Below are 134,050 nucleotides of genomic sequence, written 5' to 3'. Positions count from 1 at the left end.
TAGGTTCCCTGATGGAGAGTTAAAGGGGACAGACCTGGGGCAGAGAGAGGAGGAGCAGGAAGAGAGGAAGAGAGCAGGAAGAGAGCGCACGATGTGGCCAGCACTGTGAGACAGCAGGTTAAGCCACTGCTTGCGACACTGGCATCACAATATCGCTCCTGATCCAGCTCCCTGCTGAGACTGGCAAAGCAGTGGATGATGAGCTAAGTACTTGGGCTCCTGCCACCCACATGAGAAATCTGGATGGAGCTCCTGGCTCAAGGCTTTGAACTGGCCCAGCCCCAGCTGTTGCAACCATTTGGGGAGTGAAACTGGATGGCAGATCTGTCTCTCCCTCACTCTGTCGCTCAGAGTGACAGAGAGAGGAGGAGAGACAGAGATCTTTCATTCGCCGGTTTACTCCCCGAATGGCTGCAACGGCCAGGTCTAGGCTGAAGCCAGGAGCAGGAGCTTCTTCTGGGTCTCCCCTGTGGGTGTAGGGGTTCAAGCACCTGGGCCATCTGCTGCTGCTTCCCCAGGCCATTCAACAGGGAGCTGGATCAGAAGTGGAGCAGCCACGACTTGAACTGGCACCCATATGGGATGCCAGACTGCAGGCAGTGGCTTTACCTGCTACACTGGCCCCATAAAATACATCTTAAAAAAGAAGAGAAGAGGAGAAGGAGTCTTTCCTCTTGGCTCCCACGTGGCACCCAACAGTTTAGGAACCATTCCTCATGTAATTGGCCTCAACCCCACCACTCATAAGCTGTGTGACCTTGGACAAGTTACCTAAGCTGGTCTGGGCCTTGGCTTTGCTCAGGAAAGTGAGGACAGTAGTGACACTTGCCTCATGGGCTCATCTGTGCGTGTGAATGAGTTAATAGTACATGTTAGTAATACACTTAGAAGTCTCAGAAACACCAAGTAAAATTAGACATTAATTCCTTATTCATTCCTTTAATACAGTGATATACTTAGCACACAGTGCTTTCTTTTTAACAAAAAAAAATTATTTGAAAGGCAGAGTTAGAAGGAGAGAGGCAGAGAAGTCTTCTATCAGCTGGTTCACTCCGTACTTGTCCATAATGACTGGGGCTGGGCCAGGCTGAAGTCAGGAGCCTGGAACTTGATCTGGGTCTCTCAAGTGGGTGAACAGGGGCCCAAGTATTCAAGCCATCTTCTGCTGGTTTCCCAGATGCATTAGCAGGAAACCGGCTCAGAAGTGGAGCAGCTGGGACTCGAACCCGCAATCATATGGGATGCCGGTATCACAGGCATTGGCTTAACCCGGCTGCACCACAAAGCCGGCAGCACAGTGTTTAATGAGCAGTTTGAAAATGAACAAATGAACCACATTTAGCCCTGGCAGTAGCCCCTGTCAAGCAGGTAACTCCCTTCTCTCAGCAAGGCAGAGAACCTGTGTATGGAGTCTGCTGCCTGGCTTGGAGCCTGGATGGGGTTTGACAGAGGCGGCACCCTGCGGGAAACTTCTAGAGACTTGGCACAAGAGGCAGATGCTTTTGTACCCACATCTTGCTCAATCTCTGTGGTGTCCGGCCTGGGCAGATTGCGCAGGTCATGGTGCCCGGGTGTTGAGTGGCCTGTGGGGAACTGGTAGCCTCCCAGGAGCTGTTGCTGCTTGCACGCCCTTCTCAACGGTCTCTAGAAACGTGCGTGCGTGTGTATGTGTGTGTGTGTGCGTGTGCTGCTCACCAGGGGCAGATGGGGAGAGCCTCCTTATCCTGCCTCCACGTCTCTGTACGAAACCCTGTCCTCCAAAGGAGCAATCAGGAGGGCCTCTTCTGGGGGAAGCACAGCCAGTCCCAGTTTCTCACGGGGATGGCCAAGACTGCCTTACTACCATCTGCAGAAAGGAGGTGGCCTTCTCAGCTGGGTTAAGCACATACATGGGTATGTGGAAAACCAGAATGAAAAAGCATGAGGAGCTGGGGCCAGCGCTGTGGTGCATGGTAATCCCAGCTAGGACAGAGCATGGGGGAGCTGGGGCGGGTGCTCTGCTCCCCACTGTCTGCCCGAACAACCCTGTTTGGCCAGTCTTGAAGAACATCCCAATTCTGCAATTCATTCGGGATGGTAAATTAAACAGGTGTGTCCTTCAAGCCATGATTCTATATCGCAGAGCTTTCCTGTGTCATCCCTTGCTGGGCACATGGTCACTGTTCTGCGCAACTCCTGGTTTTTTCTAATACTCTAGATTTCGGCTCTCAACAGTTGCCTGCCTTTGCTATGCGGGGACAGCACTTGACCTTGTTGGATCCTGCCCTAGGGTAAGCATGTCAATTCTCAGGCGCTGTGCCCCTATTCTGAGCTGCTGGGAATTTCTACCAGTGGCTGAGATCTAACTCAAATGCCACTGGTTACATTGACGGCTTAGTGACTGGGGATGATCCCCAAAGAACAGGTGTGAGTGGAGCTCTGACTTCCCTCACTGACTGTGTACCTCACTCAGCCTGCTGGATAGGAGAAAGGTGGGGGATTCTCTGACAATACCTTTCTGGGCATACAATTGGGCGGAACCACCAGAGAAGTGATACACATGATTCTTCCCTCTAAGCCAAAGTTTTGGGACTGAGACAGGGCCCAGGAATGAACTGGCTCCACCTGCACTGGCAATCAGAGCCGACACATCCCACTGGTAAAGCAGAAGCCTTGCTTCCTGTGAACTTGTATCGCTAGCTCAGCACGTTCTCTGGGGGCTGGCTCTGGCCCAAGAGCAAAAGGACCCTGCTACTGGAGTTCTCACCCAGGAAGTTGTTCAGAAATGTGGCCTTCCGGGTCCCATCGCGTCTGCTCAGGGGACAGATTCCATTGCTTCGAGACCCTGAATTCAACTCATGACCAGTAAGGTCCACTCACTTGTCTTGCACCCTGGGTGCGGAGGTGAGGCTAAATAGATGAACTGGTTCCCACCTCCAGCGTCTCAGTTCTCACCTCCCCTCGCCACTGAGCACACCACTTAGGAATCCATCCTTCTGCTAAGTGTTTCAAATGGTTTTTATTGCCCATTCCACTTGGCTAGCTACTGGGTTTGTTTTCAGTCCCGCTTTTGGTCCAGTTACTCATTTCCCTGTCTGTGCCTGCAACTTTTCCCTGCTCTTTCCCACTGCACAGAACTGGTAGCCGCCTGGGGAATGGGAGCGGAGCCCGTCAGTCTTCATCGGAGTCACTGGGGCCCATGTACTGGCACACGGCGTCATAATGCAGCTCCACCAACTGACCATCTCTGTGCAGCTGTACCAAAGCCCTGCTTCGCACTGTGTCACGGCGCAGCAGCTGGCCTACCTGGAGCAAGGGTGGGCCAGAGTTAGCCAGGCCAGCCCAGCCCGCTTAGGACATCCCCTGGTGAACCCCAATCCCCCATCTCCACGTCTGGCACTCACCCTTCCGGCCTGTGGTCCCAGCACCACCATCACGCGTTCACCTTCTGTCTTGGGAACCAGTGTCTCCAACATGTTCTCCTTCACACCTGCAGGTGAGCAAGAGGGGGCGGTGAGACCTACAGCCCAGCCAGGGTCCTGTTGTGGGGCCTTTGCTGTATTCCCTCGAACCACACTCCACCCATTTCAAAGATGAAGAAAACTAAGCAGCCGTTCATACAGCTAACTGTGATGGAGCCAGTGCTGTGGTACAATGTGTTAAGCCACTGCCTGCAATACTGCCATCCCCTATGAGTGTAGGTTTGAGTCCTGGCTGCACCACTTCTGATCCAGTTCCCCGCCACTGTTCCTGGAAAGGCAGCAGAAGATGGCCCAAGTGCTTGAGCCCTGCCATCCACATGGGAGACCTGGATGGAGCTCCAGGCTGCTTGCTTTGGCCTGGCCCAGCCCTGGCCATCTGGAGACAGAAGCATTGGATGGAAGATCTCTGTCTCTCTCTTGTCTCTCTTGTCTCTCTCTCTCTCTGTCTGTCTCTCTGTCCCTCTTTCTCTAACTCTACCTTTCAAAAATAAGTAAGTCTTTAAAAAAAATAGAAAAGAGGGGCCGGCGCCATGGCACAGTAGGTTAATCCTCCGCCTGCAGTGCTGGCATCCCATATGGGCATCAGTTCTAGTCCCGGCTGCTCCTCTTCTGATCCAGCTCTCTGCTGTGGCCTGGGAAAGCAGTAGAAGATGGCCCAAGTGCTTGGGCCCCTGTACCCACGTGGGAGACCTGGAAGAAGCTCCTGGCTCCTGGCTTCGAATCAGTGCAGCTCCGGTGGTTGTGGCCATTTGGGGAGTGAACCAATGGACGGAAGACCTTTGTCTCTGTCTCTTCCTCTCACTATCTGTAACTACCTCTCAAATAAATAAAATCTTTTTAAAAAATAGAAAAGAAATAACTGTGATGGAGGGAGCAGTGGTGGTAACAGACACTACTACTTACTGTGGACGAGTTGCAGGCCCTGCCTTTACCAGGAGCTCAACACACAACTACCACCCTGTGCTCCCCTCCTCAACCCCTTGCCTTAAAGGCGCCTGTCACGAGTCACAAGCAGGAGAAATGGTGTCACCCATGCTAAGTGGACAGTCAGGGGGAGTGGGGCTCAGGTAATGACCATCACAGAAGGGTCTCATATTCTGTAAGAGAATGCTGGTTCCTGCAAAGAATGTGGACTCTGCCCCACCTTCCAGCCGTGGCTCAGCCTCACCTTCTAAGACTCGGCCTTCGTCAGTTCGACATACACAGGTGTCTGGGCTCAGGAGATCTTCAATTGTCATCTGGGGAGAGGGGCCGGGGGATGGGAGATGTTAGAGGCTTAAGGAGGCCCACTCCTTGGGGGAGGGAGGTGAGCCCCACTGCAGGATGTGCACCTTGGTGTTGTAGTACTGGCCATTCTTGTAGAGCTTGTTCACAAAGCGTACGCGCAGGTCTCTGTGTATCCAGTGTGGACTTCTGGAAGCTGTCTTCTCACTTTTGGCCACGGGCCCTTCTTGTCTGTGGAGAGGGAGCCAGCACCAGGCTCAGGTCATCATCACATGCCCATTCCAGTCTCCCTACCTTTGCTGCTGCTGGGAAACCCACCCATTGGGTCAATCCTAGTTCCTTCCACGGGACTGCCTCCCCTCGACGGCCCGAGCTCACCCACACGCCTGCCCTCATCCCTCGTCCCTCGTCCCACAGTCTCACTGGTCTACAGGGTGTTTCCGCTTCCTCGTTGAATCCAGGTGGGCATGGGCATCCTGGTCTTGGAGGGTCTTCTGTGACAAGGTTGGGTCAGTTGCTCGCCCCATGGGAGTTGCATTCTCCTGATCTGTAGAAAGGCGCATGGGGGAAAGAGGAACGGGCCCTCCGTGTCTCACTGGCCCTGCTGCCTGACGCCGTGCCTGAGCCCAGGGCCCTCTGCTGCCTCCCAAAGCGTCCCTCGTCATCAGGACGCCTTTACCACAGCTACTACAATGCTTCTGCCCTTACTCTTCATCATCTCAGCCTCCTTCAGGAAGCCCCTCCCCGACCCACCCAGCTCACACGGACACTGCAGCTGCCTCGCATAGCCCGCAGGGGCCCAGAGAACCGTTTGCATCCACCTGCCACAGCACCTTGTCCCATTGAAGTGCCTGCCTCCTGCTTGGCCATACCCTAATCCTAGTGGCTGTCACTCCCTAGAGCAAAAGAAGGGCTCATCACCCCCCAAAATCCACCTGTTTCTTTGCCTTCCGAGAAAGGCTAAAAACCCAGGGATACTAGATCAACTTTTTTTTTTCTTCCCCCACTGAAATAAACCACCCAGATCTCTTCTTGCCTCGTGACCTCTGGCAGGAAATCCCAGCCACCAGGCAGACTGCTGCCCTCCCCTCTGCAGATGGAAAACCCACCGCAAGACACAGGCCCTACCCCTCCTGCCCCAGAGCGCTTCTCCGCTTCTCTACCTCCCCTCCGTGGATTCAAGAGGCCCACTCACTGAGATCCATGGAGTTCTCATCATGCTCCTGCTGGGAGACAGGGCGCAGGCAGTACTCGCTAACAGTCACCACAGAGTTCTCCCCTGTCAGACGCACCATGGCCCGAGCATTGTCAGGGTCAAGGCCTTCAACCTACAGCGTCAAGACGAAGAAGTTAGCGAGGTTAAGTGGACTCCACCCACATTCCTAGGACCAAGCTGTCCATCTCTTACCTCCAACACGCCTGACCCCTGTTTTACCCACCGACTTGTGACCCCCTAAAAGCTGGGACCGGGTCTAGTTCCTTGGGTGGGGTACAGACATTTTTATGTATTTAATCCTCAGAGACTCGTGATGATTGCTATTCACTCCTTTTTTCATTTTTAAAAAAGATTATTTGGAAGAGAGAGGGAGAGGGAGAGGGAGAGGGAGAGAGAGAGAGAGAGAGAGAGGAGAGAGACAGATTTTCCACCCACTGGTTCACTCCCCAAATGGCTGCAATGACCAGGGCTGGGCCAGGCTGAAGCCAGGAGCCAGCAGCTTCATCAGGTCCCCCATGTGGCCCAAGGTCTTGGGGCACCTCCTGCTGCCTTCCTAGGCACATTAGCAGGGAGCTAGATGGGAAATGGAGCAGCTAGAACTGGAACTGGTGCCCTTATGGGATGCTAACGCTGCATGCCAGGGCTTTAACACATGGTGCTACAGCCCGAATCTCCCCCCTCCTTTTTTTTTTAAAGATTTATTTATTTATCTGAAAGTCAGAGTTGCACAGAAAGAAGGACAGGCAGAGAGAGAGAGAGGGGAGTCTTCCATCTGCTGGTTCACTCCCCATTTGGCCACAACAGCCAGAGCTGTGCTGAGCCAAAGCCAGGAGCCAGGAGCTTCCTCCAGGTCTCCCACGCGGGTGCAGGAGCCAAAGGACTTGGGCCATCTTCCACTGCTTTCCCAGGCCATAGCAGAGAGCGTGATCAGAAGTGGAGCAGCCGGGCCTCGAACTGGCGGCCATATGAGATGCTGGCATTGCAGGTGGCGGCTTTACCCACTATGCCACAGGGCCAGCCCCCTAACTCCCTTTTGTAAATTAGCTTTTTAATTTATTTGAAAGACAGAGAGCTATCCCATTTGCTGGTTAACTTTCCAAATGCCCACAACAGTTGGAGCTGGGGGCCAAGTCAAAGCCAAGAGCTGGGAACTCAATCCGGTGCTTCCACATGGGGAGCAGGGCCCCAGATACTTGAGCCATTAGCTGCCACTCCCCAGGGTGGGCACCAGCAGGAAGCTGGAATCAGGAATGGAGCCAAGCCTCGAACCCAGGCACTTCCATATGGGCATCCAGTGGCGTCTTAATTACTGCACCAAACACCGGCCCTGCTCCCTTTTCATTGGCACCTGAAGCTCAGAAAAACCTAGCAAGTGGCCCTGCCGCATTACCTAGTGAGGCAATGCGCCAGGCAGGCCTGAAAGACCTGGACTTCCAGCCCTTTTACCCCAAACCCGATGCTTCCTGCCTCCGACCCTCAAATCCATCTTCCTTGGTCTCCAGGGACACCCTGGCTCCTTACCTTCCCGTAGCGACCTCGGTAATGGCCAGAAATGACCGTCACGGCTGTCCCCGTCTTCAGTCCTTCGGGCTGCCTTGTCGTTTCCTGCCCGTCATCCTGATCTTGATCCACATTTGTTCTTGGAAGGCAGTTGGAACTGGTGGAGGTCAAGGCCTTCATCTCAGCCAGGTTGGCGCCCAGCCCCAACCCCTTGGGCCTCAATGAGTTGACACGGGGCTTCACTATTCTGCGTGAAGGAATATGGATTTACTGGGGACGGGATCCAAGCACCTTCAGTGGCTGCCTCTCTCCCCTGCTAAATCCCACCCCATCGAATGTTCAAGAATGCCCTTTCCAGTCTCTCATTTCGGATTGTTTTGGACCTACCGAAATGGAACTTCATTTGTTTCAACTTAACACCATGCTGCATATACTATGTATTATACAGTATCGACGGTGGCATCTGAGGCAGGCCCTCATGACCAAGCATTTCCTTGTAACCTTCTATTTCCACAGCAGAAATCATATGCCCGGTCAGGCCAGACAGGAGAAACAGGCTATAAGAACGCTCAATGCCAATGCAGATCATGTTCAGCTGCCACATGGTTTGTGAAAAATTGTCTGCTTTTCGGAATTCACTGGAGTTTCCAATTGCGGAGAAGGGATCGTAAGTCCGTGTGATAAAAGCAGATCCTTAGCCTGTGCTTACTTGGGGTGGGGGCCTACTCAATGTGCTATATGAGTATCATCTCATCAAACTCTCACGAGAGACCTGTGAAGTCCATCCTGTTACCCCCACTTTTCAAATGAGGAATTGGAAACAGGAGTGGAAGAGGCTACTGAATTAGGGGAATAATGTATCCCCTCTCCCTGCCTGAAGGGTTCTGGGTTGGCAGTCACCATGGGGTGGTGGTGGTGGGGGCGGGGGGGCTTGTTCACAGCTCCATCCGTCCACCCCGTCACCCTTAGCCCAAAACTCACTGACTGAAAGTGCGTCCAATGCCATCGCCAGGTTTCCAGCCCATACCCCGCAGCATGGCCAGTCCGTAGGCCTCCACAGAGACTGCCTCATAATCAGCTTCTTTTGGTACCTAATGGGTTCAGGAAGAGGAAGGAGCATCAGATTTTGCAAACACTGGCTTTCTATGTGTGTGAGTATGTGCATCTGAGAGGCAGACGTGCGCGCGCAAGCACACACACACACACAGAGAGAGAGAGAGAGAGAGAGAGAGAGAGAGAATGAGAGCTCCCAGCTGCGACTAGGCTGGGCTGAAGCCAGGAGCCAGGAAATCAACCCACTTGACAGGCAAGAACCCAACTACTTGGGCCATCACCACAGCCTTCCGGGGTGCACCTGAGTAGAAAGCTCTGGAATCAGGAGGCAGAGCTGCGTTTGGAACTCAGGCACTCCCATGTGGGCCATGAGGATGTAGAGGGATTGCCAGAGTTGACACTGACACAGAGACCAGGAGATCACAGGGGGAGCCATGAGGAGATGAGAAGGAAAGAGTGTTGCGAGCAGAGAGGATGGTAGGAGCAAAGGCTCTGAGGCCAAACAAAACTCAGTGTGTGTGAAGAGTATTATGAAAATCAACATGACTGGAACAAGGACATGGAGGCAGAGGAGCATAGGTAAGGAGTCAATCAGGAGAGCTGGGTGCAGGAGGCAGACAACCTCCAGGCAGGTGGAGGTCACATGAGGGGCCAGCAAGAAAGTCACTGCAGTCGTCCAGATGTGTGGTGCTGGTGGTGGTGAGAAGTGAAATTCTGGATGCATTTAGAAAAAAGGCAAAGATGGCATTGACAGATCATACATGGCGGTATGACAGAGAGAGGGAGGGGCAAAGATGACGGCAAGGTTTGGAGCTGAGGGAGGAAGGACTATGGAAGTGTGATCAATGGACATGTGGAAAGCTGCTGGAGGGGGCTTGTCAGAGGGAAAATGAGAGAAACAAGGCCAGAGCTGGAACAGGATGAGGAGTAAATGGAGGGCCTTTGTTTGTTTGTTTTTTAATGAAAGACACCAAAGCACAAATAAAGGTGGATGAATTCCTTCTAATCACCCTAGTTAAACCCAGGATGCTCGATGGTGTGGCCATAGAAGTAGGCCCTGAGGAAGCAGTGCAAAATACTTATGAATGAACAGGTGAAAAGTCGAGTCCAAGATATGGACAGACAGACTTGGTTACTTCCATGGCCCTGCCGCTACCCTTTCCCGTGGTCACTTCCCATCATTACTCCTTCAATCCTTTCATTCACTCACTCCAGACACACAAGTTGTGTCACTAACAGACACACCACGCAGCCTTCCTGCCATGGCCTGCTTGGGCAGCTGCTACCATTAGGAATACTCACCCTGCTCTTGCCTCTCTCACTAAACCCTACCTCGCTTTCTCTCACACCACTTGGATCTGAGTCCTTACCATCTCTGGTCTAGACTACTGGTCTCCCTGCTTCTACCTTCACTTACTAGTCTGTTGTGTTCACAGTAGATTCTGTTGAATCATAAGTTGCATCCTTTCTCTGCCGAGGGCCCACCCATGGCTATCATCTCATTCAGGGTAAAAGCCAAAGTTCTCATCGTGACCCACAAAGCCCTGCCTGGTCTCGCCCCACCCCCCCTCCACTTCCATCTGACTTCTCTTACTAATTCTAGTCCAGCCACATTGGTCTCCTTGGTGTTTGTCAAACACTCCAGGCAGTGTCCACCCTCATGGCTGTTGTATTTCCTCTTCCCTCTGCCCCATTCAGACAATCCTAGGATCCAACTTCATACTCCAACATCTGGATTCATGTGTTAATGTTCCCAAAAAGGCTGGAAGGAGGAAGAGCTAGGCAGTAGGCCTCCAGGGTACACACAGACTTTCTTTGCTGTGTCTAAGACGACAAGCATGGCAGACAGGGCAAGGAGAAACCAAGGGAGCAGGGGGGTAAGGGGCCAACTCACGGTTTCAGCTGAGTGTTCGCCGTCTACCCCTTCCTTGTTGGAGGTGTATCCTTTCTGGATCATGGGGATAGTGAGCATGGAGTCGGCATTTGCATTCTTTCTTTCCTCCAGAGATTTCTCGGTTTCTAAGGAAGAATGGGAGGGAGCAATGAGGTCCCACCCTATGTATCTTCCACCTTCTTCCTTGTCTTTCTTCACTGGAGCAGGGTGGGGGAGGGGGCCCACTTACCCTCAATCAGTTCCTTCACAGCCTGGGACAGTACCTCATCCATCAAGGTCTTGGTGTCTGTGGATAGCCCAGAGGGCTGGACCAGGGGCTGCCTGTGACAGCCATTCTGAATCAAGGGAATGACAGGTTCCTTGGGGACTTCTGAGGGCTTCACACTGATGTGGACAAAGAAAGGTGAGGTTAGGAGAGAAGCAGGGTCCGTGGGTTCCATCTATACCCCCCTATGCAGAGAAACACAAGAGCCAAACTCACTCCTAGCTCCATGGACCATGCCTCTGACTGCACGTCATTGTCCCCCCAGCCCTTAAATGACAGTACCTTCCAGGAATCATTGCTAGGCCATCTGTTCATCCCAAGAACTACAAATGACCATTTGCAGCCAGACTCTTCCCAGCTCCAGAACAGCCTCCTAGGCGGTTGCTTCTCTTCTGCAAGTCCCTCCCTCAGGCACTTCAGCCTCTTCTTTCCTAAATATGCTGCTGCAGCCTCCCTCAACCTGAATCTGCAGCTCCATCTCGTCCCCCGTATCAGAGGCGCCCCCATTCACTTTAGTTGAGACAACAGGGTCCTGCAATTATTCCCTCTTTCCCATTTATCTGAACGCACACACCAGAGTGTCCCAGCATCCTAAAGGTATTCCCTGTCATGAATGTGAGGGCATTTCAAAAAGTCCATAGATAATGAATATTGAAATAATGCGCATTTCCCACGAACTTTCTGAAGTATCCTTATACATCTTCTCAGTCCACACGGCCATGAAAAGCAACTTCCCTACCTCTCCCACAAGCTCCTGCCTTTTCTCCTCCACGGATTTCCTGAGGCCGTGTTTCAGGCTTTCCAGGCCACTGTCATCAAGGCAAACTACTCAACTTGAGTCCTCCCGCTCGCACCCACGGCACCGATTTACAAGGGGCGAAAGACCCGGCGCTTCACCTTTGTAGCTGCCTCCCTTCCACGGTCTTCAAGAAATCCTTCTCCTCTGGGGCGGACTCTGCGCCATCATTTAGGGCCGTCAGCCGCCTCCGAGAGGACGTACGAGTAAAGGCGAATGAAATTGGGGCAGTAGAAGATGCAGTCGGCTGCAAAACACCATCTTCGGCGTCTGCCATCTTGCCCCAGTTCCCAGGCTGGTGCGCTGCTTGCTGGGAAATTTAGTTTGGGCTCAATTCACTAGCGGCAGTCAGACAAGCGCAAGAACTACATTTCCCGTAAAGCATTGCGGCACCGGCCGACGAAACCCAACAACTAGCCCTAGGAAGTTATTGTAGCGCGTCTGAATTTCCCAGGAATGCGCCTGCGCCAAGTATACCGGGACCTGTAGTTCCGCCAAGAGGCAGTAGCGGTAGAAGGTGGATTCCTTCTTCCCAGGAGTTCGTTTCTTCTTGTTTTAGAGAATGGTCTTGAAAACAGGTATTCCATTATTCTAACAATCTCATGGCTATGTTTCCAGTTTAGAAACCCTGGACATCTTGGGATGGGCCCTGAACTCCCAAAGGAACAGCTACAGTAACTTTCAAAACAGAGCAATAAATTTTTAAAAAAATATTCAGCAATACTTTTAGACTTACATGTCGCTAAGTAGTAGTGTTCTTTTATATCTTTTATCCAGATACTCTTAAGCTTTTTATATAACAATAGTATAATTATCAAAATCAGAATGGTGCAATACTATTAGCTGTAGACAATTTTCTGTTCCAGAATTCAGAATTAAACCCAAGATCACATATTGCAATATAATTGCAATGCCTCCTTTCTCTTCTTCAGTCTTGTGGCAGCTCCTCAGTCTTTCTTGACTTTTAACTCTTGCAAAGTACAGTTCTTTTTTTTTTTTTTGTAGAATCTTCCTCAGAATAGGTTTGTCTGATGATTTCTCGTGATTGTATGAATTTTTGGCAAAAAATGATGCAGAAATGATGTGCCCTTCTAACTATATCATACCAGGGGATTTGTGATGTTGATATGTCTTATTAGAAATGAAGTGAGCATGGATCACATGGTGCTATAGTTGGAATATTTATCTCTCTTCACTCAGGAGTTTAGTCCTGAAATGATTTTTTAAAAGATGTATTTATTTGTTTTTTAAAGGATTTATTTATTTATTTTTAAAAAGATTGGTTTATTATTTTTTTACAGTGAAACAGGGAGAATCAGAGAGAGCTCTTCCATCTGCTGATTGACTCCCCAGATGGTCTCAATGGCTGGGGCTGGGCCAGGCTGAAGCCAGGAGGCTGGAACTCCATCTGGGCCTCCCATATCGGTGGCAGGGGCAGAAGCACTCAGACGATCCTTGGCTGCTTTCTCAGGAGCATTAGCAGGGAGCTGGACTGCAGGCGGAGCAGCTGGGACTGGAACAGGCACCCATATGGGATGCTGATGCTGCAGGCAGTGACTTAACAAGGCCACGATGCCAGCCCCAAGTCCTGAAAGACTTATGCTAATGGTTCTGAGAGGGTGGAAACAGTACCATTATGGTTTTTCCAGGTGAGGCTTTTGGGAAACGATTACACTGCATGAGGTCATTTAAGACGGAGCCTCCATGACTAAATCCTGATGGCTTTATGAGAATAGAGACACAGAGTAGTTTACTTCCTTTCTTTCTTGCCATGTGGTGCCCTGTGCTACCTTGGGACTCAGCCAGCAATAAGGCCATCACTAGGGGCTGAACCAACAGGGCCTGCATGATCACAGACTGTGACCCTCCAGAGTTATAAGCCAAAGTAAATCTCTTTTCTTTATAATGTTAAGCTGTCTTGGGTATATACTTATAGTTATGAAAAGCTGACTAATACACTTGGTTAAGGTAGAGCCTGCCAGGTTTCTGCACTGCTGTATTGCCTGCAGGGCAAACTGTCCATGGCTGAAATGATACCCATTTCCTGAGGCAGTGTGCACAATACAGGTTTTACACAGGTCCCTGAGAGTCTTACCTTCACAGCTGATTCACACCTGGTCTCTAATCACTCCTGACAGGTACCCATGAGATCATGTCAGCCTACTCTGGTGCTGATACAAAACTGTGTAGTGAAAATATAAGGGGAGGAAAGACATTTTTTCTGTCTTTCCTTAATCCTGAATACAAAATCAGGAGTAGCAAACATTGCCATACAGTTAAGAAAGATTATATTCAAGTTTTTTTTAAAGATTTATTTATTTATTTGAAAGGTAAGAGTTAGAAAGAGGGAGAGATAGAGAATCTTCCATATGCTGGTTCACTTCCCAAATGGTTGCAATGGCTGAGGTCCAGCCAGGCCACAGCCAGGAGCTTCATATGGGTTGCCCACATGGGTGCAGAGGCCCAAGAACTTGGGCCATCTTTCATTGCTTCTCAACTGCATTAGCAGGGAGCTGGATCCGCAGTGGAGCAGTTGGGACTCAGTGCCCATGTGGGATGCTGGCATGGCAGGAGGTATCTTAACCCTTTACACCACAGCACCAGCCCCTGTATTCAAGTTTTGCAAAATCAACCATTTATTGTGTTGTTCATTCAGTAAACATTGAGTACCTGTCCTGTTGCAGTACCTTGCCCCCAAGGTAACCATATGAGATATTGGAAATGCCAGGGGTTACACGTATGATTAAGAATGCACACATACAGTGGTTGAGAAGGCAGAAAGGAGATTAATTGTGCCCAGTACTACTTCCAGTAGTGGGAGGGGTGCTGAAAACTGAACAGGTGTTCTGGTAGATGGCAGGAAATGAAGCAAGATTGATATGTAGGGACTGGATCATGGATGGCAGGGAATTGGAGGCTTAGGAAATTTTTAAAATTTATTTATTTGTTGGAAAGAAGAGAGGTGGCATAGCAGGTAAAGCCACCGCCTGCAGTGCCGGCATCCCACATAGGCATTGGTTTGAGACCTGGTTTACTCTCCAAGTGGCCACAACAGCTAGTGCTGGTCCAGGCTGAAGCCAGAAGCCTGAAACTCCACCCAGGTTTCCCACGTGGGTTTGGGGCCCAAGCACTTGGGCCATTCTCACCTGCTTTCCCAGGCACATGGATTGGAAGTGGAGCTGCCAGGACTCGAACTGGCAGTCATATGGGATGCCAGCATTGTAAGCAGTGGCTTTATCCACTATGCCACAACAGCGGCCTCTGTTTCTGATTCTTAAAATAGAAGTGTACTTCAAAAAGTTCGTGGAAATGCATATTATGAACAAACTATGCATAGATTTCTAAATTTCCATACCCCAAATCAATTTATCTTTACATTCCCATGTGACTGTTGGAAGTACCCTCATATATTACTTTTACATTTGAGTAGTTCATTTTCACAAAGAGATTGGATGAGATACCCAAGGTGATGAAGCTGGTCACAGTGGAGTCAGATTCGAATCCGGGTTGCCTAGCTCCAGAGTTTAGCATCTTACCAAATTGTGATACTGCCTCAGGGCTTCTGCTGGATTCTCAGCTTGGCTTTATTCACTGCCCTCCACCTCCCATTTTACTCCACCAACCTCATTACCCTCCAGTAGCCTCCCCAAGGTTTAATAAAGCCATCTCCAGCACCATGGACTGATCACAGATCCCACAAAGACCCCAGGTTTTCACGTCTTACTGTATTTACCATGGTATCACCTCTTCAGGGGAGGCAGGGGGGTCTTGGGGCAGATGAGTGTCCTCCTTATTGTTGTCTTCAGGGTCTTCCATAATACTGACTAGGGAGTGAAGGCAATGAGAAAGCCGTTAGAGATTCTTCATGGAAACTTCCTAGGCCTTGCCCCTAAGTTAACATTCTAGCCGCCAGCTCTTTGAATTCATATTCTGGCCTCTGCAACAATGTAACTGTTGCCACAGCTCTTCAAATAACCATTTTTTAAATTTAAACTTTATTGATTTGAAATGCAGTGACACAGACAGATCTTCCATCTCCTGGTTCACTTCACAAATGGCCTGCAACAGCCAGGGCCGGCCCAGGAGGAAGCCTGGAACCTGGAACTCCATCTGGATTTCCTATGTGACTGACAGGGGACCAAATAATTGGGCCATGTTCCTCTGTTTTCCCAGGCGCATCACCAGGGAGCTGGATCAGAAGCAGCACAGCCAGGACTCAAATCCTTTCTCTGATTTGGGATGCTGGAGTAACAACACAGGGCTCAAGGCTCCGCCTTAAATAAAAATGATCCTGGGGGTGGTGGTGGTGTTGTAGTGGGTTAATCCACACCCTGCTACTCTGGCATCCCAGAGGGGATCCCACTGGAGTCCCAGCTGCACCATTTCCAATCCAGCTCCCTTCTAATGTGCCTGGGAGACAGCAGAGGATGGCCCAAGTCTCTGGGCCCATGAACCTGCTTGGGAGACCTGGAGGAAGCTCTTGGTTCCTGGCTTCAGCTTGGCCCAGCCCTGGCTATTGTGGCCATTTGGGGAGTGAACCAGTAGATGGAAGACCTCTCTCTCTGTCTCTCTGTAACTCTGCAGAAAGAAAGGAAAGGAAGGAAGGAAGAATGGCAGGCAGGCAGCACTGTGAGGTGTGCATGGAGTCTCAAACGTCATACTACTGAGGGTCAACATTAAAAAAAAAATCCTGGGCCCGGATAATTGAATAATCCTTGACACCTTCCTTCTGCCTGCTACTAACACGCAGACCCCCGCCCCTCAAATAACACCTTTAGCTCCACCCTGGAGGGTGCTGCTCCGGGATTGGGCTCCTCAAACTTCCAGGCCCCGCCTCTGAACTACCTGCCATTCCAGGCCCGCCCCTCCTCTGACGACCCGCCCTAAGCATCTCTAGACCCCGCCTCCTCAGAAAAGAAGTGCCAAGCCCTGAGGACCAGAAAAGAAATCCAGCAGCCCACCCAAAGCTACTTTAGCACTCGCCTCCTGCGGTAACCTTTAAAGAAGATTAGAGGATGACCCCAAGGCTCCGCCGCTGACCGCACTCTCTGGGTCCCTGCCTCCACTGAACCACACCTATTGGCCACGCCCAAGTGCGTCATTAATGGCTTTAAGACACCGCCTCAGAACGCAGCTGCTTTCCGGCCCCGCCCCTTTAGGCCCCGTCCCCTACACGTAGCCTCCCCCCCCCTTTAGACGCATGCGCAGTGTGGTACAGGTCCTGCACACCCGGGATCACCCGTTGACAGCAGCTTCTGCCGCCAGGGTTCGCGCGTGGGGCGGATCCCAGAGTTGTCGAGCCGGGAGCCGCGGGTAGGGGAAAGCTGCGGCCTGCAGGAGGGAAAGGGGGACAGGTCAGCGCCGACCCCCAGCCTCGACAACCCATCACACTTCCAGACGTCCCAAGACCTCGAAATGCCCCTTGAGATACCCAGAGACACCCACCGCGCTCACTCCCTTGATAGTGCAGAAAGTCACCGAATGCCCTCCTTCCCCCCCACCCCCGATCACGGCGGGTCAGCCCGCGCATCCCCGCCTGCCCTCGTCGCGTCCGTGGACCGAGCCACTGCGTTGTATTCGTCCTGGGTGTCTCCGAGCATCCTAGGAATTTCCCTGGAGCTCCCCGACTGCCTCTCCCGACCCTGGATGCCACATTCCTTCCCCCGGTATCTCCGGGGGGTCCCCCGTTCGCCCCGATTTCCCGAGAAAGCACGGCCTCCGCCTTATAGCCCTGGCACCCCGGCCTCCCTCTAAATAGCCTAGACAACCCCTGTGGACTGCCTGAGTGCCCTCTCTCAGAGGTCCCGTTTCCCCACATGGCCCAGGCACCTCCAGGGTCCCCCTGCACAGATGTCCAGAGGCCCCCAGCCCCGCCTCCCGGTTCACCATGGACTGAGTGCCCAGGTGTCCTAGTGACCACAGACGGGCAGACGCTCCCCGCTCGTCGGTCGCTCCCGCACTTCTGAGAGCGCCCCTTCCCCCCCCCTCCCCTCCCCTCCTATGGTCTGGTGTATCTCCCCTTGGCTGGGGTGCAGGCACGGGTGTGGGTAGGGGGGCCCTGGGTCCCAGTCTCTGTCGCTTGGTCCCTGCCCGCTGCCACCGCCGCTTGGGCGCCAGAGCTGCAGTGTTTACCACCTGTCACAAGGAAAGAGTGTGGAGCAGACAAGGCGGGGCCTGGGTGGCCGGAGACCTGCAGCTTCTCCCTGCCTCTTCACTGCTGCACGCCCCCAGTGTCAGTGGTGCCCCTGTTCCCCCGTGGCTCCAAGCCCAGTAGTCATCCTGGTGGATTTATGGTCACCAGAGATGTGTTTTGGTCGTCTGGTCATGCCTACCTGGCAGTCTGCCCAGGTCTGGACATGGCTGAGGCTGGCCTGTCCTTGTCCCATGGTCCCAATCGCAGGGTGACCTACCTGGCAACAAGCAAGGAGGCCCGGTTCTGGGAGTCAGCCAGAGCTTTTGGCATAGCTCTCCCTCAAGTGTTGCTTCTGTTAACTGACCACACTGGGTTAGGCTTCTCTTTCCACCCAAGGGATGTTGTCATTCCAAACATCTGAGTTAGGGTACAATTGGAGCTCTGACAGCTAAAAAAAAAAAAGCCAGAAACTGAGAAACTGGAGCCCAAGACTCTCAGAGAATTCTGCAAATTCCCAACTCAACTTTGTGTATATCTAGTAGGCATTCAGTAAGTTTGCCCAGACAGTCCCTATCGGGTACAAACATAGATATGAATGGTGGAGGGGCTGGTGCTCTGGCGCAGTAAGCCAAATCTCCACCTGCAGTGCTGGCATCCCTTGTGGGCTCTGGATTGAGTCCCAGCTGCTCCACTTCTTTTTTTTTTCCTTTGACAGGCAGAGTGGACAGTGAGAGAGAGAGAGAGACAGAGAGAAAGGTCTTCCTTTGCTGTTGGTTCACCCTCTAATGGCCGCCGCACCGCGCTGTTCCGATGGCAGGAGCCAGGTGCTTCTCCTGGTCTCCCATGGGGTGCAGAGCCCAAACACTTGGGCCATCCTCCACTGCACTCCCTGGCCACAGCAGAGAGCTGGCCTGGAAGAGGGGCAACCGGGACAGGATCGGTGCCCCGACCGGGACTAGAACCTGGTGTGCCGGCGCCGCAAGGCGGAGGATTAGCCTGTTGAGCCACGGCGCCGGCCTGCTCCACTTCTGATATGGCTCTCTGCTATGGCCTGGGAAGGCAGTGGAAGATGGTCCAAGCGCTTGAGTCCCTGTACCCAAGAGGGAACCCAGAGGAAGCTCCTCGCTCCTGGCTTCAGATTGGCTCATCCCCAGCTGTTTCGGCCATTTGAGAATTGAACCACTAAATGGAAGATTTTTATGTCTCTCTCTCTCTCAAGATTTTATTTATTTATTTGAGAGGTAGAGTTAAAGACAGTGAGAGGGAGAGACAGAGAGAAAGGTCTTCCGTCCATTGGTTCACTCCCCATCTAGCCACAATGGCCGGAGCTGTGCTGATCTGAAGCCAGGAGCCAGGTGCTTCTTCCCGGTCTCCCACGTGGGTTCAGGGGCCCAAGGACTTGGGCCATATTCTACTGCTTTCCCAGGCCACAGCAGAGAGCTGGATTGGAAGAGGAGCAGACGGGACTAGAACCGGCACCCTTATGGGATGCTGGTGCTGCAGGCAGAGAATTAACCTGCTGCTCCACAGCGCCGGCCCCAACTCTGCCTTTCAAACAAACAAATAAATCTTTAATAAAATCATAAAGAAAAGTATGGTGGGGCCAGGGAGGGGGCTCTCTTGGAGCTTTTGGGTCCACAGTTGGGTATGGGACCCTGAGCATCACAGAATATTCATGAAGTGGGATAAAGGCTGGGCCCCTGGAGAATGAAGGAGGCTCTGAAAGTGCTGAGATGAGATAACATTGGGAGCAGCCAATGTCAGTGGAGGAATGAGTTACATTCCAAGTTTGAAAAGGGGTGTATAGGGATAGTCTCCAAAGGGGGGCGTGCAGTCCTTGGGTGCAGTTTGACTATAAGATGTATGGGGTGGTAGTGTGAGAGGACATGTGACTCACCACTTTGCCAAAGAAACAGAGGGCATGAAAGACCTGCCCAGGGCCTGACAGCCAGCAACCAATGCCAGTGTCAGTTCACCCCCAACACATGTGATTGGTGACCACTTCACTATGGGCTGTCGACACACTGTGCCCTGACATCCATTCTGGTGGACTGGGCTACCCCCCTGCTCCACCTGTCGCCTCGAGTGTTGTCATAGGTGAATGTGGTCTGAACGGGGACACACAAGACCTCTCTCAGTGAGAGAGCGAGGTCTTTCATCAGCTAGTTTGCTTTCCAAACGCCTGCAACAACCAAGGCTGGGTCAGGCTGGCTGAAGCTAGAAGCCTGGAACTCCACCTGGGTCTCCTGTGTAGGTAGTAGGGGCAGTTTAATTGGAAGCTCTTAGCTGGGACGCAAATCAGTACCGTTATGGGATGTGGGTGTCCCAAATGGTGACGTAACCCACTGCACCACCACGCCACCGCAACTATCCAGTTTTTGTTGAGCCTCCTAGTACCAGGACATGGAAGAGGACAGTTCTCTCTCTGAGGCTCAGCATTTCAGGAACCTGTATGTGGATGGGGGTGGGTGGGAAGAGTGCTTACCATTTGAGGAAGGGAGACCCTCGAGGCTCAGTAGCTCCATAGAGTCTTGCCTACTGGCAGGTTGTCTAAAGGCTGAGGATGGTGAGGGGGTATTTCCAAGCACAGGTGGCATCAGTGCTGGAGCTAGGTAAGGGGGGGTGCTAACTGAATGGGAGGCTTAAAGATCTGGCATGGGGAACTGCTTCCAGACTGGGAGATACTCAGGCTTGGGGGATTGTGAAGGAAGGAAGGGTCCAGGGATGAATTACAGGGACTGGGGTCCCAGGATGCTGTGTGGGGATTCACTGGGAGAGCTGACAGCAGCAGGGTCACAATTCTGGGGGCAAGCACAAGGACTGGGGCTGAGGAGTGGTGCTTAAGTCACTGAAGCTGCTAGCAGGGTTGGGGATTCGGGAAGAATGTGAACAGGAGGGTGGAACCCTAGCTACTGCAATGTCTGGAGTCTCAACATACCCCTGCAGAAAATGGGAGTGATGACGTGTGTGTGGTCAAGTTGCCAAGGGAATTAAGGATGAGCCTGCCAGGGGCAGGTGCTGTAGTTGCATCCATGTGGGAGACCCGGAAGAAGCTCCAGGCTCCTGGCGTTGAATCAGCTCAGCTCCGCTGTTGTGGCCATTTTGGGAAGTGAACTAGTAAATGGAAGATTCTCTCTCTTTCTCTCTCTCTCTCTCTGTCTCTCTCTCTGTCTCTACCTCTCTCTGTAACTCTTTCAAATAAATAAAATATATCTTTAAACACACACACAAAGAGTGATGCTTCTGATCGCCTGCCTTATGCCCAGCTAAGCTATTTGGTAGCAGTAATGGTGCTTATCTTTATTGTTTTCTAAAAATTTATTTATTCATTTGAAAGGCAAAGTGACAGAGAGGGAAGGGGGTGGGGGAGAGAACTTCCATCCATTGGTTCACTCTTCAAATGGCCAAATGGCTGCAACAGTCAGGTCTGGGCTAGGCCAAAGTCAGGATCCCAGAATTCCATCCAGATCTCCCTCTTGGGTGGCAGGGACCCCAGCCCTTGGGCCATCATCTGCTGCTTCCCAGGTGCATTAGCACGAAGCTAGATTGCAAGCAGAGTAGCTGGGACTTTGTTGTCAGCAGCTGCTGGTGGTGTGCCACAGTGCTGGACCTGGTGCATTAATATAAATTAATTAATATCGATTACGATCACACTGAGCCGGGCCAACTGCCCTTTTTTGTATTTGTGAATTTAATCAAAGCCCCTCTTAGCATCTATCATTCATAAATATATATTAAGTGATCCCTTAAACTTCACCTCATTCGTGAGTCTAAATCCATCACTCCCACAGTGTCACGGAATTCATGAATTTTATCAAGCTTTTTTAAAAAGATTTTATTTTTATTTGTTTATTTGAAAGAGTTACACAGAGGGAGAGGCAGAGAGAGAGAGAGAGAGAGAGAGAGAGAGAGGGAGAGGGAGAGGGAGAGGGAGGGAGGTCTTCCATCTGCTGGTTCACTCCCCAATTGGCCTCAACGGCCGGAGCTGGGCCAATCTGAAGCCAGGAGCCAGGAGCTTCTTCCGGGTCTCCCATGTGTGTGCAGGGGCCCAAGGACTTGGTCATCTTCTACTGCTTTCCCAGGTCACAGCAGAGAGCAGGATCAGAAGTGGAGCAGCCGGGACTCGAATCAGTGCCCATATGGGATGCCGGCATTGCAGGTGGTGGCTTTACCCGCTATGCCACAGTGCCAGCCTCCCAAGCTTTTATTTTATTAATGTTCTGAGTTACAATTTACACACAATTTGAAGGTTTTGTTTTTAATTTTATTGGTTTTCATGTTATCTGAAAGGCAGAGAGACAGAGAGAAATCTTTTTTTTTTTTTTTACAGGCAGAGTGGATAGTGAGAGAGACAGAGAGAAAGGTCTTCCTTTTTGCCATTGGTTCACCCTCCAATGGCCACTGCGGCCGGCGCATCGTGCTGATCCGAAGGCAGGAGCCAGGTGCTTCTCCTGGTCTCCCATGCGGGTGCAGGGCCCAAGCACTTGGGTCATCCTCCACTGCCTTCCCGGGCCATAGCAGAGAGCTGGCCTGGAAGAGGGGCAACTGGGATAGAATTTGGCGCCCCAACCGGGACTAGAACCTGGTGTGCCGGCGCCGCAAGGTGGAGGATTAGCCTGTTAAGCCACGGCGCCAGCCAGAGAGAAATCTTTCATCTGCTATTTCACTCCCCAAATGCCCCCCAACAGCCAGGACTGGGTCAGGTCAAAGTCAGAAGCCCAGTCAGAAATCAGAAGCCAGCATCAGAAGTCTAGGTCTCACGTGGGTGGCAGGGACTCAAGTACCTAAGCCATCATCTGCTGCCATTAGCAGGAAGCTGGATTGGCAATGGCGTAGGCCAGACTCGAACCAGGCACTTGGGTACAGGATGAGGGCATCCTGAACTGTGCCTAAGCCAAGCACCTGCCCCCTAATAGATTTTGTATACAATAAGTTTGCATCTGTGAAACTGTCATGAAACTATCGCTACAATTAAGATAGTGATCCCTTACCATCCCTGCCAAAAGTTTTCTCCTGAACCTTTCTTCCTGCCCTCCTACCTAATCCCATCCACCTAGGCAATCACTGATCTTGCCTTCGGTCACTACACATCAATTTGCATCTTACTAGCTTTTTATATAAAATGAATCATGTATCAGGTACCCTTATGAGACTGGGTCTGGCATCTGTTACAAAGCATGATTATTTTGAGATCCATTTCAATTGTTCATTCCTGTTTACTTGTTGAGTTGTGCACTATATGAATATATATATATTATATATATATGTATATATATATATATATATATATATATATATATACACCAGTTTGTTCATTCATTTACCTCCTAGGGGACATTTGGAGTGTTTCCAGTTTTCGGCTATTCACAAATGCTGTGGACGAAATTGTATCCGTCCCTAAATTCATGTTAAAGCCTTAACTGCCACTGTGACTATATCTGGAAATCAGGTCTTTAGGAAGTAATTATGGTTTAGTGTCATCAGGGTGGGGCCCTAATCAGATACTGTGGCCTTATAAGAAGAGGATGAGAACTTAGTTCTCTCCCTCTCTCCCTCTCTCCCCCTCTCCCCCTCTCCCCCTCTTCCCTCCCTCCCTCTTTCTCCTCCTCCTCTTCCTCTGTCCCCATGTGGGGATACACCCATAAGGCAGCCATCTAAAAGCCAAGAAGAGAGCCCCTACCAGGAACCAAATTGACCGGAGTCTTGATCTTGGACTTGAACGGTGAGATATCAATTTATTTTGTATAAACCAGCTGGATTGTGGAATTTTGTTATGGTAGCCCAAGATGACTAAGAGCAGAAATAAAGCCGCCATGAACACTTGCATACTAGCCTTTGTGTAGATGTATGTTTTCGTGCAGGTCAATACTCAGGAGTGAAATGGCCGGATGATATGTATACTTTTAAAGTCTTGGACACTGCCAAACTGTTTCCTAAAGCTGCTTCACCACTTTGCACCGCCAGTAGGCATGTATTAGACTTTCATTTCTTCTATATCTTGCACAGCAATTGGTATAGTCAGACTTAAATGTTAGCCAGGGTCCTCAGTTAGTAAAAACAGCAGCGCCTGAGACAGAGAGGCCAAGATTCCTGCAGCAGACCTCCTTGCCGGCGGCTAGGTAGGTCACTTGGCGGGTCTGGCACCGGACCGGCCGGCTTCAGCCGCGTTCCGACCTGGGCGGGCGGCCAGGTGAGCGTGCTCCTAGGCTCAAAACACGTCGCTGGAAGCCCTGAGTCCACTTGGCTGACCACTGGCCATGGAGCCGCGTGCGGGGGGCGCCGCGGAACCTAAGGGGAGCAAAGGAGGTATGGGGTGGGGTGGAGGGGGTTGGGGGAAGGAGCACTTTTCTTGCAACCTGGCCCCGCCTTGTCTGCTCCACACTCTTTCCTTGTGACAGGTGGTAAACACTGCAGCTCTGGCGCCCAAGCGGCGGTGGCAGCGGGCAGGGACCAAGCGACAGAGACTGGGACCCAGGGCCCCCCTACCCACACCCGTGCCTGCACCCCAGCCAAGGGGAGATACACCAGACCATGTGAAGGGAGGGGAGGGGAGGGGAGGGGAGGGGCGCTCTCAGAAGTGCGGGAGCCACCGAAGAGCGGGGAGCGTCTGCCCGTCTGTGGTCACTAGGACACCTGGGCACTCAGTCCATGGTGAACCGGGAGGCGGGGCTGGGGGCCTCTGGACATCTGTGCAGGGGGACCCTGGAGGTGCCTGGGCCATGTGGGGAAACGGGACCTCTGAGAGAGGGCACTCAGGCAGTCCACAGGGGTTGTCTAGGCTATTTAGAGGGAGGCCGGGGTGCCAGGGCTATAAGGCGGAGGCCGTGCTTTCTCGGGAAATCGGGGGAAGGAATGTGGCATCCAGGGTCGGGAGAGGCAGTCGGGGAGCTCCAGGGAAATTCCTAGGATGCTCGGAGACACCCAGGACGAATACAACGCAGTGGCTCGGTCCACGGACGCGACGAGGGCAGGCGGGGATGCGCGGGCTGACCCGCCGTGATCGGGGGTGGGGGGGGAAGGAGGGCATTCGGTGACTTTCTGCACTATCAAGGGAGTGAGCGCGGTGGGTGTCTCTGGGTATCTCAAGGGGCATTTCGAGGTCTTGGGACGTCTGGAAGTGTGATGGGTTGTCGAGGCTGGGGGTCGGCGCTGACCTGTCCCCCTTTCCCCCCTGCAGGCCGCAGCTTTCCCCTACCCGCGGCTCCCAGAGCCCGGCAGCTCCTGGCTCGGCTGGACGCGCGCCCCCTGGCGGCGCGAGCTGCGGCCGACGTGTCAGCGCTGGTACGCAGGGCCGGCGCCACCTTGCGCCTGCGTCCCAAGGAGGGTGCGTGCGGGGGTGGGGCCTCGGGGGGCGGGGCCTCAGGGGGCGGGGCCGGAGAGCAGCTGTGTTCTGTGGTGGCGGTCCCCGCGGGCGGTTAGTGACGCTTCTGGGCGGGGCCAAAGGGTGTTATTTTTTGTTGTTGTTTTTTGTTTTTTGCTTTTTTTTTCCCAGAAGGACTCTGAGGGTGGGCTGCTGGATTTCTTTTCTGGTCCTCAGGGCTTGGCACTTCTTTTCTGAGGAGGCGGGGTCTAGAGATGCTTAGGGCGGGTCGTCAGAGGAGGGGCGGGCCTGGAATGGCAGGTAGTTCAGAGGCGGGGCCTGGAAGTTTGAGGAGCCCAATCCCGGAGCAGCACCCTCCAGGGTGGAGCTAAAGGTGTTATTTGAAGGGCGGGGTCTGCGTGTTAGTAGCAGGCAGAAGGAAGGTGTCAAGGATTATTCAATTATCCGGGCCAGGGTCATTTGTTAAGAACAGGGTTAGAACAGTTACTCGTGCGGTCTGAACCTTTAGGAGAACTCGAGCTTGGAGCCTAGATAACTAAATGATGGCCGAGTGTGTGTGTGTGCAGCTTGGTGAGGCAAAGAGCTTAGGCTAGGGCCGGCGCCGTGGCTCAATAGGCTAATCCTCCGCCTAGCGCGCCGGCACACGGGGTTCTAGTCCCAGTCGGGGCGCCAGATTCTGTCTCGGTTGCCCTCTTCCAGGCCAGCTCTCTGCTATGGCCCGGGAAGGCAGTGGAGGATGGCCCAAGTCTTTGGGCCCTGCACCCCATGGGAGACCAGGAGAAGCACCTGGCTCCTGCCTTAGGATCAGCGCGGTACGCCAGCCGCAGCGCGGCGGCCATTGGAGGGAGACCAGGAGAAGCACCTGGCTCCTGCCTTAGGATCAGCGCGGTACGCCAGCCGCAGCGCGGCGGCCATTGGAGGGTGAACCAACGGCAAAGGAAGACCTTTCTCTCTGTCCACTCTGCCTGTCAAAAATAAAAAAAAAATTAAAAAAAGAGCTTAGGCTAGAATGTTAACTCTAGGAGTTGGTCCTTGGTTATTTTCATGGCGTGTTTCCTTTGCCTTCTTTCATCTCTCAGCCGATAGTGCTTTTGATTCTGCCGACATAGAAGTCACAGACAGTCGTCTGCCTCATGTCACTGCCGCGGAACACCGGCCTCAGGTACCACCTCAGCCCTCTATTTGGAAGCCATCTAACTTGGTACCGGCAATCAATATATATCTGTGTCCTTATTCCAGCAGCGTCGATCAGAGACTCTCGCTACGGGGACAGCGCCACCCCTAGTGACTCAGGGCGAAGGACGTGGTACCTCGAAGGCACCCCAGGCCTCTGATCGCTTCTCTGTGGAGCTGGTGCGCGGTTCTGCAGGCTTTGGCCTCACCCTAAGTGGGGGCCGAGATGTAGGAGGGGACGCTCCACTTGTGGTGCGCGGCCTGCTCAAGGACGGGCCAGCACATCGCTGTGGGCGTTTGCAGGTGAGCCCTAGGGCATCCTACATTCCTAGGTGTTATCTCTACCTGATCAGGTGCTTCCAGCTCTGCCATTTCTCCATCACTGCCCCCATGCTCTTGCAGGCCGGGGACCTCGTGCTCTATGTCAACCGAGAGTCAACACAGGGCCTCACGCACGCCCAGGTTGTGGAGCGGATCCGTGCTGGAGGCCCCCGGCTCCGCCTCGTGCTCTGCCGCCCTCTTGAGAGCCAACCTCGAAAGGTTGAGGGGATGGGGAAGTCCCAGAAAGGCCGTGGTAGGTTTCCCAGGGCCAGGAGGGCTAGGGACCTGGGAGGATTTGCAGAGTGGAGAGGCTGGGGTCTTGGGTGGAAAGGATTTGGTGGTCTCCCTGGTGAGCATCAGGGATTTGGCATCTTGGTTGGGGGGATGGGGTGGGTCATGGTATTCTCAAATGTGAGGGCAAGTCCCAGGATAGGAAATTTCCCCCCCTGGGGGGGGGCATTAGAAGTACTGGGGAAGTACTGGGAGGTAAGGGATCTGGGGGGTGGGAGAGGGGACAGTGCATGGGCCGAAGTAAGACCTAGTCCTTGGGGGGAAAGGCAGCATGGGTCTCAGCCGGGAGGAGACGTGCTGAAAGACAAAGGATCCGTAAAGGTAAGGATTGGGAGTGAATGATGGTAGGATGAGAGGGCAAACCGGGGGTCCTACATGGAAGAGGTTGCTTCTCCTAAGGTCAAGGTTGGGTTCCAAATTACATTGCAGGCCGTGAGAAATTATTTGAGGGGCACGTCCTGGATCTAGGCGGGAGGGGTGTCGGGAAAGGAGGTGTCTGGGGTTGTGCGGGGCAGCCTAGTTGGAAGGGCATCTCCAGTTGCTTGAAGGGGGTTTTTCCTAACAGATCAGGTCTCCATCTCCTGGAGCCCTTGAGATCTTTCCAGTACACTTGGCCAAAGGCCCTGATTTCCTCTCCTCCACTCCATTACCCAATTTAACTGCAGTCGCATTATCTTCAGATTGCAGCCCAGATCCTGGCGAACCGGAAGTGATAAAGTCCCGCGGCTGCACCAGCGCTTCCCCAGTTCAGCCCCCTCCATTCTCCACCACGCCTAAGACTTGGAGCAGCAGCTCGGAGCCTAGTCCAGAGGTGACGCTTCCTCCTGAACGCCGCACTGAGGACCCAGAGGACCACGTCCCGGGTTCCCCAGGGCCCTGGCTGGTGCCCAGTCAGGAGCGCCTCTCGCGGGCCCTAGGGGTCCCAGCGCTGGGACAGCTCGCTCAGGAGGTGGCAGCTGGAAGGCGGAGGCACTGAGCATGCAGCAGACGGCTCGGTGCTTAGCTTGGTAGTGCCCAGTCTGGATCTGGCGTGTGCCCCGACAGCCGGCTACTAGAGAGCGTCCTCTGAATATCTGGTCCCCTCCCACGCTACAGTCGACCATCCCGCGCTCCTCTTGCGGCGCCAGTGGTACGGCCCTCCCCAGCCCCGCGCTTCTGGTTCCAGGCTTCTGGTTCCAGGCGGGGGAGCTAATAAAATGCTTCGATCTAGTCTCGACTTGCCAGGTGCTCCGGGCGGGGTGGGGCCGTCCAGTCCACCGTGTAAAGGAGGGATGGGTCGATCCGGTTTCGAGGAAGGTTTTTTTTTTTTTTTTTTGGTAACGAGTGACAAGCTTCGTGCTGTTGCCTTCATATCTTCTAGCAGTCGTCAGCCTGGCGCGTTTTCTCCACTCCTTTCCTCTTCGCCAACTCCTGCTTCTCTCCCATTCATTCATTTTCTTGGGGGTGACCAGGGGGCTCACACAGAATTCCTGCGTGTGGCGTGGCGGAGGGTGGATGCCGAGGTGGTCCCGTTGTGGTGGCAGGACAGCCCCCTCCTCCCCACCCCGTAGATCCTCAGTCCCTCCTGGGGATCGTCCGGGCGCCTTCAGCTGTCGCCGGGATGGCACAGAGGCGGGTAGCAAGCGCGGCTTCTTTCACCAGCAGCTTGCGGTCTTCCACTTCCGGCCTACCGGGCCAGCTTTTGCTGACACCCTCAGGGCAGGAGCTGAGGCCCAGGAGCCCCCTTTGGGGGCGGAGCTGGGAAGGTGTGAGTCAGCGTCCTGGCAGGCCAGGCTAAAAAAAGTCTGGTAGAAAACCTTTGGGCCGCGCCCCCCTGTCCATAGATGGTGACAAAACTGTAGTGGGCGCTTCTGTGCACACGCAGCGTCCTCAGCGCAGGGAGCAGCCCCAGAATTTCCTCCACGCTGGGAAGCCAGCCCCACAGCAGGACTGCAGCGAGGGTAGCCCCCAGCTGGGCTTAGACCTGGCCTGTTACCGCGGCTATCAGCATATCTTGACCACTGAGCCCTCCCCTCCCCAAGGAGGGAAGCTGTGGTCAAACTGGAACAGGCAACTTTCGCCCCTATGGACAGGGCAGAGAGTAATTAAAGGACCAGGATGTAGGTCCCCGTGTGGCCCCGGAAAGCATCAAGGGACTGCGAAGCCGAGGGGGGAGGGGTGGGGTATAAAGAGGGGAAGAGGTGAACATTGGCATGATTAGAGCTGTAGACATTGCGGGGGAGTGTGCCGCCTGGGCTTCCAGCTACCCCTGACTCAGCGTGGCAGAGGTGGGGCTCTGCAGGAAAAGGCACGAAAAGAACCTCGAGCCCCAGTCCTATAAACACAGTCACACCCAGGGGACTAATAATAGTAACCCCAGCCACCACTTCACTTGGCCCTCGTTTTATTCCTGGCTTTATTTAAATACTTATTTTCATGTAGTTACACAGGTATTCAGTGACACTATGTCCATTTTACAGAGGCGGAAACTGAGGCCTGGACAGTCAAAATGGCTTGGGACAGGGAGTCTGAAAACAAGATTTGATCAAGGCCTGATTTCTAAGCCAATTCTCTTAATCTTGCCTGCATTCTGCAAGTATTAATTGAACAGCTGTTATCTTGCAGTTAAATGTCATAGGTACTATGGAGATGCTGAGAGAACAAGCCATAACTGGTTTTTTAAAATTTTTTATTTATTTATTTTTTTGACAGGCAGAGTGGATAGTGAGAGAGAGAGAGAGAGAGAGAGAGAAAGGTCTTCCTTTTTGCGGTTGGTTCACCCTCCAATGGCCGCTGCGGCCGGCGCACCGCGCTGATCCGAAGCCAGGAGCCAGGTGCTTCTCCTGGTCTCCCATGCGGGTGCAGGGCCCAAGGACTTGGGCCATCCTCCACCGCCTTCCCAGGCCATAGCAGAGAGCTGGCCTGGAAGAGGGGCAACCAGAATAGAATTCGGCGCCCCAACCGGGACTAGAACCTGGTGTGCCTGTGCTGGCGCCGCAAGGCAGAAGATTAGCCTGTTAAGCCGGCCTGTTTATTTTTTTAAAGGGGTCATTTTGAAAGGCAGAGTTGGGGGGAGGAATGAGGACAGAGTTCTTCCATTTTCTGGTTCATTTCCCAAATGGTCACAACAGCCAGGGCTGGGCCAGGCCAAAACCAGGAGCCAGGAGCTTCTTCTGGGTCTTCCACGTGGGTGGTAGGACCAAATCATTTGGGCCATCTTTTGCTGCTTTCCCAGGTGCATTAGCAGGGAGCTGGATCGGAAGTGGAGCAGCCAGGAATCCAGTCGGCACCTATGTGGGATGCTGGGGTCACAGGCAGCAGCTTAACCCACTAAGCTGCAATGCTGGCCTAAAAATTTCTATCCTTGCACAGCTGTTGTGATGGGGTTAGACAGATGTCAGACAAGAAAGAAAAAAATGAATAAATAAAATATAATGTCAGAGAGAAGCAAGAGTGACAAAGACCACAAAAGGAAATTATGTTGGCGAATTAGGTCGGTGGTTATAAGGGCTGCTAACTTCTTTGAAGACAGACATTGGAGCAGGAACTTGAATGACCAGAGGCCACATGTAAGAAGAGTTGGAGGAAGAACTTTGACAGCAGTGGGAGGAGCAAGTGCAAAGGGCCTGAGGTGGCCAAGTTTGTGTTGGTCCAGAAACTCAGGCATATTCTCACATAGCTTGGAAAGCATAAATTCAGCACTGGGGAAAGTCTGTTTCATTCCTTCCTCTATTCAATTACTCCTTTGGCAACCTGGGTTGCAACTTTTTTTTTTTTTGACAGGCAGAGTGGACAGTGAGAGAGAGACAGAGAGAAAGGTCTTCCTTTTGCCGTTGGTTCACCCTCCAATGGCCGCCGCGGTAGGTGCGCTGCGGCCGGCCGGCGCACCGCAGTGATCCGAAGGCAGGAGCCAGGTACTTCTCCTGGTCTCCCATGGGGTGCAGGGCCCAAGGACTTGGGCCATCCTCCACTGCACTCCCGGGCCATAGCAGAGAGCTGGCCTGGAAGAGGGGCAACCGTCCTTTGGCACCTTGGGCTGAGAGAGAGGAGTCCTTTCGTTGTGGGGGACCTCTTGTTTGAGGGGGAAGGGCAGGCAGGCCCTTGGGCTGAGCCCTCCTTGCCTTGCCCTCCCAGAATGGAGGTTCATGTTTCAGATGCAGAAATTCAGAAATTCAAGCTGAGCCTGAGTGGGGGTGGGAGTACTTGCTCAGGATAAAACACTCTGCAGTGGTCATCAGCCTTGTTCACTCAGCCATGCACCCAGGGAGCCATCCCCTTATCTTGGCAAGCTCCCAGCAATAAACTTGTGTCCCTTCCCCCATTCGCCATCTAAGAGCTGGGTCCACAACCCCTCTCCATAGAACAAGAAAACCAATGCCCGCCTCCTGTTATCGAGCTGCTTGAAGTTCACCAGCAGGGTCGCATTCTCGTCTCTGCTAAGAGATTTGTTCCGCAGCCCAGGATGCTTTATCTGCAATTTCCAGGTCGGAAAAAACTCTGAAAACCCACTGTTCCCCTCACTGAGCTGGCCCCATTTGGCTACAAAACCTGACCTGATGCTAGCAAGGAACGGTCTTCAATCCTCCTTATTATTTGTGAATAGTCGCATTCTCCCTTAAGGAACTCCTAACGTGTTTTGTTGTTGTTTTAACGTCAGTAGTCCCAGCCCCTGATGAGAGTGTTAAGGAGCACACCATATACGCACGGGGAAAAACTTTCTAAAATTCAAAATATTCTCCATTCTAGAAACCTGCCCAGCGCCGTGTGTTTCAGGTTTAACCCTGGCCCCCGGCCGTTTTTTCAGCTAAAGAAACTGAGTCACTGGGTCCCAAATCCAAATTCCCACGGTGCTGAGTCGACGCAGCCCCGGGCGCGTTTGTATTCAGAAAGCGCGAAGGGTCTCCCCATAATTGCGCCAGGTGCCCCGAGCTGCCAAGCACCCCGGAGATGGGGCACCTCTGGGGCTGCGACTGCCCATAGTGTCCGGGACGGGCGGGGCGAGGGGGCTTCCGGGGCGGCAGCCACCTGGCCCGGCCCCCTCCGGCCCCGCCCGCTTCTGCTCCGTGCGGTGATTCACTCCCTCCTTCGCCCCGGGGGCCCCCTTCCCGGCCAGCCAGACGGCGGGCAAGACGGGCTGGGTGTACAGCGTCCTCGAACCCGCCAGCAAGCTAGTAGATTCTCCGCGGCCCCAGAGACTCCGGCCCACGCCATGGCGGACTCTGAGCGCTTCTCGGCCCCCGGCTGTTGGGCCGCCTGCACCACTTTCTCGCGCACCCGAAAGGGAATTCTCCTGTTAGCTGAGATTGTGAGCGTGCCGGGACAGGCGGGTGGGCAGAGGCGCCGTGGCGGGGCGGGGGGGGGAGCACTGGACCACGCGGAACTGCATGGGCTGGGGTAAGGCAGGCATGTGGTCAGGGCGCTGGGCAGAGGGGCGCAGGTGAGTGGGATCGTGCTAGAGGCCTGCAACTCGGGGCACAGGGCGAGCCGGTGGGGTTTGACCAAGGTGGTCGAGAACTGGTGGCCCACGGGGCATAGCAAGTAGCCCGTAATGCATATAGGAGGTTTCGTGGGGGGAGCCCCCATGGACTCATCCGCGGAGGCATAGAAAGGGTCTTGGGGTCCCGGGAGGTGGGGGCCTCCCGTGGCAGGGCGTGGCGCGGCCTGGGCACTGGCGGGCGGGCTGGCAGCGCGCCCAGGGGCGGGGCCTGTTGGGGAGCGGCCCCGCGCTAGTCCCAAAGGGTAGGGCGCTCCACCCTTCGCCAGTTCTTCCTCGCCCTTCTGGGATCCAGCGGGAGGTCCTTAGCTCTTTCAGCCGTTTGGGAACTAGGAGTTTCCCCGTCCCCCTCAAATTGGGTGCCACCTTTGTGTCACTCGTGAAAGCAGTATGGCGCCTTTAACGGAGCCCTGCCTCTCTGGTGTTACTCCGCTTCCCAAAGGGGTTGCCCGGGGAACCTCACGTCCCCGGTCCCCCCCCCCCCCCCCCCCCGCCCCGCGCCGCCTGCCCCAAGGCCACGAAGCTGGCGCTGGCGCGGGTGGAGAAGCTCACAGAACACCTGGTAAAGCCACTCCCCTCAGGGCGCTCACATGCTGGAAGGGAAAAGGGGACAAACTGAGTCCCCCTCCCCAATTCTATTCCTTATCTGCTGAGTGGCCCTGGGCCAGTTGCTAAACCTCTCTGAGCCTGATTTTTCTCATATATAAGACAGAAATACTTATGCTAGGACCCAGCTCCTCAGGTTGGTGTGATGATTGCGTACATTTGCATTTGTGGGGCTGGGAGAAGATTGTTAGGAACACAGTGAAGACACAGAAAGTGTTTTCACTTTAATTCAGTGTCATTTTTCTCAGTCCTGGCCCACGCTTAAGTTTGAGCCCACCCCCACGTCCCCCCGCCATCGACTAAACTCTACCACCTCGGCCCTGGAAGCTGATCGTGGCGTCTTTTGCCCTTGTTACCCTTCCAGATACTCTGCCTGGTGATTCTGATCTGCTTCAGCGCCGGGACTTCGGGGTACTCCTCCCTGTCAGTGGTTGAGATGGTCCTGGCTATTGTCTTCTTTGTCATCTACATGTGTGACCTGCATACCAGGGCGCCATTCATCAACTGGCCCTGGAGTGTGAGGAAGGGGGCCAGCAGGGGCGAGGCTCGGGAGGGGGGCAGGGGGAGGTGGTCGGGAACGCTGCGTGCTGACCTCCCTCTTCTGCTTGCACCTGGCAGGATTTCTTCCGGACTCTCATCGCAGCGATCCTCTACCTGATCACTTCCATTTTTGTCCTTGTTGAGAGAGGGAACCACTCGAAAATCGCTGCAGGGGTAAAGGCGCAGGGGAGAATTTCCCAAGCACAGAGAACAGGGTTTGAGGATCCAGGGGTCATTTTTGTGGCTACTTCCTGCCCAAAGTATGTGACCCTCCCCCCTCCCCCCAGCGGACCATACTTGCCCTAAGGGCTTGCAGGAAAGTCTGGCCTCACCTCTCCCCACCCCTCCCCTTTGCCTCCCAAGATGTTCATCTGCTATACAGGGCTGTCCCTTGCCCCACGCAGGGACCTTTCCGGGAGGTATAAACAGATGGCCGCTTTGTCACATGAGGCAACCATCTGCTAGAACTTTGTCGCAAACCCAGTATGAACCGCGTCCCCTCCATGTGGGGTGTGGCTGCCCTGTGTTGAGAGGTGCTAGGAAGAAAGATAGGATAGATTTCAGTCCCCCTGGCCTTTCGCTAGGCCTGCCTGCTTTCCCAGGCGGGGGCTTGAGTCACCACCCTGCATGGGAGTCGCTGGAGGTGGTGACCACAGGGAGGTAAGACGGGCAGTAGGCCAGGCCTCAGTCCTGTCTGCACTTCCAGGTCCTGGGTCTCCTCGCTACCTGCCTCTTTGGCTATGATGCCTACTTTACCTTCCCTCTTCGGCAGCAGAGACATACAGCAGCCCCCACTGGTAAGTGTGTGTGTGGAGGAGGGGTGCGGAGGGGTCGCTGAGAGAGCAGAGGAGAGGAAATGGATTTCCCATGGAAGGAATGCTATCCGATCCCCTATTGCACTTATGGCTCTTGTACCGGAAGTACTGTAAGTTTCACCGTTCCCGGCTGTAAAGTGGCCATGTGGATCCAGCCAATGCGTCCTCTCTTTTCCTCCTGCAGATCCCACTGATGGCCCGGTGTAGGTTGACCTCCCCTCATGTCTCTCTGCAACCAGAAGACGACTTCTCCATGGAAATAACCCCCACCACCACCAGGACTCCCAACCTTGTCAGTCCATCCTCCTGGGCGTGGCCACTTTTCTGGGTGTGCCCGAGTCCTCCTTCCTTCTGTGGTACCCAAAAAGAAACACCGGTTCTGCCTGGACCCGTGCCTCCGCCTAAGCCACAAATTGAGGGAGGAGGGCACCTCAGATTTCTGTCTCCAGGCCCCAGGTTTTAAACCAAGTAACTTCTCCAAGTTACTACTCCAAGTAACTTCTTCCGTGTGCATGTGTATGTGGGTGTGGGTGTGTGTGGGGGGTGGTTCTGTGGAGGGATACAGAAATAAACAGATTGTTAAAATATACGATAATGAATAAGTTAATCCTTCGAGTCAAATGGTGATAAATCTTAAGCTGAAGGGGGGAAATGACAGTTGGAATAAGGAGGTAAAGAAACCAGACCTATATGGGCCGGCGCCGTGGCTTAACAGGCTAATTCTCCGCCTTGAGGTGCCGGCACACCGGGTTCTAGTCCTGGTTGGGGCGCCGGATTCTATCCCGGTTGCCCCTCTTCCAGGCCAGCTCTCTGCTATGGCCCAGGAAGGCAGTGGAGGATGGCCCAAGTCCTTGGGCCCTGCACCCACATGGGAGACCAGGAGAAGCTTCGGATCAGCGTGATGTGCTGGCCGTAGAGGCCATTGGGGGTGAACCAATGGAAAAGGAAGACCTTTCTCTCTGTCTCTCTCTCACTATCCACTCTGCCTTTCAAAAAAAAAAAAAAAAAAAAAGAAACCAGACCTATTTTACAACAAATATTAAATTACTTCAATGATACAAACACATGGAGGCGAGAGGAAGGAAGGGGATTTTTGACTTTAAATTTTGTGTGTGTGTGTGGGGGGGGGGGGTGCAGGGCGGAGGTGATGGACACTGGAGAATGGAGCCTTCAAGCCACGATGCAGTTCTTGTCTCGGCTCTGGCGAGGCACCCTGGGCCGCGAGTCCCCGGGGAATAATGGGGACCCAGAGTTGGGGGTCTCAGTGGCAGCATCCTGAGCCGGCACGGGCCTGCACAGGTGTGGGGGCAGCGGGATGCGCTCCCCTAGGAAGAAGCCATCTTCCTCTGAGGACTCGGAACTGGGGCTGGAGGGCGAGCTGGAGCAAGATCCTGAGTCCGACCCGGAGCCCAGGTCGCACTGGTGGTGGCGACGTCTGCCAGGGTGGCGGTGGTGGTGGTGATGGTGGCGACGGCGGCGGCGACTGGGGGCCCTGGGTGGGGGGCTACGTGGCCTGCGGCGCTGGGCGGGAGGTGCACTCAGGGTCCGTCGCGGACCTCCCTCAGACACCAGAGGGTCTCGGAAGCTGACCCGCGGAGTGCTCTGGCGACCGAAAGTGCTGTCCTCGGGGCATGGGGCCGGCTGGCCGGGGGACTCTGAGGGTGGCTCGGGGACGCTGCGAAGCCCCAGCTCCGGCATGGAGTGGCGGTGAGGGGCCCCTCTCAGAAAGCGGGAGGGCTCCTCCGGGCCTGCAGCTGGACAAGGAGAGACGGGCCGACTGCCTGGGTGGGTGTCGGCTGGCCGGCCGGCCGCCCATCCCGCGGGGCCTTTCCGCGAGCAGCAGTGGCGAAGCAGGGGCCGGGGCCGGGGAGTGCGGGCAGCGTGAGGCCAGTGCACGTCGCGGGGCAGCGAGGGAAGGAAGTCTGCACGGATGGAGCAAGCCGGGATAGGTGTCTGGGGCGTGGCCTGGGAATGGGGAAGCGGTTTGGGAGGGGAGGGGGCGGGGCATAGGCTGGAGCCCACAGCAGGTTGCGAGAGAATGAAGGCGGGGTCTATGGGCAGAGGGTGAAGGGTGGTGGGTTGGAGGAAAGGGGGAGGAACTTGGGCTCAAGCAGGGACAAGCTGAGGTAGGGGACAGGGCGTGCATAGAAACCGGGCTGAATCAGGGCTCGCTCTCCAGGTGGGTGTAGTTTGGGCTGGCGATTAGGTCTGCGCGGGCATGGGGGAAGGGGCTGGCGATGAGATGCGGGCGCGGCGCCGGTTGCAGCTGGGAAAAGGCCAGGGCTGCGGCGGGGGGCGGGGCTGCGGCTGGGTGTGGCTCTTACCAGGCGCGGACTCGGTACAGGTGCCTTTGGAGGAGGTCTCAGACGCCCCCTCCGCAGCAGCCGGGAAAGAGGCTGCGTCAGCTGCCAGCGGTGCAGTGACCGTGCCCTCGCTCCAGCTGCGGGGGCCGGGCCCCGGAGCTGCAGGCTCGGCCCCAAGGCTGCAGGCTCGCGAGCAGAAGATTAGGCCACGGCGTGGCAGGAAGGGGCGACCCAGCAGGGGCCGCCCGCAGCGACTACAGCAGAAGCAGCGGTCTGAGGCATGCCAGTGCTGACCCTCATAAGCCATCTGGCCCTGGTCCAGGCCTGTGGGAACCGAAGGGGGGGAAACTGAGGCAGGGTACTCTGGGGCCTCCCCCTTTCCCGAATGCGGCCCTTCTCTGGAGAAAGCAGAAGGTGGGGGTGGTCGCGGGACTCTTGAGACATGGGCCAGGCTGAGACATCAGGTGTGGAGTGAGGCAGTGGAAGGCAGGACCTGAAGAAAGGGCCTGGGTGGTGGGTGCAGGGCTTAGAAGGTAGGGTGTGGGGACAGGAGTGGGTCTTACAGGGCAGGGTGTAGCTAGAAGGGAGGAGGTAACCTAGGCTGGTGGAGGGGAGTAGAAGAGAATATAGGGCATTGCTCCGGGGGAGTAAAGGCCCTGTTTAGACGGCAGCCCAAGGGCCTGGGAATCAGAGGGTGCTTTCGGGGCTGGGTCTAGCTGTGGTGTAGGTGAGGTTCAGGAGGTATGGCATAGCCAGTGGCCTTGGAAGTGGGACTTACAGGAAAGGGTAGAGGCCAGTGGTGCTGGGGCTAGACTTAAAAGAAAGGGTATATTATGGGGCCTGAGACCCCAGCTGTCCATGCACCCCTCTGTGCAGTCCCACCACGGTCACCCACCGATGTGCTCTCCACAGGCATCACAGTACTCGGCGTGGCGGGCCTCATAGCAGGTGCAGCAGTGGGGACGGCTCTGACGCATGACATAGCGCTGGCCTCCCAGCGAAGCTTCACATTCAAAGCAGCAAAAGTGGCCCATGTGCCAGTGCCGGCCCTCAGCCTCTGTGCACTCTGGGGAGAAGATGATCTGGAGGGTGCAGACCACCTGTGGCTGTCAGAAGGGCCTGCCCCTGCCCCTGCCCCCCCTCCACTCCTACCTCTGGGCAGAGAATGCACAAACCTCATCGCAGGCCTGGCAGCGTGGGCGCAGGCGTTCGGCATGGTGGCGCCCACAGTAGACCTTGCCAGCGTGATAGAAGTAGATGAGGTCAACGAGCAGCTCCCGGCATGTGGTGCACACGAAGCACTGCGGGTGCCAGCAGGCACCCAGGCCTGCGCGGCCGGCAAACACTGCGATGTCGCCGCCTCCAATCTGCTTTCCGCACTGCCAGATGACAGAGAGACGTTCCCAGTCCCCAAGATGGTCGGATGGATACCGCACTTGGCACGCCTTTGGGATGGGCCCTTTCTACAGGATACCTTTGACACAGGCCCCACCTATACCCAAGGCTGAAGGAAGGGGGCACTGGTCTTGCTCATAGGACAAACCACAGTGACAGGCCCTACCCATCTGGGTGGCTTTACAGGCAAACCTCCCTTATAGGGGAAGACTCAGAGACTGGCCAGGGAACCATAGAGACAGTTACCACCCTCACTGGCATCTTAACAACAGGAGTTACCTAACAGGCCCCACCCACCATGGAGAGGGCCTTGGAGACAAATTCCACCTGCTGCAGGCTCTGCTACTATGGATCACTTCTTAAGGAAAAACCTGGCCAGGAGAGGACCAGAGAGACAGCCCCCAGCCCCCTCCTCCCTCCGCGTGCACTGCATATAGAGAAGGCACAGCGACTTAAGCGGCAGCCCTCAGCTTCCCAGGCCTGGGAGGTGGGTCCGCCCCCCACATCAAGACTTGCCACAAAGGCACTGTTCACTCACTGAGGTCTTCCATGGCTCACCTCCTCACAGATGGCCCCAGTGATAGTCACTGGGAACATGCGCACGGTGCCACGCCCCAAATTCTCTCGCTTCCGCTGCTGGCTGAAGGCTCTAAGCTCTTTCTTCTCATCCTCCTCCAGTGCCGTGCAGTACTGTGCCTGGGTTAGGGGCAGGGGAGCAGGAGCAGCGGTTTTCCAGGTTCCTCCCCCGCCCCCCCCCCTTGATGCCTGCCCCTGCCCATCTTCCAGTATTCACCCACACTCAAAATGTTGACTGCTACAGGGGGCTGCCGCTTGCCACCCTGGCATCCCATATCAGAGTGCCAGTTGGAATTCCAGCTGCTCTGCTTCCCATGCAGCTCCCTGCTAATGCGCCTGGGAAAGTAGAGCAAGAGGGCCCAAGGGATTGGGCCCCTGCCACCCTTGTGGGAGACCTGGATGGAGTTCCAACCTCCTGGGCTTTGGCCAGTTGCAGCCATCTGGGGAGTGAATCAGCAGATGGAAAATCTCTATCTCTTTCTCACTTTGTCACTCGGCTTCTCAGATAAATAAATAAATCTTTTTTTTAAAAGTTTACTTCTAGGCCTTTGTGTTGATGGCACATCTGCCTGAGAACTGCCCTCTCCCTCTTACCTCTTCTCCCAAGGTCTACCTGTGGCTTTGCCAAGGAATGTCCCTTGGTGGCCCCTGCCTGTCTGTGCCTCTCACCTCACCTGGGCTCAGCTTTCCTCTTCTGAGCCCTGCCCACTTCTTTCCCACTGCTCTGCTCCTGCACAGGCTGTGCCCGGTACCCGGTGGACCCTTACTGTCTTCTCTGCTCACCTCACTGTCATGGGGGGGCAGCTGGTGCAGCAGCTGCTTGATCCTGTATTTCTCCCCGGGACTGTTGACATAAGGGACTTTGTCCTCTGGGAGGCAGCTGAAAAACTGGTATACCTGGAAGGACATGGCGGGTGGGAGAGAATAATGGAGATTAGGGGTGAATGGGGCCCTGACCTCTCCAAGAAATTTCAAGTCCTTTGAAGGGAACTTCTCCTGACTGCCCCATGTCTCCTTCGCAAAGGCCAGATGATTCCTCTCTGCTCCATAACACGCCGAGGGTTCCCTCACGCCTGGACCCCACTTCCCTCTCCAGCCTGGCTCTGTTTTTCTCCTCTTTATAGCAAAGCCTCAGAAACAATGTGAGAGCACGCATGCACACACGCACACGCCACTTCCTCACCTCCCGGTCTCTCTTGAGCCTATTCCAGCAAGCTTCCTCCACCCCCCTCCCCCGAACTTCCTCCAAAACTGTCAAGGCCACTGGATGTCTGCATTGTTAAAGTCATTGTTCAGTCCTCCTCCTCCTTGGACTTGACCCATCAGTTTCCCAGCACCCCGCTGGTCACACCCTCTGCCCAGAAGCACTTTCTTCCTTTGGCTTTGACTTCCTTTGGTCCCAGTTTCCCTCCCACCTTATTGGGGGCTCCCTTTTTTCTGTGCTTTTGGTTTCTCTTCAACTAGCTGACCCCTAAATGTGTGTGTGTGTGTGTGTGGCGGGGCGGGGGAGGGGAGCGGTATCTTGGGACTCAATCCTTGCTCCTCTTGCCTATGTCTCCATTCACTCCCTTGGGAATTGCATCAGCTCTCATGGCTGTAAATATCACCTATGGGCCTGGGTGTCACCAATCACCTACCTCTTGCCCTCTGACCTTGTCCCTGAGTTTTAGGCAACGAGGCCACTTAGGTGTCTCAAACTTCAGATGGCCAAAACCAAACTTAACGCTCCTACTCCTCAATCTTGCCCCTGCCTTGGCCAGACCCCATGCCATGAAGCTTCTCATTAAGGGGTTGTCTTTCTCTCCGCTCCCTCTTACCCTCACAAGCAAATCGCCTAAGCTCAGCTCTACTTTCCAAAAGTATCCAGGATTGAACTCACTATTTCCACTGCCAACACTGTCCTGGGCCAAATGGACAACCGCAGCGGCCGCCTCCTCACTAGCACCCCTGCGTCCACCACTCCCAAGGCTGCTCCACACTCCGCAGCCAGGGGGATCCTGCTAAACCGTAAGACAAATCACATCCCTCCTCAGCTCACAACCCTCTTGTGGCTTCCCCTTCATTCAGAGTCAAGGTGAAAGTCTTCTTCCTGGCCCCTGACTCCTGCCTAAGTTCACCTCCAACTGTTCTCCCTGCACTCACTCTGCGCCAGTGGCCCTAGCCTCCTTGTTGTTTCTCATACATACAGGCCAAGCTCAGTCCTGCCTCAGGGCCTTGGCGGCAGCTGTGTCCCTCACCTGGGATGGATCTAACCTCAGACACCTGTGAGGCTCACTGCTTCACCTCCTTTAAGGCAGCTCAAATGTTGAATTCTCACTGAGGCTTACCTAGGCGCGCTCTCTCGCTCTCTCTCTCTCTACTTCTCTCCCTGCTTTTTATTGCATAGTCCTTACATCATTGGACACACAGAATCGGCCCTCTGTATCCAGAAGTTCTGCCTCTGTGGATTCAACCAATGACAGATCAAAGAGATTTGAAAGCAATGTGCAGCTGCACTTAACACATTCAGATGCTTTCTTATAATCATTCCCTAAACACTACAGCATCACAACGACTTACATAGCATTTACGCTGTAATAGATATTATAAGCGACCCAGAGATGACTTTATGCATATGGGAGGATGTGTAGGTTCTACGTTAAGACAACACCATTGTATATAAGGACTTAAGGGGTCTGGCGCCATGGCTCACTTGGTTAATCCTCCGCCTGCGCCACTGGCATCCCATATGGGCGCCAGGTTCTAGTCCTGGCTGCCCCTCTTCCAGTCCAGCTCTCTGCTGTGGCCCGGGAAGGCAGTGGAGGATGGCCCAAGTGCTTGGGCCCTGCACCTGCATGAGAGATCAGGAAGAAGCTCCTGGCTCCTGGCTTTGGATCGGCACAGCGCCGGCTGTAGCGGCCATTGGGGGAGTGAACCAACGGAAGGAAGACCTGTCTCTCTCTCTCACTGTCTATAACTCTACCTGTCAAATTAAAAAAAAAATTACTTTGAACATTCTCTAATTTTAGTATCTGTGGGAGTCCCGGAATCAACACCCTTGACAACACTGAGGGATGCCTGTATATTTTGCAGGTGTGTTTATGGGCTGGTTCTCCTTCCAGGAAGCTAACCTCCATCTGGGAGGTTATAGTATTTTGTGTTCTCTTCTCTGCCATGCCCTTGGTGCCTAGAATACTGCCACACAGTAGGTGCCGCCTATCTAGTGGTGGAGGGAATCAATTCAGGAAGATTGGCTAATGAAGTGCTAGGGCAAAGGGTAGAAGAAGGGTGGGGTGAAGAGACTCTGAGGAAGTGCTCTAGTGGACCACTCGGGGGTCCTTGTGAGGTGTGTATGTGCGGGGGGGGGGCGGGCGACCCCCCATCACAGAGCAAGGACATCCTCAGTTGTGACTACACACTCTAGCTAGCACTGCTGCAGAAACAAGCTCCCAACTCTGTGTGTGTGTGTGTGTGTGCGCGCGTGCATGCGCACTTGCAGGCGCATGCACCCACAGGAGAGCAAGAGTAGTGGCTGGCCTCTGGTCACCTGCTCAGGCTTCAGGCCCGGGGGTACCCAGGCATACTCCTCTGATGCACAGCCTGAGTCATCGTCTGAGATGGAGTGGCGCTGGAAGTCAGAGATTAGCCGACACATGATGCGTTCCAGGTCCACAGGCACGGCGTGCACTGCGTGCTCCTCCCGTGGGCATTTGCAGTGTTGGCAGATCTTTCTGGGGGGGAGGGCAGCGCGAGGGTCAGTTAGTAAAGAGTTGCCCACCCTGACCCCTGAGCAGTCCACTTCCAACTCAGGGGCGGGGACTCGCCCATTATCACCATTTCCTAAGGGCTTTGGGGCAGGGGACTGGACTGACAGGAGGTTATGAGGCTATGAGCCAGGGTCTGGCTGTGGACAGGACAAGGGGGAGTATGGCGTTGGCTGTGAAAGGCTCAGATTCCAGCTGAGGGCTGCTAAGACTGGGGACAGGGGCCGGCACTGTGGCATAGCGGGTAAAGCCACCACCGGTAGTGCCAGCATCCTATATGGGCGCTGGTTTGAGTCCTGGCTGCTCCACTTCCAATCCAGTTCCCTGCTAATGCACCTGGGAAAAGCAGCTGAAGATGGCCCAATTTGTTGGGCCCCTGTCACCCACGAGGGAGACCCAAAAGAAGCTCCTGGCTCCTGGCTGCGGCCTGGCCCTCCCTCTCTGCCTCTACCTCTCCTCTGTAACTCTGACTTTCAAATAAACACATAAATATTCTTAAAAAAAAAAAAGACTGGGGATCAAGAATGTGACTCTGAACTGGGGGTGGAGCTGAGAGCCCGGATGTCCCCGAGGTAGGCGTGGGGCTCCGAGTCTGAGTTTGGAGGAGTAAATCTAGGGGCTTCCTCTCAGGATGAGTTCTGCGTTTTGTAGGGGAATCTTCCCCATAGGCAGGGCTGTAGCCTGTGATGGGGCTCTGAACATGTGGGTGGGCGGGGCTGTGAGCCTGTGGGTCCGGCCTGAGTCTGGGGTGTGGGCTCCGTCTGTAGTACTTCATGAGATTTTCTGGGTACAGGGCTCCAGTAGGAGGAGAGGCGTTCTGAGCCTAACAGAGAGTCTGAGGTCGGTGGGTGGTGCTCAGAGCTTAGGACGGAGCATCTTCCAAAGAATGGAACTCAGAGGCTCAGGCAGAACAGTTCTGGGGCCGGGGGCTGCGGAGCGTGGCGCGCTCCTGGGAACTGGGATCTTGGAAATGAGTCGTGGGGGCGGGACTCTGAATCTGAGCGTGAGGCGGCCCTACTGAACGGTCTGTGGGCGGAACTCAATCCTGGGGGCGTGGCCTAAGCTTCGGGGAGAGGGGCGTCCCTTGAAGGTGGGGCTCTGGCAAAGACTGAGGCCCTGGGGCCGGGTGTGTGTGTTGGGGGTCACTTACCTCCAGCCGTGCAGCAGGAAGCCGGGGCACTGCTCTCGGCAGGAGTTGCAGGGCTGGCCCCGGTCTGGGTCTTCTGCCTCTGGAGGCTGTAGTGGGCGGGGTGCAGATGAAGGGCCGGGCGAGGTTCAGGAACGGGGAGGGAGAAGTCCACGCCTGCCTCTCCACTCCCAAGCCCGCGACCGCACGCTGGGGCCTGTCCCATTAGGGCAGCGCTGGGCAGGCTGGGACAGCGCCTGGATCGCGGGGGAGGGGGCCACAATCGAGCAGAGGTGGGGCAGCTGAGGCCACCTCCTTGTATGCCCCCCCTTCAGGGAATTCCCCTCCCTCCCGCCTGTCTTGGACAGCTCTCTCCCCCAAGCCACAGACTGCTCCAGGCTCCAGAATGCGGGGGCTTTGCCCACCAGAGCCCACAATCCCTCGTCTTGGCATCTCCTTCCCAGTTTCATCGGAGCCCCTTCTCCAGCCAGGAGGCCAGCAGCACTCCAAGTCCACAAGGCAGGAGTCTGAGACCCCCCCATTCTTCCTCAGGTTCCCCTGCCCCCTCCTTCTTTCGGAAAATCAGGACCCTTTTCCCCAAACCCTGGCCTCACCCCTCACTCCCAAGGAATTGGGGATCCTCTCCCAGGGTCTCAGGAGGCCCCTGCTCCATTTAGGAATCTTCACCCCAAGAAACCTTGGCTTTCACCCTTCATATCCTAGGACTATCCACACCTCTGCACTACCAAACCCAGACCCCACTTTCCCAGTCAGAGAAGCCCCCTCCTATCTAGGAAATCAAATGCCCCTTGGCTCCCGTGCAAGCCTGGAAGCCTTATTCCCCCAAAGCCCTAAGCGTTGGGGCACCTCGGGACCCAATCCCTCACTCCACAGTCCCCAAGGTATGGTCCTGCTTCCCTCAGAAGTTCAAGAAGCCCCTTTCGACCCAAGACCCCAGGACCCACTCTGTTGGCCCCCGGAATCCCCTCCCATAATTCCCAGAAGGGAGCCACTAGGTGCTGGTGTGTGGAGAATGGATTAGGGAGCGTGCGCCACCAGCTCTACACAGTTCTTCACCCATATGCCTGCAACAGCCCTGGTGCCCAGGTGTGGGAAGGCAGGGGCTGAGGGCTCACAGATCCTCTGTGGGACTCCTACTCGCTACTCCTAAGTTCTGCCTCCTTGTTCGGGCCTCAGTGTACCCTTGACTGCCCCCCCAACACCCCTTGCCCTGAGTCCAGCTCACCGCACGCCCCGATCGGCGCCTCCGAGACCCACGCGCGAACATGGCGCGCCCGGGCAGGGTCAAGCCGGGCCGGGTCGGGCGAATGGAATCCTCGCGGCCGTCAGGCCACCGCGCGTCCGGCCTGGGAGCTGTGTTCCGTAAACCCGACACCGGCGTGGGAGGAGCGCGCCCCGCAGAGCCCGCCCCTGGATCTGTGTCTCCCGGCGGCCGAGGCGCCCCCTGCCTAGAGGTGAGCCACGGGCAGCTGGGGAGCGCCTTTGCAGGAAAGCCCCCTGCCTTCCCGGCCCGCGTCAGGGCTGGGCGTCGGAAGACATGGCTTCTTGAACCTCAGTGTGCCCCGTGGCCTCTCCCGGGACATTCTTGGGCTTGGCTGTTCTGTTGTGGAGGAGGGCGGGGGGACTTGGAGGTGGAGACCTGCTTTGGAAGGGGTGGCACACTGGGGTGTTTGTGTGGACGCTTCATGTGGATTTATCTTGGATGCTTATTTGGGAAACGGGTTAAAGCCACCTCTTTGGTCTTCCGCACTGGTGAGTTTCAAAGGGTCTCTTCCTCCCCCCTCCCCCATGAATGCTGCAAGTATGGTACCCAGTCTCACTCTTAGGCCCAGCTGGTACTCTTGCCCCCACCAAAGAGCTAGATCCACAGAGGGCCAGGATTACTTGAGATTTATGGGGAGGGAGCTGAAGTCACTGGAAAGGTTCCAAGACCTTCTTCCACGCTCCCTCTCCATCCTTACGGGTCCAGCCTTCATGCCCCCTAAGACCAGAAAAGTAGATCGATCTCGAAGTCTTCCCTCCTCTGCCCCATTTTGTTCTCTCCAATTAGATAGCCCCTTTCCTGAGCTCAGTCCCCGAGCCGGGAGTCTCTGTTTTGCACTCTTGGGCTGCGCTGTGCCTCGGGGCTGGGAGGAGGGGGTCCTGCGCCCGCAATCAGAACTCAGGCGCCGGGCTGGGGTCTCTAATTAGGCACGGAGGCGGCGGCGGTTAGCCAGGCCTTTCATCAAGTGCGCCAGCGACCTCCCTCTGCCCCTATTACACACCACCTGGTCACTTCCCGGCCCTCCTTGCCCCAGGGAGGAGCTGGGAAGTGGTAAAAGAGAATGGGTACATTAATGAACTAAGGAGTCACCCTGGCGCCCGGTCCCCCGCACCTAGCAGCCCTCCGGGTTATCCTGCTGGGGCGGAAGCGAGGGAATGGGGACAGCAGGACTGAGTAACTCCGAGGGGCTGGGGTAGGCTGAACTTTCCCTGCGAAGCAATAGGGGGGATTTGAGGAGAGGGCGTCTCAGGGGCTGGGAAGGGGGCGTGGCTAAGGGACTAGACTTTTAGACGCAAACCCCAGAAAGACCCGGCATTCGGTGCGTGACTTAGGAGGGTCGGCGGGCAGGGAGGCGTCACAAGAGGATGCGGCTCCTGGCTGTCACCGGCTGTCGGCGGGACTCAAAACGGCACGGCGAGCTGAACCCCGTTCAGCAGGTCGCAGGCGGCGCTTTCTCTTGTCTCTTCTATCCCATCTCTCCTCTGGACCCTTTCCCTTCTCCCCAAAAAAGAAACACCGCGAAAGTAGAGCCGGGTGGACTAGGTGGTTGAGGAGTTTATTTGGGGGAGGAGAATTAATCATATTTGTTCTTCCTCAGGGAGGGGGTCTTCAAACAATACCGCAGGGCGCGGGAAAGGGGGGGGTCTGGAGGGAAGGGGGGAGGGGCCACAGCCAGACAAAATGGCAACACACGATCACAGGCACTACCGACATCACAGACACAGCAGAGGGTGCAGGAATGGGGCTCCAGACCGGGCCTCCAACCACCCCAGGACGGGACAGGGAGGGGTGTGGAGGAAGGGAGGGGGCAGGGGAAGGGGGAGAGGGGTGGGCCAGCCCCACGGACCCACTGGCTCTGTCCTCTGATTACCTAGCTGTCTCGGCAAGGGGGTGGGGGTGCTTTTCTCTGGGTCTCACCCCGCGGTCTCCAAACCATCCCCGACCTCAGCCAGGGGCATTCTCCGAAGTCCCTAACAAACTCATTCCGCAGCTCCTAACCATGTCCCCCCCACCCCCGCCCCACTGCCCAAACCGGTCCCTTTAAGAGGTTTCCTTCATGCCCCGTTGGGGCGGGGCTGACCCCTTTTAAAGCCACCACGCATGCCCCACTATAAGCCCTGCCCCATCTGGAATCCTGACCAAGCCCTCACCCCAAGCTTGGGCCCATTCCTAAATCTCACTTCAAGCTCAGTCGCCTGAATGTTCCAAGCCACGCCCCTTCCATCGACTCTGGTCCCAATCCAAGACCTGCTCACCCTGGAGCCTCTCCACTGCCTGCTTCAAGCCTGGCTCCTTGAACCAGGCCCTTAGCGGTCTTCCAAACCTTGTCCCCACACCCCAAGTCACATCTCTGTCCTACTGGGAAACGACGTCCACTCTGGAGCCCACCCTCTGCCCTACTTCTAGTCCTGCCCTCTCCAGAATCACACCCTCCGTGTCCTTCCAAGCCCACCAGAATGTCTTTACACTCCAGGTCCAGTATGTCTGGAACCCAACTCCCTTGCTGACTAGTCCCCTCCACTCCAGAGCTCCCCTCCAAGACCACCTTGGGTCCTAAACTGTCTGCTCCGTCTCAAGCCCCTCCCCCCCAGTTACCCTTGGGTTGAATTTCCCCTAATGGCCTCTGTTCAGTCATTGCTGGAGGAACCAAGGCCAGAGTTGGAAGGAGGGGAAGGAGAGAGGGGGAGAGTCTGAAGCCATGTCCGCCCTCCCCACACAGCCGAGGTCTGGTCCCTCCCTGTCCCCCCTTCAGAGCCCCCAAGCCTCAGGAGACAGGGCTGGGGGAACAGAGAGGGGCCAGAGGATGCAGGGGCAGGGGTAAGAAATGGGGCCACTCAAGACTGGGCCCTTAGTGCATGAGGGCAGTGGGTGAGGGCAGAGCTCAGACAGATAAATAGATATTTATATATAATATATATAATATATATATATATAAACAGCAACGACAGGGTCTCCTGGTGTGAGGGCTGGAGACCTAGGGTGTAGGGTTGGGAAGGGGGGCAGGCCTTCTCCTGAGCTCTTGCCCACCCATGGGGTCCTCCCGGGCTGCACTGACCTGTAGAGACAAAAGACACAGAAAGGAGAGGGGGTCCAGAAAGCTGGTGCTCTCAGACAAGGGTTGGGCTCCCCGGATTTACCCTCCTCCTTGTTTTTTCTTTTCTTTTTCTTTCTTCTCACATAGTCTTAGAGCCAGCTTCATCCCGGCTGACCCTACTGCGAAGATAGCCCTGACCTTGCCCCCACTGGGTTAGGTATCAAAGCCATGATGGTTTCCCTCCACCAGTCAAGAAAAAAAAATTAACGAATGTTCTAGCCAGTGGTGACAAATTATATTGCACAAAAACAGAGCCCTGTCTTTTTAGAGCTTCCGTTGTGGGGGGTCTGTCTAGGGTCACATAAGGTAATGAATGGAAAGAAAAAGTGGCGTAAGCAAGGGGGGAGAGTGCTAGGGAGGGGATGTCAGAAAGGCAGGCCCTGGGATCCCAGAGGATTCTGTTTCTTTTACTCAATCAAAAGTTTCTTAACACTACGAGTGCTCTAAGTGATGTCTGGGCAGCATGGCTAAGTCGTGGTCTAATGGAAGAGATGATCAATACACATGTACACTACTAATTACAGGTTGTGATAAAGAAAAGCACAGGGTACCATGAGAGAGATAACAAGGGGACTTGTTCCAGATAGGGTCTGTGACCAAAAGGAGGAAAAGGAGCTGGCTAGGTAATGTCATCAGTGTGTGTGGGTGTAAAACCACAGAGGGCGAGCGAGTCCAAAGGCCCTGAGGCCGTTGGACTGTGGTTAAATCACAGTGAGTGAGGGGTGGGTGGTAGGAGGGGAGCTCAGAGAAGGGTGTGTGTGTGTGTGTGTGTGTTGGTGGATGGGGATAAATGTGACCATAGTGAAGCTTTGGCTTTTGATTGAGTGAGATGGGAGCCACGGTAGAGTTCTGAGCACAGGAGGGCCGTGGCCTAATTTCAGATTTAACAGAATCCCTCCGGACTCTGTGAGTAGAACAGAATGGTCCCTGGGTGATGGCAGGGAGAAGTGGGAAGATCATAGAAATATTCTGAAGGTAGAGCCAACAGAACATGTTGATGAATTAGAAGTGGGATGCTTAACAACTCCGCCCCCCCCCGCCCCGCCCTTTCCATTCCATCTACCTCAGGGCCAGAAGCTACCTCCACGCGTGCATTGCCATTCCTGCCTGTTTTAGCCTTCTCTGAGGGAAATCGCTCCTCTTTTAGGGCCCACCACGAGGCCCGGCAAGGCATTCCAAGGCCCCGCTGCGCCCCTTTTCCTCTCTTGAAATTGCACACCACCTCCCTCACCTCGAGGATTGGGGAGAGGCGGCAGATCTATCGTCTCCTCCCGGATTGGTGAGCTCATCTGACCTTCAAGGCTCACGCCCATTTACCCTCACCATCTATTGGATTTACCACCTTATTGGCTTGTCGTCACTTCTAAGACCCACCTTCTCTTCCCTGCGGGGGCTCTGCTGATTCTCCACTGCGCAAGTCCCCCCGCTAGTCCTTCTTGTCATTGGTTGCTCTGCCCACTTCTTCCCCGCCTTTCCGCAGAGCTGCACTTCTACGTCCCTTCCGATTGGTTCTTCATCCTGCCCATCTCCAGGCCCCGTTCACCTTCTCCCCATTCATTGGCTAGTTTTTCGCTCTTTTCGCATGTAGCCATACCTCTCGGCGCCTTCAAACACCGGCCTTTACTTGCCCAGCAAGCATAATCGCTGGCCCCTGACTCTTATTGGTTCGTTGGCCCGCCCATCTCCTTTCATGTACCCTCCTTGGCCACACTGCCCGCCCGTCACTCACCAGATTACATCTGATTGGAGAAAGAGGTGGGCGCACCCTGTGGCCCGTAGCCTTGCTGCCCATAATCGCCCTGAGGCCCGTAGCCACCGCCACCGCCGCCGGCTGGCTGCCCGTAGTCGGGTTGGTATCCGCCCTGAGGCCCATAGGAGTCCTGGGGCCCGTACCCGCCGGGGCCCTGCCCGTAGCCCGCATCGCCATAGGCATCCCCGGGTGCGGGTTGCTTCTCAGGGGCGCCGGGAGGCGCGCGCAGGAATGGAGCGGCCCAGCCTGTCTCCTTGAACACGAACCACAGGTTGCCGACCCAGAGCACCAGGTTCAAGAAGCCGAACACCTGCAGGGAGACAAGGGCTGGCTGTCGTCCCCTGCCCATTGCTGGGCGATCCCAGGGGACGTCGAGCCACCCCCCCCCCCCCCCCGCCGCGCGTAGTCATGGGCACGTCGCGCCTGAATCCGTGGGCTCCCAAAGGGCTCTTAGACCCCTGAGTCCCAGAGCGTGAACGTCAGTGTGCAGGAAAAGCATCTTTGGGAGAGCGAGTTAGAATTCAGATTCCGGGGGATGTTGAGAGCCAACAGTATAACATACATGAGTAATTTGCATATATAGGTATTACCTACATAACACGTTTATACATGGATAAAACATAATAAATTTAAGTTTGTAATGTGGCAAACTAAACATACATTTTACTACATAGATATATCACTAACACACATACACACATATATACATACAAATATATGTATAAGTGCACATGTAGAAAATATATAGGTACTTCTAAAGATTTCCGTATGTGGGACTTACATAAACTATTTATTAAAACCCAAAACGCTCTCTCTGCCTTTTGCCTTTTATGCCACACTCTCTTCTAGGCACTTTACATGTTGTGCATTAAAATCAGTTTTGAGGCAGGAGTTAATGTCTCCATCTTACACTGTGGCCCTGCCAGGCTAAGCTGCCAGCATCGTAAGACAGGAAACAGGAGCATCTGTATAGGACTTACCTGGGGCCCGGCCCTTTTCTGGGCACTTCGGGTGCTGTATGTTATTTGTTTACTAAATACTCAACTTGGAGGCAGGACCACGATTAGGTCTTCAAACTGAATCCCCAAAAAGGCTGAGTGCCTAGTTTCAGGTCACAGAGCTTGCAGATAGTAGAGTCGGGACCCTGAGCGCAGAAAGTCTGACTCCAGCCAGTAGGGGGCGTCCAGGTTATTCTTTCATGTTGCACAGGAGGAGGCTGAGGTGCAAGAGGCTACTGAGTTGCTAGAGACACCACTAAGGCTGGATCTCGGATCCAGGTGTCCCAAGCCCAATCTACAGAGAAGGCCTCATGTTCTTCCCTGGGGGACCTGTTTGTGGTGTTACAGTGATTAACAAATGCTGTCTCATCCTTCAATGCTCTGGTGTTGACATGCCTTCTCCAGGAAGTCCCCTTGGATCTCCCGATTCTCCTTTCATATTCTCTCTCTCTCTCTCTCTCTCTCTCTCTCCCACTCCCCCTGCCAGGCTGCGATTTTCCCAGCTTCCCTCCTCCAGGCAGCCCAGCCAGCTTCCCAGGGCTTACCACCGAGGTGTTGAGCCCCGAGGTCACAGGGTCTCTCAGCTCCTTGCACGTGTTCCCTGTCTGGCGGCACATGGACATCTCCTTGATGATGTTCTCTGGGTCCGTGGCCATCTTCACATCTGACAGACCCTTGGCCCACGCCGATGAGCTCACTAACCACATGAAGGCGAACACTGCTGTGGCCAGAAAGTCCTAGAACAGGCAGGGGTGATGAAGGCAGCAGTGTGAGTGGACAGCTGTCCACTGATCACTCCTCGCAGCGCAGGCTTTCTTGGGAGGAGGGTCCCCCCCACCCCACCCCGCCCCACCCCAGAACAGGCCTGTGTCTCCCCTGACTTTACCTGAAGGTGGCCCTGCCAGCTTGTGACATAGAGGATGTGGGGCGTGGGCATGTGATTGTAATATGTGGGTGCAGCTGTTGGGGGAGGAGCCCCGTGGGATGGTTTCCGAATTTGTGGAAAGCGGTGTGTCTTCCCACTCGCATCCGCCCATGGGAATTGGTGTCATTGTATGTCTGGGAGGAGGTGATGTGTGTGATTGATTGTCCCAGTGAACCTCTGTTTGCTCTTCCTTGGATCTAGACTGCGTGGTTGGGTGAGAATTGCCAGGTTCACAAGCGTAGGCCTGTCTGGGATTCTGTGTGGGCTGTGAGTCTGTCTCTGTGGCCTCTGTGACCCCAGGTCCCTGCTGCGTCCAGTGTGGACCCAGCCGCTGGCGCCACCGCAGCGTCATGGGTGGCTGTTAGGGTGGCTGCGTGCCTGTATGTCCCCCAGGCGCCGTATCTCTGCGGTCACACTCACCAGCATGGGCCCTTTGTTGTTCTCTCGGTACTTGTTCTGTAGGAAGATGTAGGTGGCCAGAGCCCCCATGGAATAGAGGAAGGCAAACACGGCCACGGTGACGAAGAATTCAGCCGATGATGAGTAGTCTCCCACGAGGAAGATCTTGGTGGTGCCTCCTCGGCAGGTGGGTGCATCGAAGTACACTTGGTGCAGCCTGCAGACACACGTGGGCAGGTGTGGCCCGGCCCCGAAGATCCCCCTCCCCTGCCGCCAGACATGAGTCTCCCAGATTCTGATGAGGTCCCAGGAAGAGGAGGAAATGCCCCCTCACAGAGCACCTGCTGTGTACCAGTCACATTGCCTCATTGCTCCACGTACCCTGGTGAGATGGGTGTTATTCAGCCCTCACACCAAACCAGGCATTCTGGTCTCTTGGGTTTTCTTAGGTCTCGCCAGGCACCTTCCCACCCCAGGACCTTTGCACTGGTTAGTCCCTTGGCTAGGGATGCTTTTCCCCTAGATATCTTCATGTCTTACTCCCTCATCTCCTTCAGGCTTTCAACTGTCACCTCCCCAGTGAAGCCTTCCCTGGTTTCACGATTTAAACTGTCAGTCACTCAGACTCCTTCCTTGCTCCAGCCTGGACCTCCCATGTCGCTGGCAATAAGCTTGGGCATAAGCACTCAGACCATCCTCGGCTGCTTTCTCCTTATCATTTTTTGGCTGAAACTACAAGAAGGTAGGGTCTTCCCCCCGGCTCTGTTTTGTTTACTGCTGGATCCTCAGGGCCTGGAAGAGCGCTGGCATGTAGGTGCTCAAGAAAGGTTTGCTCCGAGGAGAAACAGAGGCTCGGAGCAGTGTATTAGCTTGCCTGAAGTTCACTGCTGGTGGGTGAATGGCAGAGTTGGGATCTGAGAACTGTTTCTCCCCTACATCGTGCTGACTCGTCTCTTTACCCCACGCCGGGTACTTGAGAGGGGAAAAAAACATATGCCCAGGGGCCGGCACTGTGGCATAGCAAGCAAAGCCACCGCCTGCAGTGCTAGCATCCCAAATGGGTGCCAGTTCAAGTCCCGGCTGCTCCACTTCCAATCCAGCTCTCTGCTATGGCCTGGGAAAGCACTGGAGGATGGCCCAAGTTCTTGGCCCCTGCACCTGCGTGGGAGACCCAGAGGAAGCTCCTGGCTCCTGGCTTCAGATCAGTTCAGCTCCAGCCGTTGCGGCCAATTGGGGAGTGAACCAGCAGATGGAAGACCCCTCTCTCTCTCTCTCTCTCTCTCTGCCTCTCCTTCTCTCTCTGTGTAACTCTTTCAAATAAATAAATAAATCTTTTTTAAAAAATGTATGTATAGCAGAGGAGGATCTAGCCACTAGGAAGAGACAGAAAAGAGAGTTGAGGGATCTTGGAACAGGATGTGTGTGTGTGTGTGTGTAGAGGAACAGATGGAACAGTATCTTGAGACTAAGGCCTTTCCTGTGGTGTGATGGAGGGGAGGGTTGTAGGGAGAACATATGGCAGGGTGGGGGCAAAGGATTGGAGCAGAGATCCTGGAACTCTGGCGTTGGGGGGGGGGGGCCCGGATCCTGAGCTAGAGCAAATGGTTTCTCTGTGGCCTCGGCCTCGTGTAGCCAAGGTCCCGAGGGAGAGCTTACGCTAAACACTTTACTTAGTTCGCCTAATTTAATGACACCCCTGCAGCGCTTCTCTAAAGTGAGCATTATTGCACCCATTTGACAGATGAACAGAGGCTCAGTGAGGTTAAATTACCCGTCTAAAACTGTACAGCTGCCAAGTGCTGCAGCGAGGAGTTGCATTTGGGTTTGAGAGTCTGTATTTCTAGGGGGCTTGGCAGGGAGAAGGGCTTGTCCCAGGAGGAATGAGAAGCAAGGCAGGAGGTAGGTACTGATCAGGGGGACTAGGGTGGGTAGACAGTAGAGCCTCAGGACCTGAGTCTTAGGCATGGGAGGCACGGGGGAAGGAGCGATCTCCAGGGGATTTCTGTGGTCTTGTGGCTTCCCAAGCAGTGCCCCCATTCTGCCCCAAACTGTTTTCTTGCTGGCTTCTGTGACCTGGGGAGGGGGTGGTGGTGGTGGTGGTGGGGTCCCTGGCTGCTCCTCTCCATCACAGGACACACTTTCCTGAGGCCTTTTCTTCTTGCCATCATTGTTCGAGGCCCTGTGGCAAACACCTGCCAACTAGAAGCTCACTTAATACTCACTACCACCCTGTTAAGTGGGTCTCATTAGCCCCTTTCACAGATGAGGAAGTTGAGAGCCAGTATAGTTCTGTGACTTGGCTAAGTAGTGGAGGGGCCTTAGATGCCTCTCCTGAAACTGTCTGTGGCTCTGACTCTCTGTGTCCTGGGATGTAGTGGCCACACCAGCCTGTGCGCACTCTCGTGCAGCTAGCGCCCAGCACCCAGTGTGAGCTCAGTGAGCGTCACAGTTGTCCAGGGGGCTTTCATCAGCTCCTGAACCTAACCATTGCCCTGTCATTATCCTGTATAGGAACCTGCATGAGGAGCCCCTCCTTGAATTTCTCTCGATCTGCAATTATCTTCTTAATTCGTGTATTTGTTATCATGCAGGGTAGGGAGTTTGGTCTGTCTGAGTCACCTTTATGTCCCTAATACTTTGTGCAGTACCTGGCATAGAACAGGTTCTCAAAAAAATGTGCATGGCATGCATGCATGGAGATTAAATAATATTGGCGAACATTAACTGAGCACCTGCTGTATTAAGATATATATATATATATATATATATATATATATATATATATGCCTGTCTCGCTTATTACATGGTCCCAGATATCCAGAGCAGTGCCAGGTACAAGGCAGGTGTTCAGTGCACCAGCGGTGATCCAAGTGGATGTGGCCTCTTGAGGTCGGGGCTGGGCAGAGGCCCCTGGGGGGAAGAGGTTCTGGCACATCCCACCCCACCCCTGCTTCTCTCACGTCACTTGGGATCCCAGAGAGGAGTCACACCTGAAGGGGTACTCAAATTCAACCTCGATGCTGAGGTCACTCTCCGTCTTGTTGGCACACTCCACGCTCAGCCGGAGCTCCCCACTGTAGCTGCCGCATGTGGCAAAGGCGAAGATGGCAAAGACCTTGGGTAGCAGGGATGGCGATGGCCACAGTGAGCCTGTGTGCCCGTGGGAGGGGGGTGCCCTCCTCTGGACAGATTGGGGGCCCAGCAGAGGCAGCAGCAGATGGAGAGGTTCCCCGCCCCCACCCCCTAATCAGGGCTCATCGGACCAAGGACAAGCTGATTACAGGGGTGTGGCTGTCTCTTCCTTCTCTGTCTCTGTCTCCGCCTGCGTCAGTCTGTCCCTGTCTCTGTTCTCTGTGTGGCTCACTGCATCTATTGCTCTTGGTTTCTCTCTCTCTCTCTCTGTCTTTGCCTTCTCAGATGTCTCTTTGTCTCTGACTATCTCTGCCTCTTTCAGTATCTCTTTTTTTCCTAGGTCTCTCTCTGTGTGTGTCTCGCTCTCTGTCAGTGTCTCTGTCTCTCTCCTTGTCTCCCTCCTGTCTGTTTTGCTGTGTGTTGGTTTTTTTTTCTTTTTCCTGGGCGTCTTTCCCTCCCCCACCTCGTTTCCCTGGTTGTCTCCCTGTGCCTATTCCTCTCTACATCTCTGTTCTCTGTGTGTCTCCCTCTGCCCTTCTTTGTCTCTTTTTGCTTCTCTCATTCATCTTTGTATCTCTCTCTCTTTTTTGCAGCATTTCTGTCTCTGTCTCCATCATTCTCCATCTCTCATTCTCTCTGTATCCATCGCTGTTTCTGGGTTTCTTTGGCTTTGAGTCTGTCCCCCAGAAATTGGCTACAGGCTCCACCTCCCCCCCTCACTTCAGGAGAGGAGGTAGAACGTCACAATTTGTCCCTTCTCAACAGGGGTACTCTTGGCCCTGTGACGTCACAGCCTGTCTCTGCTCTGGCCCCAAGCCCCCCCCCCCCCCGGATGTCACCCTGGAGCCCAATCCCCCCCATCCCCTTCCACCCCTCCTATGCATTCCTTGCTTCCCCCCTCTACTCTGCATTTGCTCTTCTAGACCCCACAACTTCTCTCCCTGCATCCCCTACCCCCACCCCAGGAGCCCAGACCTCACTCACCCATTGCAGCACCTTCACAAAGCCGAGGGGCTCCTTGACCACCCGGAACTGACCTCCGGCCACCAGCTGAGGAGAGAAACGCGGGGAGGGGGTGGGGTTGTTGGAGGTAGAGAGGGAGGCCAGGGGCAGGGGTCTCAGGGGATGCACCCAGGGGATGGGGCTTGTGACCTCGGTGCGGGATGTGGGGGGAAGGTGATGTTCGGAGAGAGGGTGAAAAGGAGAAAGTAACACCCTGAGGAAGGCATGAGCACCAGGATCTCTGAGAGAAGACCCATCGCAGGGTTCAGGACTGGTGGAGAGGTTGGGGTGATGGTGAGTCAGATGGGAGAGGAGTTAGGGGTGAGGAAGATGGGGTTAGGGTCCGGACTAGTGGGGGAAAGGGGAAGGTCTGGAAGCCAACTGTGAGTGAGGAGGGGAAGGGGGTCAGGTGGAGAGGTCGAGGAAGGAGTCGGGTCCTGGGGTGGGGGAGGGGGTCTTGAGCGGTGAAGGTGAGTCATCACCGGGGCGGGCGGGAGTCGGGTTGGCTAGAGTGGGGGAGGGGTCTGCATGGTAAAGCTGAGTCAGATAGTGGGGAGGGGTCTGAGGCGACAGGGATGGAGAGGGGTTTGGTACTGGTTAGGGAAGAGGCGAGGTTCGGAGGTGCTGAAGAGTGAGATGGCGGAGAGGGTCTGGACCCATGAAAGTGGGGGAGGGCCGGGACGCGGCTTCACTGGGTTTGTGTTGGGGGAGAGGAGATGAGGGGCAGTTGAGGAGGCAGAACCGATCGCGCCCCCCCAACCCCCGCCCCCGGGTCTGCTCTCAGGGAAAGGGTCCTGGTTGTCAACCGGGGTGCAGTCTGTTTGGGAGGGGCTGGTGTCAGCTGTCCCTCACTCCCGCCCCCGCCCCCACACCTTCTGTCGCTCTATTTCCTAGCTCAGTCGCAGCCCCCAGTCTTTCTTCTACTCTCCCCACCCTACCCCCCCACTCCGCCCCTTCCCCAGTCCTGAGAATCCTCCAGCCCCTAGGCCCCTTCCTCCTCCCCTCGAGGTCGCCAGTAAATCGCGGGGCTTCTGGTGGTTCCCGCTGCGACAGTAAGGATGGCCCTCGCTGCGGCAAAAAGCGCACACCTCTCCACCACCTCCCCTTTCCTCCCTTCGCCTGCCGCAGACCCCCCGGCCCCAGCGCCGGGGACCGGGTCTGTGCCGTCAGGACCCTGGCCACCACCTCTCAAGAGTCGGCGGGCTGAAGGCAGCCGCCGGCTTCGGCGGCCGGGAGCGGCGGGCTCTGTCCGCGGTGCTGGAGCGCGTACCTGATTCACCACGTCCATGTCTGCCAGCAGCAGCATCAGCAATGCAGGGGGCGAGAGGCGCCTGCTAGCAAGGGCGGGCGCGGGGCGCGGCGGGGGCGGCGCGCGATCGTCGGAACAGCCCAGGCGGCTGCAGCCCCGCCCCTTGCGCTCCCACCTCGCTCGCCGCGCGCCTGCGCACAGCCGGCTGTTCCCGGCCTCCATTCCAGCCCCGGGGCTGCAGGCTAGCAGTGTGCCGGGCGCATCATTCCCTCTGAAAACACAGCTAGAGGTCTGGGGACAGAAAGGACCAAGTCATCCTAACGTATGATGTTTCGACGGGCCTTTTTCTGAGTTTGTTAAATGTGTTCACCGATTTAATTCCTGCGTGGAAGGGACTATTAGCCCTGCTTTCACAGATGGGGAAAATGAATCCCCAGAGAGGTTAAGTGACTTACACAAGGTCATCCAGCCAATAATTGGCAGTGCTCCCGAGTCCCTGTAGTTTGAACATAGTTCAAGGTCTTCAGCGTTCCTTTTGGGAAGTCTGCATCTTGAAAACCTCTCCCTCTCTTCAACTATCTCCCTTGCTCCCACTTCTCTCTCCTTCTTGCTTAAATACTTGCCTACTCCAACCCTACAGGTTACCTCCTGTTAACTCCTAAGTGCTCTCTTAACTGCTCTCCCTCTCCTTGGCTAGGAATTCCAGGTCCATCAAGGTCAATGGTGATTGCCATGTTGCAAAATCCGATGGATCAAATACAGTTGAGGCTCAAGGTGCTCAGCCTCACTCACACAAAAAGAAATGCATATAAAAATTACTACGCGCTTACTTGCTAGTACATCATCTTTTTTTTTTAAGTAAATGTATGTATTTATTTGAGAGAGAAAAAGAGACAGAGATTCCAATTGCTGGTTTACTCCCCAAATGCCCCAAACAGCTGGAACTGGGGCCAGGTCAAATCTAGCAGCCAGGAATGCAAGCCATGTCTCCCACATAGGGGACAGGAACCCAAGTACTTGAGCCATTACTTCTGCCTCCCAGGTTCTGCATTAGCAGGAAGTTGGAGTCAGGAGCTGGAGCTGGTATTAAACCTAGGTGCTCTGATGTGGGACATGGGTGTCTTAACTGCTAGGCTAACTCCTAACACCAGGTGCATCATTTTACATCTATACCTGACAACACTGATTGCCTCCAGAGAGGAGGGAAAATTTTCACTTTATACCCCTTTGTACCTTTTGAATTCTGAAATGTGTATGTAGATTTAAGCATGGAAATCCACACAAATATGTAATGGGTGCTTTCTAGTTGTTGCCTTGTTGGGGGAAGCAGTATGTAGGAGTGGTTAAGTGCATGGGTTTTGGCATTCAACTGCTTTCATTTGAATTCCACCTCTAATGTTTACTCCTGTTTGACCTTGAACATGTAATGGTTTAAAATGATACCTATAGGGGTGCTGTACTGATGAAATAAGATAATCGCTGTAATGCCCTCAGCACAGAGCCCAGTAAATGGTTCATTTTACCTCTTTCACATCTCTGGAATCCACTCACTTCTCACCGTCTCCTCTGCCACCTCGCCTGGCTAAGGCAACCATCATTCCTGCCAATTTTAGCTTCTCCACTCTCTTCCCCCTCCCTTCTGTTTTCAGCACAGCGTCAGAGTCTATTTAAAATGCGAAGTTAACTATGTCACTACCCTACTCAAAGTCCTCCTATGGCTTGCCACTGCTTTTAAGAAAAAAAAAAAAAGATCCCACAGTTTGGGGTTTGGCATTCAAGGCTCTGCATGATCTGGCCCTCAGGTGGTTTCTCCTAGCCCATCCCTTCAGCCCCCATGCCCTATACATGACTTGCTGTCTCCACTATACGTCAGCTCAAACACTTCAAGCCTTTGCTTCAAGGTCCAGTGTGCGTCTATGTTCTGAGCCCTAGTATCTGTAATTCTTTTTTTTTTTTGACAGGCAGAGTGGACAGTGAGAGAGAGACAGAGAGAAAGGTCTTCCTTTGCCGTTGGTTCACCCTCCAATGGCCACCACGGCCAGCGCGCTGCGGCCGGCGCACCCCGCTGATCCGATGGCAGGAGCCAGGTGCTTCTCCTGGTCTCCCATGGGGTGCAGGGCCCAAGCACTTGGGCCATCCTCCACTGCGCTCCCAGGCCATAGCAGAGAGCTAGCCTGGAAGAGGGGCAACCGGGACAGAATCCGGTGCCCTGACCGGGACTAGAACCCGTTGTTCCGGCGCTGCTAGGCGGAGGATTAACCTGTTGAGCCACGGCGCCGGAGTATCTGTAATTCTTGCTTCCTCTAAATTTCAGTCCTGGCTTGATTGATTGATAGAACGAACTCATAGAAATGAGAAACTCCTGCTCTGAGTGCTGGCTGGAGATCCTACTTCACACAGGGCTCAGTGGTGGCCCCACCCCATACCACTCCCAGTACTGCCTCCCGTTCCTTCGGAGATGGACTGAGACTCCCAGTCTGGCTCAGCCATGTCACATGTCTAAGCCAGCTTGGTGTGCCCTGACGAAGACCCAGGGTGGCACCTGACCCGTCGGAACGCCTGAGAAGCTTTCAGTGAATGAATGAGTCCCCAGAGGTGAGGCAAGAAGCAGACCTGGGGTCTGTGTGGGAGGAGAGCGCGTTACCCTCAGATGGTCTCAGGAAAGCTAGGCTGGGAGAGCTGAGTGGGAGTTCTGCCCTTTGCTGTCACCCGTACGCCTTCTACCAATGGGTTCTGGTTTTCTCTTTCTGAGGCAGAAGGTGGGAGGTGGGAGACGGCAACCGGTGATCTGAATTTAGCCTCCCTGAAATTCCTGCTGCCAGCAGAGGACCCCTGTGCCCGAGACACATCACACAGCAGGCTGACTCCAATCTCTAGGCAGGACCGTGCTTTGGGGTCCCTTTGGGGACCTGGCTGCTGGCCCCTTGTGGCATCTCTGTCTCCCTTCCTCATCCATGTATCCCCACATCCTCTCTCTCCTCTTTCCACCGTCTCTGTCCAGCATCCTCCCCTCCCCCACCACCTTCACTCTCTCCAGCTTTTTTTGGCTGCTGTCTCTTTCTCCTCCTCTCCTCCTCCTCCTCCCTCCTTTCCTGACGCTGAATAATCAGGCCTGGTTGTCCTGGTTTCTGGAAATATTCCTGTGTGGGCAGTGGTTCAGGGCTGGAATAGAGGATGGATGGATGGAAGGATGGATAGAAGGATGGATGGAAGGATGAGGGCTGATGGACAGCCCAAAGTCCCCAGTACAAAGGCACCGAACACCGGGCTGTGATCCATGCCTGTGTCCCTCTGAGGTGAGCAAGCAGAAGGTTTATTGAGCAGTGTGTGTGTGTGTGTGGGGTGGTGGTGGTGGTGGTAGTGGTGGTGGGATTTCAGAGGGCATGGATGCAGGCCATTTCATCCCCCAGGTCTTCATCATCCAAGCGGGACAGGATGGACTCCTCATCGCTGTAGAGTGAGCTGCTCCCCTGTGCCAGCAGGTCACTGGCAGCACTGTCCATTTCATCCAGAGTCAGGCGACACGCATCCGCAATCTCCTGCTTGGCCAGGGCCACAAAGCGCGGGTCTCGGGCAAAGAGGCCCAGGCCTTCAGAAATGAGCACCTGGAGACACAGGGCGGGGGGAGGGTCAGGGTTGACTGAGAGCAGTGTGTGCAGAGGGGTCGGGGTCGGGGGAACAGTGGTACACACATCACGCTGAGAAGAGGACGTAGAGCCGAGGGATGCCTATGCGTACCACACGGAGCCTGGGAACCTCATTTCCCTCCTCCCGCAGCTCCCTTTCCACCTCTTTCTCTTCTCCCCCATCCCTCTTGCCTATGCCCCCTCTGGACTCACAGCTTCCACCAGGCTGTCGGCACTGCCTCTCTTGCCATGGCCAGGGTTCGAGTGGGTTCCAGGTACATGCAGGCAAGTGAAGGTGCGCAGTGGCCGGCTGGATTTGCCCAGGTATCCCTCCCCTGCTGCCCCCTCCTCCACCAGCAGCAGTGGGGCATACAGGAGCCGACCCCGCTGAGGAGGGGTGGCCCAGGAGCCCTGTAAACATCAGAGGGTGACGGATGCAAGGGTGGGCTTGGGAGGGTCCAGAACTCAGCCCTGTGAGTCCTGTCGCTTTCCTCCAGCAAGCAACTGGAGCCAAACCAAATGGGTGCAAATGAGATAGGAACGTATGCAAGTGTTGTCTGTGCAGTGGCAGCTCTGCCATCTGCTAGCCCTGTGATCTTGGGTAAACCTCTGTGAGCCTCCATTTCCTCATCTGTAAAGTGGACGATAAGAAAAGTACCCATCTCACTGGTACAGTGAGTGAGGATTTTGCATCCCTTCACATGCGTCCTGTTCTTCGGAAGGGCCTGTCACGTAGCTTGTTGCCTATGTTCAGCAGAGGCCACCTCCACCTCTTCAGACCTCATCACCTCCTCCGCTGCCTCACCTGCGCCCTGCTGGGCCCCGAGTTCCGCCCGCGATGATAGGTGCCAGGGATGGGTAAATCTTCACAGCTACCCTGGCGTTGCAGACACTGAATGGTGAAGGAGGGCTTCCGAGCTGAGGGTGGGGGGAAGGGGGCGCCAGGGCAAAGACCAAGGTTAGTTCCTGTCCATGACTCTCTGTCCTGCTGGCCCTCCGGGGAGCCCCTTAGGGCCCATCCCTGCTCTCACCTGCAGGCGTGGGGGGCAGCAGACGGCGACGTGGTGCATGGTGCCCGTTCACATATCGCTGGGGTCTCTGAGGTGGTGAAAGGAGAGGGTGCGGGGGCGTCCCCGTCTGCTCATCCACGAAGGAGAGCCTGTGCAGGAAGGAGGGCAGAGAGGAGTGAGGCCTGGGCCGGGGAGGTGTGGCCCCCATAGGCCCGTCCTCCTGCCCAGGGCTCCTGGGCCCATCCTACATGGTATGACCGGTGTACTGGTCGGCGGCTTCTTCTTGCTCATCCTGCTTGTCTTGCCTGCTAGTTCCCTGGAACTGAGGACTCCCTTCTTCTGGGATGGTGAACATGAGCACCCCAGAGTCTCTCCTGGGGAAAAGGAGGCACGTTAGGCAGACCAGATACCCCTGGAGGTGGCCCTGGGTCCCGGGGTCCTCCTCATTCCATGCCCTATCCCCTAGAGAAATGTGGAGACTTATGGTTTGTTTGTTTGTTTACTTATTTATTTATTTTTAACTGAGGAAAATCCACATAACATAAACTAACCATCGATCTTTCTTAGGTGAACATGGGCTTTCTTTTCATAGATGTTTGTCTCATTAGAAGTACCCAAGGTTTAAAAAAAAATCAAAGTACATGCACCATCACCTCTCTTTTACAGTGAGGAACTTGAGGATCATAAAAACCAAGTTCACTCAGCAAATGAGAGCGCCAGGATTTGAACTAAACCCGTTGACTTCCACATTTCGCACTGAGCTTCTGCAATGCTGCTCTCATCAGCATCTGTTCCCACCAAATTTCAAAACACCTTCATCCTTCCCAGGTTTCCACTTGAAGGCCTCTGAAATGACCCCCCCCTTCTCCCTCTGGGTCCTGCAGCACAGCCTCAGCGCCCCCTACCATGAAAAGGCACTTGAACATACCTGTGACTGTGGGATCCAGCCTGGGACTCACTGGGCTGTCTGGTGTTGGGAGCCCCGCCATCATCATCACTGGGCCCAAGGGTGAGTGAATCTGGAGGTCTGTCCCCAGTAGGTAGAGATACAGAAATCCTGGATCCCCGGCGAGATGGGGGCTGGGAGTCCACCGGGGCCTGTGGAATGTCACAAGATGGAGTGTAGCAACCATGTGACAGCTGCATCACTTGGTCATTTCATTTCGTCTGTCTCTCCCACTAGTCCATGAACTCTCCAGGGTCTGCATCTGGGCCTTGCCCTCCAACAGCCAGATAAATAGGCACCAGACAAATATTTCTCTGTTGCAGAGATGGTTTCTTCCCAGAGGCAGGGTCAAAGTCACTCAAGACTCAGGCAATATTTTACAATCAAGAGTTCTTGGGGTTGAATGTTTAAGGAGATGGGTATGTTTACCCTGACTGCACATTACACACGGATACATCTATTGAAATATTACATGGGACCACTTAAACATGAGCACATCTGTTTAAAAACGTCAACATGTATAAATCTGTTAAAATAGGGGCTGGCGCTGTGGCGTAGCAGGTTAAGCCACTGCCTACAATGCTGGCATCCTATATGGGTACTGGTTCGATTCCTGGCTGTTCCACTTCTGATTCAGCTCTCTGCTAATATGCCTGGGAAGGCAGCGCAAGATGGTCCAAGTGCTTATAGCCCTTGCCACCCACATGGGACACCCAGATGAAGCTCCAGGCTCCTGGCTTAGGCCTGGACCAGCTCTGGGCATGGCGGCCATTTGGAGAGTGAACCAATGTATCAAAAAATTTCCCAATCCCGTACCCTGTAACTCTGCCTTTCAAATAAATAAATGAATCTTGAAAACATTTTTACAAATAAATGCAAAAGAATTTCTTGGGGCGTGAACACTAGTGGAACTCACTTTGTGTGTTTCTGGGTCTTTCTCAGGTTCCTCCTCCTCTTCAGCCTGCCCCTCTTCCTCCTCCTCCTCCTCTGTGTCACAGGTGAGGGCCTGCCGGATCTCAGGACCCAGGTCCTGCAGGCTCCTCAGACCGGCCTGCGGGGATGGAAAAGGAGGCCAGGGGGCCTCAACTTCCCTTCCAGGGCCTTGTGTCCCACCCGGGAGTGCAGTAAGAGCCCCTCAACCGCCCCGAGCCTCCGTGTTTCCGCAGTTGGGATGTGGGTTCCTGGAGATGGGATAGAGCCCAGCCTCTGCATAGTGCTTCCACTCCCGCACCAGGCCCTTCCCTGCACACCTGGAGGACAGAGGAGGTGCTTGAGGGGGCCTCGGCCCCTAGTAGCCCTTTTTCTTTCCTGCGCCGGAATTTGCGGAAATAGTCCTGGATCAGGAATGTGGCATAGAATTTTCCCACGGTGACCTCCTCCTCTGAGGTCAAGGGCGAGAAGAAGGCAAGGCTATTACAGGGGGTATTGGCCCTGTCCCTGGTCCCCACCTTCCTACTCAGCAGCACGGACTTACCCCCTGCCCCGGCCCCGGCCAGTGCTGGCTTTGGGATGGGGGCCATGGCTGGACATTCAGGGTGGGGATAGCTCACCATCCGGAGGGGGCAGGACTTCATCCAGCAGTTTCTGCTTTATCCTCTTCCAGATCTTCTTGATGACCATCCGCAGCTCCTGGTTGGCTTGCTCCAGGTTCCCTGCATTGGAGGATAATGTGGAGGGAGTGGGGCATGACACAATAGGAAGAAGCACCCTCCCTAGGGACCCTCTGACTCCCGCCCCCTCCCCCCCAGACCTTCTGTCTTGATCTTCAGGGATGTCCGGACCAGGGCAAAGAGAGTGGCATTGAATGTCACTGTCCCATCTGCGTTGAGGGGCACATTCATTGCCACAAGTCTCTGCAAACACCAGACAAGAAACTTATGCTGAGAAAATGCTGGGTATGTAGGCTCAGGTGTCTGGGGAGCAGAAATCTTCGAGGATCTGACCAAGCATCTTCCATGCCCCCCCCCACCCAGAGCAGCTCCCTGGCCACCCGTGCCCCGTGGTGGGCAGGGGCACGCACCTTGCAGGCCACTCGGTGTGGGCACAGCTTCCCGAATCCCAGCGGGGGCTGGATGCGTCTGAGCAGGGCAACCACATCCAGGTGCTTGATTCGGCCCCTGGGGCAGTTGGGAAGGGACCGCTGGATTGGTAACGCTTCCTCTAGTCCTTTCTTAAAGCCCTAGCAGCTCACTGTTCCTCCCCACCCCAACACCCCAAGACCTGCTGGGGAAGCACCAGAGGGCAGTTGGAGAGAGCAGAGGACAGGGTTAGTGGAAACCCTGGGGCATCTATTGACTGGGCAGTGGGAGGCTTAGGTTAGAGGTTCTAGGGCTGGGGGACCATCTGGCTCAGTGCATTTCCCCCCTTAGCAATGCAGGTCAGGGGTTAGAGGGCATACTTGGCCCCAGGGTCGTATTCAGACCAGATCCTCTTGAATTCATCAAGGTGATGGGGGCCCAGGATGGACCAGTCTCTGGTTAGATAATCAAAGTTGTCCATGATCACAGCCACAAAGAGATTTATGATCTGCAGGCCAGTGAGCAGGGAGGTTAGGCGAAGGGCAGAGCAGGGTCACAGCGGGTGGGATGGGGTGGGGTGGGGGTGGGGATTGATGGAAGGCTGTGGTGAGCTCATAGGGTCATTGGCTTAGGAGTCCTGTGTTTAGCTTCTTGTCAGACCAGCCCTCTGAGCACACTGGAGATCTGGGCTGCCCACCTCATTTGACCGCCCCCCCCCGCCCCTGCCCCCTGAACCTCTCAGAGTTATCCCCCATGGCGGTGGTGGTGATTGTGGGGAAACGGTCCTCACCAGGAAGGCACAGAGCATGAAGAAGCTGATAAAATAAGCGATGGCAAAATTGCTCCCGCAGGTAAACTCCTCGCCAGGGCCGAAGTCGGATTCAGGGTCGCATCGACTCCCAGGAAGGCTGGCAAGCATGATCTCCTGCCATGCCTCCCCAGTGGCACACCTGTGAAGACACACACACATACACACACACACAGGGCTGGCATCCTGGAGGAGAGGCTGTGAAGTCACGGCCAGTGGGGTTGCAGGGGAATGGGATGTGTGGAGGGGGAGTGAGCAGAAGGCCCACTTTCACCAGGGGCACAGCTGGCATGTTAACATTTTGACAGCGAGTGTGACCACGTTGATGCCAGCCATGTCCATGTCCGACAGGTGGACCATGGAGAGCTGGGCGCGGAGGGGGGGGGGTACAACTGAAAGCTAGAACAAGAATGGCTAAGGCTAGAATATTCTACTAGGCTCTTTGACTCCCAGCCAGGAAAGGTCTTGGGCTATCTGGAGCCCCATGATTTCTGTAGCTTGGGCAGTCTGGGGCCCAGAGAGGCAGTGTGGGCACCATGCACATGTGAGGGACTTAGGGGGCAGGGCAGAGCAGGGGGGAGATGTCACCTGAACAGAAGCAGCACGGCCTGCGGGAAGGTCTGGAAGTTGTTGTTCCGATTGATCTGGGTGCCATCCTGAAGAGCCACCTTGCCAAACATCTATGGGCACACAAGGACTGTGTCGAGGGAGGTGAACCTATGCCTCTGCGTGTCACCACCCACTTCATACCTCCTAATGCCTAAAGTGTGCTCACAGCCCTGACAAGCTTGCCCCGCTGATCCCATTTCACAGATGTGCAGACTGCCCCAGGGTCAGCCAACTCTCTCTGCCTCCTCTTTGGGGCTATCCCTACCCAATCAACCTCCCAGCAGAGGGTGCCTGGGGGATGCTCCCTAGGGACCCCACTTACCTGCATGCCGATGACGGCATAGATGAAGAATATCATAGCGATGAGAAGAGCCACATAGGGTAAGGCCTATGGGGGTTGGGGGAGGGGGGGATAGATGCTCAGGTCCACGCAGAGGGTTCCAAGCTCCCCCTGGCCCAGGCCTGCTGGCGGATAGAGTCCATCTCCAAGGTGTCCAGGACTACCAGTGCCTCCCAAATGTGGACAGAAGTATGGGGCAGGCATTGTGCTGTGGTGGGTTAAGCTGCTGTCTGCAACACCAGCATTGCATATGAGAGCTGGTTCCAGTCCCCACTGTTCTGCTTCTGAGCCAGCTCCCTGCTAATGCGCCTGGGAATGCAGCAGAAGATGGCCCAAGTCCCTGAGCCCCTGCCACCCACGTGGGAGACCAGGATGGAGTTCCTGGCTCCAGGCTTTGGCCTGGCCCAGCTGCAGCTGTTGAGGCTGTTTGGGGGAGTGAACCATGGATGAAAAGATCTCCTGCTCTCTCTGTCTCCCCACCTTCCGTAACTCTGCTTTTCAAATGAATAAATAAATAAACCTTAAAAAGAATAGAGTAAGGTGAGTGGAGCCAGAGGAATTGAGAGCTCAGAAAAGGGAGAAAACTGGAGATATTGGGAATGGCTTAGGCATGCTGAGAGATGTCATTTTGGGGGTTGATACAGGGGCAAGTGAGAGATGTTGCAGCCGGGGCATCAGAGGCGAGGGGTAGCAGTTCACCTGGAAGGACTTGATGAACGTCCAGAGCAACGTGCGAATCCCTTCACCCTTGCTGAGAAGCTTCACCAGCCGCATGACTCGGAAGAGCCGAAAGAAGGTGATGGAAATGCGGGAGCTGTCCTCGGAGCTCTGGGGTTGGGGGTGCAGTGGGCATGCTCAGATCACATCTGCCCCAGCCACCTCCCTGTCTCCTGCCTTGGCTCTCCCGGTCCCCAGATCCCTCAGAACTCAGGCCCCAGGGTGCTTTGGGAGCATTTCTAAGGACTCTTGGGGAAGGAAGGAGGGAGGAGGGAAGGAGGAAATGGGGGAGGGATGGCGGGAGCCTATAGTCCCTGTTGTGAAGGGAGCTACCTCACCAAGGTGGCCACCATTCTGGAAGGAGACATGGCAAAGGCAGAGATGATGGACGATATGATGGGAACAAAGTCCCAGATGAACAAGAGTAGACATGATGGAGCATATAGAGAGGATGACAGCAGGGCCATCATGCAGAGGATGATGGGAAAGGGTGTGGGTAATGGATTCAGATGGTTGTGCCAAAAGTGGATAATGGCAGTGCGAGGGGGAGGAGAGGGTAAAGGAGAGGGGGGAGAGACATTGGAGCCAGCAGAGGAAATAAAAATGGAGCCAGTGGTGTCACGGAGATGACGGAGATGATGGAGCCGATGGAGGACCCAATGGAGAAGCCGGGCATGGAGATGTGTTGGAGACAATGCAGTTGTTGGAGGAAGTGGAGCCAATGAAGCAGTCAGAAGAGATGATGGAGCCAAAGCAGGAGTCAGTTGAAGTGATGGAACCCATGGAAGGGGAGGTAGAGGTAATGGAGGAGATAAAAGATAATGGGAGAGGCATTTTAGGAGACTGTGTAGCCGGTGGAGAGGTTGCACAATGCAATAAGGGGGACTTTGGCTGAGCCCAGCTGGAACTCAGAAGGGGCAGAGCTAGAATGAGGAGTGCTAAGTGTCCCGGAGTGAGGAGGATCGAAGGGACACCGCTCACTCATGTGAAAGAGAGCCCTGGGGGCGGAGGGAAGGGGAATGGGCTTGTGGACAGGCCAGTCCTTACGTTGACTTCAGTGACGGCAATGTCCACCACGCTGCCCACCACAATAAGAGCGTCAAATGTGTTCCAGGCATCAGTAAAATAATGCTGCAGGCAAGAGGAAAGCAGTGCTCTGTGTTTTCCAAGCCAGCAGTCCCAGGGTGGAGGGCAATGGGCTCTGCTCCTAAGAAGTTCACCCAAAGGAGGTGCGCCTAGGGCTGGGGGTCACCTTGGGTTTGAAGGCGATGATTTTGAGCACCATCTCAATAGTGAAGAGGCCAGTGAAGACCATGTTGAGGATGTCCATGGCGTAGTTAAAGGGAGCGGTCTGCTCATAGTGCTGGGGGAACAAATCAAGGAGGGACAGAGCCTCAGGCAGAGCCCCCCCACCCCAACCAAATAGTCCTGGGCCCAGGCTGCATTGAGCCAGGAGCCATGGTAGTACCATGGTTTGGCCAAATCATTGTCTGCTTCTCATAACAGGGTCAGAAAGCCTACTTTTATCATCCCCAGCTTTTCTTGTAACCAGGATAAGTCATTTCTGGCTAACAAGACATACACATCAGCCTGCTGTTGGCTGGCAGTTTCAGTGAAAAGCATTTTACTTTCTAATAGAAGACTTAAATGAAGACAGAGACCTGTGGTGCAACTCTCCCTTCTTTTTCCTGCCTTGAATGTGATTTTGATGTCTGGAGCTGCAGCAACCATGTTGTGATCATGAAGCTACAGCCCATGAAAATGAAAGCAAACTTGCTAAAGATGGTAAAGCAAAAAGATAGACAGAGTCTGGGTCTCTGATGAGCAATGAGCAAAAAGTCCACCTCTGCATTTCTCATCATATGGACCAATTGTTATATTTCTTTGACATTAAGATGCACATCTTTTTACACTTTAGAATCTCTGAAATTCAGACACATTTGATAAACAATCGCAAGTTACAATGGTTACTAGGCTATTTTTTCATATTCTTACATGTCTGAAATCAGGATGCAATTGATAATCACTGGCCCTAGATTGAAAGAAATGTGACAAATGGCTCAATAAGTCTCTGTCAGCTGGGGGATTTGTTACTTACAGCCTAAAGCAATCCTAACACTTCCCAAGGGATTGTGTGGAGAGAACAGGGGCAGGTGTCTCAGGGGTCAGGGAGGGGAGCACAGACCTGCATGGCTAGGGCAACGGTGTTGAGCAGGATGAGCAGGAACATGAGGTACTCGAAGGCAGCCGAGTTCACAGTGGCCCACACGCGGTACTGATGAGGGTTCTTGGGTATGTAGCGGCGGAGTGGTTGGGCCTTGAGGGCATACTCCACACACTGGCGCTGCATACAGGCACAGGGCATGAGTGAGCAGCGGGATCCCAAGGCCAGGGGGGCAGCGATTGGGGGCTGGGGTCAGAGGTCACCTGGTTCTTGTCCAGCTCACAGTTTTGGTACTCCTGCTCGCCCTGGGCTCGGAAGGTGATGATGACGAAGCCTACGAAGATGTTCATCATGAAGAACGCGATGATGATGATGTAGACAATGAAGAACACGGAGATCTCCACGTGGTAATTATAGATGGGACCCTCATCTTCTGCGTGCGCGTCAATGGCCTTGTATAGCAGCCTGTGGGAGGCAGTGCGGGAGTAGAGGTGGAGGTGGCCCGCTCAGACATGCCCCTAGACCACTAATCGTAGACACCTGGGAATCTCCTGCCTGGCACCCTGAAGGTGCCTAAATCCTCTGAGCTAGCCACCCGAGACCTCCAGAGACACACCAAGGAATCCCTCGCCACCACAACCTCAGAGACTCCTAAGTCTCCTGTCCCAGATCTCCAGAGACCCACAGACCCCCCTATAGCCCTCTAGAGACTCCCCAGCCAGGCCCTCAAAGACCCCCATGCCCCCTATGTTCCCACATACCTCCCAATCCCCTTCTCCAGCCACCTGGAGCTCGTGTGCAGCTCTCTGGAACTCTCCCACAAGCCCCTAAAGATCTCTCAATCCCGTGCCCTATCGATTAGAATCCCCTGCTCCATCCCCACAGACACCTCCAACCAGTACCCCAAAGACCCACGCGGCTCTCTAGAAACTCCTGAATCCTCTACTGTCTCTTCAGAGACTCTCTGCCAGTCCCTCCCACCCCGCCCCGCCCTGGACCTCCACAGACTGCCATCTAAATCCCACCCAACTCTCAGATAGTTCTACTCAACTCCTGGACATCACTCACATCCCCAGAGAACCCCAGCCAGCTTTTGGGAGATGCCATCAGAACTCTAATATGCGCACCAGACCCCAGAACACCCGGTCCTGTCTTGTGAGGTCTTTACCACCCGTCCACAATGGGGCCACACCCATCTAGTACCTAGAGAGCCCAACCACTGCCCAATGCCCTGGCAACCCCCCCCCAGGGGGCCCTGCCCCTCACGCAGGCCAGCCTTCGAAGGTGGAGACAGTGAACAAGGCCATCATGGCTGAAAGGACATTGTCAAAGTTGAAGTCACTGTTGACCCAGAGCCGCTCCCGAACCAGGGGCCGTGACACGTCTCCGTCAGGGTAGACCAAGAAGGAGCCCCTGCAGGGGGGGTGCAGACAGGCTTAGCAGGTGAAGAGGGATGGGAGCTGTGCCAAAGGGGCTGGCAGCTTCAGGAGGCAGAGTGGGTGGAGCTAGACAGCTTGGGTTGAAATCCTGTTCTTTCCTAGCCCAGCTGGGTGACCTTTGACATTGAACCTGATGGTGCTCCCATGTTCCCTATCTAGGAAACAAGGGTGATAACAGAACCTATTTCCTGGCTTGTCATAAGGATTAAATAAGTCAAGAAATGAGACTAGTGGCTGGCCCAGCGTTGGCACCGAATTATCGCCACCACCACCGCAGTCGCCACCATCATCATCACCATCACCACCAGCCAGGGAGAAGGGCCGCTGATGTTCATAGCAGCCAACATTTATTAGCACTAACCCTACAGCAGGCCCCGCGCTGGCCTTTCCACGTGGTGATTTTACACTGTAGAGGACCCTTTGTATGTAGGGAGTCACAAACCCCCTGCAAGAGCCATGTGCGACAGGCAGGCTTTTCTCCCCACCCTTCAGATGAGCAAAATGAGCCTCAGCAAGGCTCAGAAACGTAGCCAAGTCTCCTGAAGCGGAGCTGGCCCAGGGAGTGGCGGATTCTGCAGACCCAGCTTGTAAGCACTAGCCGCTAGCCTGTGTGGGAAGCTCTGCATGAAGTCCACTTGAGGTGGGCTCGGGAATTGCTGGGGGGGGGGCTGGGGGTGGACTGTGGAGAGGGGTTTTGGGGGTAGGAATGAGGAGCTTCTAAGGGCTTAGTGAACCCTGAGAGCCCCTGCAGTACTCTCGGGGAAGTTCTAGGGGATGTATCTGGTGGCCTTGGCGGGGGGGGGGCGGTTCTGGAAGTCTTGGGGGGCAGCTCTAGGGGTTTCACGTGCAGTGTAGGGGCCTCGAGAGCCTTTGGGAGGGCTTCTGGGTTCTGAGGTGGGTGGGGTCTCAGGCACTCACTTGCATTCTTTGGGGGTGTGTTTGGCCTCATCAGTGCAACTGTAGAATTTCCCCTGTAAGGAGTACATCAGTCAAGAAGGTTCCCCGCCCCGCCTCTGAGTCATAGGCCTTGACCCCTGCCTGCCCCCCCTCGCCCACAGTATTACTCCCACCTTGAAGAGCTGCACGCCGATGCAGGCGAACATGAACTGCAGGAGCGTGGTGACAATCATGATGTTCCCAATGGTCCGGATGGCCACGAACACACACTGCACCACGTGCTGCAGGCACCCATGCATACAGCTCGTGGACACCAGTGCAGGCCACAGTGCCCAATGGGCATGGGGGTTTTGGTGATGGACACAGCTCAGGGACTTGGGTTGAAGGGCTTGTGGTTGTGGGTCAGGGGACGTGCGGTCAAGAGGGCAGTGAGATAGGCCAGGAATGTGGGTGCACCAAGCAGGCATAACTGCTTGCCAGGCACGGGCATGTGGGTGTGTGCCAGGGACCTGCATCCCAGAAGGGCGGCCGCTGGTAAGGAATGGTGTGGTGCCTTGTAGGGGGCATGGCCAGGGGTGAGGCCCAGGCTGCAGGCCACGCCCTGATGCAGACGGTCAGTTTGCTCAGGGATCCCTGTGGGTTTGGACGAGGTGAGGTTTACCTTCAGTCCTTTGGCCCTGTTGATGGCTCGGAGGGGCCGCAGCACTCGCAGGACTCGGAGAATCTTCACCACCGAGATGGCGCTGGAACTGAAGAAGGGCCAGGCCTCAGACCTTGACCTGGGCCTGGCCTTGACTCTGGGACAGGTGTGTGTGTGTGTGTGTGTATGTCACTCACTGGATGCCAAAGGAGATGAGGGACACGCTGACCACCAGCAGATCCAACAGATTGAACCAGCTACGGCAGAAGGAGCCACGATGCAGGAAGGCCCCAAACACGGTCATCTGGGGAACAGGACAGCAGGCTGGAGCACCCAGGCCTGGGCATGCTCAGGGGGAGGATGGGGTGGCGACAGGAGAGGCAGGCAGCGGAGTGCAGGGGAAGCAGGGGCAGAGGCTGGCTGGGGCCACGGGGAGGGGGAGGAAGTGGGCTTTGAGGGTGGGCGTGGAGTGTGCTGGTTAACCGAACCTGTTAGTTACCTTTAGTAGGATCTCCACAGTGAAAATGGAGGTGAAGGCGTAATCGAAGTACCCCAGAATCTGGGTGGTGAGAAAGGGGAGGAGCCACTGAGAATGACTAAGGGGATGCTAGGTGTGGACCTGCTCATGTGTGCACCTCTCTATGTGAGTTTTGCGCGCTCTCTCCCTCTCCCCTCGCCTCTCCCTCCCTCTCCACCACCATCACCACCACCACCACCACCACCACCATTATCATCATCATCAAAGACTTTTCCATAAGCCCAAAGCTTCGGCCATCAGAAAGCTCAGGGCTCACGTTTGGACTCCTCTACCCCTAACCCAGCTATCTGGGTGCCCTCAGACTGTTGAGCCTCTCTGAGCACAGCTTCTCCCCCAGTCTAACTCTTGTTCTCCCTGATGCTTCCCAGGTGTGCTGCACACGCAGAAGGGGCTGGCCCCAAGACTGATGCTCTCCCCGCCCAGCAGGCTGCCCCCCGGGGGGAGTCCCCCTAGCCCAAGCAGAGGCTCACGTGGTTGCGGAAGGAGTGCGCTCGGATGGGGTCCTCGGCAGCCAGGGACACGCTGCTTAGGATGATAAACACCAGGATCAGGTTGGTGAAGATGTGGTGGTGGATGAGGGTGTGGCAGGCCTTCCTCAGCCTATGCAGCAGAGGGGGCATGGTTAGGGAGGATATGGGCCTGGTCAGAACCCCGGCGCCCAGGGTGAGCCCCAGGGCATTCCACCTGCCACCAGGCCATGTGCCCAGCCCCTGCCACTCCCAGCACTCACGGGTTGGTCTGGCTGAGACAGAAGAAGGCACTGCCCTCGGGGATGGGTACCACCTTCTCCTTGGGTACAACTTCCTGCAGGAGTTCCACACGCCCTGCACCTCCTTCCTCTTCTTCCTCTTCCTCCTCTTCTTCCTCCTCTTCCATGCCTGGCACCAGAAAAAGAGCAAAGGAGACAATTAATTGAGAAAACTGATGGGAAGCACCTGGACTAATGCTTGTCACACGGCAAATGGTTCCCATCTCCCTGCTAGAACGTCAGCACCGTAGGGAGGGGATTTTAGTCTGGTTGGTTCTTTGCTGTGCCCCCAGCATCTAGAACAGTGCCTGGGACACAGCAGGAGCTCTGTAAACGTGTGTGTGTGTGTGTGTTTAAGATTTATTTTTTTAACTTCAAAGTCAGAGCTACAGAGAGGCAGAGAAAGAGAGAGAGAGAGAGAGAGAGAGAGAGAGAGAGAGAGAGAGAGAGAGGTCTTCCATCCGCTAGTTCACTCCCCAGGTGGCCCCAATGGACGGAGCTGCACCAATCCGAAGCCAGGAGCCAGGAGCTTTCTCACACCAGTGCAGGGGCCCAAGGACTTGGGCCATCTTGCACTGCTTTCCCAGGCCATAGCAGAGAGCTGGATGGGAAATGGAGCAGCCGGGACTCGAACCAGCGCTCATATGTGATGCCGGAACTGCAGGCAGTGGCTTTACCTGCTATGCCACAGTGCCGGCCCCTATAAATGTGTATTTGAATGGATGTTGTAGGTGGGGATTTCAAAAATGGAATTAAAAGATAAGTATAACTTGGTACAAAAGATTTTGAGATCCATGCATTTTTTTTTCCATAATATGTTTTTCCCCTACAAACTTTTGGCAGTCCCCTTGTAAATACACACTATTGAATAATAAAGCCTCGGAGAACTTCTGCAGTAGAATGAAATGTCTGTTTTGCTTCTTTAACACCCATGGCCCCCAGTGTCGCTGGCCACGCACGAAGCCCGTTATTTTCACGGTGACCCTGGAAAAGCCCATGCCCCAGAGAGAAGGGTCTCAGCGGTCAGAAGCTGTCCCCGAGGTCCCACACCTCCTGCAACTGGCCCTGCCCACTTGCCTGCTCCTTCACTCTTTGCGCCCTCCTCTTCCTCCTTCTCCCCACCAGGCACCTGGGGACAGGAAGCCGGGGGTCATTGATGGCAGAGGAGACACCAGGAGATGGATGCAGGAGAGGCATGGGAGGGATGCTATGCTGGGGGCGGGGGGAGATGAACAGGCAGGAGGATGAGGGTTAAAGCCACGTGCATGCGCACACATGCACACACACACAGGTTTTGGTGGCGGGGGGAGGTGTCGACAGTTCCCAGGCTTCTAACTCACCAACACCCCGTTCTCCTGTGGGAGGTTGCTCTCACTGCTCTTCTCCCTGTGTGAGGAAACAGACGGTGATCACTGCAGGTGGCAATGGACCGGCAAGGCTGACGGGATCCCTGCAGTCAGATCAGAAATTCCTTGGTTCCCATAGACCCTCCGTGCCTCAACCCTTGTCCCCACCCCCGGGTCTGTTTGTACAGTAGCCAGAGGGAGCCTATTACATTCTTTTCGGCACGTCTTTCCTCAGCTCACACCCCTTCTCCTTGTGACTCCTCCCACTCAGAAAAAAACCCAAGTCTTCCCCCTGGCCCAAGACATCCTCAATAGGATCCCTCTATCCCCCTGCCCCATTTGATCTCACTTCCTACCACTCTCCTCCTTTCTCACTCCATTCCAGTCTCCCTGGTGTTTTTAGACTATACTATGGACATTTCCACCTCAGGACCTTTGCACCTGCTGTTCTCTTATCTTGAATACTCTTCCTCCAGAGATTTGCATGGCTCACCCCCTCAGTTCACTCAGATCTCTGCTCAGATGTTACTTCCTCATTGAGACCTTTCTTTATCACCCTAATCAATAGGATTTCACTACATGCTATTAACATACATTGAAGTTCTATTATACATTCATTTGTTTGTGCTTTGCTTGCCTTCTCCAAGTAGAATGTCAGTTGCATGAAGGCAAGGATTCTGCTTGCCTCAACTCTTGCTATCTCCTCAGCATTTAGAATAGGGCCCAGCACAAAGTAGGTGCTCAATAAATGCATATGGGGGCCAGCACTGTGGTGCCAGCATCCCATATGGGCACTGGTTCTAGTTCTGGCTGCTCCACTTCTGATCCAGCTCTCTGCTATGGCCTGGGAAAGCAGTAGAAGATGGCCCAAGTCCTTGGGCCCCTGCACCCACATGGGAGACCTGGAGGAAGCTCCTGACTCCTTGAATCAGCAGATGGAAGACCTTTCTCTCTCTCTCTCTCTCTCTCTCTCTCTCTCTCTCTCTGCCTCTGTAACTCCTCTTTTCAAATAAATAAATAAATATTTAAAAAAATAAATGCATGTTAATTGAACGCGAATTGTCAGGGTGTATCTGGAGCTGAGGATTATCAGGGTGACCAGAGGCATCTCTGGTGGGGAGAGGTATCTGTGTGAGGTTCCCAGTAAGGGATGCCGGGGAGATTCTGTCTTGGGGGCAGAGCCAGACCTCACCTGCCCTTGTCCTTGGCAGTGCCTGCATCTCCACTGGCCAGGTTGTCCACAGCAATGGCAAGAAACACGTTCAGCAGGATGTCTGGAGTGAGCTTAGGCTGCCGAGGTCGGAGAAGCAGCCTGCCCGCAGCCTGCCTAGCTCCTCTAATCCACCCAGACCCCACCATCCTGCCCCTGACGGGTCCAAGGATACAGTTGCCACAGATGAAGAGGATAATGAAGTAGACGCACACCAGCATCCCTGGGAAGAAGGGGCCACCATAGGCCATAATGCCATCGTACATGACCACATTCCAGTCCTCGCCTGTTAGGATCTGGGGGTGGGAATCACTGTGAAGCTCTTGGGATCCCCTCCAATTCCAGGCCCCCTCCCAACCCACAAAACCCCGGGGGTGTCCAGGCCCCACCTGAAAGACAGTGAGGAGGGCCTGGGGGAAGGTGTCAAAGGTGCTTCGCTTAGTGTGAGTCTGGTCGAAGTTGAACTTGCCCCCAAACAGCTGCATGCCAAGCAGAGAGAAGATGATGATGAAGAGGAAGAGGAGAAGCAGCAAGGATGCGATGGATTTCATCGAATTGAGCAGGGATGCCACCAGGTTGCTCAGAGATGCCCAGTGTCTGCAGCAGAGATGGAAGAAGGCAGGGTTGGTGCTGCATCCACTGGAAAAGCCAGGAACCTCGGCAGGGCTCTGGCTCGGCACACACAGCAGCAGGCTGGGTTAAATTGGTCTTGGCATCAGGTTGGAAGTGATTTCAGAGTTGGGGTATAGAGAAAGAAGTTAAGGGGACAGGGGCCGGCGCTGTGGTGCAGCAGGTTAACGCCCTGGCCTGAAGTGCCGGCATCCCATATGGGCACTGGTTCTAGTCCTGGCTGCCCCACTTCTGATCCAGCTCTCTGCTATGGCCTGGGATAGCAGTAGAAGATGGCCCAAGTCCTTGGGCCCCTGCACCCACGTGGGAGACCTGGAGGAAGTTTCTGGTTTCTGGCTTTGGATCGTCGCAGCTCTGGCCATTGTGGCCACCTGGGCAGTGAACTAGCGGATGGAAGACCTCTCTGTCTCTTTCTCTCTCTCTCTTTCCCCCTCTCTTCTCTCTGTGTAACTCTTACTTTCAAATAAATGAATAAATCTTTTAAAAAAAGAAGTTAAGGGGACAATTGAGTTGGAGGTTAAGGTTGGTATAACAGGAGAGGAGATTAGGGTGGAGGTGCAAACGGAAGTTGGTGAAGCTAGAATTGGGTTTTAGGCTGGGACTGGGACTGGGCTTGGGGATAAGATTGTGCTAGAGTTTTGGGATAGAGGAATGGATGGGGATGAGCTCGAAGCAGGAGCAGGGAATGGGGTTGTTGTTGGAGATAGGGTAGCAGTTAGGAGTTAGGGATATGCGGGCTGTGTTTGGGGATGGAAGATGCTGTTATAGTCCCTGCTTACTAATGGGGATGGAACTGGGAGTTACGGATGGAGTGGAGGTGGGGTTGGGTTTAGGAATGAATCTTGGGATCATGCGCGGTTGGGGTTGGAGATGGGGTTAGGGATGATGTTATAGTTGGGGTTTGGGAAGGGGATGAGTATGGGGAGTTGACTTTGGAGGTGGGGTTGGGGATATTAGAGCAGGAGTTGAAGTTGAGAAAGAGGATGGAAATGGAGCAGACACTCTCCCCAAATGGATTTTAGAAAAACTTTTAAAAAAATACAGATGTTTCCATTAGGCTGAATAAGATAGCAGGTAGAAAATCCTAGCAGCAAAATGATTTATGGCCTTTGTCCACAGCAAATGAGAAACTGCATTCTAAAAGCCTTGGTAATGACTACCAAATGGATTTTTAAAAAAATATTTTATTTAGCCAGCGCTGCGGCTCACTAGGCTAATCCTCCGCCTGCGGCACCAGCACTCCGTGTTCTAGTCCTGGTTGGGGCACTGGTTCTGTCCCGGTTGCTCCTCTTCCAGTCCAGCTCTTTGCTGTGGCCTGGGAAGGCAGTGGAGGATGGCCCAAGTGCTTGGGCCCCTGCACCCTCATGGGAGACCTGGAGGAAGCACCTGGCTCCTGGCTTCGGATGGGCGCAGCGCGCTGGCCGTAGCGGCCATTTGGGGGGGGGTGAACCAACGGAAGGAAGACTTTTCTCTCTGTCTCTCTCTCTCTCACTGTCTAACTCTGCCTGTCCAAAAAAAAAAAAGATTTTATTTATTTGTAAGACAGAGTTACAGAGAGAGAGACAGAGACAGAGACAGAGACAGAGAGAGAGACAGAGAGACAGAGAGAGAGGTCTTTCATCTGCTCCCCAAATGGCCTCCATGACCGGAGCTGGGCTGGTCTGAAGCCAGGAGCCAGGAGTTTCCTCTGGGTCTCTCACATAGGTACAGGAGCCCAAGGACCTGGGCCATCTTCTACTGCTTTCTAAGGCCATAGCAGAGAGCTGGATTGGAAGTGGAGCAGCCAGGACTTGAACTGGTGCCCATATGGGATGCTAGCGCCTCAGGCGGAGGCTTAGCCCACAACACCACACCACTGACCCCATACCAAATGGATTTTAATATCCACGAAACCTTTGATTCCTGGTGTTTTCCTTGGGCCTGAAACAGTGGCCAGCATGCAGTAGGCACTCAATGGATATTCAATAAATGAATGGTGAGGGGCCAGCATCATGGCACAGAGGGTTAAGGCATCGCTTGCAATGCCGGCATCCCAGATGAGCACTGGTTCAATTCCCAGCTGCTGCAATTCAGATCCAGCTCCCTGCTAATGTGCCTGTGAAAGCAGCAACAGATGGCCCCAGTGCTTGGGTCCCTGCTACCCATGTGGGAGACCCGGATGGAATTCTGGGCTCCTGGCTTCAGCCTGGTCCAGACTCTACCATTATGGCCATTTGGGGGGTGAACCAGCAGATGGAAGATCTCTTGATCTCTCTCTCTCTCCCCCCACCCCTGGTCTCTCTCCTTGTATCTCTTCCTTTCAAGTCAATCAATCAATCTTTAAAAACCTGAATGGCGGCACAGATGAAGTTATCGCTGGAGTTGGGGTATAGCCGTTGGGGCTGTTTGGGGTCCCATTGTTCTCATCCCCCACGCACCTGGTGACCTTAAAGATCCTGAGGAGGCGCACGCATCGGAGCACAGAGATGCCCAGGGGCTGCATGGCGCCCACCTCCACCAAGGTGGTCTCGAGGATGCCCCCGCAGACCACGAAGCAGTCGAAGCGGTTGAAGAAGGAGGAGACGTAGACAGAGGGGCCCAGCCCGTACAACTTGAGAAGCATCTCCACAGTGAACAGGCAGAGCAACACTTTGTTGGCATACTCTGTGGGGAGAGGGGTGGGAGGGACATGCTGGCTAGTTGCCATGGTGCTGTGGGGGGGGTGGGTAAGGGACACAGGGTGCTTTGGGGTAGTGGGTAACAGGCCAGGGCCAGTCTGGAGGCAGGGATAGGGTTAGGGATGGGGTGGGGGTTAGAGTTACCTCTGTGAGACCAGGAAGATTCCAACTCAAGGACAGAGATAGTCGAAGGTTTAATTGGATTGGGACTGGTTTGGGGGGCAGGGTTCGAGGTGTGCCCAGTATTCAGGGTGAGATGGAGACCGTAATAAGTACCAGTCAGATTGTAAGCACTGGTAAGTGTCCACTATAAGCGGGCCATGCAATGTTCTAAGGGCTTTTCACTTTAACGCATTCACTCCTCCCAACCAAGTAAGTACTATTATTCTCATCATTTTGTACACAGGAAACAGGCACAGAGGTGTTAAGCTTGTCCTGACAGTGTGGTGTGAAGCACCTGGCTTCTGGCCCTGCCACTCTCTAGCTGAGTCCTGGGTTTGTCACTGCACCCTTCAGCGCCTTGGTGTTCAGTACTGTGCCTTAGTACTGAAGTTACATAAGGTTGTGGGGGAAAGCAGTTGATGAGCTTGTACATGACAAGTGTCAAGAACGGAGTCTGATGCACACAGCAAGCACTACCTAAGTGCAAGCTACAAGGCGAGATGAGGCAGGCTAAGGTTTCTGCACTTCTCTGGGTGGCAGAGCAGTGTCTGGGCTCCTGAGGCCCCCAAGGAGATCTTGGACTTGGGCTGGGAGGGCATGGAGGGCACGGAGGGCTGAGGAAAGGGATAGGGGGCTGGGGAAGAGGGCTGGCGCACCCTGCGTCTGGGTGAGCCACACGGGCTGCCCGTGGTGCTCTGAGGCGATGGTCAGCGTGTTGAGGAAGACAAGCAGCAGCACGGCCCAGTAGCAGGCGGTGGACTTCACAGCCCGCCGGCAGCGCGCCCGGAGGCCCCGGTTTACTCGTCGGAGGCGGCGGCTGGGGGAAAGGAGAACCCTCAGGCTGAGATCACCTACCTAGGTCCTGGGGGCGGGGGGGCCGCTGGGGAGGGGCATCCAGAGGCCACGGAGGGCTTGGAGGTGGGTGGGGGGTGTGTCTCAACTCACCAGACCTTGGTTTTCATGATCTTGTTTCTGGAAAAGAGGAGGATGGCAGGTGGGTGTCATAAGCCCCGCCCACCCGCTCCGCCCCGGAGTGGCTGGGACCAGAAGTCAGGGGTCTCTGGTCAAGGTTTGACACCAGTGTCAGGACTAGGCTCAGGGTCTGGGCTGGGTCAGGGATCAAGGGCTAGGGGCCCTCACAGGCAACGTGTACAACCGGCCAGAGCCCCCTCTTCCTCCTCCTCATCGCCCGCAGTCTCTGCCATCGAACCCGTGTCACTGGCTGGGAGACTGGCTAAAGGCAGAGTAGGGATAGAGATCAGGACCCGGCAGCCCCAAGGTCCTGCCTCTGCCTGCCCCTCCCGCCCCCCCCAACCCTGCCCCAGCCTGTCTGGGTCCCCACCATGGCTGCTGGTGGAGTGTGTGGAGCGAGTGGAGTGACTGAACCAGCGCAGACGTCCACGCCGCCGACTGGTCAGCTCAGCCAGCTGGGGCCCTGTGGAGTCACAGAAGACGGTTGCAGGGGACGGTTTGGGGGCAAGGATGGGCCTCGTCTAGAGTGGGGGGTGTTAATTGGTGTCTGAGGCTGGCTCTAGATTCTGCCCAGAGCCATGGCTGGGGGTGGGGCCAGGGGTTGCTGCAGGTTGGGGCTGGGTCTCAGGCCAATGGAATCCATGGGCCCAATGCGTGGAGTGGAAAGTGCATGGGCTGGATGGGGGTTGCCTGCGATGGCCAGCCCAGCCCTCTTCAGTCACAGAACCAGAGGCGCCGTCTGCCGAGGGGTCCTCAAGGTCCAGCTCCTCCGCCTGTGTGATCCAGTCCAGGTAGCCCCGTAGATCCTCCTCCATCTGCTGCTTCTCGCGAAGCTTCTGGAAGTCCCCCCGGGCTTTTGCTTTCTCCCTCTCCTTGGAGAACTCCCTGAGCGGAGAGGCGAGAGGGCTGGGTGGGAGAGCTGTCCCACTACCTTTCCATCACCCTGCCAGCCACACTAACCTCTGCTCCCTACATTGTTACTCAAGTAACACTTTTTTTGAGCAGTTCTGTCCTGACATCCTAACTTCTAACAGCAAGAGCTCCCACTTCTTATCTTTATCTTTCCTTTCTTTCCATAGTGCATGAAAATGTGGGTGCATACATCACACACACACATAATTTATTGTGCATGTTTCTATTGTCTGTTTGCTCCCATCGGGAAATAATATTCCAGAAGGCAAGGATTTTTTTTTGTCCCTTGTTCCATTCCTAAAAAGTCTTGCACACAGTTGATGCTCATGATTGAATGAATATAGGAGTATTTTGGGTGGGTTTTGAAGGATGCCTAGGAGTTTTCCAGACATACTAAAGGGAAACAGGGGTTGTTAGGGGTTGGGCAGTGGGCTAAGTCTCTCACCCACTCAGGACACCAAGCACAAGGTTGAGGACGAAGAAAGACCCAAAGATGACCAGGCTCACGAAGTACAGCCAGGGCAGCTCATACCCCATGGCGTCCTGCATCTGGGGAGTGAGCGTATGCATCCGTCAGAGTATGCCAACACTCACTCGTTCAGAGCTCAGTGAGGAAGGGCGGGCACAGCCTCGCAGCCGGGCACTCCCCGGCCACCTCACCCAGTAAAGCACATCGGTCCAGCCTTCCATAGTGATGCACTGGAACACTGTGAGCATGGCAAAGAAGAAGTTGTCGAAGTTGGTGATGCCACCGTTGGGCCCTGGCCAACGCCCTCGGCACTCGGTCTGGTTCAGCGTGCATGCGCGCCCTGAGCCAGAAGATGCACAGGGCGAGGGGTCCTCCTCCGCTTCCACATCTGTGAAGAGAGTGGAACTTGGGGCTTCAGGGGAATGCCCACCTGCAGACGCTCCCATCCTGGAGCTCCGCCCTCCTAGCCAGCTTGACTCAGGGTCCTGGATTTTTTCTAAGGCAAGGGCAAGTCCCTAGCTCCACTTTTTAAGGCTGAACGCTCTGAGGTCTGGATTCTGAACTACTGGGAAGCTGTGGGTCCCACCAACAGGGTTAGAGAGAGTGGGACTCGGAGTCTTGCGAAATTCGGGACCATTTGTTTCCTGCAAACAGAAGAGGCGGGGCTTGGCCTGTGATCTGGATGGGCGGTCACGGTCACGGGGGATGGCAGCCTTAAATGTCCGGCCAGAAGTTGGTCTGTGGGTGGAGTCTTGGGATAGGGGAGCATCTATTTGCTACGGGGGTTCTAAGTCCCGGATTTAGGGCGGAGTCTTGGATATACGGGTGGGGCTTGGTTATCGGGTGGAGGAGCCTGAGCCTAGGGGCAGAGTCTTGTGACTCCGAATGAGTTTCCTTGGGAACAGGATAGGGCCTAGGAGCCGGCAGAGGGGAAGTGTCCTGTCCCGGGACAGGTGGGCTGGCTGACCCGATCCCAGGAAGTAACACGTCTTGTGCATGCGTCCTAGGAAGAGCTCGAGGCCGATGATGGCGTAAATGATGATGACGAAGAGCACCAGCAGTGCGATGTGCAGCAGCGGCACCAGCGCCTTCATGATGGAATTGAGCACGATGTGCAGGCCTGCGGCCAGGGAAGGGTCGGTGACATAGGGCAGAGTCAGCTCAGCCCCCCCCCCCCAACCCCGAGGGGCTTGCCACTCACTCGGAACCCCAGACACCAGCCTCAGTGGCCGCAGCACGCGAAACGCCCGCAACGCCTTCACGTCGAAGCCCCCGGGCTTCCCCCCGGTGTGCGGGGCGTCCCCGGGCCGGCCAGGACCCTGCTCCAGCAGCACGCTGAACAGCCTGACCAGGAACACGGGAGGGACGGGGAGGGGGGCTCAGGCCGTGAGAACCCTCCACCCTCGTCCCTTCCCTTCCTCAACCAAGGACACGTCCCTGTAACTAGAAATGCAAAAAAAAAAAAAAACATTTAAAATTTAAATAGGCTAAGCTTCCTGGGGCCGGGGTTGTGGCACAGCAGCCGCCTGCGAGCGACTGTGGCCCCTTCCCTGAGTGAAGAATTCAGCGGGTGGGATGGCGAGTATGGTGCCCCCTTCAGCCGCGCACCCGACCACGACGATGATGAAATCCAGAAGGTTCCAGCCATTGCGGATGTAGGCGCTGGGGTGCAGCACCAGCCCGTAGGCCACGATCTTGAGCACGGTCTCCACAGTGAAAATCACCAGGAATACGTACTCCACTTGTTCCTGCGGGTGGAGCCAGGCGGGGAGGGGAGCTGGCAAGTTAGATGTGGGCGTGGCGGTGGGGGAGGGGGAAGCTAGCTAGAGGATGGGGCTGGGCAGAAGCGAGCCGTTTGGGTCTGTATGGGAGCCTTGAGATACGGCTTTATGGGGGCTCTATCTGGTTGGAGGGAGGGTGGGTTGGGGCTGGGAGGGGTGCTCACCAGGTTGTGGTTGGCAGTGTTGGAGTCATCTTCCGGGAAGGGGATGTAGACCCCCAGAGCCACGCAGTTGGCAAAGATGGTCAGCAGGATGAGGATGTCAAAGGGCCTCGCGTGGACACAGTCAAGGAGCCAGACGGAACAGCCTCGGAATCCCCACATGCTCTTGGGGCCCTCGCACCCTGATTCTGGCCCTTGACTCCAGGGTGGCAGATCCTGACTTCTCTACCCCTGCCCCCTACCCCACCCCCACCGTAGGCCTTGACTTTGACCCCAGTGGAAGCTTTAATCACCCTCAACTCTTGCTGTGATTTAGTCCTTGATCAAGGTGACCTTCGCCTTTCTGAACGCCCCCTCTAATCCAGTTCTTGATGGTTGACCCCTCATAACCTCAGCCCTCCTCCATTTCAGCCTTGACCCAGTCCTTGACTGTTGGTACCCTGATGATCCTTGCCCCTTGAGCCCCGCCCTTGGCCTGCCAGGATGCTTCCACTCCACGATGCTGATGCAAGACCGCCGCAGGGGATTGGCTAGGGTGAGGCAGAAGAGTGCGCGGGGTGACCTCTGGGCGCTGGCCACTGCCACTGTCTTGTGCTTGCTGTGCTGGGTCCTTCGCCTAGGGGTCTCCAGAGCCGAGGATCCGCTAATTTCATCCCCCACAGCTGGAGGCCCAGGGCACAGCCCCCATTCGGGACCAGGGCCTTCTCCATTGGCTGGATTGGGATCTGGGGTGCTGTCTGTGTGGAGAAACTGAGTTAGGGAGTAAACAAGGCGTGGGAACAAGCTGCTTCCTGCCCAATCCCATCCCATTGTTTGAAAGAAGGAGAGAAGAGCATGTAAAATTGGGGAAAGTTGGGAGTACCTGGATTAAGAATTGGGGAAGTAAAAGTGGTGTTGGGATTATGATTGTGGGTAGAGTAACAAACAGTTTACAGGGGATGAAGGGGAGATTCCTTTTCCAAGTGAAGTAGGGTCTGATGTCAGACTGCGGGCTAGACTTTAGATTGTCCTGGGGTGGGATTAAATTTCTAGCTGGAGGCAAATTTAAGGTGAAATTTGAGTGGTGACTTTTGGATTGGGCTGGGATTGGGTTTAAATATGGGGAGGAATGGAGTGTGGTTGGCTTTTGGTTGAGGGGCAAGACTGAGTCTTTTGAATGAATGGGGGTTAGAATCAGGATCAAGGTTAGGGCGGAAGTTGAGTTTTGAGTGGGGTTTTCAGCTAAGGCCGTCTCTAGTTCCCATGATCTAGTTTTAGCCTCTGCAGGACAGTAGGTTGGCTTGGTTAAGATAGCCAGCTCTGGAGAAAAATGTCTAAGTTTAAATCCTGACTCTACTAGTCGGTAGCTGTGGGCCAAATGAAATAATCTCGGTAAGTCTTAATTTCCTTATCTATATAATGAGGATGATAATAAGAGTACCAAGAGCACCTACATTATAGGCGTGGTGTGAGGATCAACCCAGGTCGGCATTCAGAAGAATGCCTGGCACGTAATATTATTCCCATTGTGCAGATGAGACAATTGAGGCCAAAAGGTCAGGTGACTTGGAAAAGTGGTTGAATTGGGAGTCAAACTCAGCCAGTCTGACTCTACAGCCCATTCAGCTTACTAACACCAAGTGCATGGTGTTTCTTTCACTCTCCCTCTCTCTAGTTTTATTATTTTTTTAAGGGTCTCTTTTGGGAAAGTCAGAGACTACACTCCCTAAGAGTATGGACATTCAGGGGTTGAGGTTGAGGTTAGGCGACTTTAGAGTTCTTGGTAAGATCTGTATCCAGGGTGGGATTTGGACTCTAACAGGGATTTGCCTTCCGGTTGGTTAACATTTGTGTTAGGATTCAATTGGAGGCTGGCTTTGGGGTTAGGGTTGGGGTGGGTGCTAGGATGGGGTCAGGGCCAGGATCGAGGGTTGGGTTTCATTTGGGAACTAAGGGAGTAGATGGGGAGAGGAGGCCTTGGGTGCAGTGTCTGGGCCAGGCTGACCATCAGGGCTCAGATGGCAAAGAGGCTGTGTTTGGGGCTAGCTGGGATGGGAATAGGGTGATGTGACTCTGCTCCCTTAGAGGCTCCCCCCAGCTGGGGTCTGGGTGGGCAGTGGGTAGGTGAGAGGGGCTGAGGGTGGAGCAGAGCCCAGGCTTGCTCCAAGGGTCTGCAGGGGTGCAAAGCTGCTCTCACCTTTCCCGCCTTCAGATTCCGACATCCTCCTTTGGAGATTGAAGAGCCATCTGCGCACAGCCCCCCTCTCTTCCCCCAGCTTTAGAGGGATTAAGGTCATAGGGCGGGGCCATAACAGTGTCAGAGGGGCGGGTGAGCAAGGGGTGCAAGTGGATGTTGGTGAGCCAGAGCTTGTCAACACAAAAGGCATTGATGAAATGTTTGCCAAACATGTACCTGCCCCCAAAGAGTCAGAAACTAAAATAAGAATGATATCATGGCATCTGAAATTTGAAGTACGTAGGAAAAATCTAGTATAATATATGTGCAATATTTCCATAGGAAAAATGTCAAATATCATCAAATGTATCTCTGCCTTTCAAATAAATCATCAAATGTTCAAATATCATCAAATGTTAAATGGGTTCTCAATAACCAGAGAACTATATAACGTTTACTGATTGAAATATTCAACATTGTGAGGATGTCAATTCTTCCCAAAGCAATCTAGAGGCTCAGTGCAATCCCAAAACAAAATCACAGAAGCTTTTTCTGCAGAATTTGACAAACTGATTCTGAAATGTGTATCAGCATTACAAAGGACCTGGAAAATCCAAGATGGGGAGACTTGCTGTGTTTTATATCAAGGCTTCTTGATAGTAATCACAGGGAGTAGAAGAAAACGGAGTGCAGAAACTTATATACATACTCACATGTACACGTGATTTGTGAGAAATATTGGTAGTGCTATATATTAGAGACAAGATGGGCTTTTCAGTAAATGGTGGCTACATAAATATTCGCTAGGTAATTATTCCTTGGAGTGCACAAATATGTACAGCATATTAAAAATAGAGCATTTATTGAATTCATGAATGCTAGTAACTATAACTTACATAGTGCCTTCTCACTGTATTATGTGTCAGGCATACAGTACAAGTGCTTTACATAAATTAAATTCAGTTTTAATCCTAGGAAGCATGTCCTATAGTCCCGCTTTACTGATGAGCAAAGTAAGATATGGGGAAGCAGTCGCTTGCTGCTTAAAGCTCTTCCCTTAACTTCTACAACATTATAGCCTAGAAGATGAATGCCACCTTAAATGAATGAGTAAAAAAGTTCCTTTCTCCTCTCCCCACAACTTTCCTTTTTCCCTTGAACAATTTCGGGACTGTGGGTGGAAGAACTACAACTCCCATGAGCTATTGCGCGTTCAAGCCTGCGCGCTCGCGCGCGTGCGCCCTCACACTAGGCCGCAAGTATTCTCGCCTGCGCCACACTCGCTCGTTCACGGAACTACACTTCCCAGCTCTCCCCGCGCGGCCCGTGACCCTCCGTGGACCGAGAGCGCGGAGCGAGGTTTCAGCAGTTGCACCCTACTCTTTCGGGATTCGGCTCTGGACCCAGCCCCTGACTCCGACGCGGCTCCACTATGGAGGAGGCGGACCGAATCCTCATCCATTCGCTGCGTCAGGCCGGCACGTAAGTACCTAGCCCCCACTCACCCTTAAAAGCCCACATCCGGGACTCTAAAACCCAGGGACACCCCCCAACACCCCGTTACCCGGGAACCTTAAAACTCAGGATCTTGACATCCAGGGCTTCCACTTCCAGAATTCGAAGACTTCCCCACACACCTCAACATCAGAGACCTTCCAAACCTCTTGACTCCAACATTTAGTAACCCCAAACTCCGGGACCCAGATCTACGATAGAATTTGTGAATCTTAAGAACTGGGGCCCTGAAATATGCGGATCTTGACATCAGTACCCCTGGACCCTTATATCTGCACTTGTTCTTAGCCAAAAGGCCGAGAAGCGATGGACCCTTATATCTGAAGACCCTAAGACACTTGTGCTCTAGGGAACTGAAAACGTCAGGATCCTGGTTCTCGGAGGAACTCTACAGACCTCGGGACAGGATATTTAAGAACCTTCAGACTTAAGTTCCTCAAACACCTTGGGCTTTCAAAACCCCCGGACCCTGTAATATGGTGGTGTCAGCACTCGGTAACCCTGACACACAAGGACTCCTTCGTTAAGGGGCCCTAAAACTCCAGGATTGCCCACACCTAGGAAGCCTGACTCCTGTATCACTTGAAAGTAGAGGATCTTGTAGCCAGAAATCTTGACTCTCAGGGACCCTGGCAATTAGAACTATGGAAAACCCGAGCCTCCCAACGTGAACTCTCCAAACCCTACCCACTCAATATCTAGGGAGCCCTGACATGCAGAGAATACGATATCTGTGGACTTAGAAACCCAGAGACTATGCCACCCAGACCCCCCAGATGTGAAGGTTTTAAGTCTCGGGGAAATTTGCAATTTTCGGAACTCAGGTCCCTTCCATCCACCATTCTCTTACACCAAGGTTTTAGGAACTGGGGTCCTAGTTCTTAGCTCTCCAAATGGAAATCACAGCCACTGAGACCGAGGATCTGCCTGAATGTGGGCACCCCCCCCCCCACCCCCGGTTGCAGGGCTCCTAGAGGGCTGCATGGCCCAGCCTGCTCCCAGTTTCCTGCCTGCTCCTGTCCCAGTGAGCCCGCCCTTTCCTTCTTCAGGGCGGTTCCTCCAGACGTGCAGACCCTGCGAGCCTTCACCACGGAGCTGGTTGTAGAGGCCGTGGTTCGCTGCCTGCGTGTGATCAACCCTGACGTGGGCTCTGGCCTCAGCCCCCTGCTGCCTCTCGCTATGTCTGCCCGGTTCCGCCTGGCTATGAGCTTGGCTCAGGCCTGCATGGTGAGTGCCCTCCTCCCAGCACACACTCACACACACACTCTCACATACACAGTCTCCTTCCTTCCTCCTTCACGAAGGAACCAAGTTCCTTTCAAACTTGTTCTTTTGGCCTTTCCTCTCTGTCACCTCCCCCTGTGGCTTAGTGTTCAGCTGCTGGCTCTAGGGTCAACTGAGTAGTTCAGACCCTAGCTCTACCCATCTGGAGAGACAGAGGGAGAGAGAATGATCTTCCATATGTTGGTTCACTCCCCAAATGGCTGCAACGGCCCGTGCTGGGCCAGGCTGAAGTCAGGAGCCTGCAACTGCATCCGGGTCTCCCATGTGGATCAGTGGCAGGGACCCAAGCGTTTGAACCATCACCCCCTGCCTCCCAGGATGTGTCAGCAGGACGCTGGATTGAAAGCGGAGGAGCCGCAATTGGAACCAGTGCTCCTATATGGAGTATGGGCCTCCCAAGTGGCGACTTAACTTGCTGCACCACACGCTCGCTCCAAGAGTGGCACTTTATAGGGGTGATGTTGCAGGGAGAGCACACAGTGGGAGGCTCTGAGGTGGTGGTGGTGGTGGGGCCAGGCATCCCCCAGTTCTCTCAGTGCTGTCTTGTGTTCATCAGCTTTGGCTTCCACCGACTTTAGTGTAAGGGGCAGAGACCATGGCTCTTTCAGTGGTCCCGAGGTCCACGTGGCTGCCTGGCGCCAGCAGCAGGCAGGAAGGGTCTCTAACGCCGCTGGGTGCCATCCCCGGAGCCCCGCTGAGCTGAGCACTGCTGCCTTCTGCTGGCTTGGTGCCGTGCTCGCCGCTGCCACCCGTTGCGGAGCCTCGGCCACCTCCATACTTCCGTGTCTATCACTGTGCACACCCACTCCTGGAATGTGTTTCTGTATCAGTCACAAGCCTTTGATCAGAGATGTTGGAAAAAACCCAAAGTAGCTTAAAAGCCGGTGGTTTTCACACATTTTTTTTTGACCGTGACCCTCAGAAATATGTGTATCTTGCAATGTGGCCCTGTACACAGGCAAGTATGTAGTCATGATGGCTTTTGAGTGTGTGCCAGGTACTGTGGGCAATACGGTGCAACCTCAGGGAGTCCTCATGACAGGCTGCTGAGGTGGTACCATCACTTCCTGCACAGGAAGACAGTGAGGTGCAGAGGGCTTACGAGGGTAGGAGGCAAAGCTTGGGTTTGAATCTAGGAGGTCTGTTTTCCGTCCACTGCTCCAAATAAGCAGCAAGTCCGGAAGAAAAAGCCTATCTTTCCTCCTTGCAAAGATTTATTTTATTTATTTGCAAGGTGGATTTTAAGAGAGAGAGAAAAAGAGACAGAGAAAGAGGTCTTCCATCTGCTGGTTCACTCCCCACATGGCCACAAGGCCTCTGGCTGGGCCGATGTGAAGCCAGGAGATAGGAGCTTCTTTCTGGTCTCCCATGTGGTGCAGGGGCCCAAGGACTTGGGCTGACCTCCACTGCCTTTCCAGGAGCATTAGCAGGCAGCTGGATGGGAAGTGGAGCAGCTGAGGCTCAAACCAGCGCCCATTTGGGATGCTGGCACTGCAGGTGGGCTTTACCTACTATGCTACAGCACTGGCCCCAAAAAGTTGTCTCTCCAGGCCTGTTTCCCAGACCCTAGCCAGAACTCTCAGCAGCCTTGTCACCCACCTTTTCACAGATTTATTTATTTGAAAGGCAGAGTGGCAGAGGAAGAGATAGAGAAAGAAAGAGGTCTTCCGTCTGTTGGATCACTCCCCAAAATGGCTACCATGGCCGGAGTTGGGCCAGGCTTACGCCAGGAGCCAGGAACTTCATCCAGGCCTCCAAAGTGGGTACAGGGACCCAAGCACCCAGGCCATCTTCTACTGCTTTCCCAGGCCATAGCAGAGAGCTGGAGCAGAAGTGGAGTAGCTGGGACTTGAACCGGAACCCCGATATGGGATGCTGGTGTCGCAAGCTACAGCTTAGCCCACTGGACCACGACACAGGCCCCAGGAGTCCTTTCATTCTGAGCTCTTGTGTTGCTGGTCTTTTTTTTTCCTGTTTATTTTTTTAGGCATTCTATATAATACATTGATTCTCTGCCTATGATATGGACTCCAACAATTCCCAACTTGTCATTGCTAATTGCATTTTTCCTTTGGCGTTTTAGTTTCTTTTCAGACATGCAGAAATACTCACCTTTTCTTTTTAGTGTTCCCTCTGGATTTTGAGTCACACTTCGAAAAGCCTGAACTTCAATCTTACTTCTTACTCTCTGCAGCATTGACTAGTCCCTCTGCGGTGGCTCGGGGTGGGGGTGGAGCTAGAGGCCATGAGGAGCCAGACGGAGGCTTGGAGGGTGGTGGATGGAGATGAGACAGTGGGAAGTTTGTAGCCTGGACCCAGGGCTCCCAGGGCTCCCAGGGCAGGAGGGCCCTGGCTGCCGAGCTGAGGCAGTCACCTGATTTCACACCTGATCACCGCCAGGACCTGGGCTATCCCTTGGAGCTTGGCTATCAGAACTTCCTGTACCCCAGTGAACCTGACCTCCGGGACCTGCTGCTCTTCCTGGCAGAACGCCTGCCTGCGGATGCCTCCAACGATGCAGACCAGCCTGCAGGTCCAGGGCCTGGGGCGTGGAGGGTGGTGGTGGTAGGGAGACGTGGGCCTTCCTGGGGTGGTAGAGACAGAAAGGTGCAGGAAGCGAAAAGGCAGATGCGTGGGGTGGGGTATGTGTCTTTGAGATACTGAGGAGAAAGAGAGGATTAGGGGTTAGAGAGGGCATCTGAGGCTGAGGGCTGGGGTGTCCCAGGTCAGGTGAGTTGGTCCTGGGCGAGGGGCCCACCCCCAGTGGAGTCACACTGCCTGCTCCGCCCACCAGCCGCAGGGTAATTGTATAGGGGAGTCCTCCCACACCTCCTCCTGGTTTCCTCTGAGGTTTTCCCTTCAGCTCTCACCAATGGGAGGCCTTCCTCTGGTGCTTCCCGCAGTCCGCCTGGCTGTGCTCCGCCTCTGCATAGACTCCACCATCCTATTGGTGGTCCCTGTCCTCTACTCGCTGGCTTGCCTGCCTGCCCCAAGAGAGCAAGGACCTTTCCCTCCCCCACCTGGTTCACTCCCCAAATGGCTGCAAGAGCTGGAGCTTGGCCATACTGAAGCCAGCAGCCCCTATTGGGGCTCCCACATGGGTGCAGGGGCCCAAGCATTTGGGCCATCTTCCATTGCTTTCCCAGGCACATTAACAGGGAGCTGGATTGGAAGTGGAGCAGCTGGGAATCGAACCGGCACCCATATGGGATGCCAGCGCCACAGGCGGTGGCTTTATCTGCTGTGCCACAGCAATGGCCCCCAAAGCAGGGACCTTTAGCACTTTGTTCCCTGTGGTGGCTTTAGTGCCTAGAACAGCACCTGGGATGTGGTGGGTCCTCAGTAAGTGTCTGTTGAGTGACTGAGTGTGAGAGCGATAGCTGGGTAGACCTGCATCTCCAGAGGGAGGGGTCAGGAGCCAAGGCTGGTTTCTCGGGGTATATACCTTTAGATTTCCACATTATCGCCATGTGAACACCCCCTCCCCACCCCCCCCCACCCCCACAGGTGATTCAGCTATTCTCCTCCGGGCCATTGGGAGCGAAATCCGGGACCAGCTGGCCCTACCCTGGGTCCCACCACTTCTTCGCACTCCCAAGCTGCAGCGCCTCCAGGTGGGAACCCCCCCTCCCCACGACTCCTGTCAATCTTCACTTGTCCCTGCTTTGCTTTCCCTGTCCCCATTTGTCTGCCCGCTATGTTGGCTCCCTTCCGCTGTGTCCCCTGTCCTGAGGCCATGGCTCCGTTCTCCTTCCAGGGCTCGGCCCTCCAGAAGCCATTCCATGCCAGCAGGCTGGTCATGCCTGAGCTGACCTCCGTAGGTGGTGAGGACGAGGCTCGAGGCTGTGTGTGTGTGTTGGGTGGGGGGGAGGCTAGGGAGTAGGGTGGAGGCAAGCCTGAGCTGACCACGGGGCCCTGTGGGGGCCTGGCCCACTCTGTTCCTGCCTCCAGAGCCACGGGACTTCCAGGCGAGTCCTCTGCTGCCACCAGCCCCCACGCAGGTGCCCCAGCCTGCCGTGAGGGTGGCCTCACTCCTCGAACGCCATGCCATCCAGCTCTGCCAGCATGCAGGCCAGGACCGCCCAGGGGACGAGGACTGGGGTCGCCGTGCACCCCGCCTCCAACAGCAGGTACAGCCTGGTGCTTGGCCTCGTGTTGTGCTGCCCAGGCTCCGGCTCCCTGCCGCTCCCATGTTGTCTCCTGGTGGCCCTCTGCTTCTCTCCTCTCTCTACTTTGTCCCTCTTTTCCCCAATTTCCCATCTACATGCACTGACCTGGGACAAATCAGTATCCCTCTCCAGGAACTCAGTTTTCTCTTCTGAAAAATGGGCTGGTGACATGCCTCTCCCCTCAGGGTAGAGGTTAGACTGAATCCCGTGCACGAAGGGAGCAGTCAGGAATCATTGCCTCCATCCGTGTTTCTGCTGCCCTCCTCCTGCCTCCAGGCCCCTCACGTGCCCTCTGTTGCTGCAGGGGTCACGGATGTCCATTTGTCTATGTGTTTCTGCACTGTCTTCCTGTCTCTCTCAGACTGCAGGCTAACTGCCCATCACAATGTTTCCTCCTGTCTGCGCTGCCCCTCTGGCCCTCTGTCCACCTCTCTCTGTCCCCTTTACCCTCTGCCCACCTCTGCACTGGTCTCCTTCTCTTCCCTGTCCACCTCTGTGTCTGTGTCTGTCCCTCCTCTCCCTCGGTCCACTTCCTTATCCCTTCTTCCCCTCCATCTGCCTCCATCTGCCCCCCCCCCCCATCTCTTTATCTGTCCTCTCTTCCTTGGCCCATCTCTGTAGCTTTCTCTGTGTCCCCTTACCTCTCTGGCTGCCATTTGTTTTGTCTTTTTCTCTCTCTTTTAAACTTTTAGGACTTCCAAGACATAAAAGTAGAGAGACTATTCTAATGAATCCTACATGCCATTTCGCCAGTCTTTCTTTGAAGAGAGAATCTCCCATTTGCTGGTTCACTGTTCCAGTGCCTGCAATAGCTGGAGCTGGGTCAGGGTGAAGCCAAGAGCTGGCAACTCTATCTGGGTCTCCTATGTAGGTGGCAGGGACCCAACTTCTTGAGCTGTTGTGACCTGTTGCCTTCTAGGGTGCACGTTAGCAAGAAGCTGGATTGGATGCAGAGCAGCAGTCGGGACTTGAACTGGCACCCTGATATAGGATGCTGGCGTCATAAGTGGTGGCTTAACCCATTGTACCACACTGCTAGCCCTAGCACATTTTTTTTAAAAATGTAACTACTGGACCATTTTCACAACTAATGAAATTCACAACAGCCTCTCTCTCTCTCTCTCTCTCTCTCTCTCTCTCTCTCTCTCTCTCTTTTTTGACAGGCAGAGTGGACAGTGAGAGAGAGAGAGAGAGAGGGAGAAAGGTCTTTTTACTGTTGGTTCACCCTCCAGTGGCTGCTGCGGCCGGTGTACCGCGCTGATCCGAAGCCTGGAGCCAGGTGTTTCTCCTGGTCTCCCATATGGGTGCAGGGCCCAAGGACTTGGGCCATCCTCCATTGCACTCCCGGGCCACAGCAGAGAGCTGGACTGGAAGAGGGGCAACCGGGATAGAATCTGGCGCCTCAACTGGGACTAGAACCCGGTGTGCTGGCACCGCAGGCAGAGGATTAGCCTATTGAGCCATGGCGCTGGCCCACAACAGTCTCTTAAGGGCATCTAACACTGAGTACACAGTCAGAGTTCCCCAGCTGTCTGGGAACTTGTCTCTGTCCCCTTTTTTGCCTGGTACCTTTGATTCTCTCTGCTCTGGCCCCACACATCCTTTCCATACCTCTCTCCGATCTGGGGGCTCCAGGCTTACTTCTCTCCCTTCCCACATCCTTCTGCAGTGTGCAGAGTGAGTGGGTAGAGAGGAGTGTGGTCATGAGGAAGAGGAGCCCCCAACCCTGGGGCGATCCCAGATGTAGGAGGTAGAGGAGGAGGGCAGGGGCCCGCCTTCACAGGAAGGTTGGAGGGTGGCTATGACCTGTCTATAGTACTTTGTTGGTAGCCTCTTGGAGGAGGCAGGGTCTGGGGTGTGTGTGGGGGGGTGGGGCGGGCAGACAGGCCTCCATAGCCTCCTGTTTCCTCCTGCCTTCTCTTCCCAGGAGGATACCCGGGCCAAGCGGCAGCGGCTGCAGAAGCAACTGGCTGAGAATCTGCGCCAAAGCTGGGCCCCTCTTGGGGCCCCCACACAAGCCCGAGACCTGGGAGAGCTGCTGCAGGCCTGGGGTGCTGGGGCCAAGACTGGTGCCGCCAAGGGCTCCCGCTTCACACATTCAGAGAAGTTCACCTTCCACCTGGTAGGTGGGCCTTGGTGGATATGGGCTGGCTGACGGGGCATGGCAGGTGCGAGGGTTGCTTTGGGTATAAACACCGCACTTTTACCCACACGGCTTCCTGTGTTCTCCCCCGCGGGCCCTCTCCCATCTGGGGGTGGAGCCCCAGAAGGGTCGGACCCCAGCTTCCCAGGGCCTTCAGTGGAGAAGGGGTGGATATGGGGGTACAGGTGAGAATGCAGGGGCGAGCTTGGTGCAAACCCCATCTCTTCCCTGAGAAGTTTCTTATTGGTATACCCCCTGTCCTTGGATGCTCACCTAGAGGGGCCCCATCCTTCTCATGGGCATCTGGGGCTTGAGAGATGGGACAGGTGTGTAGCAGCTGGGCAGGGTCACAGTGGCTTCCCCATGAGCAAGCGTTCTAGTCTGAGGTCCCCTCTTATCAGCACTGTGTGACAGCCATCAGTGGTTCAGTGAGCATGGGCACGGTGCAGACAGGTGTCAGGGCCCTCCCTGACTGCCAGGACCCCCCTCCCCACTCCCCTAGGAGCCCCAGGTCCAAGCAGCGCAGGTGTCAGAGACGCCAGCCACCTCGCGGCGGCCTGAACAGGTGAGCAGAGTGGTGGGACATGTCCTGGGTCCTTGGCTGCCTGCTGGGCCTGACGCTCCCACCCTGGCTGGCCTGTGCCTCCCAGGACACGAGAGCAGCTCAGGAACAGGAGTTGGAGTCCCTTCGGGAGCAGCTGGAGGGAGTGAACCGCAACATCGAAGAGGTTGAAACTGACATGAAGACGCTGGGCGTCAGCCTTGTGCAGGTGAGGGCCTAAAGGGGTTCAAGGGATTGGAGGGGGCTGGGGGTGCTCTGTAGAGGTCTGCAGATGCCAGAAAACTTTGTGGGGGCACACTGGGGACCTTTGACGCTCTTGAGGGTTCAGGAGAATGGGTGGGGGCTAGAGGGCCATGTAGTCACCTATGGGGGCGGGCTGATGGCATGCCAGGTGGAGACCGAGTGCCGGCAGAGGGAGCTCAGCACAGCGGAGCGAGAGCAGGCCCTGCGCCTGAAGAGCCGTGCGGTGGAGCTGCTGCCCGACGGGGCTGCCAACCTCGCCAAGCTGCAGGTGGGCTGGGGCTGGCGCTGGGCGGGGGAGGGCAGGGTTTGGAAGGCGCAGCCTGGGTGACACGTCGCGCCCCTTCCAGCTCGTGGTGGAGAGTAGTGCCCAGAGGGTCATCCACCTAGCAGGTCAGTGGGAGAAGCACCGGGTCCCACTCCTCGCCGAGTACCGCCACCTCCGAAAGCTCCAGGATTGCCGAGAGGTAGGTGGTGGCGGCGGCGATGGTGGCGGTGGTGTCCTGGGCTGTGGCCGAGGGGGCTCGGGTCCCTCCCTAGGGGGCCAACCCTGGGCTGTGCTCACTGCCCTGTGCCCACGGGCTCCTCTCCTGGCAGCTGGAATCTTCCCGACGGCTGGCAGAGATCCAGGAGCTGCACCAGAGTGTTCGGGCAGCTGCTGAGGAGGCCCGCAGGAAGGAGGAGGTCTACAAACAGCTGGTAAGGCCTGTGCCAGGGGCCCTGGGGCCAGGGGGAGGGGAGGGCTGGGGGGCCCTGGTGGAGTGCCTGCTGTGTCCCCCGCCCAGGTGTCAGAGCTGGAGACTCTGCCAAGAGATGTGTCCCGGCTGGCCTACACCCAGCGCATCCTGGAGATCGTGGGCAACATCCGGAAGCAGAAAGAAGAGATCACGAAGGTGCACCACCATGGTGGCAGAGGGTGGGTTATGCAGGCAGACAGGTGCAGCATGGCCACGTGAGGACCTCACACTCAGAGAGGCAAAGCTGTCCAGCCACACCCTGACACAGAAAAGCCACACACAGCCCACTCCCTGACACAGACACGGGCCCTGGCCGGCTGTGGTTGCATATACACGCGAACCCTCTGCCCCACCCACGGGCTCATGGCCCCTCTGGTGTCTGCCAGATCCTGTCTGACACGAAGGAGCTTCAGAAAGAAATCAACTCCCTCTCCGGGAAGCTGGACCGCACATTTGCGGTGACTGATGAGCTCGTGTTCAAGGTGTGGGGCGGCCCTGGGGTGGGGTCGGCTGTGAGGGTTGTGGTGGGGCCAGCTACTGCTCTGGGGCCCTGCACTAGCCTTGCGGGTACACTGATGCTCTGGCCTGGCTTTGCTCTGTGGAGGGTCAAGTCAGGTGGCGGGGAGAGGGTGGCCTTGTACGGGGCATGCAGGAGGTGATGGTTGGGGGGTGGGCAGCCACCAAAACGTTCGAGATTCCCTCTGGTTAGGATGCCAAGAAGGATGACGCTGCTCGGAAGGCCTACAAGTATCTGGCTGCCCTGCACGAGGTGAGGGGAGCAGTGTGCCCCGGGGGGCTGGCTGGGGCGGGGCTGGCCTGGGTGCAAGCTTCATGCTCTCGCTGTCCCCAGAACTGCAGCCAGCTCATCCAGACCATCGAGGATACAGGCACTATCATGCGTGAAGTGCGCGACCTTGAGGAGCAGGTGAGGCCTGGGGGGGTGGGGTCAGTATGCCCTGGGGCTGTGGAGCCAGACACAGCCTACAGCTAGAGGTTCAGCCCCAGCCTTCACGACTGTGCATTGAGCCAGGCCAGGCCAATTGGCAGAGACTTCGGCTTGATGACTTGGTGGGGAATCCCGCCGCGGAGTGAAAGATGCTTTAGCTGGAAGGAGCGGCAGGTGCAAAGGCCTGGTTGTGCTGGAACAGGGCTGGGGTTGGGTGGGGCAAGGGGCCCAGCGTGGCCAGAATGGAGCAGGGTGGCAAGCAGGAGCTGAGAAAAGGCCCTGTATGCTGAGGGGGTGTGTTCACCTTGCCTTAGATTGAGACGGAGATGGGCAAGAAGACCCTCAGCAACCTGGAGAAGATCCGAGAGGACTATCGAGCCCTTCGCCAGGAGAATGCTGGCCTGCTGGGCCGCGTGCGGGAAGCCTGAAGAGCTCCCAGCACAAGTCCCCCGACCCCCCAGCCTTAGGCAGAGATCTGGGGTGCTGGAGGCAACAGCCCAGCACTTGCCTCTTGCCTCTTCCGTTTGCTGCGTAGTCAGCTGCTGACTTGGACTCCAAACCCCTGCCCATTTGACCAAAACCTTTATCTGGGGCGACCATCCAGTACGTGGGAGTTTGGCTGCAGTTTATTGGTGGGGGGCAATGGGGAGGTTGGGTATCTTGGATCCCCCAAATAAATGAGGGGCTCTTGTACAATCTGGGCTGAGGCATGGATTGGGGCTCAGGGCTGGGAAGTGGGGCGGGTGGCAGTGAGACATGAGTAGGTATTGGCAGTCAGCACACTGTGTGCATGCGTGTGTCTGTGAATGAGCACATGTGTTGGGAACTGCAGGCGACCGGAACATGAGGTCCTGAGGGTGCTGACGCTGCCTCTGGGTGGGGGGGGGGGGGTCTGGGCACACTCAGTGTGGCACTGACGTGTGGGCCCAGAGACTGGCTGTCGGCTGTGTGCCATGGGCCATGGGAGTTGACAGGGTGTTGGCTCGTGTGTGATTCTGTGGGGGACTGTCCAGCTCTGAGCCTGTCTGAGTTTACTGAGGCAGGCTTTGTGTTTTCGCGGTTGTGTTGAGTCCAGGACCCAGGAGGGTGGCCCATCTCTGTGACTTTCCCAGTACTGAGGTCGTCTATAAAAGTGGCTGAGGCAGGCTGTTGTATGTGGCTGGTTGTGAAGGCACCCTTGGGCTGGAGAGCCCCTCACATGGGTGGGGTGGGGGTGGGGGCTGGGCTGGGGGCCCCCTATGCAGCCTTGGGGCAGAGGATGGGAATCCAGGAGGGTAGCTGGCTGGGAACAGGGGCCCTGGCAAGTAAGACAGTAGACCCCTCACTTTCTGGTCCCTGTAGACATGTCCAGGGCCTGTCACTTCTGCCCTCCCTCCCTGTTTTGGCCTGTCCATCCTTCTTTCCTTGCTTTGAGGTCAGGGGCCAGGTGTGGGGTTGGAGCACCTGCTGGTCCTCTGGCTCCTTTTCTTGCGGAACTCAAACTCATCCACGGTCCACACAGCCCCCTTCTCACTCTCCACCCTCACAAAGCACTTGTGCAGGCTCAGGTTGTGGCGGATGGCATTCTGTGGGAGGAGGGGCAGCCAGGTGAGGGACAGGTGGCTGTCACCCTCTGAGGTCAGCAGCCCCCACCAACGCCCAGCCTCCTGCCCTTCCCCACATGCCTCTGAGCCCAGCCCCAGGCATGCCTACTCTGAGTTGCCCCAGTGCTCGGGCCACCCCAGCCACAGCCGGGGCAGAAGCACTCACCTTCCAGGTAGCAGGGTGGTTTCGGAAGAAGGCAAACATGCGCGTGAACCAGTGGTAGATCTCGTTGAGTGTCCGCTGCTTCTCTGGGGCCTCCAGGATGGCCTGGAGGTGGTGGAGCGTGGGATAAGGGGAGTAGCCCTCCCAAGGTTGCGATTGAGAAGGGTGGTGGCCTACCCTGATGGGAGGGTGCAGCAAGAGGGGAGAGAGAGAGATGGCACAGGGCAAAGGACCAGGGATAGGATGAGCTGTGGGGCGAGGCAGGGAATCAAGGGTGGGGCTAGCAGTGGGGTGGGGAGTGGGTGTGGTCAGGTTGGGACTAGGTGAGGGATCAGGGCTGAGGCTGGAAGAGAAGTCGCGTTTAGGGTCGGAGCTGGAGTGAGGTTACAGGTCTGGAATGGACTTGGAGTTGGGGTTCTCTGTGGGGGTGACTCAGGGTTTGGAAGGTGAAAAGGGTCAGGAGTGGGGTCAAATTAAGGATTTGGAAAGGATAAAGGGCCAGGTAGGGTTAGGGGTCAGGGGATGAGGGTTGGGATCACGTGACATTAGGTCAGGCGTCAGAGGTGGGCCTAGTTAGTGAGTCTTTTCCTTGTCAGGGAGGTGGTTAGGTTCAGGGTCCAGGGGGAGATCAGTGTGGGGCGCGGCGTGGCGTGAGGGTGAGGGTCAGGGAGTCTGATGTGTTTGGACTGAGGAATGGGATTGTGACTGCAGTGAGGTGCAGGGTCAGCAGGGGGCTGGGCCCAGGGTTCAGTTCAGAGCCCAGCGAGGGCTGAATGGTGTGTGTGGAGGTCAGGTGAAGGTTCAGGCTGGGCTCAGCTGAAGGGGAAAGGTTCTGGGAGGGCACTTGGGAGCTGGAGACAAAGGGGCTAGAGTTGGGCGAGGTTATGGGTAAAATGGATGTCCTGAGGAAGGCTGAGGGCTGGGGTCCAGTTTGGGGGTGCACTGACATACTGCAATGCGTTAGAACTGGGTGGAGGGAGGTTGGGGTTAGGTTGCTAAGATGGCTGGGGGAGGAGTTAGAGTAATACCTGGGGTGGATTTAGGGCAAGGAACTGAGGTGGGGGTCAGTTTGGGAGCTAAACTGTAGGGCCACGAAAGGGCAAGGGCTAGGTTGGGCTTGAGGTGGGCCTCTGGAAAGGGGTGGGGTTCGGGTCAGAATCTGATTTGCCCTGGGGATGTGATTTAGGGACAAGTCTGAGGTGAAGCGACCACTGCGCTCTGGGGTTACCTCAGGGCAAGGCCTTGTTAAGGCAGGGAGCCTCCTCTGAGGGTGCACGGAGGAGAGGCAGAACCCCCCCCCCCATCTCTTCCTCTTGCTCAGGCCTGAGCTGCGCAGCTTACCCAGCGGATGAGGGTGGCGTAGGTGAAAGGGGGCCGCATGTTGTGGAACTTGAAGTAGTCCATGTTGTGGAAGAACTCTGTCAGAGGGTGGGGGGTGGGGCGGAGACGAATCAGGCCCCGGCCCGGGACTCCTAGTTCCCTGTCCCAGCCTCCCTCTACCCCCACGGTCAACACCAGGGCCACGGTCGCATGCAGGTGCTGTTTCCTGAGCACTTGACGCGGCCTTTCCTTTTGCACCACCCCTGCCAAAATGGTTCTTGCCGAGGTTGATGTCACTTGCGAACCAAGGCATATAAGTGGTTAAGTGGCAGAGCCAGGATGACACTCAAGGGCTCTGGTCCCTGTCGAGCCCATAGCCCAGACCTGGCAGACAGCAGGGGATTGGTGGGCTTGGGCAAATCTACCTCATTTGCCTTGGTGGGGGGAGGAAGTGCTGCCTAGAGCAGCCGAAGCCCACGTCCCAACAGAGGCAGGGCTACAGCTGCACACCTGAGACTGGAATGAGGACTGTTGGGAAATCCTGTCATGTGGAGAGGAAGCTTTGGCAAGCAGATGCCTGAAGGCTGGCTGGTGGGGGTGGGGGCAGCCTGGAGCTCCACTGTATCCCCTCCCCACCGCTACCCCCTCCACACACAAGCCCAGTACTAGTCAGGATTAGGACTCAGGTCAGCATGTAGGGCACAGCCCTTCTTACCTGGGAATGTGCTATTGCCATGACTGCCCCACAGGTGCCTCCGTACAGCGAACAGGCTGTCTGAGGCTTCCTGGGGGCTGGGCCAGGCCGGCACAGCACTGCCCTGGGTGCCAGCAGCTACAATGCAGCAGGAGCTCTTGTCCGATGGGGCCTGTGGGGAGGGCGAGAGGCTGGTGACTCACGGGCTTCACATCTCCACTCTATTTTTATTTTACTTTTCAATTTAAGAGACAGAGCAACAGACAGATCTCTCATCCACTGGTTTATTCCCCACATGGCCGCCATAGTAGGAGCTAAGCCAGGCTGAAGCCAGAATCCAGGAACTCCATCCAAGTGCCTCCGCCCAGCCATGGGCGTGGGGGGACCCACCTGCTGCTTCCCAGGTTGCACACATTAGCAGGAAGCTGGAATTGGCAATGGAGCCTGGACTCAAACCCAAGGACTCCAATATGGGATGCAGGTGTCCCAACTGAACACTTAACCACTCCAGCAAATGCCTACCCTTCCACTTTATTTTTTTAAAAGATTTACTTATTTATTTGAAAGGCAGAGAGAGGAGAGAGATAGGAGAGAGATAGGAGAGAGAGAGAGAGAGAGAGAGAGAGAGAGAGAGAGAGAGAGAGAAATGAATATCTCTCATCTTCTGCTTCATTCCCCAAATGGCCATGGTAACCAGGTCTGAACTAAGCTGCAGCCAGGAGCCAGGAACCCCATCCAGGTGTCCCACAAGGGTGGCAGAGACTCAAGCGCCTGGGCCATCTGCTGCCGCCTCTCAGAATGTGCATTAGCAGGGAGCTGGATCAGAAGCAGAGTAGGTGGATCTGTGAACGGGTGCTCAGATATGGGAGGCAGGTGTCCCAAGCAGTAGCTTTACCTGCTGTGCCACAGTGCCTGCCTTCTATTTTATTTTTGAATCAGTGTTGCTTTTTTTTTTAATTTTTACTTTTTTGATAGGCAGAGTGGACAGTGAGAGAGAGGGAGACAGAGAGAAAGGTCTTCCTTTTTGCCGTTGGTTCACCCTCCAATGGCCGCTGTGGCCGGCGCATCACGCTGATCCGAAGCCAGGAGCTAGGTGCTTCTCCTGGTCTCCCATGGGGTGCAGGGCCCAAGCACTTGGGCCATCCTCCACTGCCTTCCCGGGCCATAGCAGAGAGCTGGCCTGGAAGAGGGGCAACCAGGATAGAATCCGGCGCCCCAACCGGGACTAGAACCCGGTGTGCCGGCACCGCAAGGCGGAGGATTAGCCTGTTAAGCCACGGCGCAGGCCCTTGAATCAGTGTTTCTAAAAAGCAAGGGTGGGGCCAGCACTGTGGCATAGCAGATAAGGCCACCGCCTGCAGTGCGGGCATCCCATATAGACACTGGTTCGGGTCCCAGCTGCTCTACTTCCGATCCAGCTCTCTGCTATGGCCTGGGAAAGCAGTACAAGATGACCCAAGTCCTTGGGCCCCTGCACCCGCATGGGAGACCTGTAAGAAGTTCCTGGCTTCGGATTGGCGCAGCTCTGGCTGTTGCAGCCATTTGGGGAGTGAACCAGTGGATAGAAGGACCCCCCCCCCCCGCCTCTCCTTCTCTCTGTGTGTAACTCTATCGAATAAAAAAATAAATCTTAAAAAAATAAAAAAGCAAGGGCACCGTCTTCTCAGTTCCAGTCTGGCATGAGCCGTATTGGGTAGAGCACTTAGCCAGAGGCCGTGAGCCAGGGTTGAATCATGCTCTGCTTCCACTCAGCTACAACCTTGGGAAAATCACCTAAACCCTCCTGGTCTTAGCTGTCCTCCTCCATGCATCGGGGGTGAGAGTGGTCGCTACCTCATAGTGGCACTATGAGGCTTGAAAAACTTAATGTCAGCCAAGGCCCCCAAACAGCACCTGACACCTGGGGTAGGGGGGTGGCTTCGTGGCTGTGTGATCCCCGCCCCCCCAAGCTTTGTTTAATGCTCTGGGGACACCACCTTGAAGTGGGAATACAGAGCCACGTGCTTTCATTTTGCACTGGCCCCTGCAAGTGATGTTGCTGGTCCTGCAGTGGCACAGTCTCCCTCCAGGAAGTGGCTCTTTGCTGTTGCTTTGCAAACTCAGGCTCACAGTGTTTTGGAATAGTAGGGTCGGAGGGCATATGAGTGGAGGGGGATAGGTTCCCAGGTCTGGGCACGTGGAGTCCAGGGACTGTGTCTAAGGCTGGGCTTGCTCACCGCAGATGGATCCTTGCTCAGTGACATTTTCCGGGCCAGGTGGGCCTGCATGGCGTCCAGCTTCTCTTTCTCCAGCACCAACTGTAATGACAGGCACAAAAGTGAGGCCTCAGCCTTGACTTTCTCTGCCACATCTTTTCCCGGGCTCTGGTCGTCCAGATCCTACCCTGTCCCTCATGCCAGCTCTCTGTTCCTGGCACAGGTGGACATCCCCTTGTCCCCCCACTCCCAACCCCATGCCTCCTAGCATACCTGCTGCTCCAGAGACTGTACCACCTCTCTCTGGAGGAGACACTGCGCCCTGCCCTTCTCGTCCAGGAGATGGTCTGCCTGGCAGTGCCTGGGTGGGGGAAGGTGCCATGCGGGTGAGCACAGCGGGCCTGGCCTCCTGGCTCAGTGTTCTAAGTGGGGATAGCTCAGATTCTGTGGGCAGTCTCTCAGAGCCTCAGCTCCCCTTCCCTCTCTGCCTCGCTTTCCCTCTCACACCTGTCATTCCTTCTACACATGCCACTTGTGCCAGGACTGAGCTTGCCACTTGAACTTCGCCATGGCTTTGGAGATGTTGCTGGAAGGGGATCAGGGTGAGTTGGGAGTGGGCTGGGCAAGTGAGAGCGGGAAAGGCACTCGCTGGGAGGGGACAGCTTTGCTGAGTTGCTGCTACTAGTTGGGGAGAGACAGAGACAGAGAGATGTAGCTGAGAGGAGGTAGCAGCAGTCACAGGAGAGCCGAGGCTTCGGGAATCTGTAGCATCAGGCTGGTGTGTTGACATAGCAGCAGCAAGGCAAAGCAGTTAGGTGTAGAGAATCTGGAGTTTGGCTGACTGGGTTCAAATCCCGGCTTTGTCACTGAAGGACTGGGGGAGCTTGATCAAGACATTTACTCTTTGGCCTGAGTTTTCTTGCCTGTAAGATGGAGGCAGGCAACAGTATACACCTTTGTTAATAAGCCCCGTTATGCGTACGAGGAGACTGAGGCCCAGAGAAGCTAAGTAGCGTTCGCCCAGCCAATAAGAAATGGAGCCGGATTTGAACCCTCAGTCTCGGCTCTACCTCTCGCCTCTTGCTTCCTGTCTGGATAAGGTCTGAGCTGAGATCTGCACTCCAGACCTCTACCCACAAGCGGGGGCCCCCCGGAGCGGCCACTCACTTGAGGAAGTCCTCTGGCTCCTCAAAGACCTTCTCGCATCCAGGCCACTTGCACACGCCATTTGCCAGTAGTGGGTAGGCGCCCTGCGGCGCGGCCGAAAGGGTGCTGGGGGTGGGCAGAGGATGTCAGAGGCGGGGATGGCAGGGGGAGGGTCCTTCCCAGCCCTGCCCACCAACCTGTCCTTCCTGGGTACGCCAGGGCTTGGGAAGGTGCAGAGCAGTGCTGGCTCCCTGGACACCCACTCCAGGCTGGCCACGTTGATTGCTGTGGATGGAGACAGAACACTGCTAGGAGCTTCTCATTTGAAACTTTTCACCCTATCCCACCTGGAAAGCCCAACACCCAGAGGTGCTGCTGCCTGCTCATCCCCCCACCCCCCAAATCCAAGGCTTCTGGCAGAGCGGCTCAAAGACTGCCGTTGGCAAGTGCTGACATTTTGACTGACTTTGCCAAGACCTGTGGTTCTGCAATTTTGACATTCTGCACTTTTAAGGTTCTGAAGCTGACTTTTTTTTTTTTTTTTGGAGGTTAGAGTTTCCATGACTCGGAGCCCTGATTCCTCTGACCTCCGGGGGGCCGCGATTTAGAACAGCCTGCACTGCTCACGTTCAAGGATTTGAGGAGTCGGGTTCTGTGAAGCCGTGGGGTGCCAGGTTGAGGTGTTACCAGGTGGCAGGCCGGGCCGGGCCTTTAGGGAGAAGACCCCGGTGGTGGCAGTTGGTGGCGGGAGGCTGATCATGGCTGGGCTCTCCAGTGGGCGCACCTGTAGCACGGAGGTCCGGGCGTGGGCATCCACTGCTGAGAGCTGGGATGGAGCGGGGTCGGGGGGCACGTATGGTCGGCGCTTCAGCTTGGCTCCGGGCTCCCTCCCCACAGTGCCCCCACCTGCTCCCTCCTCCCTGCTCATTCAGGGTCCATACCTGGTGCATGAAGTGTGGCCTGTCCTGGAGGAGTGCCTGCAAGTGGGGCGAAGGGCCCAGCCGCACCCCAGAGGGTGCCACCATGACTAGGGGCACTGTGGGCAGCTGAGGGGAGAAGGCAGGCGGGTGGGATGCCATCCTTATCTTCAGTGTTCTGTGCCTCATTTGTATGCTCCTTATCACAGCCCCACATGCACCCCTATGGGAGCCCCATTGTACATGCGTGGAGACTGAGTGACTTTTTGAAGATCAAATGGCTAATAAGTGGCAGAGCTGGCTGCAACTCTGTCACCTCATCTCCTTAGGCCCCAGCCTTCTCCGCTTGTCACATGTGGATGAGCACCCCTGGCTGTGCCCTATAGGCACCATGATAGGGTCCCCTCCTCGGCTGAAACAGGGATTGGGAAGTCGGGGGGAGCCTTGAATCTCTGAGGCCTGACAAGTGGGGACTTTCTTGGCCCTGAGACATCTGCATAAGTCACAGACTTGCCTGGGACCCAGAAACCACTTCCTGTGCCCCAGCCAGCCCCCCCCACCCCGCCTCCCGCTCGGTGCTGCAGTAAAGGTCGGCACCTGTGGGCCCAGGTACCCCACCCTGCTTGTCCCATCCTGAGCCCTGGGCCTCACCTGCAGTTGCGATGGTGGCATGGGGTTCAAGGAGGAGGCGGTGGTGGCATGGGCTCCGCCTCGGAGGTCCCGGCCCTGGAAGGTTCCCCCTGGGCCCCTCGTCCCCAGCAGGTCTGAGGCCTTGGGTGCAGCCTTCCAGCTGGGTGAAGCTCCTGGGGATGGGCCGAGGGCCAAAGAAGGGGCCGAAGGCTTGGTGGGCCTGGGGTTGGGCATTGGGTTCTTGTCTGAGGGTAGGCTGCAGGGACACAGGGGAAAGCAGTTACATATGTGCTGGGGGTGGGGCAAAATACCCAACCCCTGGACCACGTGGACATCCCCATTGGTCAGAGGAGAGATTGGCTGGGGCATGTCCCCACAGCTGCACCCAGCTCCGGTAATGTGCATATGCACATGTGCACACGCACATTGGCGTCAGGAACACAGGTACACATGTGTATCCACACACACCCCACCCTGTCCCTCTACCATGAGCACAGATCCAGCACCAGGCCTGCCTGCACATGCCGCCACAGCCGTGGTGTGGATGTGTCTTCCGCCAAGGTGATGGGTGATTGGTTTGTGGCGCCGCAGCCACAGTAGGTCTTGGTCAGTTCCCCTGGACTTGAACCCTGGCTGCAAGCCTCAGCTCCTGGTCCCCTTGCACACTGCACAAGGCCACACAGCCTTTGCTGGATCCTGCTGGGGCTGCTCTCTGGCTTTCTGGGGTGGGGGGAGGGAAGGAGGCATTCTTTTCCCCCCTGTGCCTTGGGCATGTGCTGGAAAGACTCAGGGGACTGCTCTGAAGGAGACAGACTCGAAGTAGCTGACAGCAGGGCTAGAAAGGAGGCTACTGAGCAATGCAACAAGGGATGAGGGTGGCAAGGCTGAGAAGGGGGCAGGGAAGCTGGGGAGAAGTGGGGAGAGTCTGAGTCTGTTTTCAAGGTGCACAAGTTGCTGGCAGCTTGGACATCGGGTTGAAAGACGGAAGGCCAAAGTGGTGGCTAGATTTTAGCCTGAGCAGTTGGAAGGACGGAGTTGACGTTACCTATGGTAGGGGACACAGGAGAGGGGACAGAGCTGGCAGTGACAATCCAGGGGTGCACGGATGCAGACAGTCTGGCATTAGATATGTAAGTGGGCATGTTGGGTGGGCAGCTGAACACCAGAGTCTGGCCAGGTCTGGGCTCCTGCCCCGCATGGAGCCGGTGCGGCAGGTGCCAGAGAGGAGGAGAGATGGCTCTTCTGAGCCAGGTCCTGTGAGAGTTCCCCTACCCAGCCCCATCAGTGGTCACCGCAACCTCTGCTCCCCAAGCCTACCTCCCAGCCTTTGCTTGTGCGGTCTGCCCTGCTTGGAATGCCGTCCTCCTCTTCCCGTATGCAAAGCCGACAAGGCCTAGTCTTTTCCTCATCCCCCAAACACCTCCAATAATTGGCTCAAGGTCCCTCTGTTGAGCCCCACTCCCCAAGGGGGAGGGCCTCGGTTTCTCAGGACCCTGTGATTCCAGTTAGAGAGGAAGCCAGAGCCGGAGGGGAGTGCCCAATCTGATGCCCATTTTATCAAAGGGGACACTCAGGGGCAGAATTCCATAGTCCCATAGCAACCAGAGACCTGCACTTCTTTCTTGGGGAAATGTATGGGCACATTTCACAAGCCCCCCTGCTGTGTGTGTGAGAGACAGAGAGAGAGGAAGAGACAGACTCCTCATCCTACCCCCACAGTGCTAGGTTGGGCACATAGCTACTCAGAACAGCCCTGGGGGGTGAGGTGGTCTAAGAGGGTTCTGGGCGAGCAGCTTCTCATTCCTTTCTTTGCCACCACCTCCTGGGGACGTCAGACTGAGATGCTTAAGCAGATGGATGTGAGAATTCAGCTATGAAAGGCTCAGTCTCTCGGGAGGTTAAGGTATTACTGTGGGAGAACCAGGAGGTCAGGTCTATGCAGGCTCTGAGCTAGGGCCTGGGGAGCCCTGGTGGGTGAATGCATGAAGGCAGAAGTGGGGTGATGCGTCTACAAGCCGAGGAGCACCAAACATGGCCAGCACACCACTAGAAGCTAGGACACAGGCGCGCGACAGATTCTCTCACATGGCCCCCAGAAGGGATCAGCCCTGCAAACACCTTCACCTTGGACTTCTGGCCCCCAGTACAGTCAAGGGAAGCGTTTCTGTTGTTTAAGCCACTCAGTTCGCCATCCTTTGTTACATCAGCCCGAGCAAACTAATACCAGTGTTGGTGAGTGAGTGGATGGTTCCTATGTACTCCGTATGGCTTGGCCCCTATGGCTGGCCTGGGGTCACTTGTGAAGCTGCCTGGACACGTGGCCAGAGCTTATAAGAAATGTCCACCCCCCAGACATGTGCGGAATGGCCTGACTCAGGGGAACACTGATGCATTCTCAGAAAGGGGACCTGGATATGCTCTGCCTGCTGGTGGGGTACCTGGAGGGCTGGGCAGCCGGCTTCCTGCACTGTCTGTTGGGGCGGCCCTTTCTGACTGGGTTTCTCAGAAGCGGCATGCAGGATGTTTCTGGGACCCAGAATATGTTTTCCTATCGGGGTCTGCATCTGGGCCCTGCTGTCACAGCCCCCAACTTCCCCAGATTTTTCTGCCATTGACGTCATGGCGGCCGGATGCACTGGGCTCCACTGGCCCCAAGGAGGAAGAGAAGGGGGCAGACACCCCACCCCACGGGTTTCGTTCCGAGAACTGGCTGGCCCATCCTGGAGCCGGCTTGGCCCACGTGGGGGTGACGTGGGCGCTGGCGGATGTGGTAGGTGACGTCCATCTGGCCACCGTGACAAGCCCTGAGCTCTGTAGAGTTGGCTCTTATTGGACTGTGGAGAGACCCCATGTTGGAAGTTCAAGGCATGCCATGCAGGCCTACAGATCCTGGGACCCCAACACCACAAAATCATAGAACGTCATTTCTCAGACTCAAAGGACCCCTTCCCTTGCGAATCTCACACTCATAGCCGGTGGGGTCGGTGGGTCCAACTTCTCAGTATGTATAGGCCAAGGTGTACAATGCACTGGAGCTGCCCACAGGCAGGAGGCTCCCGACTTCACAGAACCTCTGGCCAGGGCCCACAGGCCTGGGATGGCAGCAGGCCTAAGCCTCCAGGCCAAGCCCCACAGGAGGCAGAGCCCCTCTGCCTTCCCCGAGCCTGGGCCAGGCTGTGTGGCTCCCAGCCTTTAGCTGTCTTCAGGCTCTGGTGTAAATTGGGACAACCAGTGACAGTACTGTCCTCCAAAGTGAAATGCATGTGAGCCGCTTAGTGAAATATCAGTGGTTGGGAAATGGACACCTGTAGGGCCTCGGTCTCCCTGCCCCTTCTGGGACCAGGTTCCCAAACTCAGTCCCATCTGCCAGCAATGGGGATGGAAGGAGAGGTTAAGGCTGGCGTGCCTTCCACCTGGGCCTCATGGGACCGCAGGAAAAGCTTGAGCTTTGCCAAGCTCTCTGGCGGGGCCCCAGGCTCAAGGTCCCCAGGGACCAGTGCCAGCTCTGGAGACGCAAAGACGGATGGATGGGCTGACTGGCTGACATCTCTCCATCAAAACCATCCTCTGGCTCCCGTGCTGCCGGGCCCCACACTGGGCTCGTGAGGGCATGCTGCTCATGTCAGGGCCCGACCTGGGAGAAGGCAGCAGGGGCAATGGCAGCCCAGGCTCCCTTGGCCCTCAAGGGTGCTGAGGGCTAAACTGAAGTTCACAGTTGGGGAAAGAGCCAGGGTCCCCCTGAGGGTCCTGAGATCACAGCGTGGCCTTAGCTCTGCCACTAGATCTCTGAGAGTCCCTGAGAGAGGCTTTCCTGCCTGGCCCTGGGCCTCAATTTGTCCTTCTGTGCTGGGGAGGGAAGAGGAGGGGTCAGGAGGCGCTTTGAATTGACAACTGCTCCTCTATCCAGAGATCCAGAGACTGGCTGAGAGACAGGGATACATACACACACATCGAGAGAGAGAGAGAGAGAACAAGAGATATAGTGAGAGATGGAGAGAGAGACATGAAGTGGGACAGAGAGATGCATAGAGATCAAGAGACAAGGAGAATGAGAGAGAGAGTGAGATGTATTGGGAGAAACAGAGGGAGAGAAGAGGGAGGGAGAGGAAGAGAAGGAAGGAAGGAGAGGGAGAGGGAGAGGGAGAAAGAGGATGAATCACCCCAAATAAGAACAGTTGCCAGTCTCTGCCTGGGGGAACTGCAGCTTCCTGACATAATGGAGAATGAGGAAGGACGCCATGCAAGGGACCCCCCACGACTGGGTACTGCATTGTATGGCGAAGCAACAGCCAGCGTGGCAGCATGGCCCTGGGGACAAGAACAGGCACTGGGGACCGGAATAGTTAGCAAGCCCGGACATGGATCTGTGTGTAGCAGGATGTGCGTTTGGGATGAATATGGCATTTGTAACTGGAGGAAGGGAGAGGGTGGGCTTGTTTAACCAAGGTTTCTGAGATAATTAGGGGAAGAGGGCGGTGACTGAATAATCAGTCCATTTTCTCAACAATTCCTCACTGCTCAGTTGGAAATGTCACCATCGTCACGTATCCCAAAGTGAATTCCAGACCCGTGAAAGAGGCACATTTTAATAGCTAAGGTTCATCTTGGATCTTGTCATGTGTCAGGCCCTGCACTACACACTTAGCGTGGTTAATACATTTAATCCTCACCAAGACCCTTTGAGGTAGGTACCATTAGAATCAACATGGCACATACGAGGACATGGAGATAAGGAGAGACTGAGGGCTTGGCTAAAAATCACACAGATGGTTTGGGGTGAGGCTGGGTTTGTCCCAGACAGTCTGGCTCCAGTACCCACACTCTTAACCTCTGCAGTCAATGGAAAAAATGAAGCCATAAAGGAGACCAAAAGCCAACACAGGTGAACACTTATCTTATTTTCAAGTGGGAAAGGACTTTCTAAGCACAAAACCAGAGATAGAAACCACAGAAGAAAAGACTAACCCATTTGACTATGTAAAAACATCACAAGCATCACAAAAAGCACCATGAACAAATAGAAAAAGCAACCAATGGATTGGGGGAAAATATTCGCTATATACATATGGCTAATGGAAGGTGAGTAGCCTTTCAAATAAAGAGCTGTGGCAAATCAATAAGAAAAAAGATGAACACCCTATTAGAACCAAGGACATGACCGGATGATGCCCCCCCCCACTCCACCCCCAAAGCACAGGTGGCCGATAAACAGTAATAGTAATCAAGTTTCAAAAATACGGTAATGTTTGTTCTTACCTGTTAGGACTAGAAAATGATAATAGCCATCCAGAATTAGCTCAAGTAGAGGGAGCAGACAACAAAAGGACGACTTTTTTGCAGAGGGGTCAGACCGTTCAAAAGGCACATCCCCTTTTGCCCCAGCAACTCCATATTCAGGAACCCAAGGAACCAAGCTGATGTGTTTACGGGGAAAAATGGGAACAGCACAAATGCCCCACACTTGGCACTTTGTCCAATCAACCATAGTTCACGCTGATGTGAGGACAGTCTCAACAGTCATAACAGCTGTGAAAGATCAGGTGTTGAAACAATAACAGCTGTGAAAGATCAGGTGTTGAAACAACATGCAGCGAGCTACAAAAATGTTACTGTTAATCAAGTAAAGCATGAGCACACCCAATATGCAGCAGGATTTGAATGTGGTTACAAAAATACTAGTAGCTAACACTTAGAACACTCAGCGGGTGCTTAGGGCACGCCTCGGGCTAAGCCTGCAGAGACGACTTCACGTGAGCTCTGAGCAGCCTGCTCCTTTCTTCTGGATGTGAGATTCGGTCGTTAAGACTCAGATGTTAAGTCATGGATGACAATGGCATAAAGTGCAACTCCCTCCCCTCCCCCTCCCCTTTCCCAAGGGGGTCTCCTCTCCTATGAAGCCAGCACAGATTCACCGTGACCTGATAGCTCACAAATCCTCCTGGTACCGGGGCAAGGCAGAACTGATGCTTGCGCTTGGAAGAATGTGAATGTCCTAAGCAACGCTACTCAATACACTATCACTAAGCATAGCTGTGTTCCAGGCTCTGTGCTGGGCAGTCGGGGGGAAGACAGGTAGGGAACAGTGAGACAAGAGGGCAGGAGAGGTAGGTGGCAGGTGAGCGGGGCATGGAGAGGGGGAGGAGATAGAGGAAGGGTGGCCAAGATGGAGGAGGCAGAGAGACCAGGCAGATGGGCAGAGCCTGGGCAAGACGGATGGACGGAGAGTCTGCGCATCAGGGAGCCAGATGTAGAGAGGGCAAAAGACAAAGAGCAGGGCCGAGAAGCACACAAAGAGGAAGGGTGAGGAGAGACAGGGACGGGAGGCATCGAGAGAGGAGACGAGAAGAGAGAGATACAGTTGAAATTTCCAGTTACACCTGGGCAGCATTTCCTGTGGGGCAAACTTCTGAAATCCACAAAGACCTAGAGTTGACCCCTTGAAAAATCCTCTCCATCACGTATCCTTCCATCCATTTCACTTTGTCTGCCCCAGGGCCCATGAACTACTTCACTATCAGTCAGTCTTCCGGCATTTAGTAGGACTATTCTTACGCTTCAAAAGACCTTACCTGACAGGGGCACGGTAGCTGGGTGTGCGCGATGGTACTGCAGGGCCCTCGACCCCCCCTTCCCCTCCCCCAGTGCTTACCTCCCTGCTAAGTCCTCCATCGGGGCCCACGTCTGGTGGGGGAGAGCGGGCACTCACCTTGGTGAAGTGGACTGACAGAAAAGGATCAGCCTGGCTTGTGGGAAACTGTCACATAGCAAAAACAACGTTGCTTTTATACCGAGAAGAAAAACCAGGGCGTGGAAGCCACAGACCTCTCTCTTCTAATAATCCAATTTTTTTTTTTCGATGACTGTGTGCGCTGATAATCACGGGGTGGGGGGGGTTCTCATAGTTCTCTCTCTCTCTCTTGCTCGCTCGCTCTGTTTCTCCTCTTCTTGGTTATGAGACTTAAACGGAAATTTTGAAATTTTGGGTTTTTTCTTTGCCCTTTAAGAGTCATCTGAAAATATGATTTCTTCCCCTCACCACAGAGGTGAGAGGTATCAATGAGATAACAGGGTGCATGAGAAACCACAGTTTTTTAAACAAAAGTGTGTAGAGTTGAAAAAAAAAATGAAGGGAAAAGAACTCAAACAAATCGCAGGGGCGTCCTGGAGGAGGCGGACACCGTTGTGTGCATGAGAGGGTCCATGAGGGCCTCTGGGAAAAGAGAATCCCGAGTGTTCCATGCAGATAGGAGACACCTGGGCATGAGATGGCATCAGGCTGGGTTTCCAGAGGCCTTGCCCTGCTTCAGCCTCAGTTTCCCCTTAGGTGAAATGGATATGGTCCCCACTGTTCTTACTGCCCAGGGAGGGGGAGCTCTGCAACCCTCTTCCCGCAGTGAGTGAGGGTCATGTAAGTTACTTGATGCAGAGAAAATGGGGAGTCCACCCCCACCACCCCACATTTCACAGAATCGAAAAATCTGAGAATCACTGGCTCCCAGAATCTACTGAGAGTCATTGAGTGAGGAAAGGGGGGAAAGTCTTACGGCCACCTCACTGGGAAGGTCTGAGTGCCCCCCCCCAATATTCACGCATCCATCCTCACAAAGACATCCAGAGGCCCCTTGCCACTCCAACCCTCTTGCATCAGCAACATCCTGGCCTGATGCCACTGAGGCCCTCGGCCTGTTCGATTTTCTACTTTGAAGAGCTCCCCTGTTTCCCAAGGCTGTAGGATTCCAAAGACGCGCTATCATGCCACTGGCGCGGATCTCGAACTTTCTAGATTCAGCCAAAGCCCCGAACTCTTCCAGCGAACGAGCACATTCTGTCTTCACCATAGACCTTTGAGGTCAGCTGGACGTTACGCGCAGTTACAAAGGGGTCTCAGTTTTTAAATTCTAGGAGGTGATGACACGGACGTTCTGGGATTTGGAGATTCCTGGGGGGGGGCTTGAAGCTTGTGAGCTTTTAAGGTTGACCAAGATTTCGTGGTTGCCTTTATTTCTTCAGTGCGTCCTCCCGCCAGCCACTGGTCAATGTGGGAGAGCAGCCTCCGGGCCCGTCGCCTGACAGGGCCATGGCGGACACTTCCAGCTCCCGGGTCCCCCGCATGGCCCAAGGTTCCAGTCATCCGGCGTCCACTCCAATCCCTCTGCAGGACTAGCTTCAGGCCTGGAGAAGAGAAACCAGAAACAGCTTTTTATTCACCTAGTATAAATCTATGGCCAAGACCCAGCCCGCTGCCCCTTCTTCTGCCACCTTCTAGGCCCTCAAAAACTAGAGAACCTCTTTCCTCAACTCCACTCACCTTTCTGGAAAAGCCTAGAATGGGCCTGATGGCCTGGCTTTGTGAAGACAAGAAAAAAAAAAAAAAAAGAGTGAGCAGAAAAAAAAAAGACCAAAAAAAAAAAAAAATCAGCCAACAACAATTAAAAAAAAAAAAAAAGCCCAACCCTCCCTCCCATAAGTTCAAAACAAAACTTTCACTAGTTGGGGCTTCTGAGTTGGTGGGACGCATCTGAGCTCCAGATTTGGCCTGTGTGTGCTGGGCAGCAAGGGGACGCAGCAAAGTCGGAGGAGGGTCCCAGCCTGGAGGTCTCCAGAGACCCTGGGTATAGCAGGTGCTTACCAGATGTTGGCCTGTGGGAGGGAGCAGGGGAGGCAGTGAGGAACATGTTTGTCGGGAAAGAGTCCTAGGGAGCCGACTGTAGGGATAGCCCCAAGATGAATGATCCCCTGCTCCCTGCGCACTTGAGGCTGAACAACCCTATGCCTCCTGTGTAATTATAAACCAGGCCAGTTCTAGAAGCTGAGGCCTCGTTCCCTGCCCCTGTCCCTGTGCCCTCCTGGGAGAGGGGGTTGGTTTTCTCTCTCAAGGTCAGAGATACCAGCTGCATCCTCCTCAGGCCCTCTGCAGACCATCCCTCCCTTACTGTCACTTGCACAGAGAGAGAGAGAGAGAGAGAGGAAAACCGAGTGAGGGTGGTAGGCCAGAATCCCAAGAGGCCACTGGAGTGGGGCCCAGGGTGTGGGAAGGGCAGTCCAACTACTGCTGAAATCCAGGATCCTTGCAGAGTGAGGGCTGGGGGTCAGGTGGCACAAAGGGGCAGAGTCCATTACCTCCTCTCTCTACCGGAAGTCTTTTGGAATAAGGGGTTGAGAGTTAGGGGAGAAGGAGCAGGATTAAACAGGTCAGGGCAAGTTCCCAGAGAAGGGCGCCTGTGAGAGACTTGAAGGAGGTAAGGAGGGAGCCATGTAGGTGACTGAGGGACTCCGGAGGAAGCAGCCAGTGCAAAGGCACTGAGAGTGTACCCAACCTGTTCAAGGTGTCCAAGGAAGCCGATGTGATTAAAGCGGACTGAGGGAGAGGAAGAGGAGGGTGGAGGTGAGAGACAGGGGGACAAGAGGGGGTCAGACCACGTAGGGCCTTGTTGGCCCTGGTCAGGACTTCAGCTTTTGCTCGGGGTGAAGCAGAAGCCATTGGCGGGGGGCTGTGAGCAGAGGGGAGACAGAAACTGTCTCACAGAATAGCAGGCTCCCTGATTGTTGAATGCAGAATGGAGTTTCAGAGGCCAGGGTGCAGGCCAGTGAATAGTGGGCCACTGCTCTGGGTGACTGATGACAGGGCTAGTGGTGGAGGTGGTGAGCAGAGGGTGGGTTTGGGAAACCGTTTTAGAAATAGAGCCCACAGATCTGTTGGAAAATAAGAGTCTTGGGGCCAGAACAGGATACAGTTAATGTCTAAATGGGGTGAGCAGGAAGGGGTCTGCAGACTGCTCCTTGTCGCCTTGATGTTTTCAGATGAGAAAAAAAAGAGAGCTCTCTCTTGTGTAAGCCCCCATTATTTCATGCCTTTTTTCCCCCCCTTCCTGATCTGTGACCCCATCTTGGACATGAGGAGGACAGGGGCTCCTGGGAGAATCACCTCCCTCCTAGGGATGCTTGAGGGTTTGATGAGAAAACAGCAATGCTCAGACACTGGCACACAGTAGCTGATCAGTAAATCCCCCCCCCCCCCCGGGATGGAAGAGTAATCTATGAATGGACATGTTCAGTGGGCCAAAGCCACATTCAGTTCCTACAGGTGAGATCTTAAAGGGAGAGTGAAATAAGTTCATTGGCTAGAGGAAGCAGAAGGCAGTAGGAGCAGAAGCAATAGGAGCAGAGATGGAGAGAGAAGGGACATGGGGACACGGGGTCACGGGTGGGATGTGGAAGCTGGGGTAGGAAGGAGAAGGCTTTGGTTAATGATTACCTTGGCCAGTGTCTGCCAGCCCGCCTAATCAACTCAGGCTCAGGGCTTACAGAGCTGGAGTTAGAAAAAGCTAATCCTCTAGAAAGTTGAATTTCCCATTGGCCATTCATTCAACAATGGTGCCAAGTGTTGGAGAATGCTAAGGATCAAGCAAGGACATTAAAGAACAATCAAGGGGCATTCTTGGCTAGTGGTACCACTCAAGCAAAGACTGTGGGATAGGTAGCGGGAACCCAGTAACTTTTTGCTTTCTTAGGTCTCACACTAGGATGCAGTCTAGGCCTATCTAGGGACCCGGGGCATTCCTGGGGCAATGGGAGTCACACAGGGTTAGGGAGATGGCAAATGCATCCCGAGAGGGACATTCTTTTCGATTGCTGCGTACACATTATGGTTCTGTGGCTCGATCCCACAACAGCCTAGACTACGTACGCACTGTCCCTCTCCTCTGGCCTTGTTATTGGCTGCTCAAGCTTTTCTTCACCACCACCTGCACTGCCCTCTGTGGCTCTGCTCTTTCCCGTCTGGCCTCCAAGTCCTCCCTCTGTCCCGCTACACTTTTCTAGCCTCAGCATAGGCTCATCCCCTACTAGCATTGCCCTTTGAGGGCTCACCGCCTCCACCGGGGCTCTCCCATTGGCTATCCGCTGTCCGCCTCCTCGCTCCCGCCTTCATTCTCCACCCCCATTGGCTCTGTCCATTACGGTCCCCACCTTCTGGACGCTCACATCCCGCCTCTTGATCTCTTTATAGCCTCTGTATTGGCTAGCTTCGCCTTGGCACCGCCCCTTGAAGCCATAGTGCTGTAGCGCACGCTCCCAGGACCCCACATTGGCTCGCTGCAGCCATTCTCGTCATCCTGCCTCTACGTCATCTGCGCGCGGTTTCCCATTGGCTGTTCCGTTTCTATCTTCCGTCCCTCCGCCTACGCAAGCCGCGAATCTCCCACTTTTCGGGCTTCTACCTCTTCGCTCCCTGCTGCTGCCACCGCCTGCAGCCATTTCACTTTCCCAGCCACCCACTCGCCACTGCCACTCAGGCTTCCTCACGAACTGTCCTACTTCGGCTCGCTGCATCCTGGATCCCTCAGCACCCCCATCCCGGCCTCCCCATTGATTTCTCCGATCAGCCCGCCCTCCTGCACCGCCCACTCTCGGGCATCCCCATTGGCTGCGTGCTTCTCCGGCTCCCAATTCATCGCCTGCGTCAGCCACGCGCAGCTGCCCATTGGCTCCCTGCTATACCTGTCTTCATCTCGCCGCCTACGCCCCCCGTGAGCCGTAACCCCCCCCGCGCTGGCCTTCCCATTGGCTGCCCGCCCCTTCAGGCCCTGCCCCCGCCGGTGCCGCCGCCGGTGCCGTCGGTGCCGCCGCCGCCGCCGCCGCTATGGCGCGCACGGCCCCTGTGGAGCCCCCGCTGCGGCATCCCGCGCCCCCCTCGCCAGCCGCGGGCGAGCCCCGCGCCTCGGTTGAGGCGGCGGCGGCCCCGCGGAGGGTGCTGTTCGCCGACGAGGCCCTGGGGCTGCCGCTGGCGCAGCTGCGCCGCTACCGGCCGTGGGGCGGGCCCGGGGCGGGCAAGATGGCCGCGGCGACCGGGCAAGATGGCGGCGGCGGCGGCGGGGCTGACGAGGACGACGATGGCGAGGATGGGGATGAAGGGGAGGAGGAAGAGGAGGCCTGTCCCGAGCCCTCGCTGCTGTGCCCCGTCCCCGCTGGCGGGGGGTTTTACCTGGTGCCCACATTTTCGCTGCCGCCCGCGCCGGGCCGTCTGGAGCGCTTGGGGCGCGTGATGGTGGAGCTGGAGGCGCTGCTGCCGCCTCCCGGAGCGGTCCCCGGGGGTGTCGGGGTGTGGGTGCCTGGGGGACGCCCGCCGGTGCTGCGCGGGTTGGTGCGCGTGCTGAACCGCTCCTTCGAGAAGGCGGTGCACGTGCGGGCCTCACACGACGGCTGGGCTTCCTTCTGCGACCACCCAGCGCGCTACGTCCCGCGCAGCCCGCCGTGGGCAGGAGCAGGAGGCACAGGAGCAGGAGATCCCATCCTGGATCCGGGTCTCGGCCTGGGGCCCGGCCAGGCAGCCGCCTCCTCGCCCGACGACGGCGGCCGCACCGACCGCTTTGCCTTCCAGTTGCCCTTTGCTGAGGGTGCGGGCGATGGGGCGCGCCTTGACTTCGTGGTGCGCTATGAGACCCCCGAGGGCACTTTCTGGGCCAACAACCACGGCCGCAACTACACAGTCCTGCTCCGGATCGCACCCGCTCCCACACCCACTGATGCCGAAGGGCTGCCCCAGCAGCAGCAGCTGGAGCCACAGCCCGAGTGCCAGGGTCCCGTGGAGGCAGAGGCCAGGCAGCTGAAGAGCTGCATGAAACCGGTGAGGCGCAGGTAATGTTTGCCAGCGCCACCTCCGCCAACACAGGGCCAAGTGTTCCCCCCACCCCGGTCCAGGCTCCCCCCCCCCCCCACCTCCCAGGCCTGCTCTTCAGGACAGGGAAGAGGGGGCATTCAGTTGGTTAGGCAAAGTGTGATGGAGACCTTAACGTGTGTGAGGCACTGTTTTCATTCCTGGGCTTTCATTCATTCGTTGGTTGAGTTCTCCCCTGTGAAGCCCTGGGCAAGACAGATATCCTCGCTAGTCTCAGGGATCATACAGACGCCTCTTGCGGGGCCACAGGTGGAAAGGACAAGCAAGCAGCTGAGATAAATAGGGACAAGCTTAGCCGCTGAGCAGAAAGAGGAGGAGAGTGAGAGGTAGCTGGGGGAGGGATGGCTGTTTTAGACATGGCGCTTAGGGAGAGAGCTTTTGAGGAGGTGAGTGTTGGATGATGAAGAGGTACGTGCAGATGTGCGAGGTGGTGGGGTTTGTAGGAGGGGAACAGGGAGTACTTGTCGGAGGTACAGTTGGGAGCCCTGGGTGATATGAGGAAGAGTTGTGTGCATATGTGGAATGAGAGTGTTCTAGGTAGAGGAACAGCGAGTGCAAAGGTCCTAAGGTGACAATGAGCTTGGTGTGAATGATGGGCAGTGTGTTGGAGCCGAGAGAACAACAGTGACCATGGTAGTCTAGACCGAGGGCCTTGCCAGTGGGGATATGGAATCTGATCCTATCTGACAGCAGGGCACTAGGGTCTCAGTGGTGGAGAACTTGGTTGAGGAAGTGATGGTTCCTGGCTTTTCCAGTTCAGCCATGTTTGACCTTGAAGCCTGTGCACGCTCTTTACTGTTATGCTCCAGGGTGAGGGGCTGAGGCCATTGTCAAGGGGAAGTAGTGTCTCTGGCAGAGGCAGAGACAGACAGGGATGAGACTTGCCAAGGGCTTGGAGAAATAGGCAGTTACAGCCCAGGAGGCCCTGATGCTAGGTTTTCCCTATGAAGCTCAGAGTTCTTCAAGGGCAGCAGCCCGGCCCAATTTGTGTGGTCATCTCGAGTGCCCGTGCTCAGTAGAGTCCCTGGGATGCATACATTGCCCTGTTCCTGGGAGGACTGGGACTGGGACTGGGAAAATGCTTTCTTGGGACCTTGTGTGTGCTTGATCAGAACAGTGGCTGCAGCAGGTGATCTGTGGGATCTGTTGGTCCTGACAGGCCTCAGGCTGTAAGTGGTTCAGAGAGGTCTAGCTCTGGGCTGATGGGCAGATGTGCCCCGGGAGGAGAGCCCGCAGGCAAACACCTACTCACCTAGGACCTGTGAGCCCCGCTGCCTCTGGAAGCCTCATGGAGAGGGAGCAGGCAGCATTTCAGAGCAGGTTTTCTGCCATCAGATTGCCTGGGTTCAAACCCTAGCCCTGACCATGGCCGACTCTTAACACCACTCTGCCTCAGGACCCTTGTCTGGGAAACAGATAATTATAGCATGTACTTCACGGGATACAAGTAAAAGCACACAAAACCTGAGCCCAACTCGACTCTGCCCATTGTCAGCTATAGAGCCTTGCCTCTGTTTCTTCATCTGCTAAATGGGTATGACAGTTCCTTTGCGTGACTGGATTGTTTGTGGCAAATGGGCAAGCTAGCTGAAGCCTGGTGGTAGCAGAAAAACATAAAGACCGCTAGTATTTACTGCTCGCTGTGATAAGTGTCAGACCCACCCTCTCTCCTTCGGCTTTTTGTGCATGCTGTGTGGTATAGGTGCTGTGGTTATGGCCATTTAATTGAGAGAGAAATTAATCCCTGAGAGGCGAGCCAGCTCGCTCAAAGCCACTCAGCCAGGAGTGACAGGACCAGGGAGGAAATGCTAGGGGCTTTTTTTTCTTTTAATTTAAACTACTGATCCTCTGGAAGCCCTGGTGGGATTCGGGGCAAATTCTGGATTTCAAAGTTGGAGTTCCCAGCATGTTTTACTTTCTTTTTATCCTTTTTTTTTGGGGTGGTGGTGGTGGTGGTAGGGGATTGCTTTATTGGGATATGCCTTCATGAAGTGTACTGATATTCGGGGTACAGCTTGATGGATTTGTACATATGTATGTACTTGTGTAACCACTGCCCAGATCAAGAGATTGAGCCGTCCCAGTGCCCCATCCATTCTCATTTCTATCGCTTTGCCCAAGTCATCTCAGCCGGGTGTCGTGGGAGCCCTGTCTGTAAGATGCGACAGTTTGGGTGACAGTTTGGTCATTTTAAAGAGTGTGAGAGGAAGGGAACAGAGAAATCAAAACCTTGCAGGGCCGAGGTGGGTGGAGAGCATGTTTTTCTTTTAAAATACATGGGGTGGTTTTAAGGAGAAATTGAAGCAGCTCGTTCAGACAATTGTTTTGGTATCTGGCCCCAGGTCTGTGGTTCCTAACATGACTTGTGATATTATTTTAAGTGGGCAGATGGCTTTTTGATAGCTTCTTTATCTTTTGATCTTAGCTCTTGCAAAGGGGAGGCTGGTGCTCACTGCAAGATCAGTGATAAGGTTTTCTTTGTAGGTCGGCGGAGAGTACATTTCAACTTATTATTGTCTCAAAACCTGTGTGCCACCGGTGCCTTGGAGCGCTGTTGAAGAACAGCCAACCCCTGCGACCCAGCCCCACTGGGAAATGTAGAGGATCGCAGGGGATATCCTTTGCCTGTGGGAGCCCCACCCTGGAGGGCTTCCCGTTGAGAACGTGTTGGCTGCAGGTCCACTCACTGTACGCCGGGCATGACCCTATGAGGGCAGGGGCACGGGAGGTGTCTGTAGCCATCAGAAACGCAGAGCTGTTGGACTGGTCTTGGGCTCACCCCTAGGCTTAGAGAGAACCCATCAGCAAGCATTTCTTAGGGGCCTACTATGTGCTGGGCACAGTGCAAGGCTCAAGCAGGGAGAAAGAGAAGCTGACTGGTGCTAAGATGGCCAAGGGCTTGGGGCGGAACTGGGTGGGAGGGGTGAGTATGGAGGACTTGCGGTATGCCCAGGCACTTTGCTAGAGTATTTTCTTGCAAAGTCTCGATTAATCCTGTGATGTAGGCGGTTTTTACTCCTCCTTTCCTGGATGAGCAAACTGAGGCTTGCAGACTCCAGAATCCCCAGGCTGTGGCGCGGGGAGGAACCCTCCTGATTTGCTTTGGCTCAGCACCCTCACATGGTGTTTTGGTTCCTCTTAAATAAAAGAAAGACCAAGGAAGAACTTACTCCGTGCTCCACCCTGCAGTGCGGCCTCTGCCAACTTCTAGTCTTACACCTGTCTGAGCTGAGGCCGGGGTCTGTTACTCCAGATGGCCTTGCTCCCTCCTGCCCCAGGGCCTTTGCCCATGCTGCTTCCTTCACCAGGAATGTTTGTCTTGTAGACTTCTCATGTTGACCCCCCCCATCCACCTCCACCTGGGGCAGCCCAGCTGTTAGAGACATGAGATGTAGTGAGCTACAGATTCAGGGTCATTTGCTACCCTGCGTGGCAGTCTTCTTTTTTTCTGATCCCCACCTTGTCTCTTCTCTGATGCGACTCTGCAATGTCCTTTCCCTTCAGACTTTTTTCCTCCTGCTTCCAAAAAATAAACAAAATAAGCAAACAAAAAAAACAAAATAGAAGCCATAAGAAGGGAACTGCCTACCACTTGCAGCTCCCCGGCCTGCAAACTGATTTCCCTCTCTTGTGGTCCAGGTGTGTGTGGGGGGGACTCCTCCTCCCCCTCCCTCCCCTTCCCCCTCTGGCCAGCGCCTGATGGCTGCCATTTGCTCCACATCTGGCCATCAGCCACCCCCTTTCCTCTCCTGGCAGATGTTCTGGTCCTGGTGGTTTATTTCCCCAGGCTGGTCCCCTGTCCTGTCTGCTGAGCTGAGCGCATCTTCTCTCCTCACTGCCCCTAGCCAGCACCTAATCGCCCCCTCCCTCCGCCATTGAATGTCTAAAGCTCTGCTGGCACTTTCTTCGCTCTCAGCCCCTGCATCGGCCAGATTCCGCAGGTGGTTCACGCCGGTGGTTCTTGAAATGGGTCGACTGCTCTGACCTAAGATACTTTCTTCAGGCCTTGGGACCATACGCTGCTGCTTCGCCTCCGAATTCTCTGGCCCTTCTTTTCCTTCGGCCTCTTGCTTCCCACCTTGGTGTCTCCGCTTGACTGATATCCCAAAGATTCCCCCCAACTCACTCTTGTTTGGGGCCGCGTTCGTCCCCTCCCCAGTGTTCCTGAGTAGCCTCTCACTCCCTCACTCCTCCCCCAGCCCCGCTTCCCTTGCTTGGTTTCCTCCTAAGCTTCCTTAAGCCCTCTCTGACCCTGTGGTCCGGGCCAGGCCCCCTTGTTCTCGGTTATGCTTTTCCCTGCTCTGAAGGCACTGCCCGGAGTCTGCAGTGAGGCCTTCATCAGGGGGCTATCCGATGACTCTGCCCTGCTAGACTGTAAGCTCCATGAGGGGTAGGAACCTGCTCGGCTTGTGTTCACTGTTATTTCCCACAGGCCTGCCCCTGCCCTGGTACCTGGCACTTAGCAGATGCGCAATAAATGTCTGTTGAAAGAATGAGTGTGAGTATTTTTTTAATGTCTTCCTCCACCTTAAGTCATAAGCTTCCTAGGGCCTTTGCTCGCCGTTGCATCTCCAGGGGCTGTCACCGGAACTGCTGTACAGTAAGATCTCAGTTTCGCAGGGTGCACCTGTAACTCAGTGGATGGGGATCCTACGCGCGGTAGCTGAGGTGGCAGCCTTAGGGGAAGCCAGAACGACTGCAGTTGAAACAGGATGGGGCAGGGGTGAGCTTCGTTGTGCTTTTTTTTTTCTGGAGAGTGACTGTTTAATGTGAAAGTGATCCCCTTTTACTCCACAGAGAATTGGCAAGGGGCGTTATGGTTATGGATGGGAGGGTGAAACCATGTGCTAGGGAAGTGGCCCGGCCAGGATGTCTGCCTGCATGGTCCCACTCCAGGGCCCTGTGCCCTCGTTCGGAATGGCTGTGCCAGGCTGGGCGATGTGTCTTACCAGCTGGCCAGCGCTAGGCAGCTTGCTCTCCTTCCCAGAGCCCTGGTTTCCCTCAGTGGGACCTTGAAGGGCATTCCTGTTTGTTCAATGCTTTACACAGACTTTTCAAACATTGCCTCAGCTCGGCAGTGCCCTGAGGTAGGTGTTATGACTGCGATCCCCTCTTTACAGCTGAGGTGCAGAGAGGTTGAGCAACTTGCCTTAGGCTACACAGCTCCAGATTTCACATCCCGACCCTTACTTGTGATGTGAAATCATCAATTTGCTGGGTTCCAAGGTTCAAAAACATCCCCACCAGCATGGGAAGTTAGCAGAGTGTGGCACGATGTGCGGTCAAGGTAAGCGTTGTTTCCTGCAGAGAACAAGCATCTTTCAGTTACACAAGTACGTGTGCTGAGTTAGAGCGTAACGTGCACCTCTGACCGCGGCACATGGTCAAAGGAGGAAGTTGGCGCCGTGCAAGAGGCCCGGGGCACCATCACCTGCTTGCTCTCCACTTGCTGCCGTGTTTTGCAGGTCACGGAGCTGAGGCTGACACCCGTGCTGGGGCAGGCAAGGCAGTGCCCCACATAGCTCAGTGCAGGCTTTCCCAGCTGCCTTCACACTCTTCTCTTCGGAGAGCAGACGGCTTGGGGTAACTGGGGTTCCAAGTATTTCAGGAGAGTCAGCATTCTCAAATCAGCTTGACTCCATGGGAGCCACGGGTTGCTGAGTTTCCCTTTGGGTTTGCAGTGCCTGACCCACTTTGGGCTGGCAAAGTTCTTTGAAAACATGAGCACACGGGGTGCACACGGAAGACTCTGGTAGCTGTGCAGATGGCAGTGATGCGACTGTTCTGGGAGGCTGCTTGCCTTCTCCATCCTGGGCTTAGCAGCCCTTGGCTTGCTTGCTCCCTCTCCGGCTTGGGGCCATCCCTCTTTCCATTCTGGCCTAGGCTGGGGCAACAGCTCCTCTTTGCAAAATCTTCCCCTTCTCAGTCCACCCCGATACTGTCTGAGGGCAGCAGCAGTTGAGTTTCCAGGAGGCAAGGAGACTGGTGTGGCTCTCTGAGATCTGGCCCCTTGGATGGCTTGCGTTGTGTTCCCCTACCACAGGACGTGTGGCCAGGCCATCCCAAGCCTCTGTGCCCCTGGCCTGCTACCACCTGCTGGCCCGGAGGGGATACCACATGACACTCGTGGGACTGGTGCCAGAAGAGCAGGTTTCCTTCTTGAAAATGAGCAGGCACACTGTAGGTACAGTTTTGTTGTTAGTCTCCTGCCGTGTGTGTGTGTGTGTGTGTGTGTTTCTAAGAAGCCCTCTTCTCTGTTAGTGCTCAGTGACTCAGTCTGCGTTTGCACCTGATTTCTCTCACTGTCCTGGTTTTGATGAAACGCCGAGCTGCTCCTGAGTTTCCGCTGCTGGAGACATTGCAGAAGAGCTGCTGCTGTTGTCTTCCTAAGCCACAATTTCAAATACTGTCTTCAAAGTGGAGCCCTCCTTGGACGTTGTTACCAGTGTGGTGTGTGGCCAGTGGGTGTTGAGATGGTTCCTTGAGCCTTGAGGGGAGGGAGGTGGTTGTTGGGAGGGACAGATGGGAAGGTTTGCAACTGACCTGGTGTATGAATGAGAAGGGCCATATTGGAGGAGGCAAATGCTAAATGTTTGTGCCTCCTTTCATTTCTCTGCATTTGGTGGTGGGGAGAGCCACCTGTGCCTCTATTGACTTCACAGATCTTGAGATTGGCTGAGTTTCTTGACCTGATTTTTTTAAAGATTTATTTATTTATTTGAAAGGCAGAGTTACAGAGAGGCAGAAAGAGAGAGAGAGAGGGAGGGAGGGAGGGAGGGAGAGGGAGAGAGAGAGAGAAAGAGGTCTTCCATCTGCTGGTTCAGTCCCCAAATGGCCACAATGCCTCTGGCTGGGCTGATCTGAAGCCAGGAGCTTCTTCCAGGTCTCCCACGTGGACTTGGGCCATCTTCTGCTGCTTTCCCAGGCCATAGCAGAGAGCTGGATCAGAACAGGAACAGCCAGGACTTGAACCGATGCCCATATAGGATGCCGACACTGCAGGTGGTGGCTTCACCTGCTATGGCACAGTGCCGACCCTGTCCTGATTTTTGAGCATTCCCTCTCTCTGTGCCTCCCTTGGCTGTGGTCGAGGTGCTTTGGGGGATTTCTGAAGGATTTATTTTTCTTCTCTCCTCCTGTCTCTTCTTCCTTCAGCCGAACTTTGGACTCCTTTTCCTGCTGGCTGGCTGGCTGAGTCCTTCCCTTTTCTCTCTGCTCTCTGTGACTCTGTCTTGGCTTGCGAAAGCCTGGTGTCCCGCGTGTCAGGACTAGGCAAGATGACAAGGGAAGACTTGCCTATGGGAGGGAGGGCTGGCTTTCTGTATCTGTAGCTCTTGGTTTAGAAGACCAGAGGAAGATGATGTTTTCTGTAATGAAGGGCTTATGCCAGCGAAAGAAGTCAGCACAGCTGGGCAGAAATTATGTGGAGCCTCAAATCCCAAAGACCTGGATTTTAGACTCATGGAGGAAACTGGTGCCAGGACCAAGCTGGTTTGCTCTGTGTCACCCTTTCTTGCCCATGTGGGAGCTGGTGGCTGGGTTCCCAGACTCACCCACCCCCGGCCCCGTGGTATCCGAGGAAAAGGCCTCTGGCAGGATGTGTGAGCCCTACACCATGGAGAAAGGCAGACTGGCCCCTGCAGTGCTTTCAGACTTTGGATCTGTGTGCATCGTTCAAGCCGCCTCTGAGATAGCCAATTAAAAGCAGTTATTGCAGCCACTCCGTGCCTTGGGGTCTCCGAGCCATGTGTCTGTGGAGGTCGGGAGACCGGGACTGAATGCATGGGTGAAAGGCCGGTGCGGAGAAATACCTGCATGAAGGTGGGAGCGAGGGATCTGTTGATGCCCCCCTCTATCTACTTCCAGGAAGGATTGGAGATGGCATTGGGTAAGACCCTGGTGTCCCTTGTCCAAGAAGGGTCCGAGTTTTGCTCTCAGCTGCGTGACTTTGAGCCATTTGCTCAGCCTCCATTTCACCGTCTGTAGAATGGGGATAATAGCACTGCTTGCTTCAGAGGATTGAAAGGACCTACCTCATGGTGGGGTGGGGTGGGGTGGGGCGGTTATAAGGATGAAATTGATACATGAATAGGAGGAGCACTTAGAACAGTCCCTAATGCCGTAGTAAGGACTATTTCTGGGTCGGCTAGTGACATTCTGTTTCCGTGAAGGCAGTTGGTTAGGTGTTTTCAAAATGTTTCAAGCGTTTGCAGAAATGTCAGCGTTGTCACACTGCCCCTCCGGAAGAGGCCTTGCGTCAGTTCCACGTCTTAGTGCTTCCCTCGCTGTAGACCTCGGATGCCAAGTTGTGGGAAGGAGGACAGCGGTGTTTCCTTGGTGAGAGCCCACCCCTGGCAGGATCTTGCGGGGATACACCAGGCTTCTGCCACTTAGGGATTTCACTCGCCTGGCGAAGCAGGAGCAAGACCAGGGAGCACTTCTGTTGCTTTAGGCCCTGCTACGTGACAGGCCCTGACGTCTGGCCATCTGTCCTCACCCCTTCCCCCAACCTTGGCGTGCACGTCCTGGCTCCTCCATGTTCCGTGTTACAGGCGAGGAGGTACAGTGAGCTGCCAGGCTGATGTGGGGGTGGGGGAGGGCGGATGTAGGCCCCGCCTTCTCATTCTGTTTGCTTTCTTTCCTCCGAGCTCTTGGCTGGGGCTGCTGCCCGCGGGCGCGGTCTTCTTCACCTGCCCTTGCTCCAAAAAGATGGCTTCTTCCACGGCCAGGAGTTTCCCCTACAGAAATGACCCCAGCTGTTGCCAAAACTAGGCCCAGTGCTGAGTGCTGAAGTTTGTTCTGGGACAGCAAAATGAGGGCAGCAACCTAGCTGCTCAGTAGGGAGGGAATGGCTACCCAAGTGGCAATGAGTGCGTGTACTGTTGCGTAGGGAGTGACCGTTTTTTCAATGTGTGCACAAGTCCATCCTGATGCCTCGTTACTGTTCCATGGGCAAAGCCAGCTGTGAAATGATGTCTGTAGGATCTAAAATGCTTTCAGAGGATGTCTGCAAGGAATTTTGCCAAAAATGTCGCAGCGGTTGTTTCCGACTGATGTGTAGTCCGTCTCCCCCCACCCCCCTCCCCGCGCGCTTTCTTTATACTTTCCCGTATGTCATAACTTTCCGATGAGCATGTAGGATTTTGATGGTCAAGGCAGCCCATGTACTCTCTCTGCCCCACAGGCCTGTTGAGGAGGAGCTGAGGATGAAGAGCCTGGATGATAACGCCCCTGCTGTGGGTAAGCAGCTGGCGAGCTTGGCGACTCTGAGCCCTTATCCGCCATTTTTTCTTGCCCCATTTTCTTTCTATAAAAAAAAAAAGAAAAAAAGAGCCCCTACTTCGCCCCCGGCCTAGGCTATCCTGGAAAGCTTCAGAGGCAACTCTGCCAAAGGGGCTGGAATGGCAGATACTCTGCACACGGTCAGGACTTCTTGTATGTCTGTCTTGCCCCAACACTTCTCTTCTCTCCAGCAGAGTGCCCTGATGTTCAGGAGTCAGTGGGCCCTCTGGTGGCTCCTACCCCTCTCCGTCCATGGCCCCAGATGACACTGCAGGTAAGCGGGGCCTGGCAGCCCCAGGGGGCCCAGCCCGATGGGAGGCTCACAGTATGAGCACAGCTGGACTTGGGTGGGGGTAGGGCTAACTAGCTGTGGGTCCACCCTACGTTGGAGAGCAATCCCCTAAATCTGAACCTGATGGGGAGAGGGAGAAGGCAGTTATTCCCCTGGGGCTAGGAGACCTCTCCCTTGGTAGGGAGCTTTGGGAGAGCTTGCTCTGTGAGACCCCAAGGAGACAGCACGCACAGAAAAGCTGTCTTTATGAGGGCTTGTGTGTCACTGGGGTGAGATATATGTTGTTTTAGATGATGAGAAATGCTAATGAGAAACAGGGATCCGGGGGGAGCAGAGAAGGGGAAAGCCTTGGAGATCAGTAATTTGTGAATAAAAATGCCAAGGAGGTGAGAGAGGGAGTCACGTGGATGCCTAGGCGGGCAGCACCCCGGGCAAGTGTGAAGTTCGTGGTTAATGTGTGTGGGGGAACAATGTGGAGGCTGGGGAGGTGGCAAGGGATAGAGGGGGTGACAAGCTACAGGGGAGGCTCTGGCTTTCGCTCTGAGAGAGAGAGAGAGAGAAAGAGAGAGAGAGAGAGAGAGTGTGTGTGTGTGTGTGTGTGTGTAGCCACAGAGGGGTCCTGAGCAGGGGAGGGACATGATCCTGGTTTCTGTTCTAACCTGCTCCCTCTGTTGCTGCGCTGGAAGACAGACCATGGGAACGAGGGCAGAAGCAAGGGGCCTGGGAGTAGGAGATCAGGGACAGCAAGAGTGGCAGGGGAAGGAGAGTGCGTCTGCAGATAGGGGGTGTATGTGTGTTTTACCTTTGTGTTACGGACGTTTTCAAACGTGTAAAAGGAAAAAAACCAGTAGAGGATCAAGAAGCCACGTATACCATCAGCGAGTTTCAACAAATACCAGCACACCTCCATTCCACTCTCTTACCCCCATGCCACCTCCTTGTGCCCTAGGGAATTAGTTTGGAAAAACAAATCCAGACAGTATCCCATTCATAAATCCTTCTGTTTGCAGCTCAGAAAATTAAGAACTCTTAGGAAAAAAAACAAAACAAAACCTTTTTATTCCCACGCCCTTAGAAAACTGACAGTCATTTCTTAGTGCTATTAAGTGTGTGGTCAGTGTTCCCATCTCTGGTCAGAAGTGTCTCAGGAGCCCATCAAGGTTGACTGACACCATGCATTTGCTGGTGTTTATTGAAGGAATCGTGTTTGTCCTGTAGAGTTTCCCTTGTCCATATTTGGCTGATAGCATGCAGGTGGATGTTTCTTATTCTCTTTTTATTAGTCTATTAATCCCACTTAGTTAATTTAGTCTTTAATTTATGAAACCATTGATTTCATTCACTTATTACATTTAATTTATTATTCATTCAATGTGAATAGCATTGACTCTACTTAATTTTGTTATCTCCACTTCCTTTATTAGCTGAAATTTTTCTCTAAAGGAAAACTGTCTCATATCAACTGTTGAGCTACTTTGAGTTTATATAGGAAAAGCAGTATGAATATTTAGTGTTTTCTCCTTTTATTTAAAAAATTTTAAAGATTTATTTATTTATTTGAGAGGCAGAGTTACAGAGAGGCAGAGGCAGAGAGAGAGAAAGAAATCTTCCATCTGCTGGTTCACTCCCCAGTTGGCTGCAATGGCCACAACTGGGCTGATCTGAATCCAGGAGCCAGGAGCTTCTTCCAGGTATCCCATGTGGGTTTAGGGGCCCAAGCACTTGGGCCATCTTCCAGTGCCTTCCCAGGCCACAGAACAGAGTTGTATCGGATGTGGAGCAGCCGGGTCTTGAACCAGTGCCCACATGGGATGTCAGCATTGCAGGTGGCGGCTTTACCAGCTATGCCACAGCACTGGTTCCTCCCCTTTTATTAATCAGGAAAAAAATGGACTTTACCAAAGGAGACAAAATAAAGGAGTTTTTGGTTTTGTGTTGTTATGAGCATGGTGTTCTAGACACATTTGATGAGTTTCAATCCATTGCACTTACCTGCTTATTTATTTATTTAGAGACAGAGACAGAGAGAGAGACAGAGAGAGAGAGAGAGAGAGAGAATGAACGAGAGAACATGCTCCCATCTGCTGGTTCACTCCCCAGATACCTGAAAAGGTCCTGAACCAGAAGCTGGGAACTCAGTCCAGGTCTCCTACATGGGTGGCAGGGACCCAAGTACTTGAGCCATCACCAGTGCCTCCCAGGGTTCACATTAGCAGGAAGCTGGAGTCAGGAGTGGAGCTGGGACTTGAACCCAGGTACTCTGATAGCTAGGCCAAGCACCTGCCCCTGAACTCATCTTTCTTTGTTTTCCACACACATTTTTTTGTAGTACCCTTGTATTGACATCTGTTGAATTCCTCAGCTTTATCATCTGCAGGAAGCCCCCCCCCCCACCTTTTCTTTAATTTTGTCCTAATGTAGACGTCTGACTCACTGGAATTCAGAGAACGCCAGGGGACTCTCTAAGGCATTCTCTGGCAACCCCTGTGGGGCTGGGTACGGTCTCCCACCAATTCTTCTTGTCTGTGCTCGTTCCCTCCTCTCCTCTACTTCATTCTTTTCCTTTTCTCTCCCCTGACCCCATGGCTCCAGGTTTCTGAAGTCACCATGGCCGGCAGCCTCTCAGAACAAGGTGATGTCCCCAGGAGCAGTCCGCCTGTGGCTTTTACAGAGGTCCCCCAGGCACCAGCCATCAGGATCCCCCCTGCCTCCCTTCTCTGTGGCCTGAGCGGCTCCCCCAAGGACCAGGCCTCAGGGCCTGATGCAAGTGAGGGGGCCACCGGGCCTTTCCTGGAGCCCAGCCCGCGACAGGTGGCAGCCACATGGGAAGGATCAAGTGAAAACGGAGCGGGTCGAAAGGACCCCATGGTGGAGGCTGTTGTGGATGAGCCCCCTGGGGGGCTGGAGGTTGTGAGTGGGTTGGAAGAGCTGCTTGGCGAGGACACCATCGACCAGGAGCTGGAGCAGCTTTACCTGTCCCATCTGAGCCGCCTGCGGGCTGCTGTGGCTGCAGGTGGGGCAGGGGGCGGTGGGGAGGGCCCCACAGATGGGGGCATGTCTCCCAGCCATCCCCTGGGCATCCTCACGGACCGTGACCTGATCTTGAAGTGGCCTGGCCCGGAGCGGGCCCTGAACAGTGCCCTGGCCGAGGAGATCACGTTGCACTATGCCCGCCTGGGGCGTGGCGTGGAGCTCATCAAGGACACTGAGGACCCCGATGAGGAGGGAGAGGGCGACGAGGGGCTTGCCCTGACGCCCACCAGCCCCGAAGGGGACAGCCCCAAGGAATCGCCTCCAGAAATCGTCTCGGGGGCCCGTTCTGTGGTAGCCGCCATGGGAGATGTGTGGCTCCCCTGGGCGGATGGCTCAGCGTGTGACAGCTCCGTGGTTCTGGGTACAGAGGGTCAGTTCACTGGGGAGGCAGAGAAAGGGCGGGGCAAGGACACTGACTCTTTGTGCACTGACAGGGTGATAGCTGGGGTGACCCGGTCCCCAGGGGAAGCTGGGACCTGGGCCCGCATGGAGGTTACCACTGAGTGGGCAAGCAGCTTGGTTTCTTTACCTGGCAGGGAGCCTGCTGCTCTGGCCCTTCTGCAGGGGCAAAATCCCAGCCCCCTCGAGCCCTCGGGGGCTGAAATCTGTTATTCTAATGTGGCCAGGCCTCATGGAAGCTCCCAGAATGAAGAGGGTACAGGCCTGAGCCTGGAGCCCCCAGAGAGGTCCCCTACCCTGGCAGCCCCCGCAGAGAGTGTATGTGCAGTGCCTCCCCAGCTCCGGGGGCCCTTGACCCAGACTCTGGGGGTCCTGGCCGGACTGGTGGTGGTCCCTGTGGCTCTGAACAGTGGCGTGTCCCTCCTGGTGCTTGCGCTGTGCCTCTCTCTGGCTTGGTTCTCGTAGGGGCTGCATGTGGGATCAGCAATAACAGGTGTCCCCCCTCCTCTCTGGGTTCTGGGGGAGGGGCAGCCCCTACACCACCCCAGAGGGATGAGATGGGACCTGTGGCCTGTGCAGTAAGTGGACCTCGGCCCTTTGCTTCGGAGAATGCTTGGCTGGAGAGGCCTTCCCGCCCCACCCCCGAGCTCTCCACCTAGTATGGGCTCCTGCAGCGATATGATACTGATACTGATACTGATGGAGAAGAACCTGGGGCCGGTGGATGATGAGAGTGAGAATTTCTAGAATGGAACTGGGCATGTCCCCCTCCCCCCACCCCACCTCCCACCCCATCCCCTGAGCCTGTATTTATTTTTGTATAATTCTCTGGATGAGGGAAGAGTGGTCGTGAGCTGGTCTTGGGGCACAATTACCCAGAGATATATTTATTAACAGCCAACCTGTGCAAGCTGCTGGAGCTTTATTTTTAATTTAATTTATATAGAGTACCTATTATTATATGCCACAATAGAGCTCTATGAGAAATGATGTGTGTTGCTGTGCGATTGGTCTCCGTTGGGCCTGAGTGTGCAGGGTGGTCATGTTCTGGGGGAGGACCATGGTGGGCGGGAGGGGGAGGGGGGAATGGGCGTGGTCATGCTTGCTGCTGCTGCTGCTGTTGCTGCTTCAATGTGTCCTCGGGGATCTGTATCTCTTCACCTCCCGGTCCTAATACATTGTGGTCCTTTGGTCTTTTTACATTGTGCCTGTGGGAGCCTGCTTCTGTATAAACGGATGATGGTGGTGGGAGCCAGGGAGGAGGAGCGGCGGGCCACCTGAGGGTTTGGTGGCAGTCATGTGGCTGCAGTGATGGTTGTGGATGTGGGGACATGGGCTGTGAATCAGCCACAAGGTTTTGAGGTTGCTGAAAAACAGCCTTTGACACCAGCAGGGAGCCCCTTCAGTCCGCAGGACAGGAAAGGCCTCAGAAAGGACAGAGGGCTTACTGTACTGTGAACAATTCCTGCCTGAGTTGCTGCCTGCAGTGATCACATTTCTACTTACAACGAGATACCCAGAAGCTTGGAAAGAGAGACTAGATGGATTTACTGCATGCAAATAAAACACTTGCATAGCCAAAGAAGACACCATATATTTATTTACTTCCATTTACAGCACAACTTCCTGCAAGTGGCATGTATTCCAGCTTTCCTCACCTCCTCTCTTCTCCTCCATTGCCCCAGTGCTTTCCTGAAATAGCCCTGATCAGAATTGTTGCCCAACCATTTCAGCAAAACTGCTGATGCCTCTGATGATAACTCATGTCGTTATAGCCACAGTTAAGGCTCAGACCTCATCTGAAAGACATTTGTTAAAAATTTATTTGAGCAGGAGCTCGGAGTGCAATCCAGAATCCAGGTCTCTCATGTGGATGGCCAGGACCTAATGCTTGAGTCATCACTACCATCCCCAGGCTGTGTGATAGCAGGAAGGTGGAGTCAGGAGCTGTAGCAGGTATTGAACCCAGGTACTTCTGTGTGGGGTGTGTGTGTGTGTGTGTGTGGGCATCTTAACCACTAAGCCAAATGCCTGCCCCTCTGGCATCATCTTAATTGGTCTGTTGGCAACACTTGACACAGTTGATCATCTCTACCTTGAAACCATTTCT

At 55.0% G+C, this 134,050-nt stretch overlaps 9 protein-coding genes and 1 non-coding gene across 18 annotated transcripts; 4 read left to right on the top strand and 6 right to left on the bottom strand.

Moving 5' to 3' along the window:
* Positions 1-907: 907 nt before the first annotated feature.
* GPKOW (G-patch domain and KOW motifs) lies at positions 908-11,701 on the bottom strand. Of its 2 annotated transcripts, none has more exons than XM_062183702.1 (11): positions 11,511-11,701; positions 10,578-10,732; positions 10,349-10,473; positions 8,383-8,492; positions 7,423-7,648; positions 5,881-6,013; positions 5,109-5,232; positions 4,793-4,916; positions 4,630-4,699; positions 3,384-3,469; positions 908-3,285 (listed from the first exon to the last, which is right to left on the bottom strand). In XM_062183702.1, exons 1-11 carry the CDS (start codon positions 11,684-11,686, stop codon positions 3,151-3,153), a joined length of 1,464 nt encoding a protein of 487 aa, XP_062039686.1. In that variant the 5' UTR covers positions 11,687-11,701; the 3' UTR covers positions 908-3,150. The 2 variants fall into 2 exon arrangements, with proteins under 2 accessions (XP_062039686.1, XP_062039687.1); XM_062183703.1 differs by having other exon boundaries at positions 7,423-7,558.
* Positions 11,702-23,771: 12,070 nt separating this feature from the next.
* MAGIX (MAGI family member, X-linked) lies at positions 23,772-27,857 on the top strand. 2 transcript variants are annotated; one of them, XM_062183651.1, is made up of 6 exons: positions 23,772-23,848; positions 24,720-24,866; positions 25,943-26,025; positions 26,106-26,339; positions 26,439-26,610; positions 27,329-27,857. In XM_062183651.1, exons 1-6 carry the CDS (start codon positions 23,800-23,802, stop codon positions 27,622-27,624), a joined length of 981 nt encoding a protein of 326 aa, XP_062039635.1. In that variant the 5' UTR covers positions 23,772-23,799; the 3' UTR covers positions 27,625-27,857. The 2 variants fall into 2 exon arrangements, with proteins under 2 accessions (XP_062039635.1, XP_062039634.1); XM_062183650.1 differs by having other exon boundaries at positions 26,103-26,339.
* A 3,856-nt stretch (positions 27,858-31,713) lies between these two features.
* Positions 31,714-34,679, top strand: PLP2 (proteolipid protein 2). The gene is made up of 5 exons (XM_062183351.1): positions 31,714-31,932; positions 33,092-33,244; positions 33,346-33,441; positions 33,974-34,064; positions 34,267-34,679. Exons 1-5 carry the CDS (start codon positions 31,837-31,839, stop codon positions 34,287-34,289), a joined length of 459 nt encoding a protein of 152 aa, XP_062039335.1. The 5' UTR covers positions 31,714-31,836; the 3' UTR covers positions 34,290-34,679.
* A 430-nt stretch (positions 34,680-35,109) lies between these two features.
* PRICKLE3 (prickle planar cell polarity protein 3) lies at positions 35,110-44,555 on the bottom strand. 2 transcript variants are annotated; one of them, XM_062183950.1, is made up of 9 exons: positions 44,472-44,555; positions 43,250-43,335; positions 41,883-42,066; positions 39,140-39,253; positions 38,339-38,476; positions 37,561-37,764; positions 37,281-37,467; positions 36,407-36,709; positions 35,110-35,836 (listed from the first exon to the last, which is right to left on the bottom strand). In XM_062183950.1, exons 1-9 carry the CDS (start codon positions 44,511-44,513, stop codon positions 35,253-35,255), a joined length of 1,842 nt encoding a protein of 613 aa, XP_062039934.1. In that variant the 5' UTR covers positions 44,514-44,555; the 3' UTR covers positions 35,110-35,252. The 2 variants fall into 2 exon arrangements, with proteins under 2 accessions (XP_062039934.1, XP_062039933.1); XM_062183949.1 differs by having other exon boundaries at positions 37,281-37,485; positions 44,472-44,551.
* Positions 44,556-46,355: 1,800 nt separating this feature from the next.
* SYP (synaptophysin) lies at positions 46,356-57,158 on the bottom strand. Its single transcript, XM_062183370.1, has 7 exons — positions 57,081-57,158; positions 55,793-55,858; positions 54,667-54,791; positions 51,698-51,893; positions 50,898-51,089; positions 49,334-49,664; positions 46,356-47,565 (listed from the first exon to the last, which is right to left on the bottom strand). Exons 1-6 carry the CDS (start codon positions 57,114-57,116, stop codon positions 49,338-49,340), a joined length of 942 nt encoding a protein of 313 aa, XP_062039354.1. The 5' UTR covers positions 57,117-57,158; the 3' UTR covers positions 46,356-47,565; positions 49,334-49,337.
* Positions 57,159-60,433: 3,275 nt separating this feature from the next.
* Positions 60,434-86,060, bottom strand: CACNA1F (calcium voltage-gated channel subunit alpha1 F). 3 transcript variants are annotated; one of them, XM_062184432.1, is made up of 48 exons: positions 85,986-86,060; positions 84,439-84,443; positions 83,863-83,968; positions 83,526-83,665; positions 83,119-83,261; positions 82,885-83,037; positions 82,109-82,305; positions 81,894-81,997; positions 81,231-81,421; positions 80,907-80,999; positions 80,705-80,798; positions 80,510-80,536; positions 80,221-80,381; positions 79,163-79,388; positions 76,505-76,712; positions 76,291-76,411; positions 76,098-76,179; positions 74,900-74,945; positions 74,637-74,688; positions 73,542-73,689; positions 73,282-73,411; positions 72,773-72,832; positions 72,471-72,577; positions 72,295-72,382; positions 71,807-71,914; positions 71,655-71,707; positions 70,564-70,710; positions 69,561-69,762; positions 69,319-69,477; positions 68,386-68,496; positions 68,181-68,264; positions 67,467-67,487; positions 67,116-67,244; positions 66,399-66,464; positions 66,056-66,147; positions 65,450-65,609; positions 65,040-65,167; positions 64,662-64,758; positions 64,392-64,494; positions 64,192-64,293; positions 63,892-64,022; positions 63,558-63,692; positions 62,624-62,793; positions 61,962-62,069; positions 61,717-61,844; positions 61,491-61,603; positions 60,899-61,096; positions 60,434-60,664 (listed from the first exon to the last, which is right to left on the bottom strand). In XM_062184432.1, exons 1-48 carry the CDS (start codon positions 86,058-86,060, stop codon positions 60,434-60,436), a joined length of 5,733 nt encoding a protein of 1,910 aa, XP_062040416.1. The 3 variants fall into 3 exon arrangements, with proteins under 3 accessions (XP_062040416.1, XP_062040414.1, XP_062040415.1); XM_062184430.1 differs by having other exon boundaries at positions 84,347-84,596; positions 86,036-86,060; XM_062184431.1 differs by having other exon boundaries at positions 81,264-81,421; positions 84,347-84,596; positions 86,036-86,060.
* LOC133753908 (small nucleolar RNA SNORA32) lies at positions 77,788-77,904 on the bottom strand. The gene has a single exon (XR_009865141.1). It is a non-coding gene; the product is annotated as a small nucleolar RNA SNORA32 (small nucleolar RNA).
* Positions 86,061-87,321: 1,261 nt separating the features above from the next.
* Positions 87,322-98,313, top strand: CCDC22 (coiled-coil domain containing 22). 2 transcript variants are annotated; one of them, XM_062184135.1, is made up of 17 exons: positions 87,323-87,496; positions 88,579-88,756; positions 91,214-91,346; positions 92,321-92,427; positions 92,571-92,637; positions 92,765-92,943; positions 94,910-95,104; positions 95,628-95,690; positions 95,776-95,895; positions 96,079-96,198; positions 96,278-96,394; positions 96,525-96,626; positions 96,713-96,820; positions 97,051-97,146; positions 97,374-97,433; positions 97,515-97,589; positions 97,925-98,313. In XM_062184135.1, the coding sequence occupies exons 1-17, from the start codon at positions 87,447-87,449 to the stop codon at positions 98,036-98,038; spliced, it is 1,884 nt and encodes a 627-aa protein (XP_062040119.1). In that variant the 5' UTR covers positions 87,323-87,446; the 3' UTR covers positions 98,039-98,313. The 2 variants fall into 2 exon arrangements, with proteins under 2 accessions (XP_062040120.1, XP_062040119.1); XM_062184136.1 differs by lacking the exon at positions 97,051-97,146 and having other exon boundaries at positions 87,322-87,496.
* Positions 98,314-98,992: 679 nt separating this feature from the next.
* On the bottom strand, positions 98,993-113,078 carry FOXP3 (forkhead box P3). Of its 2 annotated transcripts, XM_062183626.1 has the most exons (12): positions 112,965-113,078; positions 106,280-106,514; positions 105,653-105,757; positions 105,399-105,537; positions 104,909-104,996; positions 104,733-104,837; positions 103,839-103,926; positions 103,587-103,667; positions 101,392-101,542; positions 100,698-100,774; positions 99,360-99,461; positions 98,993-99,175 (listed from the first exon to the last, which is right to left on the bottom strand). In XM_062183626.1, exons 2-12 carry the CDS (start codon positions 106,490-106,492, stop codon positions 99,026-99,028), a joined length of 1,299 nt encoding a protein of 432 aa, XP_062039610.1. In that variant the 5' UTR covers positions 106,493-106,514; positions 112,965-113,078; the 3' UTR covers positions 98,993-99,025. The 2 variants fall into 2 exon arrangements, with proteins under 2 accessions (XP_062039610.1, XP_062039609.1); XM_062183625.1 differs by lacking the exons at positions 105,653-105,757; positions 112,965-113,078 and having other exon boundaries at positions 106,280-106,492.
* A 4,821-nt stretch (positions 113,079-117,899) lies between these two features.
* Positions 117,900-132,985, top strand: PPP1R3F (protein phosphatase 1 regulatory subunit 3F). Of its 2 annotated transcripts, none has more exons than XM_062183662.1 (4): positions 117,900-118,894; positions 128,119-128,174; positions 128,408-128,490; positions 131,101-132,985. In XM_062183662.1, exons 1-4 carry the CDS (start codon positions 117,900-117,902, stop codon positions 132,403-132,405), a joined length of 2,439 nt encoding a protein of 812 aa, XP_062039646.1. In that variant the 3' UTR covers positions 132,406-132,985. The 2 variants fall into 2 exon arrangements, with proteins under 2 accessions (XP_062039646.1, XP_062039647.1); XM_062183663.1 differs by having other exon boundaries at positions 118,210-118,894; positions 128,411-128,490.
* The last annotated feature ends 1,065 nt before the right edge of the window (positions 132,986-134,050 follow it).

The sequence above is a fragment of the Lepus europaeus genome, chromosome X (assembly GCF_033115175.1).
Source record: "Lepus europaeus isolate LE1 chromosome X, mLepTim1.pri, whole genome shotgun sequence".
Classification (NCBI taxonomy): domain Eukaryota; kingdom Metazoa; phylum Chordata; class Mammalia; order Lagomorpha; family Leporidae; genus Lepus; species Lepus europaeus.
Note: the sequence above shows the minus strand (reverse complement) of the source record. Positions and strands in the feature narration are given on the sequence as shown.

Coding starts and splice junctions, on each gene's coding strand:
- GPKOW (XM_062183702.1), bottom strand. CDS start 11,686: ATGGCAGACGCCGAAGATGGTGTTTTGCAGCCGACTGCATCTTCTACT. Junction 6,014..7,422: donor ACCGAGGTCGCTACGGGAAG/GTAAGGAGCCAG, acceptor TTGACGCTGTAG/GTTGAAGGCCTTGACCCTGA. Junction 5,233..5,880: donor TGAGAACTCCATGGATCTCA/GTGAGTGGGCCT, acceptor GCCTTTCTACAG/ATCAGGAGAATGCAACTCCC.
- MAGIX (XM_062183650.1), top strand. CDS start 23,800: ATGGAGCCGCGTGCGGGGGGCGCCGCGGAACCTAAGGGGAGCAAAGGA. Junction 26,340..26,438: donor ATCGCTGTGGGCGTTTGCAG/GTGAGCCCTAGG, acceptor ATGCTCTTGCAG/GCCGGGGACCTCGTGCTCTA. Junction 26,611..27,328: donor GAAGTCCCAGAAAGGCCGTG/GTAGGTTTCCCA, acceptor CATTATCTTCAG/ATTGCAGCCCAGATCCTGGC.
- PLP2 (XM_062183351.1), top strand. CDS start 31,837: ATGGCGGACTCTGAGCGCTTCTCGGCCCCCGGCTGTTGGGCCGCCTGC. Junction 33,442..33,973: donor ACTCGAAAATCGCTGCAGGG/GTAAAGGCGCAG, acceptor CTGCACTTCCAG/GTCCTGGGTCTCCTCGCTAC. Junction 34,065..34,266: donor ACATACAGCAGCCCCCACTG/GTAAGTGTGTGT, acceptor TTCCTCCTGCAG/ATCCCACTGATGGCCCGGTG.
- PRICKLE3 (XM_062183949.1), bottom strand. CDS start 44,513: ATGTTCGCGCGTGGGTCTCGGAGGCGCCGATCGGGGCGTGCG. Junction 37,765..38,338: donor CTGGGGCCATCTGTGAGGAG/GTGAGCCATGGA, acceptor GTCATCTGGCAG/TGCGGAAAGCAGATTGGAGG. Junction 35,837..36,406: donor CTGTACCGAGTCCGCGCCTG/GTAAGAGCCACA, acceptor CTCCTTGTCCAG/CTGCAGGCCCGGAGGAGCCC.
- SYP (XM_062183370.1), bottom strand. CDS start 57,116: ATGCTGCTGCTGGCAGACATGGACGTGGTGAATCAG. Junction 51,090..51,697: donor ACAACAAAGGGCCCATGCTG/GTGAGTGTGACC, acceptor TGCCTGTTCTAG/GACTTTCTGGCCACAGCAGT. Junction 49,665..50,897: donor CGGGGCTCAACACCTCGGTG/GTAAGCCCTGGG, acceptor GTCTCCCTGCAG/GTGTTCGGCTTCTTGAACCT.
- CACNA1F (XM_062184430.1), bottom strand. CDS start 86,060: ATGTCGGAATCTGAAGGCGGGAAAG. Junction 69,763..70,563: donor ACCTTCGAAGGCTGGCCTGC/GTGAGGGGCAGG, acceptor TGCCTCCCACAG/GCTGCTATACAAGGCCATTG. Junction 65,168..65,449: donor TCATGCTCTGTGCCTTCCTG/GTGAGGACCGTT, acceptor ACTGGCCTGCAG/ATCATAAATCTCTTTGTGGC.
- CCDC22 (XM_062184135.1), top strand. CDS start 87,447: ATGGAGGAGGCGGACCGAATCCTCATCCATTCGCTGCGTCAGGCCGGC. Junction 95,691..95,775: donor CCTCGCGGCGGCCTGAACAG/GTGAGCAGAGTG, acceptor TGTGCCTCCCAG/GACACGAGAGCAGCTCAGGA. Junction 96,199..96,277: donor CCAACCTCGCCAAGCTGCAG/GTGGGCTGGGGC, acceptor CGCCCCTTCCAG/CTCGTGGTGGAGAGTAGTGC.
- FOXP3 (XM_062183626.1), bottom strand. CDS start 106,492: ATGCCCAACCCCAGGCCCACCAAGCCTTCGGCCCCTTCTTTGGCCCTC. Junction 103,927..104,732: donor GAGCCAGAGGACTTCCTCAA/GTGAGTGGCCGC, acceptor TCCCCCACCCAG/GCACTGCCAGGCAGACCATC. Junction 100,775..101,391: donor TGGCAATAGCACATTCCCAG/GTAAGAAGGGCT, acceptor ACCCTCTGACAG/AGTTCTTCCACAACATGGAC.
- PPP1R3F (XM_062183662.1), top strand. CDS start 117,900: ATGGCGCGCACGGCCCCTGTGGAGCCCCCGCTGCGGCATCCCGCGCCC. Junction 118,895..128,118: donor ATGAAACCGGTGAGGCGCAG/GTAATGTTTGCC, acceptor TCTGCCCCACAG/GCCTGTTGAGGAGGAGCTGA. Junction 128,175..128,407: donor TGATAACGCCCCTGCTGTGG/GTAAGCAGCTGG, acceptor TCTTCTCTCCAG/CAGAGTGCCCTGATGTTCAG.